Genomic DNA, 130,638 nt, shown 5'->3' with positions numbered 1-130,638 from the left:
ATTAAGGAAGTGTGGCCCCGTTGAAGGAGGTGTGTCAATGTGTGGCTTTGCAGTTTCAAAAGCCTACATCATTCCCAGTTAGCTCGCTCTGTCTGCCTCAGGCGTGAGCTCTCAGCTACTGCTTCAGCACCATGCCGGGCTGCCTGCTGTTGTGATGGTCACGGACTCTAACACTCTGAAACTGTAAGCACCAAATTAAATGTTCTCTCTCTCTCTCTGTCTCTCTCTGTCTGTCTCTCTCTCTCTCTCTCTCTCTCTCTCTCTCTCTCTCTCTCTCTCTCTCTGCCTGTCTCTCTCTCTCTCTCTCTGAGGTGGGGGTTCGAGACAGGGTTTCTTTGTGTAACAGCTCTGGCTGTCTTGGAACTCACTTTGTAGACCAGACTGGCCTTGAACTCACAGAGATCTGCCTGCCTCTGCCTCCTAAGTGCTGGGCGTGGGCAACCATCACCCACCTTAAATATTTTCTCTTAAAAATTGTCTTGGTCCTGGTGTGCTGTCACAGCAATAGCAAAGTAACTAAGGCACTCATATACTTTGTTATACTTCGTGAATGTGTAAAAATAAAGATAAAATAGGCAGTAAATTCAAGGAGCCATAAAATGAAAATAACTAAGACAGATAGATATGGGTAAATTAAAAAATGAGATTTAAATATAAATCCAAGAAATAGAGCTCTGAAGAGATGAGTAAAATAGCCACACTGTGATAAGCCAAACAAGAAATAACAACAAACTGCCTATTGTGAATGAGGAATACACAGCTACAGATAAAATACGCTAATAATTTTGGACACTTGAATGAAAACTCATTGATTTTTCTAGGAAGAAAATTTTGGTGAGTGAAGTATATGAATAGACTAAAATATTTTAAAAATTAAAAAAAATATTTGTTTAAAAAGGCATGTGCGCTTTAAAAGCAGTGCTAGTGTGTGAATGGGGGAGGGCAGACAGGTGCCACGGGACACGGCAGTGCCTCTACCCAATGAACCATGTGTCTACTCACTGCTTCACTTTAAATAGTAAGCAGAAACGTCATTTTAAAATAAACTATTTGTAGTTAGCACATAAAATCATGGGCACTATTACAACATTGGGATTAATATGCTTAGTACAAGTGTATATGAAAAGATGGATACACACTGAGAAAAATCTAACAAGTAATATAAGACTTTATAAACATTCAACAATTCTCCACACTTTCAAAGGTATGTAATGCACAATAATGAAGCATAATTTGCTTTGGCAATTAACAAAGACAGAGACGGTAAAGGTTTGTTTTTGGCTCACAGTTTAAGGGCACAGTCAGTCACAGCAGGAGAGGTGTTGTGGGGAGCACAGCTCTAGATGTGGGGCAGGGGCATGAGGAGGCTGGTCACAGTTCACAGGAAGCTGAGGATGAATGCTGTGGCGCCTCCATTTGTCCTTTTTATTCAGTCTGGGAACCCAGCCCACTGAATGGTGCTACCCATATTCGGGGTAAACATCCACTCTTCAGTTAAACCGCCCTAGAAATGCCTTCATAGACATACATGCCCAGAGGTTGCTTAAGTAATTCTAACTCAAGGTGACAATAAAGATTAACCATTACGACACGTTTGTGATATATTTACTGTAAAAACACACAGCCTACTTTATTATTTATTTTTAATTAATTATTATTTATTTATATTTAACATAAGAGATGTGTTTAGAAGAATAAAGCTACAAGGATCAGCAGGACAGGAGGATGGATTCATTTCTTTAGAGACACAGTCTTGCTGTGCAGTCCTGGCTGGCCTTTAGCTTGATGTTTTGCTGAGGAGGACCTTGAACTTCTGATCCTCTTGCCTCCACCTCCCAAGTACTTGGGATTACAGGCATGAACCACCATCCCCAACATTATTTCCCTCCAGTGCTAGGAAAAGCCCAGGGCCTCATGCATGCCTGGTAGGTAAGAGCTCAACTGCTCGGTTCTGTCCCGTGTGTCCCATATGTCCCCTATGCTCACATTTCTAGACTGAATGTAGATTTTGTTTATAAAAGGGGAAAGGAAGACATGTCCAGAAATCACTCTGATGCCATCATCTCAGGACGCCAGCTCAAGCCCCTTGCTCTGTATGAGACTGCTGTGTGCTCTTACCTACGCTCTATATGAGACTGCTGTGTGCTCTTACCTACGCTCTGTATGAGACTGCTGTGTGCTCTTACCTACGCTCTGTATGAGACTGCTGTGTGCTCTTACCTACGCTCTATATGAGACTGTTGTGTGCTCTTACCTACGCTCTATATGAGACTGCTGTGTGCTCTTACCTACGCTCTGTATGAGACTGCTGTGTGCTCTTACCGACGCTCTATATGAGACTGCTGTGTGCTCTTACCTACGCTCTGTATGAGACTGCTGTGTGCGCTTACCTACGCTCTATATGAGCCCCTGCTGTGTGTGCTTACCTAAGTGAGGTTTGTTGTTTACCAAAGTACTGCCTGCCCTGCCCTCCAGAGAGGCAGCTCATCCACAGGGTCACCCCCGGAAGTTCACCTGGGGTGACATCGGGTCGTGTCTGACTGCGAGGACAGCCACAGCTGAGCTCTGAATTCTTAAGCTCCCTCATCAGTTCTCTAGTTCAAGTGGCCTCTGTTGACCTCAGCAGTGAAGCAAACTTGCTTCTTGTGTTTCCGCTCAAGAACAGGAGCCGAGTTCAGTCTATCCTGCTCCCTCCTGCCACCGTAAAGTCAGTCCTTCCTAGGTCAAGTCGCCACATTGAGAGTTTGCTGAGAAAACCAACCCGTCTTCCATGCTGAGCTGGGTCTAATGGATTTCTCTTAGGCTGTGTGTCCTCTTAAGAAAAGCCAAGTTCAAATGTAACATCCCGTAATTTCACTGTGGAAAGTAGGCTGTGTAAATGTCTAGGGTTGCACCAAGCAGGGTTTCAACTTCTGCATCTTTCTTTTCTCAGAGTACACGTGGCCCTCCATTAAGTAAGAGTTAAAAATCCTTTCTCCCTTCTGAGTCCACTGTTCTCAAATTAGCTTTGTTTATGAAAACGACCTGGAAGAGGGGGGTTTGCTGTTTGCAAAATGATGGCCCATGGTCAGTTTTGTGCAGCCAGTAAGCTGAGAATGGTCTTTATTTCCTTAAATGGCTGAAAGCATAAAGGTGAGTTATATTCCCAAGCACGTGAAGAATAGATGCAATTCAAATCGAAGTGTTTATAATAAAATGTTATTGAGATGCAGCTATTCATATGCATTTATACACTTCCTGTGACCACAAGGCATCTGAACGGTTGTGACAGAGACTAGAGGGGACACAAGGACATTGCAGGAGACGCTGACAACCTCAAGGCCAGCTCTTGGCTCTCATGTCTCCTTTTGGAGGTAGAGAGTGTATGGGGGAGCAAACCCAGAACCTTATGCATACTGGAGTTGTGTTCTACCATTGAGCTCTGTCCCTGGACCTCTTCTGACTTTTGAGACAGGGTCTTACTGAGTTGCTCAGGCTGGCCTTTCACTCACTCTATAAGTCAGGCTAGGCTTGAACTTATAATTCCCCTGCCTCAACTTCTTGATCACAAGCCTGTACCACTAGGCCAAGTGCAGTGTTCTGTTTGTTTGTTTTTTGTTGTTGTTTCTTTTTCTTTTTTGACAAGGTGTTAGGTAGCCAGACTGGCTCCAAACTGGGGTATACGGCCCAGAATAACCTTGATCTTCTGTCTCTACCTCCCCAGTGCTGGAACTATAGGCTTGCACCACACTCCGTTTACAAGGTTTTTGAAGATCAAACCCAGGGCTTTCTGAATCCTAAGCAAACACTCTACCAACAGCTATATTTCAAATCTCTGTATTTTTTTTCTTATATTGTTTTAGGTTTATGGTGGTTTAAGTTAGAATGGGCCCCATCAGTTCACATGTGTGAATGCTGGTCCCCAGTGAGTGGAACTGTTTGGGAAGGATTAGGAGGTGTTTCACTGGGGGTAGGCTTTGAGGTCTCAAAAACCCATGCCAGGACCAGCCCTGTGCTCTCTCTCTCTCTCTCTCTCTCTCTCTCTCTCTCTCTCTCTCTCTCTCTCTCCCTCTCTCTCTTTCCTCTCTCTCTCCTGCAACTTGGGGCTCAGATATGAGCTCTTAGCTACTGCTCCAGCGCCGTGCTTGGCTGTCTGCTGCCATGCTCTCCACCATGATGGTCATGAACCAACACTCAGAAAATGTAAGCAATTCCCCAGTTAAATGCTTTCTTCTAAAAGTTGTCTTAGTCAGGTTGTCTCCCCATAGCAATAGAACAGTAATTAAGATAGATTTATTATTTTATGTGTATGAATGTTTTGCCTGCATGTATATATGTGCAACATGTGCATGCCTGGTGCCCAAGGAGGTCAGAAGAGGGTATCAAATTCCCTGGAACTGGAATTAAGAATGGTATTGAGCCACCATTTGGGTGGGTGCTGGGAATGGAACCTGGGTCTTCTGTAAGAGCAACAGTGCTCTTAACTGCTGGGGCATCTCCCCAGCACCATCTGTATGTTTTTAAAGGCCATTTTAAAAACAAGAAAAGAGCTGTTCATTGAATTACATTTTCTTTTTTGAGACAGGCTCTCATTATACAGCCTTGGCTGGCCTAGAACTGGATATGTAAACCAGGCTGGCCTCAAACTCACAGGGATTGTGGTGGTTTGAAAGAAAATGCCCCCCAAAGGGAGTGGCACTATTAGGAATTATAGCATTGTTAGAGTAGGTGTGACCTTGTTAAAGGAAGTGTGTCACTGAGGGGGTGGACTTTGAGGTCTCCTATGCTCAAGCTACACCCAGTGAGACAGACCACTTCCTGTTATCTGCAGATCAAGATGTGAAACTCTCAGGTCCTTCTCCAGCACCATGTCTGCCCGCATGCCACCATGTCCCTCTATGATGACAATGGACTGAACCTCTGAACTGTAAGCCACCCCAATTAAATGTTTTCCTTTATAAGAGTTGCCATGGTCATGGTGTCTCTTCATGGCAAAGGAAACCCTAACTAAGACAGTGATCCACCTGCCTCTGTCTACTGAGTGCTGGGATTAAAAGCACAGGCTACTAGCTTGGGGGTGGGGGCACGCAGCAGTGGCACACGCCTTTAATCTCAGCACTCGGGAGGCAGAAGCAGGCAGATCTCTGTGAGTTTGAGGCCAGCCTGGTCTACAAAGCCAGTTCCAGGAAAGGCTCCAAAGCTACACAGAGAAACCCTGTGTCAACAAAACAAAAAGAACAACAACAAACAAACAAACAAAAGCACAGGCTCCCATGCCCAGCCTGAATAGCATTTTAAGAATGTAAACAAATTGAATGTGTTTTGAAGGCTTGCTTTCTGTCCTCCTAGCGCTACTGAATCCACACAAGGTCTGTGTTCACAAGTGTCACATTGCTAAGGGTGCAGCTTTCTTTCTAGTTTCCCTGCTTGTCTGTTGGCTAGGAGCTGCCAGGTTACTGGGCAAGACTAGCATTTAGGGCTAACGGCTTTTAGGCTGCACATCTCCATTTAAGATATTTCCGACTCATTTTTATTGTAAATTCAAATCCACGTTTGCCAGCAGTACCTGAGAATGCTTTTGTTAGACACTGACCCCTTGTTACTTGATACATAAACATCCCTGAAGGTACTAAGCTTAAGGGGTCTGTGCTCCATTGACAAGTGTGACCATTTTCACCTCATTTCCTGTAGTAGGTGAGGTGTCATTTTTCTTTGAGACAGCAATTCAGGTATCCCAGGTTGGCCTTGAGCTTTCTATGTAGCTAAGGATGTTCTGCCTCCATCTCCAGAGTGCTAGGATTACACACACATGCCAGTTTATGCAGTGCTGGCGATTGAACCCAGGGCTTCATGTGGACGAGGCAGGCAATCTCAGAGCTAAGTCCCCAGCCTCATTAAATGCATTTAACACATGAGATCGGGCTATAAATGGCCACAGCCATGGAAGCATAATCACAAGTGGTCCTTCCTTAATGTTTGATGGATGGGTCAGGGCCACACCAAACTCACCTGCTTACTCTAAGAGATGTTCTCAGGCTGTCTCAGGCAGAAGGCGCACATTTCTCTGAAGACAGCATGCAGGTTTGCTGCTCAGGCTACCTCTTGACAACCCCGTTTACCTAGCACCAGAGCAAGCAAGCGTGCTTTCTGTTAATTCTAGGGAAAGCCTTAGGGTCTTCCAGCTGCGTGTGTAACTAGCAGTGAACCATTCGATCTTACAGCGTTTCTGTTTTCCCAAAGCAGCAAGATTCCAGCCCCGTTCCCTTTCTTTTCTCTTTTTCTTCCTTCTTCCCCACTCCACAGTCTTCAGTGTGTGTGTGTGTGTGTGTGTGTGTGTGTGTGTGTGTGTGTGTGCTCACATGAGAGTGCAGGTGCTCTTAGAAACCCTAAGAAAGACAATGGGTCTTAACTCCCTGAAGTTGCTGCTTCAGGCAAAGTGTGAGCTGCTCCATGTTGTTGATGAGGGTACTGGGGACTGAACTCAGGTCCTTTTTCAGGAGTGGTACACATGCTTCATCACAGAGCATCTCTGTAGCAATGCAGACCTTTCTTTCTGAACGTACTTACTTGGCCTTTATGCTCTATTTGCTAAGACAAAGATGTGTCGCTAAGGCAATGAGATAATGGGAGCGTTAACTGGGCTTTATTTATTTTACAGCCCTGGGGCTCAAGCTCTGGGCCTTACACACGCAAAGCAGGCACCCTGGCACTAAGGCCCCAGTCCAGCCCAGCCCTTCCAATCCATCTCGGTTTCTTCGGCTTTGGAGCCTCCCCTCTACCAGAGTCTCTCTCCAGTGTGCACAGGTCTCACAGCTCTGCTTAGGCTAGGCACGGTCCCCGGCGTTCTGCATGATTAAAATACACAGCTGACAAACCGGAAGAGTTCTACTACAGACAGGGGTCTCTCCAGAGAGGGCATGCTAAGTTGTTTACAAGTTTCTTCAGCAGTTCTCCTGGCGCTCATGCATTCAGTCTTCATTATGTCACGTTTCCGCTGTCCAGGATTCCAGCCACCCTCCCCATTTTCACGGAAGCCGAGGGCAGTGCATGTGAACTGACTCATTTCTCCGACTCTGACCTGAGCTGCACGCTGATGTACAACCCACTGCTTCAAAGCGGTTCTGATAAAGGTCAGCATGTTTCCTTTTCTACAGACATGAAAGAGAATTGTTTTAAAGCCTCTATAGACACCCTCTGTGTTTCTGTTAGTCCTAGGTAATCAGGTTTGGGCATCCTAAAAAAATCATTTTCTGTTATCACCACCCACTGAAACACCAATTGATCTCTACGGAATTTCCCCCAAACAAATCAACTTTTACATATTATTTCAGTGATGTTTGTTTCTGCTATGAAAACTATTGGCATTTGTTCGTCTTCAGAATCTTCTGAAGGAATGCCTCTACCTTCGCTTTCTTTTTAAGAGTTCTGCAACGGAAGTGCCTGAGCTTGTATTTGCACTCCCAAAGGGCCTGCCTGCCGTGTAAGTTTCCATTTTCCTAGAGCTCAGCAACCTTCTCCCTGACTCCACTGCAGGACAACCTGAAGTCTGGGTGAGAACAAGTGTACGGGAACCGGCTTCTGGATGTGCAGTGCCTAGTACTGGGAGGGGAGAGGAGAGGAGAGGAGGGGAGGGGGAGAGGGGAGGGGAGGGGACAGGGAAAGGGGAGGGGAGGGGAGAGGAGGGGAGGGAGAGGAGAGGAGGCAAATTTCTGTTTGAGGCCAGCCTACCAAGTTCTAGGCTAGCCAGGGCTACATAGTGAGACCCTGAATCCCATAACAAAACCAAACCAGCCTCCAGGCAGCGGTGGCACACGCCTTTAATCCCAGCACTCGGGAGTCAAAGCCAGGTGGATCTCTGTGAGTTTGGGGCCAGCCTGGTCTACAGAGCAAGATCCAGGACAGGCACCAAAACAACACAGAGAAACTCTGTCTTGGAAAAAAAAAAAATCTAATATGCAGGATGGTCCTAGGTGACCCCTGTGAAAGGATCATCTGCCCCGCAAAAGGGGTCATGACCCATAGGTTGAGAACCACTACTCTATGTAGCCTCAGCTGGGTTGAAATTCATGGTCTTTCTCTCTTTGCCCACTAGGTGCTGTGATTACAGGCACATGCTACCACACCAGACAGCATTATTAACTAAGTTAACAACAACAACAGCAAAACGTCTATATCAAGACAATACAGGGGGTAGTGAGATGGCTCAGAGGGTAAAGACATTGGTTGTCAAACCTGACAACCTGAGTTCACTCCCTGGGACTCACAGGGCAAAAGGAAAGAAGCAACTCCTGGGTGTTGTCCTCTGACCTCTAAATCAATGCATTCCCTCCCACCCAAACAAACACTTAAAAATAGAACACAAGATGCTTTCAAATCTGTGTATAACACTGTGGAATGACTAAAGCAACCCATTTTAAAACAAACATCTGGGGGCTGGAGAGATGGCTCAGCCGTTAAGAGCACTGGCTGCTCTTCCCAAGGACCTGGGTTCAAGTTCCAGCGCCCACATGGTAGCTTACAATTGTCTGTAACTCCAGTTCCAGGGAAGCTGATACCTTCACACCAGTGCACATAAAGTAAAGTTAAATTTTTTAAAAAAAGTATCTGAGAGGCTGGAGCAAAGGCTCGGTGGTTAAGTGTATTTGTTGCTCTCATAGAGGACCCAGATTTGGTTCTCAGCACCCACATGGCGGATTACATACATACATGTAGGCAACACTCATAAACATAAATCAAACCTAAGGATAAAAAAAATTAAAACAAGTATTTGGCCACTCACTCTTCTGGGCTCCAGTCTGGGCTCCAGGAACATGACAAATTATACAGTTCTAGCCATTTGTCCCCTCTTTCCTCCCACTAGGTTCTTAGCTTCCTGACCGTGGACTATCTTAGCATTGTATGCCTACACCCCTTCCTCTTGGGAACCCCAACATCTAGTCTTCCTCCAGCCATTCAGATTGGCCTAGTCCTCAATGGGAAAGAGAACTGGTTTTGTCTTCTACATTTGCTAAGTGAACTGGGTAAGTCTGAAACTGCCAAATTATCTTTCCTGGCTGCATGGAAGGGCTCCCCCAGCAGGCGAAAACTCAGGGCCAGGTACAGACACGGGGCCCAGGTGAGCGTGGAGATGTGGTGGGAACTTTCTGACATCTGTGCCTGAACCTCAGCTTCAGCCCTGGGCTTCCTGGTGTGTGTGGGGTGGGGGTGGGGGTGAGGGGGGGGCTGGGGAAGGGGGTATATGTATATTGTGTATATGTGCACAGTGGCGCATGTGGGGACCAAAAGCCAACCTTGAAAGCCATCCTGTTTGGGTTTTATTTTTGATGCAAGATTCCTTATGGGGTTTGGGACTCCCGGATTACTCTAACCCGGCTGGACAATGAGCCCCATGATCATCTTTATTTACTCTCCCAGAAATGAGACCATAGGCATGCAGCATCATGCCTGGCTTTTCTGTGGTTCCTGGGGCTCAGACTCAGACCCTCACGCTTGTGTGGCTGCCCTATCAACAGATAGGGCTCTCCCTCTCCCCTCATTTCCTGTTTCTGCTTTCATTTGAGTTAGGCCTCTGTTAACTCTCAACCAAGGATTCTGCCACAAATCTAAAGTTTCTACGAGTTGGTGGGAAAATGTAAAAGTAACAAAGGATTAGATGATATTTCAAATCTTTTACGACTTTTAGGCTGTGGTGTCTAGTTAATTTATTATAGACCAAACAGGATCATGATGTTTCATTAAACAATAGTTTTAATCATTTTTTCCCCAGAAGTGAATGTGGGGTGAGGACAGGTAGTAATTTTAATGAACCACAGACTTCAACCCCTGCCAAGCTTTTAATTTCCTTTGGATATATCTGAGTTATAAATTGTCTGGACTTACTCTGTTGCCTAAGCAAATAGTTTTATCATTAGAAAATTTTCTGTCTTTAAGTAAATTGGATATGAACAAATTGCCTTCTTTTTTTTTTTTTTTTTCTTTTAAAAAAAAGATCACCTTTAATCCCAGCACTTGGGAGGCAGAGTCAGGCAGATCTCTGTGAGTTCAAGGCCAGCCTGGTCTACAGAGCGAGATCCAAGATGGGCACCAAAACTACACAGAGAAACCCTGTCTCGGAAAAAAAAAAAAAAAAAACAAAAAACAAACAAACAAACAAAAAAAACCCCAGATCATTATTTTCTACAATTAATTTCACATATTGATATCAGTTCATTCCAGAGAATTTTACAAAGCAGAGAAACTTTGTTGTTGTTTTTGGGACAGGGTGTTATGTAACCCAGGTTGGTCTTGAACTCACTACATAGTAGATGATAACCTTGAACTACTGTTCTTTCTGCCTCCCTCTCTCTAGTGCTGGACTACAGCATGCGCCACCATGCCTTGATTAAGAAGCATTTTTAAAAATGATTTATTTATTTTTATTTCATGTGCATTGGAATTTTGCCTGCATGAGGGTGCTGGGCCCCCTGGAACTGGAGTTACAGACAGTGGTGAGCTGCCATGTGTGTGCTGGGAATTGAACTCGGGTCCTCTTGAAAGAGCGCTTAACTACTGAGTCAATTCTCTAGCCCCTAAGAAGCATTTTTTAGGGGTTGGGGATTTAGCTCAGTGGTAGAGCACTTGCCTAACAAGCACAAGGCCCTGGGTTCGGTCCTCAGCTCCGAAGGAAAAAAAAAAAGAAGAAGCATTTTTTAAAAGTAACCACCATAACCTGCTAAGTTAATTATTTTATTTTATTTTTACAGAGAGAACCATATATTTGCTCTTAGGTGATTTTTTTTTTTTACATTCAGACAGTTTTGATATAATTTATTCAAAAAGAAAAATCTCAAACTTCAAGTAAGATGACCATTTTTTTTTTATGTCATATTCCTGAAAAGAGCAAAACCATTTGTGTGACATTGGAATGTGAGGTATTGTCAAGACGACTTCTCATTCACTGTCTGTGAAGACGCAACCTCAAATGTCCATCAGAGAGGCTGTTAAGTTATGATAGACCTGAAAAATGCAATAAAATTAGCAGCTGAAAAAAATGGGATAGAGTATGTGTGACAAGGAGAAATTGTCAAGGTGCATTTTGTGGACTGATGATTCAATCAACGTCTATTTATTGAGCACCTTCTGAGTGTCAGATACTGTCTCAAGCAGCAGGAAAATAGAAGTTAGAGCAGACGAGGCCTCTGAATCACATGACTACATTAGTATATTTCTTTTTTTCTTTCTTTCTTTCTTTCTCTCCCCCCCTCCCCCCAGATGAGATTTCTCTGTGTAGCTCTGGCTGTCCTGGAACTTGCACTGTAGACCAGGCTGGCCTTGATCTCACAGAGATTCATCCCCTGCCTCTGCCTCCTGGGTGCTGGGATTAAAGGTGCACACCACCACCACCTGGCTTTCTGTGAAGTTTTTAAGAAAGCATGGTATATACTATTACATGTAGTGTGTATATATGACATACACAGTGTTGCAGGATATTTGTTTACACTGTATGAAGATGTGTTGCTCTGATTGGTTTAATAAAAAGCTGAATGGCCAATAGCTAGGCAGGAGAGAATAGGTGGGACTTTGAGGGAGAGAGAGGAACTCTGGGAAGAAGAGAGGCAGGGATATGCAGGAGGGACACAGAGAAAGTTGGATGTACAGAATGAAAAAGAGGTAAAAAGTCATGCGGCAGAACATAGATTAATAAAAGCAGGCTAATTTAAGTTTAAGAGCTAGTTGGGAAAAAGCCTAAGCCAAAGGCTTTAGCTGGAAGTTTTCCTGTGTCCTGCCCATCTGGCAGTCAAGTCTTTCCCACTTGTGTCCCCCAAGTAAGCACACAGAGGCTTATATTAATTATAACTGTTTAGCCATTAGCTCAGGCTTATTACTGACTAGCTCTTACACACTTAAATTAGTTCATAATTCTCATCTATGTTTAGCCACATGGCTTGGTACCTTTTCTCAGTTCTGCCTTGTCATCTTGCTTCCTCTGTGTTTGGCTGGCGACTCCTGACTCAGTCCTTCCTCTTCCCAGAATTCTCGTCTACTTGCCCCACCTATACTTCCTGTCTGGCTACTGGCCAATCAGTGTTTTATTTATCAATCAATCAGAGCAACACATCTTCACAGCGCACAGAACAACATTCCACAACAAAAGGCCAAGCTTTCATAATTAATAATAAGTCTCCATGTCATTATTGGGGGGCTGGCAGTCTCAAAAAAAAGTCTGACAAGAAAGGTTACTATAACACAGTTATTATATATAGTCTATATATACTACTATAATATATATGTACATACATGACAGCATATGTATATTGTTTTTATTATATGTACTACATAGATGCTATTGTACTAGTAAACACAATTCATAGATGTACACATATATTTGACAGTATATACATAGTTTCTGCTTTTTTGAGACCAGGGTCTCTTTATCCAAGACCAGCCTTGAGCTTGCTATATAGTAGAATATAACCTTCAACTCTTTTCTTTTTGACCTTATTTGGAAGCTGTCCCTGGGTCTGGATGCCTGATTTAAGTGTGACCTTTGGCCTAGTTCCCTGCAAATGTTCCCCCTCTGCTGTCCATATGATAATTAGGTATTGTGTTCCAGCTGTATGGGAGGTTTAGGTGATGCCCTAGCTGCTGTCCCCACCCTATACATTTCCCCTTACTCTGAAATGAAGTCAAGCTGTCTCAATGAAGCAGACTTCTGGAAGGCTATTTCTGTTATATTCACAGGCTGTACAAAGCCCTGCATGCTGCCTCTGCTCCCTTTGTCCTCACTGATTGGTGGCCATGAGGAAGAGGGAGAGCCCACACCTTTGACTCCAGAGTGCTGGGGTTAAAGGTGTGGGTCACCATGACCAGCATCTTGAACTCTTGATCCTTCTGCTTCTCCAGTATTGATTACAAGTACAGACCACACACTAGGATAGTCTAGGTTTAAACAAACAAACATGCAAATATATAACATAGATAAAAGTATAGTTTAAAAGATGACCATGGGTTTTATTTTTGTCATTTACTTATTTATGAGGATGGACTATTTTTGTCCCATTTATTTATTTATGGGGTTGGGAAATTTGTACCACAGTATGCATGTGGGGAGTCAGAGGACAATTTTGGGAGTCAGTCTTTCCTCTACCATGTGGCTTCTTTGGATTCAATTCAGGTTGTAAAGGGTGGTAGTAAATGCCTCTATCTGCTGCACCATCTGGAAGGGCCTGTCTTTGGGCCTTGAATTATTCAATTTATCTATTCATGTTTGCTTTGCAAACTTCTGAAAGGTTACCTAATGAGTGTTGATTTGATTTTCCCTGGGAAGTGTGTGTAGGGGTATTTGAGGTAAGAGGGAAGCTTCTCCATTTAGCTTCAGTATAGTGTACGACTATTTCATCCACATGTTGTATTACCTTTCCAATTGATAATGCTATTTTTTTCTTTTTGGTGGAGACTGAAGGGAGGGTTGCTATGTAGCCCTAAGAGGCCATCACAACAATCCTGCCTTAGCCTCAGAGGTGGTAGGATTATAGATGACTAGCACCATGCCTGCAATAAAAATGCTACATTGCCTTTTTTGTTTTTTGAGACAGTCTAACCTAGAGCTTGCTATGGTAAAGGATGCCCTTGAACTTCCTCATCTGCCCATCTCTACTTCCGAAGGACTAGGATTACAGGTTTGTGCCACTGCACCTAGTTTTATGCAGTGCTGGGGATGGATCTAGGACTTCCTGCACGCTAACAAACATATTAACAAACATATTACTGTTAAAATGTAAAATTATATGCAGTAACTATAATCTTCCCTTTAAGTAGCATCATTTGTTAAGGCCAAAGAATCATAGCTTACTGAAAAGCTGCAAAACTATCACTAGAATTACCCATTTATCACTCAATCTGTTTGCTTCTCTGTGGTGTTCCTTATGAAGCTTATTGAAATGAATAAATATATTAGACAAACTGGAGTAAGAGGCAAGCAAAACCAGAAAAGCATAAATCATAAAGAAGGAACCTATTAAAATATTAAGGGGCTGGGGAGATTGCTCAGCAGTCAAGAGTAATTAATGCTCTTCAGAGGACCCAAGTTTGTTTCCCAGCTGGTTGGCTCACAACTACCTTAACTCCAGCTCCAGGGGATCTAATGCCTCTGGCCTCTGAAGGAACCTGCACACACGTGTACGTACCCACGCCCGCGCGCGCGGGCACACACACACACACACACACACACACAAATAAAAATTTTAAAATCTAAAAAAGTAATATTAAAATTTCCTTCAACCAGCTCTCTATCTGCTTCTACACACACACACACACACACACACACACACACACATAAAAATTTTAAAATCTAAAAAAGTAGTATTAAAAGAAGTACAAATAAAAGATGGGATAGTGAGCCGGGCGGTGGTGGCACACACCTTTAATCCCAGCACTCGGGAGGCAGAGCCAGGTGGATCTCTGTGAGTTCAAGGCCAGCCTGGGCTACCAAGTGAGTTCCAGGAAAGGCACAAAGCTACACAGAGAAACCCTGTCTCGAAAAACCAAAAAAAAAAAGATAGGATAGTGAGAACTGTACCTATACTAAAACAACAACAACAAAAAAGGTTAGGCAATGTACTGGGCTTCTAAGAAATTTAGAGGTGACATCAGAGAGTAAAGCAAGTCATATGATACACACACACACACACACACACACACACACACACACACACACACAGAAGATATGAACAGGCTGAAGTGAGCTAGGCCTCCTAAATTGTCCAAATGGCTTGAGAGACCAACATGGTTTCACGTGGATAGGAGGAAGAGGATCGGGTGAGGCTGGCTTTGGGTGGTCAGGTGCTTGCAAGGTTTCAGTCTTCTGCTGGAGCAAAGAAAACTGGAGCAAGAAATGAAGATAAAAGTCATCAGCAACCAAACACCATCCCATCCTCAAAAATGAAGTGTGACTGTGGATGCTGGTCCACGATAAGGAGATAGCCTAGTAGGGTAGTGTTCACTGTCAGCGTGACAGTGTCTGGGATCATGGGGAGATGGGCCTCCGGGCAGCCTGAAGGGGACTGTCTGGATACACTAGTTGATGTGGGAGACTCATCTTAATGGTAGTCGAGACCATTCCCTGGGGTCCCAATCAGGGACAGAGATCTCCGACTGTATAAAATGGAGAAAATGAGTTGAACGGGCATGTATTCATTGCTGTTTCTTGACTGTGCTCCCAACGTGATCAGCTGCTTCAAGTTCCCGCCGCCTTTACTTCTCCATCGCTGCTGGACTGGGACCCAGAATGGCTCTTTTCAGACGCTTTTGTCACAGCAACAGGAAAAGAAACTCAGACTCCTCACCACAGCCAAAAGGAGGCTTCATCAATGCAAAACCATTTCCAGTAGTTCATTTCAATAGGATGCAGAGATCGGAGGAAACCCTGAGTGCCGCAGCCTTCTTCTTTCAGAGTCGCGAGACCAGACTGCAGCACAGAAGGGAGAGATGCCTCCTGGAAACAACGTCTTCGTCCATCTCAAACAGAGGACTTTACAAAGAACGTTGGCGTGGTGGCTCACCGACACTTAGAGCAGTTGAGAGGCGGAGGCAGGAGGATTGTCACCGAGTTGGGGCAAGCCTAGATTACAGTGTGAGACTTGCTCCAAAAAATCTGAAAAGAAGGAAAGCAGGGAGGGAGAGAAGGGAAAGGGAGAGATGGGTGTATGCGCTTAAGCTCAGTCTGGGGAGTCTAAATGGATGGTGCCAGCCCTGGCTTCTGGTGCAAAAGAAGAGAGCACAGGCAGCAGGAGATGCAATAGATCCCCGAGAGGATACAACAGAGACTCCCAAGACATGGGCATTCATCCTTCTGAGGGTCACGCTCCACCTTTCATACCATGACACCGGGCACCAAGCTTCCAGCCCATGTTCTGCTGGATGACAAGTCACAAGCAAGGCCATAATAAATGTGAAACAGGCATAAGAAAGAGGACAGAACGGTTTTTAATGACAGGCAATCTTGCAGAAAGTCCTAACTGGTCAAAAGGCTGAGAATAAATGACTCCGCCACAGTCAGGGAACGTTATGAAGGCAGGAGCTCAAAGAAGGTAAGAGCCAGAGGGAGGGGTGGGGTGCTGTGGAGTATCATCTTCTAGGCATGACTCGGCCACCGCACTCTGGAACTGTCGGCAGCCTTGATTATCTGCACCAACATTTCTGGAGGGTGGAAGGCCTCACACGGTTCCGTCTCTACCTGAGGATCTACAGGCAGCTATGGCTGCTGGGGGATGCAGAGCCAATTTCATTACTTGGTACTTTGCCCGTGACTCTGTGTAAATAACTCTTTACCCTTGTTCCTGTAAGTAACCCCACCCAATGGGTAACAGAAAGAGAGGAAGGGGGGGAGAGAGAGAGAGAGAGAGACAGAGAGACAGAGACAGAGAAAGAAAGAAAGAAAGAAAAAAAGAAAGAAAGAAAGAAAGAAAAAGAAAGAAAGAAAAAGAAAGAAAGGAAACTCACAATAGACAGACATGAAGTAGACTAGTTGAGGAGGTAAGGGATGACAGGAAGGAGGAGAGGGAAAGAGAGGTTAATGGGGATGAATAAGCCTAAAAAAAAATAATGAAAAAATGTAAGTAAGTAAATGCCAGAAATCTCAAAGATGGTAAGAAGTCAGTGTATTTACAGGTAAGGTCGCTAGAGGGCTAGGATGCGGCTGTAGGCTCAAAAGTAATAAAACAAAAATGAGAATCACGGGAAATGGCTTGTTCATAACAGGCTTTTAATCTCAACACCCAACGTTTATTCATGCACATTTTTCTTAGAAAAGCATTTGGAGTGATCAACATATCTTATAAAAAATAAGAGAAGATGTGATACATTGAAGAGAAGGATATGAAGGTCATATAGAAAGTCAAGGAGGCAGACCACCCTCTAGGCTCAGGGTCCAAGCACACGGCAGCTAGGTTCAAATGTTGCTCCTGCCACACACTCAGTGATCCTGAGTAAGTGAAACTGTTTCTGTAAGCCTTCTTTACCTCTGCAAAGAAGGGCTAGTGTCAAGAATAACATTGGTTGTGATTAAATTACATATACACACACAATACATTAAATTACATATATACACACAATACATTAAATTACATATACACACAATACATTAAATTACATATACACACACAATACATTACACACACACAATACATTACACACACACACACACACACACGTACACATACACACCTCGGTGAGGATGAGGCCTGGTAATTCAGCTAATGCTGGTATTAACAGATTGACATCAAGATTTTGAGACTACTTGGTCAAAAACGTGGGACAGGAGCTGCTCTCTTTGTGGACTGTGCATTATTTCATTTAATCCCTCCAACAACTCCATAAGGCACATATTACTAATTTTACAGAATCATCCATTTTACAGAAGTAGAAACACATATTCAGTATTACTGGTTCAGGATAGGCACTGGTCCAGAACAGCAAGCAAATAAAGGTCTTTGTGGCTCTAGAATTTCAGATTATTCTATACAAAATTCGCTTTTCTTTGTTACTCCTTGATGGATGTAACATGGGAAAAGAGGAAGAATAATGAATCTTAGACACAAACATGGAAGCCCACAGGCAGGAGACAGAACAATGAAAGCAATGACCTGATGTGAAGATAAAAAGTAAACAAAAACAGTGGACAGAAAAAGAATACTGTATTAGAAACTTACGCAGTTTGTGGAAAAGGTCTTGGGAAAAGCATATGTAAATATGAAGATTGCTCTTATAACTAAAACCTGTGAGGAAGAGACGTGGAATTGATCTGGCAAAATAACTTTCCAACAAGAGACATGAAAATAGGCACCCTACATGTACATGGGCAGAACTTTAGGAGGTAGTTTTTTTTTTGACTATGGTATTGTTTCCTCTCCACACCCCCTAGGGTTTCTCTTTGTAGCCTTGGCTGTCCCAGAACTCAATCTGTAGAACAGGCTGACCTTGAACCCACAGAGAGCTTCCTGCCTGCCTCTGCCTCCTGAGTGCTGGGATTAAAGGCATGTGCCGCCACCGCCTGGTTAGCTATGGTACTTTTTTAAGGGGCAAGATGTACAATAAATAGAAAGGATGTATCTATACAAATAGCTCCACTTAAGAGTCGCTTGCTGGGTGGTGGTGGCACATGCCTCTAATCCCAGCACTCAGGAGGCAGAGGCAGAAGGATCTCTGGGTTCTAAGCCAGCCTGGTCTACAGAGAAAGAGTTCCAGGACAGCCAAGGCTATTACACAATGAAACACTGTCAAAAAAAAAAAAAAAAAAGTGACTCAGTGCCTCTTTTTACAATGTTTTTATTGACCATTTGTCATTTTCATGTGATATTCATTGGTCATACACACATTTATTATGCTTCTAGCAGCCAATACAAATCCCAGTGGGGAAAATTTCTGATATTCTGTATGTCTCAAGTTTGCTATAGTGCTCTATCTTTAGATTCCTCAGCATCTAGCTTCTGAAAAGCCACCCCCTGGGAACTGGGACCAGAATGTGAAAGACTAGCACAGGATGAAAAAGGAATCATGTATCACAATTCCAGCCCAGGACAGCAGGCCTTCATGCTCTCACTGGCTTCCCTGCCCTTTGTGACATCAGCTTCTATGACTCCCGACACTGCCTACTTTACACTAAGCTGACAAATATGGTACCGCATATTTTTCTACAAATTGGCTTTCTATGAGGTTTTGTCCATTTGGAGACTGTACACAAGGCTGGGGGCAAGCAGGTGGACAAGAGGAATCTCTCCACGTAGGCACTCTGAGTTCCAAAGATTTGAGGAGCAGATGTATAAACTGAATCTAGTCATACACAAAATAAATGTAATCACAAAAAAGGACAAAACCAAAGAGAACTAAACCCTCTGTAGGGGTCACAATGGTGATCAACACACTAAGCTGAGCACACTGCTCTCCTGGCTTACACTTGTGAGCCAGGCCTTTACTCTCCCAGCAGGGAAGAGTTGTCAGCACCGAAACTGTCCTGCTCCCTCTGGAAGGGCGACAAGTGAGCCACTCAGGGATTTTCAGAATTTTATATATATATATATATATATATATATATATATATATATATATATATATATATATATATCTTGGCTTATTCTATACTGAAACAATCGTGCCAATTCTAGGATAGGAACTGGTATCAAAAAAAGATATTCTGCCTTTGGGTTACTCCAGATTTCTCTTCACTTCCAGAGCAGTGGTGATCACTGCTCTTGTGGGCATGCAAGCATGGTATCACACAGCACTCACACAGCACCCATGCACAATAGGCCTGTGCTGGATTTCTTGTTCTTGTGTTACAATCTTGAAATTATGAATGCTCTAAAAATTACATTTAGGTGTGTGTGTGTGTGTGTGTGTGTGTGTGTGTGTGTGTGTGTGTGTGACACAGAGTGGAAGCCAGAAGAAAAAACAACGATGCCATGTTGATCCTGAGAACTGAAGCTAGGTCACAGGCTGGAAGGCAGGTGCCTCCACCGTCAGAGCCATCCTATTGGCCCTGAAATTACTAATTTTGAACAGGTGCTCTGTATTTTTACTTTGTACAAGACCTTGCAAATATTTAACTGGTCCCAGTGATCAGACTGAGTTCAGATACATTGCTTATAGATCAGTGATGTTGACCAGTGAAAGCCACTGTACTGTTTTGAGTTAGAAGAGGTACTAACAAACAAACAACCCCCATGTGGTCATTGTAGTCTAGAGGTACAATCTTATTTAGTCCTTAGCAGTCCTTCAAGGCATGAAATTATCCATATCTGAGTGACAAAGATCAGAAAGATTAGTATGTTGTACATATAATATTGGAAAGCAATGTTACATGAAATGATTACAAATGTGTTTAAAATAGACAGCTAGACCAGGTGGCACAGACCTGGAATTACAACTCCTAAGGAGGCTGAAGCGGGCAAATCACAAGCTCATGGCCTGTCTGGGACACTAAGTGAGTTCAGGTCATTCTGGGTAACTTAAGTGAGACACAGTTTTGAAATACACCATTTTTAAAAGGAGAGCCAGACTGAGGATGTAGCTCAGTTGGTAGAGCACTTGCCTAGCATGATGAAGCACTGGATTCAACTCCTCAGACCAAAAAAACCAGGCACAGTGGCACATACCTGTAATCCCAGCACGTGGGAGGTGGATATAAAGGACCAAAAGTTGAAGTCATCCTCAATCTACACAGTAGCATAAAGCCAGTCTGGGTTACAAGAGACCCTATCTCAAAAATAAAATAAAAATGGAGTGGAGCTTGGCAATATAGCTCAGTAACAGGGTACTTGCTTAGGCTCTGAGTTCACTCCCCAATACTGCAATAAATAACAAATAAATGAAAATACATATATTTTGTATATAAGGGGCCTTCCAGAAAGGTACCTTCCTTGTATTCATTTTCCCTGAAACTCACTAAAATAAAGTGAATAAAATGTAGCAAACCTGAAGACACTGAAACTAATTACGGCCTCACAGAGAGAGATATAAAAAGAGTACGTTAGGTACAATGTCTTCCGGATGGGACTGAAAAATGATGCCTGATGGTGTTTGTTTGCTATTATTGCTACCAACTCAGGGCACAGAACTCAAGCCATTGCAGAAGGGCTGTATTAAACCCTCCTAGTAGTCACAGAGACAGAGCCATGGGAGCCGGCAGGGGGTGGCGCACACCTTTAATCCCAGCACGCAGGAGGCAGAGCCAGGTGGATCTCTGTGAGTTCGAGGCCAGCCTGGTCTACAGAGTGAGAGCCAAAACTACACAGAGAAACCCTGTCTTGGAAAACAACAATAACAAAAAAGACAGAGCCATGGGAAGAGCGGGTTTCAGCTACACTGAAAGTGGCTGGCGAAATGGATGAAATGGATCCAAATAACTTAACTGAAACTACCAGTTGGCCCTGCTTACCAACAACCCCAACTCCCTAAGCAACCTGCAGCAAACCAGATAAACCTCTGCACAAACAACATCCCAGCTCTAGGCACCAAGTTCTCGGCACTGTTTCCAGTATTCCTGGGTAAACGGGGTGAGAGGAAGTCAGTGTGCAGGGCAAGTACTGAGCAGTCTCCACCTCACTCTAGTCAGACAAGAAATAAATACACACACACACACACACACACACACATACACACACACACACATATAGAGGAACATGAGAGCAAAGCAACACGGGGAAGAGAATAAAATGAAAAATACAACAAACAGCTGCAAACAGAAACTAACAACACAACTCCCCCAGAAAACCCAGACCAGGAAAGAAACTATCAAGTATCCAAAGAAAAAGGTGTTTTGAGAGAAAAAAATTACAAAGCATTTCAGATAAAATATACCCAACCACTAAACTATAAAGTAAAAAGCATCACAGATGATTGCCAAGGCTACGGGTTGCTCTCCACAACTTGACAATAAGGTGTTATTGCTGAAGACATCACATCACTTATGTCATCAAATACGGAGCTATCAAGCTGGTACCTGACTAGAGGTTTCATTTATATTGACTGGCGTTCACGGTGCTGGAAGGTACTCTGCACACTCCTGGAGGAAAAAAGGGATCATCAATCTCACCCAGCTACAAACCCTGTGATCTACACACAGGCCTGCCTCTAAGACATAAAGGTACAATAACGGCAGAAGGGTTCTGGGGTAGTCAACCACTATCTAGTTTGGATTTTCGGTCCGCTGTATGAGATGAAATCCATACCCAACACTGCCAAAGTGACCAAGAACATGAGACTAGATAGGTCACGGGCCTAGGGACAAACCCACTATTATCTGCTTAAGGAACATAACAACAAAAACACTCCTAACAACACATCACTAGACCCATAGATCAAAGCATTCCTCAATCCTCATCAGAGAAGCTGCTTCTTGCAGTACATGGGAAGGTGAGGGGGGTAGGAGGGGGGAGAACAAGGGAATCCATGGCTGATATGTAAAATTAAATTAAATTATAAAATAAAAAAAAAAGATTGGGGAATTGCATCTGTATGGAAATGACAGGCTCCAAGATATACAGGATGCGGGGATTGTGGACGTGGGATAAGGAATTCTGCCCAGCCACAGCTGGAAGGCACAAAACTCAGCTCAGTGAGCTTGTGATGGAACTTGCTGCAGTGTCCAGACAGAGAGCTGAAGTAAACCTGGAGAGCCAGCTCTCCTGCAACCAGGAAGAAAATGTTGACTGAGAACACACCTGTTTCAACCTGTTGAACATATCAATTTCGGTGCATTGCTCAATTGAATTTTTGAATTTTTATCTTTAAATACACACACACACACACACACACACACAATCTTGTTTAATTTTTTGCTATTTTTAAAGTTAATTTTTCTTAGTAGGTACATTTTTGTATTTTAAGATACAAAAAGCTAAGTTATAAGTTTTATTTTGCTGGAAAAAGTTATTATATCTGTCACTTTCTCCAAACTGAATCTATGGTATTTTCTCTAGTATTTTTCATACCCCTAACTCATCTGCTCCCCTCACTCCCACTTGACCCACTTTCCCTACCCAGGGCCCAGCACTCCTGTTCCAAACCTCCCAGGAGACAGGGAAAGGGCAGAGTTTCCTTGCAGGTGACACCGAGACTTCTGTGAAACCATCGCGACTGTTACTACACTCAGTCTTACCACTGAACACAAAACATAAACGCAAGTGAAGAGCGCCCACCAGGAATACTCACATAAAACGAACAAAAACAGCATAAAAGGGGAGAAAAATTACAACCCAGAGGACACACACACACCCCCTCAGTTGGTTAGGTTTTTTTTTTTGTTTGTTTGTTTTGTTAACTTGACACAAGCTAGGATCATCTAGGCAAAGGGAACAACAACTGAGAATGTATCTCCTTCAGATGGCCAATAGGCAGGTCTGTAGAGGCATCTTCTTGATTAATGACTGATATGGAAGGGCCCAGTCCACTGTGGCCAGGTGGTACTGAGTTGTCTAAGAAAGCAAGCTGAGTCACCCATGGAGAGGAAGCCAGTAGCAGGGTGCCTCCAGGATTCCTATTCTTTTCTTTCTTTCCTTTTTTTTTAAATTCTTCTTCTCTTATAAATTACACCCCAACTGCAGTTTCCCCTCCTTTCCCTACCCCCAACCCCTACATCCCCTCTCCCAGATCCACCACCCCCTCAGCTTCCCATCAGACAAGAGCAGGCCTCGGAGGGACATCAACCAAACAGGGCATAACAACCTACAATAAGACCAGGCACGTACCATTACATTGAGGCTGGACGAAGTAAGCCAGTCGGAGAAAAAGGGTCCCATAAGCAGGCAAGAGTCAGATACAGCTCCCACTCCCACTGTTAGGAATTCCACAAGAAGACCAAGCTCCTCAGTCCTAACATATATATGCAGAGGGCATAGGTCAGATCCCTATAGGCTCCCTGATCATGTGATACTCCATGAGTCACAGTCAGTTGATTCTGTGGGCTGTGTTCTCATGGTGTCTCTGATCCCTCTGGTTCCTCTGATCCTTCCTCCCCATCCTCCGCGGGACTCCCTGAACTCTGCCTAATATTTGCTGTGGGACTCTGCATCTGCTCCCATCTGTTGCTGGATGAAGTCTCTCCGGTCTCTTTGATGATTCTGCTAGGCTCCAGTCCCAGAACACTGCAGGCAGGACAAACTGTCTACCTCTGTTCGTATCTGAGTTCCTCTCAGACTTCCCTTCAACAATGGAAATAGGAGCCATCATTCCAATAGCCCACAGACTGGTGGCCTCGCAGAGATGTTGAGCTAGCTGAATCACTGGGAAAAAATTGTAGACTCCCATTTTTAAAAAGGTCTGAGGACCAAGTAGAGGATTCAAACAGGTAAGGAACTGAACTCAAGACATGGAAAAGGAACTTAAGAAATCAACTCAAGGGCTGGAGAGATGGCTCAGAGGTTAAGAACACTGACTGCTCTTCCAGAGGTCCTGAGTTCAATTCCCAGCAACCACATGGTGGCTCCCAACCATCTGTAATGAAATCTAGTGCCCTCTTCTGGCCTGCAGGCATACATGCAGGCAGAACATTGTATACATAATAAATAAATAAATCTTAAAAAAAAAAGAAATCAACTCAAGACACAGACGAGGTTCTCAAAGTGAATGAAAGACTCAGCACTTTGAAGGAAAAACAAAATTATGGAGGAAAAATTCTGCTAGGAAATACATATATCAATGCACATGCCCAAATTTCCAAAAAGTCTAGGATACACTGAAGAGACCAAACCTAAGACTCATGGGGTAGGAGGGAGAGTTGAATTAAAAGTCAATGGTTTAGACAAGTTTTTCATTGAAATCATAGCCAAGAATTTTCTAAACCTAGAGAAAAGAACAGACATTCAAATACAGGAAACATTTAGATCCCCAAAGACACAGGGCCAGACCAGAGAAGAACTTCTCTGTGACATATAGCCAAGAAGTCAAAAATACAAAGCAAACAAACAGTAACAAAAATCCTAAGGGAAATACCAACTAACATCCAAAGACAGGGACAATAGAACAACATTGTATCTGTTGTCAGCAACCCTGAAACCTAAAAAAGCAAGGAATAATATGGCTCGAGCTTTGAAAGTGTTAACCAAGATTGCCATGCCTAGTAAAATTACCTATTAAAATTGAAAAAATAGCCGGGCGGTGGTGGCACACGCCTTTAATCCCAGCACTCGGGAGGCAGAGCCAGGCGGATCTCTGTGAGTTCGAGGCCAGCCTGGGCTACCAAGTGAGTTCCAGGAGAGGCGCAAAGCTACACAGAGAAACCCTGTCTCGAAAAACCAAAAAAAAAAAAAATTGAAAAAAAAAATTCAATATAAACACAAGTTAAGGCAACTGCGCCAGCACTGCAGAAACAGTTTTTTAACTAATTTTGTCTGTGTGTGTGTGTGTGTGTGTGTGTGTGTGTGTGTGCTGAGTCTATGTATGTGCAGCACCATGTAGACGCATGAACTGGAGAAGGTCAGAAGGCGGCTCTGGATCCCCTGGAACTGGAGTGACAGGTGACTGTCAACTGCTATGTGGGCTCTGGGAACTGCACTATGTGGGTCCTCCACAGAAGCAGTAAATGTTCTTGATCACTGGGCCATCTCTCCAGCCCCCACAGTAGTTTTTTTTTTTTTTGTTTTTTTTCGAGACAGGGTTTCTCTGTGTAACTTTGCGCCTCTCCTGGAACTCACTTGGTAGCCCAGGCTGGCCTCAAACTCACAGGCTCTGCCTCCCGAGTGCTGGGATTAAAGGCGTGCGCCACCACCGCCCGGCCACAGTAGTTCTTAAAAGAATAATACATATGAGAGGATATTTTTACACACAAGAATGCAGGACAGAATGCAGTCCATGAAGTCAAAGATGTTAACGGAGACAAGGGAAGGAATCAATCATGTCCCACACAGCAAACCAACAAACACCCAATACTACCAAGAGAGGGAGAAAAGAACTACCAAGCAACTAAACAACCAACCAACCAACCAACCAGAAAAGCAACAAAATCAGAAATAGCAAACCTTTCTCCATTTTATTTTATTTTTTTTTTAAAGACAGGGTTTCTCTGTGCAGAGTTCTGGCTGTCCTAGAACTTTCTTTGTAGACCAGGCTGGCCTTGAACTCACAGAGCTCTTACTGCCTTTGCCTCCCGAGTGCTGGGATTAAAGGCATGACCACTAGCACTTGGCTCCCAATTGTACTTTTAATAGGTATCTACAGAGCCTTCTACCCAACAGACAGGGGATACAAATTCTTCTCAGCGGTGTAGGGGGCCTTCCCTAAAAGTGACCACATTATACAGGCCACAAGGTAAGCCTTAACTTAAAAAAAGTTCACTTTGTGCTATTATACATCGGTAGTACGTAAATTTACTTTTACTTTATGAGGGCTCACAGTTAAGAGGTTTCCTTGAGTCTCAGAAGAGACTGTGGGCTTTAGAGCAGTGTTGGGGCGTTTAAAGTTGGACTGAGTGAATCTGCCTTTGGGAGCAGGACTAGGGCTTTATGGTTTGCATGTGAAATGTCCTACACAGGCTCATATGTTTGAACACTTTGGTAACCAGCTGGTAGAGCTATTCTGGGAGGTTGTAGAAATGTGTCTGTGTGTGTTGGGGAGGGGGAGGGGGTAGGGCCTTGCTACAGGAAGTGATTGCCAGATGGTAGGTCTTCAGAGTTATAGCCAGCTTTGCTTACAGCCCAGGCTTTCTCTGCTTCACGATGTGATGAGCTGTAACAAGTTGTACTGTAATATCTTCCTATCATGGATGGTGCACCATGCCTTTCCCACCATGATGGGACTATATTCCTCTTAAACCAAGAGCCAAATATAAACCTGGCCTCCTGAATTAGTTACTCTTCTCACGGCTGTGATAACGTTTCCTGACAAAAGCAATCTAACGAAGAGTTTATGTGACTTCCAGCTCATGGGTATACACTTTATGGTGGAGAAGGCATGGTAACAGGGGCAGGAGGCAGCTGGTCGCACTGCATCTTCAATGGGGAAGAAGAATGCTTGGTACTACTTTCTTCCTTTAGTTTACAACTACAAGCTGGGCATGGTGGTCATGCCTTTAATCCCATTACTCAGGAGGCAGAGGCAGGAGGATCTCTGTGAGTTAGAGACCAGCCTGGTCTACATAGTAAGCTCCAGGGCAGTACAGCCAGGACTACAAATAGAAGAACTCTGCCTCAAAAAACAAAACAAAGACTCCAGCTTATGGGAGGGTGCTACCTATAATTAATGTCTTCCCACTTCAATTAACTCAATCTACATAACCTCTCACAGGTGGACCCAGAAATAATTTGTCTTCTAGGTGAGTCTAGGTACTGACAAGTTGACAATCAATGTTAACCACCACATCTACCTCTAAAAAAAAAAAAAAAAAAAAAAAAAAAAAAAAAAACAAAGTAAAATACATTTATTCCTCAGTATCTCTGTAGAAGTCCCCCATAGATAATAAAAATAGGGGCCACTCAAATCTCTTACATGAAATAGTGTAACATTTGCCTATAACCACTGCACTTCCACCCATATACTTTAAATCACCTTTACCTTACCTAAAATAGCTCATATAATGCAAACACAATGTCCAAAGTTGTTATACTGCATTACTTAGGGAATGATAAAAAAATTCTGTACATATTTAGTACACTCAAAAATTTTCAAATGTTTCCCCCCCCCCCTCTCCTCTCCTCTCTTCTCCTGTTTATAATATTTTGGGTATGAATGGTCTAGGTCAATCTGGACAGCTTTACAAGCAGAGACCTTGCTCTAGGTCCCATGATTCAACTCCTACCCCTCTTCACAGGCTCTACCATCAACAATCCTCCAGGGGTGGTCTGGCACCTCCTCCAGTTGCTTGTGAGCCTTTTATGCCATTATGCAATGGGTCCCACCCACTGGTGCTCAGTTTTGCCTCCAATTAATGTAGCTACTAGCTACATCATGACATTTTAGGCTGGTCTTTAATCATGTTAATGAGACAGGTACTTCTTGTGTAAACAGGGACTGTCTTATCTTTTCCTGGAAGTACATGGAAAGGCAGGGCTGTGGACAAAAGTGATTATGGCTTAAAGCTTATGTGAAGGCACTGTGAGAAAATACTTGGTTTTACATTTATGCTATAAAATTTTCAATGGCAAACTTAACATGACCAGAAAATGAACTGTGGCTCATATTTTTCTGTATATTCTGGGTAAACCCTGCATTTGTCCTCATAATCAATGAAGCATAGTAAGAATCTTTGACAGTCACTGGAAATCAATGGATAATGCACTGTCACATAATAATGTATCTAGCAATAAAAAAATGGTACTAGGGAACTGCATATGCAAGATAACCTATATTGTTTTAGCACAGTGAGTGCTCTGGCATTTAAACTAGAAAATGCTGCTTCCTTTCTCCCTCAGAGTGGGATAGATTATCCAGGAAGGATGTATTTGTCATAGAGAGGTTTACTGTATTTGAACAGGGAATGATGGTGTACTTATTGAAGAATATGTACATATATAGGTACTTCCTCTCTACTTCCATGAGTAAGTCACTACGTGTACTTTATAAGGGATTATTAATTTTGTAATAAGTTTAAAACACTCTATAGCCAAAAGAGCCCTTTATAAAGACCAGACAGAATTACAAAGTTTTTTTTTTTTTTTGTTTTTTTTTTTTGGTTTTTCAAGACAGGGTTTCTCTGTGTAGCTTTGCGCCTCTCCTGGAACTCACTTGGTAGCCCAGGCTGGCCTCGAACTCACAGAGATCCGCCTGGCTCTGCCTCCCGAGTGCTGGGATTAAAGACGTGTGCCACCACCGCCCGGCTCAGAATTACAAAGTTTTACGTGTCATAAAGTGTTGGTTTTATAGGACGAATTTTTCCCCCTCCATTTCTTTTGGATACAAAGTATTGCTATGTAATTTAGATCCTCTTACTTTCAGCCTTCCTAGTGTTGGGTTTGCAGGCATGCATCACTCTGTATGTTCTATCTGTAATGTAGTTACCTGAAACAACAACAAAATCAGGTTGGAGGTTTCCTTGCCTCTCCACCACAGCAGCAGATATCTAAGCCAGACCAGTTTACAGGGGAAGGCTTACTTATCTTGGCTCATAGTTTTAGAGGTTTCAGTTCACGGCTGGCTGGTGTGTTGCTTTTAAGCATATGCAGGGCAGTACTCCATGGCAGAAAAAAGTGTTTAAGGATGTGGATAAGCATTAAGAGAGAGTCTAGAGTCTTAATATGTTTATAAGTGGTATGTCCTCAGTGACCTAACTTCCTCCCACTAGCCCCACCTCCTAGGAGGGAATTCCATCCTTTTCCAAGAGGGTTATGGGTTGGGGAACCACAACTTTCATACACGGGCCTCTGAAGTATATTCTAGACTTAAACTACAACAAGAGTGTATATAGCTTAGTGATAGAGGTATGCTTATGTAAGCAAAGGTCCTAGCCAATGGCCACACAAATAGTTAAATAAAAAAATCAACCCTGACTCCAAAACTCATGCTCTTTTCTAAAAAAAAAAAAAAAATTGAGACCATGGGCTGGGAAATGACTCAGTGATGACTCAGTGGGTACGAGCAGCACATTGCTCTTACAGAGGACCTGGGTTTGCTTCCCAGCACCCACGTGGCAGTGAACCATCACCTGTTACTCCAGTTTCAGGGGATCGAATAGCCTCTTCTGACCTACACAGGCACCAGGCATGAACATGTTACACATACACACATGAAGGCAAAACACACACATTAAAACAAACAAACAAAACCCAAAATCCTCCTGTTCTTGCCCTGTTCTTTATTTACCTGATTACTTCTCCCAGAGACAACTTCTGTTGTTTCCTTAAGAGACAGAAAACCGTGCTCTATGTAAGTATGTGAAAAGTAAAACCAAACACACAGATCTGCACTTTGCTCTTTTTATTTTACCATGTGGAGATCTGACCACATCAGGCTATAAAGAGCACCCTCTTTTTAAGAATTATATTAAGTGATTCTATGCATCATAATTAATCAGTTCTCCATATATAGCTGTTTGAAATAATACAAAATTTGTTATTTTCACACGTCTAGAAATACATGTGAGAGAATATACACAGTAAGTATGAATTCCTCTAAGTGGGTTTGCTAAGTCAAAGGGGATTCTCACTTAAACACATTGCTAAGCTGCTCACAATACACAGGTATCATAACACAGTCACCAACAATGTCTGTGTATTTTTCACTGTGAGCTTGCCACCCTCCTGAGCTGTCATTCCCTGTACTCTTTCAGGATACCACCTGTCTCTGAGTCTCAATACCAACATGTACCACAGTTTAAACTTGGCAAGTCAGTATGATCTTTCTAAGGCTTCTTTTTTGTTGAAAAGAACACACACTTCAGAACCTCTATGAAAATTAAATGAGATGTTAAAAGACCAATTAATCATTAAGCAAATGATAGACCAAAGCTGACTATTTTATATACAAATAACTCCTATACTTTCCCCATCACTTCTGTTCTTGATACAGCAAGCATCTCAGTGTTAGTATTATTTCTCCTGTTTCCATTGCTTTTCTCACATACTCTGCTCACCATCCAAATCATCCCAGTCAAATGAATCTTCCTGAATTCAATCTCCCAGTATTTGGGAGATAAAGGAAGATTAGAAATTCAAGGCTGCCTTGGCTACTACATACTAAAGGTCAGCCTGGGCTGTATGAGGGCATCTCAACTCCCACCCATCCAAGGCAAAAAATGTAATTCTGAACCTTATCCTACATTTGAAAAATATTTATTTAAGCCGGGCGGTGGTGGCACACACCTTTAATCCTAGCACTCGGAGGCAGGCAGATCTCTGTGAGTTTGAGGTCAGCCTGGCCTACAAAGCGAGTTCCAGGACAGCCAGGGCTATTACACAGAAAAACAATGTCTCAAAAAACAAACAAAAAATATATATACACACATATACATATGTATATATACACACATATTTTAAAAATATATATATTTACTTTATGTATATGTGTGTGTATGTGCTTGAGTTGATATATGTGCACCACATGTACGCAGTAGCCTGTACAAGTTAGCAATGAATCCCCTAGGAATGGAATTACAGAAGGTTGTGTGCCTCCATGTATGTGCTGAGAACTGAACCCAGGTCTTCTGCAAAAGCAGTAAATGCTCTTAATCCAGGAGCCATCTCTCCAGCTTTATATCCTGCATTAACTATTGAGCCCCAGTAACCTACTTGACCTTCTTAAATGATTTTTACTAGTGCCTTTAGCCATTGTTATATTTGCTATTCTCTTTAAATACTGTAGCATAAGCAGAAATTACATGCTAGGGTAAACTACAAGTATAGTCAGTCAGTTCTACTGGTAGTTCATACCTAAGTGCTCCAATCACAAAGCGAAGACTATAACAGCAGCTGTCACAAGTGCTACCATTCATTGATTAGCATCATCATTATTAGGACAAAGGTCAAAGTGTGTGTGCTTTGTTTTTTGTTTTTCATTAAAATAATGGCTCATAATAAACGTGATGAATTTGAGAAATGGGTTTTCACTGAGAAATGAGATATTCAAGGTATGTATTAAAGGCAGGTGGTGGTGGCACACACATTTAATCCAAACACTTGGGAGGCAGAGGCAGGCAAATCTCTGTGAGTTCAAGGCCAGCCTGGTCTATACAGCGAGTTTCAAGACAGGACAGTCAAGGTTAGACAGAGAAACTCTGTCTCAAAAAAAAAAAAAAAAGGTTATGTATTAAAAGACTGTCTATTCCTATTTTTCATTAAAGTCTTTGATCAGTTTGATGTCTATTGTTAACCATATCAACACTTTTCAACTTCCAATTAACACACTGTGTCTACCTTCCTACATGTCCTATTTCTTCTTTTCCAAAGGCTCACTAAAAGAACCTCAACTCTGTAACTTTATGAAGTCTTGCAGATCCCCAATAGCCCTCAGGCCCTCTCTGTTCTAGGAGTTTACAGTTTATGATAGATTACATAATAGGCTTTACAGCATATGCTAGATGGTGTAAGAATGGAACCACAGGCATACAAAAGTTTTTATTCCTTAGACGATAGAGTACAAAGCACTGCTCACTGTACATGTAAGAATTAACTGGCCCACGTTAAAATCTCCAGTACTGAGAGAGCATTATTCTTTTGAGATGTGGTCTTGCTACAGAACTATGGCTGGTTGAGAACTCACTACGTAGCTCTGGATGGTCTCAGATTTATGGCAATGTTCAGTCCTTAAAGGATGATCCGTTGGATAACAGGCATGCACCACCACACATAGCTAGAGAGAACATCCCTTCAGGCTTCGGTAACTGAGTGCTTACTACACAGGAAGCATTCTTCTAGGCTCTGGAGAGGTAGCAACCAACACATTCGTTTTCCTCAGAGAACTTTCATACTCTACTAGAAAAGACAACTTCCTTCCCTAAAACAAACTAAGACAACCGAACAGACAAACCACAAATAAATAATCTTAAAGACTGAGATAACTAATTTCTAAGAGCAAAAAGGGATATCTACCAAGTCTTCTTTTATCTGAGGATACTCTCAATAAGCCATAGGGTGAGGTTATTTCTTCGGGATGGTGGCAGAGAGCGCTGATTGTAATCCAAACACTTTTATTCTCCTCTTTGAATCAGAGAAGCTGGAGTTTACCAGATCTGAGAGATCCTCTCAAAAAACATGATGAAGAGTATGTGGAAGACTGCAACTGAGGTTAACCTCTGGCCTCTGCACATATGTACACAGGCACACATACACATTGAAATAAGGGATGGGGGATGAATAGGAACATGTACAGTGACATATATGTATGAAAATATCACAATGAAACCAGTTACTCTGCACGTTACATTAAAAATCAAACAAATGAGAAGAGTTTTCCATGGGCTGGGGTAAAGCAGAAATGGAAAGTCAGTCTGAATAGATACAACGTGTCATGTTAGGATTATAGTGAATGGGTAATGCACAGGGATGATGATCGCACAGCATTGTAGATGTATTTCATGCCACTGAACTGTATACTTTAAAATGGTAAAAATTTATATTATGTACATTTGCCACAATAAAGGAAGGAAGAAGAGAAAAATGAAAAAATAAAAACAAAATTTCACACCTTCAATTGTTTTTTCACTGGAGATAAAATGTTCAAATTGTCAACAGTCAAATCTCCCAAGTATATAAAAATATACACATTCTATCAGTAATGTGCCTTCCTAAAATATATGGCTGGCTATGAAGTAATAAGACAAAGTACTATAAGTAGGTTCAGTCATCTAATTCACATTCAGATTTCATGAAAGTAATATGGTATATGAAATACTTGTATCTGTTATGCAAAGTCCATCACTGTCTGCATCCTGTGAACAACTAACACGATCAAGAATATAGAAAAACCTCTATGCAAATCTTGTCTTCAGGTCAGACACAGTACTTCATACACAGCAGAAGTAAAAATTTACACAGCACCAACAATGATGCTAGGTTCCCTCACAGACCTGACTGTCATCTCAAAACTGTGAATTAGGTATGTCTTCATCTTGCTAGTGTGGAAATCGCTGAAAGCAAGTGGTAAAGAATCTGATTCAAGATACATTTTAAAAGGCTGCGTTGAGTAATAGTTCAATATAAGAAATAGTAAGGTAACATTGGTGATTCTACATGTTTTTAGAAGTTACTGTTTCAACATAAACAGTTCTACTTGCCTTCTAGCTTAGCTTCTTTGGATGCTTTCAAGCTTTTCCTGTGTTTACTGCTATTAGATTCTAATCCCACCTCAAATGGACAAAAGACTAAATTTTTATCTTTTGGAACACAAATAGACTATTAAACACTGCATTATAAATGGCAGACACTCAAACAGACACTGAAAATCTTTTTTTGTAATCCTGAAAACAAAAGCGACTTTTAAGAAAATTTAAAGTATTAAAAAACTCTCATCTTAAATAACCTATAGCAAAATATGGGAAAATACGCATTTATTACCAACAAAGTAGTATTTATAACATAGTTTTAATCACTTACATTTACAGGCACCAGAATGAAAAGATGCCCCTCATAGGCCACAGGCTTATGGCTAAGGCTATTGGAAAGCAGCAAGAAATCTCTCTTTGGGGATGGAGAGATGGATCATGGTTAAGAGTACTGGCCACTTCCAGAGGATCCAGTTTCTATTCCCAACACCCACATAGCAGCTCACAACTGTCTTCTACTCCACCCTCAGGAGATCTGATGCCCTCTTTTGGCCTTACCAAGAACCAGGCACTCATGTGGTGTACAGACATATATGTAGACAAAAATCACTATTCACATAAAATAAATCTTATAACAAAACCAAACACCAGCCCTCTCCCTTTTTTTTAAAATGAGAGACCTTCTAACAGAGACTGTCCTTTGACAATCAATATAAAGATTTAGTCATCCAAAATATCTGTAACCTTCAGGTTTTAAATATTTTATTTATCAAATCAAGCTTTTACTTGGAATTTTTACAATTTGAATGTAATTTAAAAAAATCAACAGTTGCAGAAAATATGACATGTTTGACTATTTTTAATATGATAAATGATACACAATTTATCCTTCCCAGCCCAAAGTCAATATAAAACAGAACATTAATTTTACTCACTGAATGCTTATAAACATGATATGGAATATTTTTTGGCATATGTAAACTGAAATGCAATTGCTGATGTGAGTTTTAAGTATGTTTAACCTTCAACCTTTTTTTTCAGTTTTTAACCTTCAATCCAGTTTTTACACTGATATGATAAAACCAAACTACATCAAACACATATTAGTGAAGATATTATGTCAAAAAACCAAGCAACAACACAAATGTTTAGTAATATTCTTCACTAATATGTCACCAAGTTTTTAAATTTTTTTGACTTGTTCATGCTAGTAAAAATGTTATTAAAAATATCTTTGTACTACATGTATGAGACTTAGTTTAAGAGGGGAGGACTCTCTTACAAGTTTTATAAAGAAATACAACTTTTTAAAAGAGAAAATGTCCAAGTGAGACGACATAGGCTCGTGTTCCATTACTGTGAACCTACTAAGAATGTAAATCTCACTGGCTATTACAAAAATAAACAAACCTGAACTTTAGTTTATTCAGGCTAGTAAGTCAAAAATAACTTTGTCAGTACCAGCAGAGACATGGTCCAGTCTACTGTTCAAAGACATTTCCATCTTCTTGCAAGACCTAGATTTTTAAAAGAACAGAATTTGTTTGGCACTGTTAATTAGCATACTCAAAAGAAAAATAAATGGTTTCTGACTTAACTTTTTTCAGGCTAGAAGAAAAGAATTTAGATGAGATTTTTCTAAAATATTGGGTCTGATCAATACTGTAAGGAAGTACCTACAAATTCTAAAAACATTATGATTTTAAACAAATCAATACTTTGCCATCACTCTTTACATAGCACTGAGAAATTTCAAATACAAATTGTAAAAACTCGTATATGAAATCTTAAGAAAAAGCTTACTAAAAGTAATTATAAAAACGTCTTTAGAAATTTAAGATGTAAAATACATTTGACTTCAAATTAAAAACAAAACAAAACAAAACCCCAAAACTGAACAAGAAACCCCAGCACGAAACTTGTCCTTTACAGTGCTGTTCTTCGAGTCCTTGTCAGCTGATTTCATTCTGCCAATGTGTGGGCCATACTCTGTGACATCTTTACCTTGTGACCTCTCCAAATCCTGGGGCCATTTTGAAGCCCCATGTTTACGTTTTCCCAATTCTTTGAAATACCAATAAAATTATAGTATCAAGTTGCCTAAAACTTTTAAAGGCCCATAAACATGTTTTCTATGAAAATAAGGTAACCTTTAACACAAAGAAATGAACAGATCTGCCACAAACTACTGTCCATTAAGTGGACATTCTCATATTACCTTTTAAAAACGAAATATAACACTGGAAGAAAAGTGGGATTTCTGAGTTGCCTTTAAGCTCTGAAAGTCAAAGTTCTCTTGTAATCAGTACTCAGAGCTGCCACACTTAGTAAGTAAATGCTTTGTAAATGAAATCCCCATTCTATCATACTTCTGATTTGCAACAGGAAATAGCTTTTTTTGTTATGACACACGATCCCACTCTACAGCCTACGTGGATTGGATCTCACTTTGCAGTCCAGATTTGCCTCAAACTCATGATCTTCCTGCCTCCACTTCCCAAGTGCTGGAATAGATGTGAGCCACCAGACCTGTGGACAGTATACATCTTTACATACAATCCAATGCTCACAGAGAACTAAGGAGTCAAGTTCAACCAAACTGAAGACTTAACATTTTCACTAGAAAATGTTCCAGAGTCACTGTGGTCTCCATTTCAAACCTATTTGTTTTTAAATGCATGTTTCCAAAAATAATCAATCTTTCTCTTTCAATAAATCTGCTAACTTTTATTCACTTGAGCCACAGTATAAACAGTTAAAAGAAAAACCTCTGAAGTCCCCTCCCTTTTCTTTCACTGAGAAGGTTGAGTGAAGGTAATCCTTCGCCGCCGCCTTTGAAAAGCCTTTAAGTTCCATCGGTTTGGTTCCAACATATGTGGGCCATTGTAGACAAACAATACTGTCATTTTTTCAGAATAAGGAAGATTCTGTAGAAGCTGTAAGGATTGAAACAAATTGCCACATAATTAAATTATATACTGAGAAAGACAGCTTTCCAGCCTTACATATGTTCAAATACATCAACTTGCCAGACTATGACAGCTTCCTGAATGAGCATAACTGGCCTAATAACTGACCTAGAATATTCCAGTTGCCTGGGAATCCTCTGTATTCACCAATCAACAAGGACCACATCACTTTCACTTCCATACAAAATACTTCTCCAACAATGTCTATGGCTAAGCACTGTGACAGACTGGTAGTATAAAACGTGTGAGGGAGGTTTGGTTTCTAAGCCAAGGAGTTTGGTAAGAAATAGAATAGGGGCAGATCTGTCTAGCTCACATAAAGAAGATGATTAAGTACAAAAAGAATGCACATTTAGGTGGGCTTTCCAATGAGATATTTATAAATATTTAGTTGAAAAAAGAAAAAGTATGGTTAATAATGAACATATCTTTGAGTACATTTTTTTTATTTTTATTTTTTTTTAAATCATTCTTTTTTTTTTTTAAGATTTATTTATTTATTATGTATACAGTGTTCTGTCTGCATGTATCCCTGCAGGCACAAAGAGGGAACCAGATCTCATTACAGATGGTTTTCAGCCACCATGTGGTTGCTGGGAATTGAACTCAGGACCTTTGGAAGAACAGCCAGTGCTCTTAACCTCTGAGCCATCTCTCCAGCCCCCCTTTGAGTACATTTACTTGGTAACTTAGCCACGGCACTAGATTCAACAAAAGGATATTTCTGACTGCAGCAGTTCTAGATTATGGGAATTCTCTATGAATAGAACTATGCTGTTACAAAGCTGATTTGTCAGTCCACGACCTTGGGTACTTGAACTCTTTCGGGCTAGGGTAGTGGCGGTGGGAAACACGGACGGGGCAGCATGTGACATGACAGTGAGGACTAGAGTTCAGGGTCTGCATGCCCAGTCATCTCTCAGCAAAAGAGAGAGGCCTTTCCAGAAGGGGAGTGAGCATCAAAAGCAAGGAGACCAAAGTTCTAGAACAGAATGAAGCCCCTCCACTGCTTCCTCAGATGAAGTATGTCACTGTAATGTGTCTCCTCTATGAATGTAAAGATTACTATAATCTTTTTAGCTCCTTTTTGGGGGGTATTCCTACTCAAATTCACATCATAGCTCTAATCTGCTCCACAACTGAGCCAAAGGGGACAGGTGAGCACAAGACTTCTATGAGTTTACTCATTACTCACCTTTGGTGTGATGAAGAAGTACTGAGATGTGTTCTCTTTACAGGCAGTGTTCACAACCATTTCAAACACTCTTCGTTCATTGATTGGGTCCATACCCTAAAACCACAATGACAATAATTGTTACATTTGTATATCTACTAGAGGGCGCAACATATTTCCCCTAAAAGAATCCGTACTGTGGCCGGGCGGTGGTGGCGCACGCCTTTAATCCCAGCACTCGGGAGGCAGAGCCAGGCGGATCTCTGTGAGTTCAAGGCCAGCCTGGTCTCCAAAGCGAGTTCCAGGAAAGGCGCAAAGCTACACAGAGAAACCCTGTCTCGAAAAACCACAAAGAATCCGTACTGTACCTGATTGATTTCATCAACTACTCTGAACGGACATCTATTAAGCTCCTGCAGTGCCATCAAGTACAACATGGTAGAAACACTTCTTTCCCCTCCACTTTGATGATGAGGAGTTAATTCATGCAGCTGAGTACTACTTCGAAATTTTACTCTAATTCGGATTCCATATTTATCATAGTCTTCCTGTAAAACACAAAAAGTTGAGAAATAATTTTTTCTCTGATTATTTCACTCAATTATTTGAAAATATATCAGATATATCAATAACAAAAGTAATAAGCTTACATTAAGCAATTACTATCTAAAAATTTTAATAACTCCTGAGTGCCTACATGTGTACGCACTCATACAATATAAATTTTATTTTATAAAAAGGGGAGTATTTGGTGTTCTATAACTTTTGCCACCTCCGAGACCACTGTGAGGTTTATTTACTTCTCTTAGCTACACTAGCTCATTCAGATTCAGATTTACCTTAAAAGGAAAACATTTAACATTAGCTAAAAGTTAACTAGTTAAATGGTCTACATAAGTATCTAATCAAGAGAGACATACAAGAAATAAGCAATTCAACAGTCACATTTTTAAAACATAAAAACGAAAGTAGGTAAAATTAACTTCAATGGTATATTTTACTTAATCCAATATATTCAAACACCACAATATAAAATGTTATCAATGAATAATTTACATTTTTCATACTAAATCTTTGAAATTATATTTATGTATTAGGTAATCACAGCAGAGGTCTAAGAGTAACAAAAAGTGTTTTATTTATTTTTTCACTTTGGATACCATCAGTTAATTATAAAGGAGGCTTGGCAGTTATTTATGGATAAAATAGCTCAGAATGTCAGGTTCATGGAACATTACCTCAACGGTGATTTCAGTCCACATTCTTTTTTTTTTTTTTTTTGAGACAGGGTTTCTCTGTGTAGCTTTGCGCCTTTCCTGGATCTCGCTCTGTAGACCAGGCTGGCCTCGACATTCTTTTTTAAGAATGTCACCACCTCTAAGTAAAACATAATCCCTGTTGTTTCTAAATGTGGTGGTGCCTCCATATTCTGGGAGAAGAACTTTGGGTCAACTCTCACACTAACTACCTGAATATCTCCATCTCTCCTGGAGATTCTCACCCCATAGTTCCTACTGCTGCTGGCAATAGTTTTCCTTGAGACCCCCCTGGAAGCAGGCTGCCACCTTTGGTTACAGTTCTGGCTGCACTCCTTTCAACAATCCTCAGTCAAGCGGCAGAAGATACTTTGTAACAGCCAGTGCTGCCAAGACCCTCGCCACCAGTTTGGACTCTGATCTGGCTCTGCTGCTACTGCGTTCCTGTTCCGCAGGTGAGAAAGCAAGAGCTTCCTTTTAGAAACTAGAAATCCCTTCAAGTACTAATGTGATTAAATCACTAGCAATCCACTGAATCAGCTTAATGATAAAAGGAATTTATTTCAGGGCATGGCTCAAACAGCTACCCAATACAGAGCATAAATGCAAAGAATTCAAGTAGGCCTTAACATTTTACAAATAGTACTTTTAATCTGTACTTTTAACCTTTCCCTTCAAACCTCCAAGTAAACAATCGACAGAACTTTAATTCCAGCACTTGGGAGGCAGAGGCAGGTAAATCTCAGCGAGTTGGAGGCCAGCCTGGACTATAGAGCTAGTTCCAGAACAGCCAGGGCTACACAGAAAAAAACCTGTCATGAAAAACAAAACAAAACAACAAAAATGACAGAACTGTAATAATTTGTAATAGTTTTAATTCCCAAGGATTACTTTTAAACATATTTCTTCCACACTGATTTATTAACTATGTCCCCTTTTGACTACACAGGATTGGATTTACTGGAGGTTTGTTTTTGATTCTTGTAACTGATCATGCTTTTTTCTGCCTCATTCTGGCTTCTTCCATCTCACTCAAGGTTCCAGTTAAAGAAGTCAGTTCTGGACCCACTACTCAGGAGGCCAGAACAGAAAGGAGATAATGGGAAAGGTCAAGAAGAGGGAAGGTCCAGGAGAACACACTGAAAGGCATGTGGAGAGTCTTTGCAGCATGGCACTGAAAACACAGACTGTTGAGAAGAAAGAGTACAAGATAAAGTACCATGCGAGAGGATACGAAGGATGGGATTTCTGTGACACAAGCCTCACTTTCTTACTTGATCACATTTATACCCGACACAGTCAAGCTACTGATAAAGATCCTGTTGTTACTTTGAGCAGGATGATGCTTGCAGTAATCAAATTTATCTAAGAGCTAAGGCTCTGTCTGGGTTTAGATAAGGAGTTTTGATTCTTTGCCACTTGATAGCAACATGACCTTCAGTAACATAATGGTAAGTTTCAGTTTGTTTTTTCAGTAGGACGGATAAGTTCCTGCTTCCTAGGATAGTTATAAGCAATTAAACAAGATGAACTTAGAAGTGCCTAGCATAAAGGAAGCATCTCAGAAATTAAGTACTGAACACACATTTCTTAGTTACAGTAAGCCAACGACTGTGTGGTAAACTGCTATGGGAGGAACTAAGACCTCAAACCTAGGACTTAACGAAAAGGTACTTCATGCTTCACATGAAGCAGAGGGGAGCTGTGAAGCAAAACTCCTCTAAGGAACAAATGGTGCTGTTTATTTATATATGTAACAGAATGAAAACTTCCACACTTGCTAAAATGCAAAATTTTAAAGATATGAAAATATTCTTTATTAACTTGACTTTTATTTAAAAGAAATTTCACCTTGGAAACATTTTGACACACGTAAAATGAGAACACAAAAATGACCCCAGTGCACCAGCAAAAATTTTGTACTGAGATCAACTTTGTACTGAGATGGCCAACCTTTCTTCATTTATATTCCTTTCCATTCATGCCACCTTCCCAGTTATTCTCAAAAAAAAAAAAAAAAAAAAAAAAAAAAAAATCAGTTATTTCTTCTTCCTTTCCTCACTTGCTTAGAGTGCCAGTGAATGAACCCAGGGCCTCATGCAGCTGAGCATACACAATCATTTCACTACACCTCCAGCCCTTCTTCACATAATTTTCTTAAAGGAAAATGTTTTATCCAAAATAGCAATACATAAAGTTATAGTTCAAGAAATTACCATATTTCCTATTATCTTCTAAATTTGTGATTAAAAAAAGAAACCAAGGAAACTGAGCATGGTAGTAGAAGCCTATCATCTTAATTGGGAGGTAGAGGCAAGAGGTTCAGGAGAATTCAATGTCATCTTTGGCTACGTAGCAAGTTCTAGGCCAGCCTAGGCTATGAGACCCTAACTCAAAAACATCAGAAAACACCACTACCACTACCACACACACACCAAAGCAAAACAAAACAAAAAACCAAACTCAACCTCATTGATATAAACTATATTTCAGTTGTGTTTGCTAGTTTGTTTATGGCTCGTAAGTTGAGCAGTGTAGATTTACAAAGCATCGCACTCATTCAACACAGCTGAATAATCATTATTCAGACTTGCTAAAAATAGAAAAAGGCTAAATTAGCCACTTAACAAAACACCATCCCCACCCCCAAACCAAGCAAACCTAATGTTAGAAATCCATAGATGGACAGTCTTCCAGTGGAGAGAATGAGACACCAATCCAGCCACAGTTCTATTCCTTCCTTTTCACAATTTTTCAGTAAGCAAAAATTTCATGTATAATTGCAAAATAAGTAAGTTTACATGTACCCTTTTCACATAATTAAAATTACTGGTCATAAAATACATCCCCAATGCAATTACCTCATTTTCTGTATGAAGATCAACTTCACCAGCACACTGCATGGAACTAAAAAAGTTGCTGAACTTCTCATTGATTTTTTCCACTAGCTCCTTTAAGGGGTTCAGCCACCTTTCTTTCACCTACAAATAAAAGACAAAATCATAAACTGAAAGCACTACTATCCATTCTGACATAAAACAAATTTTATAACAGAGCCAATCTGGTCATGAAAATACCTTTTCTCTTAGGAGCATAAGATTTATTTCATATAATTCATACACTCATCCCATTAATGGTAAACATATAAGAAAAAGGATAAAAATTACCTGTGAAATGTTTTCCCTGTATTCATCTAGTTCAACCTTCTTCCCCTTTAGTTCTTCAGTTAGTTGCTGTATTTCTATCTCTCTTTTTGTGTATTCCTCAACCACCTGGTAGAAAAAAAAAAGTTCTTTGAGAAAAATCTATCAAAGGATAAAATTATATAAAAATTTGCATCAATTAAGCTATCAGCTAAAATGTCAATTGCATTGCATTGTTTGTATGCAATTAATTTATGCTATTGCGCACTGAAAGTGCTACTTTTTAATCCTTAAAAAAAATACACACTGCTGTATTTCAAGTCAACTCAACTATTCTTTTTATAAAGAAAAGGCACAGAACACTGTGTTCCTTAGGAAGACTCTATTTAAAATTCTAATAGATTCAGAATCTGGCATTTAAGGCATTGTTCCTGCTGTCTAGCTTATTATTACCCAGAGCTACAGTACAGTGTGGGAGGCAAGTACTGGAGAGAGCTGTGTGTGTGTGTGTGTGTGTGTGTGTGTGTGTGTGTCCCCGTGCGTGCGTGAGTGCGTGCACATGTGCATGTGTGCACTGGGGAAGGCAGCAGTGTGAGAGCTGCTGGACGAAAACAGAGAAAGAGGCATACTGTCGGATTCAGTCCTGTGAAGCAGGAAGCTCTTGATCTTTCTTCAGTTAATAATGCATCAATTTCATCCAATGTGTTTGGAAGATCTTGAAAAGCCTAAAGGAAAAAAAAAAGTCTATCGTTAAAAATGGAATAGTGAAAATTTTTATTAGTATAGTTAAAAGAAAGTAATTTGCTACATATCTACTCTCTGATTAATAGCATGCTAGCACACAGCAATACAAAGGAATCTTAAACAGGGTATTTTGCCTTTAAAAAGCTTACACTTTAAAAGAAAACAAAATGTATACATGTGGATAGTACCTTAAGGCAATGTATTGATGTTGAGTCTAAAATAAGCAGTACATATTATATAGGCTTTGGAATTTAAAATAATGAAGTGTCAGTTCATGCTACATGAAAATTAAAAGAATTCAAAGGCCTATAATTGATCTCTGGGTCTCAAAGCAATGGCTAGGGAAAAGCAATGCAAAAAGGAGGAAACGATTTGGAAAAAAGAATGAGTACTGCATACCATGGGGGGTGAGGAGCTGTGTCCATTTGGAATGGTGGGTACTTGCTGAATTGGTAGAATGGGTCCAGAATATGTGGGGCATTGAAAGAGAGCAAGAAGTTAGAACTTTATACTGTACTTATGAAGACCTACAAAAGCATCCTTAGATCAATCACTGAGACAGAATTTCATCCAGACTATCTTCTGAATCTATGCCACAGAGACTCATTAGGATAGACACTTTCCTTCAAGGAGAGGCATGCAGTACACTGTTTTGCCTAGCACAACCTGCAGAGCCCTTACAGTAAAAGGTTTGTAATGAATCTGAAGCCCTAAAAAAAGATTCTGATGAGTTATATAATTAATCAGGTAGCTTTACTTTGTATCTTTTTTTAACCTTTTAGAACATAGTCCAGTCTCTCCAAAAGCCTCCAGGTATTTGTTATGTACATGTGCTACATCTTTGACTTGTCTGTTGAGGTGTGAACTTAGGTTCCAACACTTACTTGGTGGCATCTTCACCAGACTCTTAACAGGCATACCAAATTTATGATAGTGAAATGTACATTCTACCTCATCCACCTCCCCCACCATTGTAAGCAAATCAACTTCTCATCAGTAAAGAGCTTCACAGTTTGTCCAGGCAAACATTTAGGAGTTCTTTCTTACCTCTCTCATATCCTCTGTCCCTTTGTGCTTCTACCTTAATCTTTTCCTTGGTCAAAATAATAACGCTCAAAGTGGTTTTCTTGTTTCCTTTCTTATAGATCTATTCTTTATAGAGCAGCTAAAAAGTAATCACCTATAAACTGAACTTAATAATGCCATTCTTGTGTTAAAAATCCTCCAGTGGGTTCTATCTCAAAGAGAATGGAAGCCAGGGCTGGGGATATAGATTAGTGGTAGAGTACTTGCCTAATCTCTAACACTAAAACTAAAGGGAGAAAAAAATGTCCAAACTCTCTTGTACACTTTATAAGGCCATACTAATCTGGCTAGTGCCTTCCTCTCTGCTTGGAATGTAATTTCTTGTTTTTGTTTTTTCAAACAAAGTCTCTTCTGTGTATCTCTGGGTGTCCTCAAACTCAAGAGATCTGCCTGCCTCTACTTCCCAAATTTTAGGATTAAAGGCATGTGCCACCACTGCAGGGCTGGAATGTAATTATTATTATTATTTTTTCTTTCTTTTTTTTTTTTTTTTCCCCAAGACAGGGTTTCTCTATATAGCAGCCCTGGCTGTCCTGGAACTCTTTGTAGACCAGGCTGGTCTTGAACTTACAGATCACCTGCTTCTGTCTCTCCAGTGCTGGGATTAAAGGTGTGTGCTACCACGCCCAGTTGAGGAACGTAATTTTTAATCCCACCAAGATTCCTTCTGTGCTAACACATACCAAATAAATACATTTGCACCTCAGTGGCTTTGTATGATCTGTTTTCTCTGCTTGGTAGACTTTGCTTCACACCCCCATTTGACTGATTTCTTCTCTTCATCCAGCATTTATCTCAAACACCATCATCTCCAAGGAACCATTTTTAAGCACCGGCCTATCCTTGCTACTTTATCCACCGCCTTTACTTTCCCTCCGTCTCTCTGGCCACCTGAACTTACCTATTTTTTTGATGTTTTTTTCTATCCTCTAGACCAGAGTTCAAGTTTCAGAAGCATGTCTGTCCTATTTAATAGTTGGTCATAGCAGCCAATCAATATACTTTAACAAATATATTCTTTTCTAATTTCATTCTTTTAAGACAGTATAACTTGTAGGGAGGCACAGCTGAGCCAAGAGTTTAGTTCTATATGTAGCCCAAGTAGACCCTAAACTTGGGATCCTCCTGCCTCCATCTCCCAAGTGCTGGGATTACAGGCAACTGCCACCATACCCAGCACATAAAAATTATAACTTATAGTACAGATATCACACCAATTTTATTAAAACAAAACATATTTTAGATGTGTTCTATATCTATAATATGTCTATAATAATTCTATAATAAAGTTCTACAATAATCTTTAAAAACGAACTTCTCAACTAGTTTTATAAGTTTCTGTTGAATTCTTACTCTGTACCCATATTTGGTACAATCAAATCCATGATCGTTTCTGTGTCTGATAGTATAAAACAAAACCTTCCAGGACCTGACAACTACAATCTATAGTAGTCTTTTTCTATGCTAGGTAGACATTTCATCATCTATGAAAGTTGATACATTTAAGATTTTAAAAAGTACATAAATACTACTTAAAACTACATTTGTAACTTTTTTGATACTAGTCTGAGTAGGTACATAGAAAAGGCTCCAATGTCAGATAAAGCCTAGGAACACAGGGACAGAATGAATGGTGGAGTGTGAACTAAAAGGCGGCACTGCTTAGTTGGACTCTGACCCATCAGCATATAACTGAAAGAAAGTACTAGCCATGAAGAGTCAGTATCTGATGAGCCCCAATTAAACACCAGGACTTCTAGGGAAACACCGTGATTTTTGTCTTTGTTTTTCTAAATATTACTCCTGCTTACTGTTTGTCAAGTACAAATAACTACTTTCCATGGATAGTTCACGCTGCCAAATATACCTCTCAAATATGGTCAAGGGGGAAAGATCTACTTTAGTAGTAAAAATGAATGCTATGCTGTAATTTTAAGAAAATTCCCATATTTTAAGAATTTTAATACTAAGCACAGACTGGTGACTAAATCTGAGAGGGAGTAAGTTGAGCAAAGTTACTTTATGTATATGATAATCAGTGTAAGAATGGGAAAAAGTGTATTTTTAAATAACACTTCATGTTTTTCATGTCCTGTTACTATGCCTAGAGTAGGCTATCTTAAACTTAAAAATACTGTGTTATGGCAACTGCAGCATTATATATTTTTATACTTACTGTCTGAAACTCTTGGGGAACGGCTTGGTCTGCACTCAGGTTACATACTTGCCTAGCTCTCTTCATAAGTTCCTTGCACTTCTGTAACAATCTCTGTCTATTATCATCCAATTCAATGAACTGTTGCTGTTAAAAAAATAATAAATATTTCAAAATATTACTAAATCAGAGGTTTGTTGTATAAACAATCACACATCCAATAAACTGCTGAATTCTGATTATGATAGCCACATTATCTGAATCATGACCTTTTGAATCTAAAGGTACATTAGCCTTTTATTATGACGATAAAATTTTAAATTAAACTTTAAAATATATCAGAGCCAGTATTTCTCTAATATACAAGAATTCTCAATTTATCTTTTTCTGAATGTTTAATTTCAATGAAATATTATCATACATAGACTTCACATAACAAAACACAACATTCAAATGTAAACTTTTAAATTACTTTTGATAACTTTTCAAGTATGTTTTATCTATTTATCATTTGTTTATGTACTTAATTAATTTCCCCACCAAATAATCAGCAAGATCTGTGAGATGCCCACATTACAATCTGTACTAAGTACCGCAAGGTGAGTATGGAGAAAGACCCACAGAACTAACATCACAACAGAAACAGGCAGTATCCACTGAGTGTTTGTGTGTCAGGCCCTTGCATAGGTGCTTCTCATCTAAATTTTCTTTCCTTTCCCTGCTTTTTCTTTTCTTTTTCCTTTTTCCATTTTAGGGAGGTGGGGCTACTGAAGTAAGGTCTCATGTAGACCAGGCTGGCTTCAAACTGGCTATGTTGCCAAGACTGGCCTTGAAGTCCTGATCCTTCCACTTTCCAAGCAAAGGGATTATAATCACGTAGTCCCAATCTCAGACACTGTATCTTTTATTTCCCACAACACTAGACAGTAATACGCTAAAAAAGAGGCTGGAGAGATGGCTCACAACTGCCTGTAACTCCAGCTCTAGGGATACTCTGGGCTCCATGTGCACATAGCCCAACCCTTAAATACATATATGAAGAAAGATAAAATTACCAGCTGTAACATTCGGGAGAGCAGGCCCTGCACCTCACCTGGATAGCACAATAGAACCAACCCTGTTGGCAGAGTTGTGGGTGAGCCAGCCCCAAAGCTGTGAGTGTGGGAGAGCTGTCCCCATTACTCATCTGTTCTGTAATGGTGTGGGAGGGGAAGGGATGTCCTCCACCTTACTCCTCACCCCTCACTGCCTACTGACCCTCTCCCTTACTGGCGGCAGCACTCAGGAAAGCGGGCCCGGCTCCTTGCCTGGGCAGCATAGTAGAGCTGACCTTGCTGGCAGAGGCATGGGTGAGCTAGCCCTGTGGGTGTCAGAGTGGGATAGCTGGCCACGCCACACCTGCCTCATCTGTCATGTGGTGGTGCTCTCCCCCTTACCAGCTGCAGCACTTGAGAAAGTGGACCCTGCACCTCCCCTGGGCAGCAGAGTAGAGCTGACCCTAGTCAATGGGTAAACCACCCCTGAGAATGTGAGCATGGGAGATCTGGTCCACCCCTCATATGCAGGAGAGAGATACTGCTCCCTAAACTCCACCACCTGTGCCAGAGCTGGCCCTGCCTGTCACTAGCTGCAATACTTGGGACAGTGGCCCCTACACCTCCACTGGGCAACTTAGTAGAGCTGGCCCTAAAGGTGTAGGTATGGGAGAGCCGAGTCTGAGGATGTGAAAGCAGTTGAACAACAATGGAGAGCTCACCCAGGTGTGAAGACAGGGGAGAGCTTGCAGGTTGACCAACCCTGCAACTATCTAGACCCAGAACCAGGGTTATGAGTTGGCCCACCCCAAATTCCATTCCATTTATGATCTGCTGGCGCATGTGAAAGGGCCAATCCTGCAGACCCAAAGCTGCAGGATCTCCACAACACAGGGCAACAACAGGATAACCAAAAGCAGTTCCAGTGAGGGCCCAGTATCAATGATGTAGCAGAAACCAGAGGCCTCAAACCAGACCATGGCCCTTTGCAATGAACACTTGAATACAGAGACATATGGATGGAGGGGTTTGCTGTGTGACTCACTGTGTCACACTGCAGCTTCGTTAACAAGATTTTTCTGTTTCTTTTTCTCTTAAATTTTATTTTATATTATTTTGGGGAGGAGGTTGCAAGGGCAGAGGGTAGATGCAAAGGGACAGGGAATGAATGGGTCGAGATACATGATGTGAAAGACACGAAGAATAAATAGAAGATTGAAAAAAATATTAAGATACAAGGGAAATTATACAATAAAAAGCATCCTAATGGTATTAATAGTTTTAGATTAAAAATCAAACATATTCAAAAGAAGAAAAGATAATAATCAATTGCCCCGAGCCTCACCACATAACGATTACCACAATCAACCTTTTGTTTACTCCCATATCTCAGTGTTATAATTGAAATGATATCAGATCCAGTTCTATTTTGCTAGCTTAGTTATTTTTCTTATATATTTTCTAATGACGTTAAAACTCTTTATAAAAAATAAAAATAAAAGGGTATCACAAAAAAGGTAAAATTATTTTTTAAAAAACTAAAAAACCATTCAAGCTCACAGATTTAGAGACTATCACAATTCATATTCATGTTTGCCTGTAAGAAACCCTACCCACTCTGCTGTATGTCTCCTACTAACATTGGAAACTCAACCTGTAAAATCTCACCAACATGAACTCTCAAACGTAAGTTAAAGTCCACGAGGCCTCAGCCCTACAACAAAACTACAGGCAATTGAGTAAAGTTGCGAGCAGAAGAGGTGGCCCTCTCCAAGAGAAGAGCACACAAATTGGTTCTCCAATGCCAAATAGTCAGCCCCCAACATACATATAGGTAACATTATATGGACTCAATAGATTATATTTGGAAATACACACACACACACACACACACACACACACACACACACACACACACATATGCAGTAACAACTGATGAAAAAGAGAGGCCATGAATCTGAAGGAGAGTGGGGCGGATATATAGGAGTTTAGAGGGAGGAAGGGGAAGGGGGCAATGTTGTAATTATAATATAATCTCAAAAACAAACAAGCAAACAAAATAAATAATTTTAAAAATCAAAAGGGGGAAAAAAGAAACTGCTACCCTGGAGATAGGGTTTCATATAGTCCAGGCTCACCTCAAACTTACTATGTAGTCAAGGTTAGTGTTAGACTCCTCATTTTTCTGCTTCTACCTCACAAGTGCTGCAGTTACAGGTATGAGGTACCATGCTCATCCTATACAGCAAATATTCCTTTTATTATAATAAATGCTTTTCAGTGACAATAGTGTGGACAGAGTATGTAAGCAGGAAATAGATGTAGAAAGGTCAGAATGCTGAACTGTGCCAAGTGCACAGGTTTTTTTTCTTTTTTAATTTATTTAACTTTATTTTATGAGCACTGGTGTAAAGGTGTCAGATCTCCTGGAACTGGAGTTACAGACAGTTGTGAGCTGCCATGTGGGTGCTGGGAACTGAACCCTTGTCCTCTGGAAGAGTAGCCAGTGCTCTTAATTGCTGAGCCATCTCTCTAGCCCCCCAAGTGCACAGTTTTAATGGGGAAATATTACTAAGAACCAGTTAGTAAAGAAATTTTAAGGATAGAAGATTATGAATATATAGGCATGGAAGCCTCAAAGACATTCTTGTTAGTAAGTAACCTAATATGGTTGGAGGAGAGGAATCTAAGTATATAAAAATTTAGTCTTATCAAGGTGGACAAGGGCTAGACTTTCAAGTTTCATGTGTGACGAGGAGGATGCATAGTCTATCTAATGTCACTTCTCGACCAAGTATTACCAAAACTACTGTTCCACAGATCAGTCCATTCAATACCCATTATAATCTTAGGAAATGTGTTATCTTTTAGATGTGGCTGAGAGGCACTGTGAACTTGCCTAAGGCTATAGAACTAGGGATGAGAAGGTTTCTAATAGAGAAAATACGTTTATCTTACTCTGTACTAAGTTTCAAACTAGACTCATTAAAAAACACACACTCAAAAGTAGGGGGTTGGTGACCTAGCCATATCTCAAGTCTATCTGATTAATATCTGAGGGACTTGGATGGGTGACATGTTCACCAGTTTGACAACAAGCAAACGAAAGAGAGATAATACTACAAAAAGTAAAAGGTTATATATTGAATTGAACTGAAATAAAAGCAAGCCTTTATCCAATTACTTATTACTATAGTTTCTTTGAATAAATTCCTTTAGCCTGAGAGAAATGAACAAAATATCAAAGATTCCCAGCTGCCCTACTTTACTCTCTAAGGGCCATTGTACTTAAGCAATGTAAAACAAGGGACAGCTGGGTAGAACTCAACATTCCTAATGACTTCTATTCCTGTTTCCTGTTCCTCTGGACTTTGCTAAAATGAAGTATTAGGATATTGTAGGAACGAAATATCACTGAGCTGATTAGCTGAAGCTCTAGAATGAGAAGGGCCAAAACCTCATTTAACAGTTTCCTTCTGTTTGGTGGCATTTGCCTAACAATTTTTATCAGAGAAAAGCCTTTCTATACATATTTGTTTGTGACAGTACCTCGTGACAAAGTCTCTGTTCATTTTCTTGTCATTTTTATAACATGTTTTCAATGCCACTATTTTGAACTTAGCCATCTTGACAAGGAAGCACATAGTTAGGCATATGTATACAAATATATATAAAGTATATATGCAAACATATTTTACAATACATTCTGGATACACAAGGGAGCTGCTAACTAAGAATGCCATTTAATAGATTATAAACATGAAAGTTGAGCTGAATAAGGATGATTTCATTCATTTTTCATCTTCTGGGGAAAGAAACTAAACAAAAAAACTTATCTGAATAAGTAGCTCCAAATGTAGATTTTAAGTTTTTGTTTTGTTTTGCTAAAGCTAATTTAAAATCTGAGCATCCTGCTGTTGCCCTGAGTCATAGAGATCCTGTGGATATCATTCTGTAGGACCAGTCCCTTCATGTGCTCCAGTAGATCATAGATGGGATAGATGTTAGGATGGGCCCACCCAAGGCCCAGGATGTGGGTTTGGGTGGTAGCTGACCTGGTCAGTCTTGGCCACTGAGCCAGCCCCCTCAAGTGAGGGGCGGAGCTAGCTCTCCTACGCCCATGCCAACAGGGCAAGCTCTCCCATGCCTATGGTGAGGGGTGAGGCCATCTCCTTTGAGTGCAGGGGTGGGGTGGGGGTATGGAGCCAGCTCTCCTGCTGCAGTGTTCATGAGGGGCAGGGGCCAGCCATCCCAGGGTCAGTGAAGGGGAGGGCTGACTCAGCATAGACCTCGGATTTCAACACGCATGGTTCCCATGACCCTTTGTGGTAATACGGGCCATGGACATTTACACAGACACCAGTTGCAGCAGGATCACAGACCCAGACATGGCCCTCGGCAGCAGCTTGGGCCCAGATGTCACCATCTGTGCAACACAGGCCACCCAGATCTGTATGGACCCAGCAGCAGCTTGGCCCCTGGACACCAGCATGGTCTCAGGTGGCTGACCAGTCAGATTCTGGGCAATGGCACAGCCCTCAGAGGAGTTTCAGTGAGAGACCATTGACGACAGTATGCTAGAGGACAGAGGCCTTGAACCAGACCAACGACTCATTGCAATGAACATTTGTGGGTGGAGTTGACTGGACAAAAGGGTATACTGCGTGACACACCGCAGCTCCCAATGCCTCTGAGTTGTTGGGGTGGGGGTGTCTAAGAGATCCTTAAAACAACACAAGCAATTGTAATTGTCTTTGGCTGCTTCTCAGAACTTAAGGTAAAATACTATGAAGATACTGTACACTTTAGACACAGGACTTGAAAGAATTCTAGAAGCCTCCCCTCTGAAGATTAGCTCTCACAGTATGAGAAGGTGCTATGCATGCTGCCAAGGGAGAAAAGTACTCAAAAGTTCTACCCAGCTGCTAACCATGTGAAGCACATCAGCTGGGCAAAATATCCTCTACGGTGTGATGACGGAATTTTATAACAACAGCCATCTGACAGGACTTTAAGCCTGCTCAATATGAGGAAACTCATGGCTGGTACTGTTAACCTAGCCAACTGCCCATAGCTGGAGAGGTCACAGACCCTAGAGGATAAACTACTATTGTCATTTTCCTAAACCTGTAACTTCTAACTGTATTCTAGTGTAGCTCTTATCCTTCATCAAAGATTCTTCTGTAGCAGATGGAGACTGCTACTACAGAGATCTACAATTTGTTAAAATGTAAAGAATAAGTGAATAAGGGGGTACACAGACCCAATTAGTACATCTATAATACAACCCCCTACCCGCCCCACACACCTAAGGCTCAAGGAACATCATGGAAGATGAGTGGAAATATTTTTAGAGACAAAGGACTGAGATGCCTACTGCAAGATACTGAGATATGAGCAGATGCTATAGCCATGAAATCTCAAAAACATGGATGTCTATATAAGACCTGCACACTGATCACACCACTGGATACACCAAAGGGGACAGGGAAAATGCACAAGGCCCCACACCTAGATGAAGAACTACAAGCAATCAATGGCTGCTGAAGGACAAGACCTTTTATAGGCTGTCCAATCTGAAGTGATCAGCCCTAAATGTATGTACATATGAGCATCACTAGTTAGACTCAGTAGGTTGTATGTACACACACATACTACCATATGCACACAGATATGTGTATATATGTATGTAACAATTATAATTATAAAAAAGAGGTCATGAAGTTGAGAAGGAACTGGGGAAATACTAAAAGAACTGGAGAGGGAGTAGAAATGATATAAATGTAGTGCATTCATGTATAAAATTTTCAAAAAATTGATTAAAAAATAACAAAAGATATGGGGAAGTGAGGAAGTAGCCAAAGACAGTATAAGCTCTATGGTAGTTGAGTAAGAAAGAAGCCCCTGATTGCTTTAAAGCACAATTCTTGTTGATCTTTGTTGGTGGAACAGAAAAAAAAAAAAGAATATACATTTATATAATATAGAGCTGTAAAGCCAAGTTAATCAAAGACTATTTGGATTCCTGCTTCAACTCTAGCCTTAGATAGTTAACTGAGTATAGAAAATAATCTATCTGTTTAAGACACAAAACAATTCCAAAATTTACCAAACATCTTAAATTACTTTAAGTATGTATCTTAAGAAATGATTATTACCTACTCTCTGAAATTCTTTCTATGGAAAGTTAAATTGTTAGGAAAGTTGTACAGAAATACCTGACAGATACTAAACTAGGAAACCTTCTCCTGGAAGGCCCTCTTGTGGAAAAAAGTATTATCCACTGACTTCCCTGTTCTACTTAACAGTTCAGTAAATAAAGATTCAAACAAAATAAAAGCTACTTCTTATATGAACAGAATTAAATTTAAGTTCTAAGTATCATGCCATTAGTAAAACACTGGCTATAAATTAATGTATTTCTTCAGTTTTTCAGTGAAGGGATTATAACCACGCCTATATACCCAGATCCAATCTAATTGATTGCTAATTATGCCATAGATAGTAGACAAAACACATATTTGAAAATATGAAAATCATTAGATATTTTTCTTAAATGTTAACTTGAAATTTTCATAGCAAATTTGAGATTTAAAAATCGTAGCCCTAAACTGACTGTTTAATACACAAGCTTATGAGTTTCGACCTTCCTTTGTCTTAAACGGAATCTGGTAGTATAGCTGGAGCATCCCTATCTGAAGATCTGAGTTCCTATTCAGAAACACTGTCATGAGGCAAAGAGTGCAAAGTCCCTCCCTTCATCCATGGTAAGCCCAAGTCAAGACATAGCTGCAGCAGACAGGTATCACCTTAGCTTCACGCTGTGTGTATGATGTGTACATAAAATATCATGCAACTGTGTTCTGCCTTTGATCCATCCCTAAGGCATTTCATTATATATAATACAAATCTCCAAAATCTGAATCTGAAATGGGAAGCGCTTCTGAGAACAAACATTTGCAAGTGAGGGATACATAAAACTGCAACAGTGTTTATTTATTAAGTGATCCACCTGTCTCTGGTGTTACAGACATGTTGCTGTGCTTGGCATTTTACACAGATTCTAAACTCAGGTTCTCATGCTTGTAAAGCAATCACTTTACCCAATGAGCCATCCACACAACCCATTTCTTGCCAGGTTTGGTGATGTACCCTGATGATGCCAGCCAGCAAAAAGCAGAGGCAGGTGACCTCTGTAAGTCTGAGGTCAGCCTGATCTACACGAGACCCTGTCTCAAAAAAAAGCAAACTGGAGGTTCTATATTAGAGGTGGTTTTGCCTGCTAGCGTGTATGTGGCAATGCCTTTAAAAATTTTAATTGCCACTACTGGTGAGTGAGTGAGTGAGTGAATGACTGTGTGTGTGTTACTATTCATTCTTTTTAGGTAGAGCTATCAGTGGAGCTGCTAATGCACAGGATAGTAAGTCTCTTACAGAAAGAATTACCTGATCCAAATGCCAATAGTTCTGAGATCACAATACCTTGTTCTAGATAGAAGCTTATACAGAGAGAAATTTGATTATTTCCCAGTGTCATTTCATAAGTGGTAATATGTCATCAGGACACACATCTCTAACTATCATTTCTTCTTCATTCATCAGCAAGAATATGTCTATAAAGATCCTATTTATTTCTATATTCCTGATAATAAACAGTTCACATATTAAATGTGAAAGACCCTAACCCTTCAGGCTTACATCCCCAAGCCCCAGGAGAATAAGGAACTAAAAAGAAAGCTAGTTCCAAGAGCAACCTGACTCAGCCACTACTCAACCACCCCTGTAACAATGTAACAATGTAAAAAGATTTCTGTTAAGAGATGTGCTCAACTGTGACTGGGATAGTCGCAGGTGTTCCAGGAAGGACCACTGTGACCTTTGTGTAAACTCCACTCCCACTCTGATACCCCCCTTGAGGTTTCGGGAAGAATGTACATGCGGACCTGACTGTACCCACTCTGTGACCAGACCATGATCTTGTGAAACAATACTGTATGGGAATTGTAATCTTATGGCTTTTGTGGGTTTTTCCTTTAAAAGTACCCATCGCTTCTTCAATAAACTTCGTGCTGTTGCATCAACTGGACCGGAGTCTGGGTTCTTGGGGCGCCCACTCGAGACCCTAAACTTTGGGGTCTAACAAATGTATGATGATAGGGCTAGAGAGATGACTCAGCAGTTAAGAGCACATAATGCTCTTGCAGAGGATCACAACTCTGTAACTCTAGCTCCTGGGGAGCCAAGACCCTCTTGTGGCCTCTGCAGGCACCTGCACAAAAGTTGCAGACACACTCAGACATGTATGTACACACACAAATAATAATGGGCATAGTGGCACACCCCTTTAATTACCAGCACTTGGGAGGCAGAAACAGGTGAATCTCTATAAGTTCAAGGCCAGCCATAGTGAGTTTCAGGCTAGCCAAGAAAAAAACAGCAAGACGACCTCTCATTCTACCGCCAACCCCCCCTATTTAAAAAAAGTAGGACAAATGCTCACTTCTCTAGAATTATTCAAAATAATGAACTGGCTTTTCTAAATATCCTCTAATCTAATAAGATTTTTAGAGAATCATTCTAAATGTCGATTTAGACATTCCTGATACAGTCAACTATCCCATCATCTATGGCCACTTAAGAGTCTTCATGCCGGGCAGTGGTGGCACACGCCTTTAATCCCAGCACTCAGGAGGCAGAGCAAGGCGGATGGATGTCTGTGAGTTCAATGCCAGCCTGGGCTACAGAGCGAGTTCCAGGAAAGGCTCCAAAAAAAAAAGTCTTCATTTAGGTTCACAGGGTCGTCATCTGGGATTGTTTGTTTTGCTGTCATGCATGACAAAAACCAAGGTTTACCTACGCTTATTTACACACACATTTCTTTTTCTAGACTCGGAATCGACTATTTTATCCAATGAGCCACTTCAGTACAAAACAGTACTTTGAGGCCATGCAGATGGAAAGAGGAAATGTTTTATTTTCTTTAGGGGAGGGTGATTTTTTTTTTTTTCTTTCTGAAACAAGAGTCCACTGTGCAGTATAGGGTGTCCTCAAACTTATCCTCTTGACCAGCCTCCTGAGTGCAGGCAATAAAGCCATGTAACACCATGCTAGGCTTGTCTACCCACCTCTCCCAGCCCCATTTAGAGAAAATATATTATGAAGTTATTCTGGTTATTTCTAACTCAATGTCTTTAAAGTTTTTATTATTTAACATCCTTATTTTACACTGAAGCTATTTTCTTTTAGGCTAAAAATCCTAATGGCATCATTTATTTCTTCACTTGTACAAGAAGAACATCTCAGGTATTAGCAGCTTAATTACTGAAAACAGGTTAAGATTCTCTATGAAATTCTTTTCGTGTTTGGAATCAAATTATTTTGGAATAATTTTTCTCTGTGAGGCTATGCTGCTAACTCAAAACAAAGTTAGATATATTTGTTTCATTTCACTTTTGTTTGTCTTGAAGAAAAATTAATTTTATTTGTAGGTTATTTCAAAGTAGGGAAAAAACCTAACAACTAAAACAAACAAAGATTAAGCTCATCTCCGAACCCATGAACAAGTAGGAAAGGTACTGGCCTATCCCCAAAGGGCTTTACCACACTCCCTTGACCATTTCCTATAAAGTGGAAAGACGATATACATCCCTCTTCTACTTTACTTAGTAACATATGTAAGATGCCAAGAACTTCCTAATAAGATAGAGGTAAGACTTTAGTCTCCCACTCATTTAACAGATTTCATGAATCTACAGAAGATCAGAAGTTTCAGTGTACTAGTCAATCAATGACTGTTAGGAAATCTGCAGAGCTGCATAAACATTATAAATTTAATGTTATATTTTTAATCACTCTAAAAAGATAACCATAGCCATGATTCTTCTATTTTTACCCTTTCTGAAACATTTTTCTTTTATATGTATGTTTCACATTCTGTAGATGTTAGAATTTACCTAAAAAAAAAAAAAAATTTTAGTAGAGAAATTATAGACATTCATATTTAAGAACCTGATTTATATTTGGCTATTTATTTGAGATGGGGGTCCATGTTGCCTATGCTGACCTCAAACTCTGAAGCTCAAATGATCCTGCTGCCTCAGCCTCTCAAGTGCTACTAGGACTATAGTCATGCATCCACCTGGCCATAATTCCACCTGCATTTTGCAGCAGTAATTTTTATAGCCCATGTATTTATACACAAAACATTTACTCTTAAGTTCTACTGCCCCAACTCTTAACACCTCTTCTTTGTACATGACTATCTTTGTGCAAATACTTTACATGATATTCATACCTTCTTAGCTTCTTGGAAGAAAGTTTATCTGTTGGCTTTTGACAATGAATAATACTGAAACACTCCTTATTTCCCTGTCCTAAAGCATCAACTGATATAATAATATTGGTATCTAAAACAACAAACAGCAAGCAATATGCCATTTTATTTCTATCTTTCTTTTTCAGACTCACAACTACACAGTTAGTATATGTATCACTGTCCCTTTATGACATAGCTTTTACTCTTTTCAGTAAGTTCTTCAAAGAAGTTTGAGATTCTTAAGTCTAGACAATGCCAGTATTATTAGACTATTCTCTAGTCTGAACAGTCTCTCTCAGTTTCGGCTCTTTTCATACTAGACAGCTGTAGCATGAATCTTAAAAGTTCTTATTAATAAAATCAAACCTGAGGCCAGTTATTGGGGTGAATGCTGGAAGGTCAGAGAGATAGAACAAGCCACAGCTAACCTCACCTGGCCAACTTCTCAGCTGGTCCTGTTTCCTCAAACTGGAAGCTTCTGTGTCCTCATCCCAATGGCTCTCAGCTGAACTGTTGCTAGAAGCCTGAATGCTTAACCAGCCAAGTGCTTAACCAGGCCAAATGCTTCTAGTTTCTGGTCCTCACACCTTATAAACCTTTCTGCTTTCTACCACCACTCCCTGGGATTAAAGGCTGCTTTCTGGGATTAAAGGCGTGAGTCACCATGCCTGGCTGCTTCCAATGCAGCCTTGAACTCACAGAGATCCACAGGGATTTCTGTCTCTGGAATGCTAGGATTAAAGGTGTGTGCTAACATTTTCTAGCCTAAGTATCTTGTGGCTTTTCTGTTCTCTGACCCCAGATAAGTTTATTAAGGTACACAATATTTTGGGGAACACAATACCACCAAAGACAGCTGAGCTTTCCATGGTTAAAGGGGCCTCATCTCTTTAGAGAAGAGTGCCCAGTGGCAGTTTGATTTGGGGGTTCTCGATAACATCAGGCTAGTTTTGACATTCCTACTGACTTGTGTTGCCCCATTGTATTCTGGAGTTCTCAGGTGGAAATGAAGAATGTGATTAGTCTTTGAAAATGAGTGTCAAGAGATCATTTTTTATTCAAGAATTCCTTGGATCACACCTGAGTATATTTTAAGGGAGTAAACTCAGGATGTTAGTGGGCAATGTCAGAAAGACTAACCTTATAGTTAGAGAGTTTTGAACCATATGACATCAGCATTTACCATGACTTCTCAAATTTAAAACAGGAGGTCTGGAGACTGAGTACAATCACCTGGCTAATGATGCAACTATGCCCATGTAATAGAAACTCAACAGAAATCCTGCAGCGTGGTGCAGCATCCTGGCTGGTAAGCACAAGGAATCATCGGGACAGTGACACACTACAACTCCTCATGAGCAGGGCACTGAGACTCCTCTCAGGACCCTCTCAGATGTTGTTCTGTATGTCTCATTATGATAAAAGTGTTGTTCAGAGTTCTGTGCTCTTCTAGTGCATTACCCACCACAAAGGGGCCATAGAAAACCAGGGTTTTGTAGCAGATGGTCACAGGTACAGATGGTCTAGGTTCCTTGAATTTATAGCCAGTGAATTAAGAAAGAGTGGTCTACAGAAGTATTCCTTATAAACTGTCCAATGTGATGCTAACTGTATGTGGTTAGTATCAGAACAGGACTGTAGGACATCGACAGGGATTCCTCAAAGTTCAGTTCTGTCACTGCACAAGTTGTCCTATTTTTGAGAAAGGAATTTGGACATTAAAAAACTAAGTAACAACAAAAACAAAAACGAAAATGAAAAATAACTGTCACCATCTCCTTGATGCTATATCTTTAGAATTAAGTTTGTGTATTCCCTACTTCTTAACAATTTTATTACTCCACTGCCAAATATTAAAGTTAAGGTTAAACTGTTGTGATAATCCATCCACTCTTACACATTTCAAGTACTGCTCCCTTATTAACAAAATGTATTTTATTTTATTAATAATGATTATTATTATGTCTGAGAGCACAGGTATACACACTAATAACTCTGTGGAGTCAGCTCTCTCCTACCTTTCCTGGGTTCTGGAGATTGAACTTCGGTCAGTGCCATTATGTGGCAAGCACTTACTGGCCTCTAAAATTTAAATCATATAGGATACAACAACTGCACATTACAAATGATAGTATGTGATGTATACTTCAAACTGGTTTGAGGATGGACTCAAAAAAAAAAAAAAACCAACAAAGACCAACATTTATTACCTCTGTGACACGCAGCTGTGAAGATGATGCCATGTAATCTGCTTCTAATTTGTTCTTCTCAGAGATCACTGTAGTATTCTGAAGAATCAAATCCACTTTCTGTATATGCAAAGAAGTGCAAATCTACGAGCAAACAACCCATAAGAATTTTCTTTTTATGTTGCCTAAGCTTTACAACTATGAAAAATGCCAGTTTTTTTTCAAAACTAAATTATGAATCATGAAAAATTAACATCTTCCTACTGTGATTGACTGACATCTCCATCAAATAGTTCATATAAAACTACTTAAAAAAGGTAATTTCCTATATATTTAAGTCATCTGGAAGAAAATAATTTAGCTTAATAAGTAACTTTTAAAATTCTCTGTAAGCATTAAAACTTAAACAAGCTGAAACTAATCATAAAAATCTCTTGCTTATTATTACTAAAACAGAAAAACACTTAAGAGATGATTTCCCACAAAATCCTGTAAAAATTACTAAATTTTAGTATCTAGCAATATTTTTTTTTTAAAATGTCAAAATTAAGAAGCTGTCTTACCTTGACTAGGCTTGTTAATTCAGTAACAAGTTTTGCTTTCTGAACATTTATTTCTTTGATTTTGGTACTTGCTTTTCGCTCTTCCTCTTCCAGATTGCAAGTATCTTGTTCCATCAGCCTTATACTGTACGACAGACACACATAAAGATGGAGAGATCAGAGCTAAACACAGGATCAAGTCCAAAGCCTTAAGTCCCCTGAAGCTTTCGGAGTTATATAGTAATAATAAGCAAAAGTATAAATGTTAGCTCCTAGATTAAGCATCTCTTAATGCAAATCACTCAGGATCAAAACATATTGTATAGTTCTATGACTAGCACAGTCTAGTGTCAGGAATGGTGCTGATGTAGGCTATGGAGGCAGAAACGGAGCTTGAATTGCCCCTTTCTTATTCATTGATAAGGAGAACTTGATAAGGAGCTTAAGCTTTTTCATCTATAAACTGAAGATGATAAAATTTCCTCCCGCTGAATTTTGGAGAAAAAACACATAACATAGCATAATATCTGGCCCAGAATTTATTTATTAATATAAGCTGTTACCACATTGTTCATGAAACACAATCCTTAAGCAGGTAGAGCTGATCCATAGGTAAAAACAGAAGAAAAATCAACCCAGGGTTGGGAATGTAGCTCCACTGGTGGAGTGCTTGCCCAACAAAGCATAAAGACTTGGACCCAATCCCTGTAGCAGCATTAATCAGGAGTGGTGATGAGGCAAAGGCAGGAAAATCACAAGTTTAAGGTCACACTCTGCTACACAGCAAGTGTGAGGCCAGCCTGAGCTACATGCGCTAAACCTTGCCCCCATGTAAGAGTCCTAAAATTATCATTAAAATAATTTTATAAATTAAGAAACAAAGGTTTGAAAAGTAAATCACCTAAGATTATGGATATTAAGTGGTAGGGTAAGTTTAACACCAACTTGGTGTCCATGGTCTTTCCACTAAACCATGGTGACTCCAAGGGGCTCAAAAAAGGGCAGAAGTAGTAATAAACAAGAACCATCAAGAACAGGGGATGGTGTACAAGGAAGAGTTGCTGCAGAGAAAAACAAGATTCTGAATAATTATGAAAGCTGGTCTTAGGAAGCACAAGGTTGGAGGCCAGCAAGAAATTTTTAAAAAATAAAAATAAAAAAAGGTTTTTGCAATAGTATTTTGGATGAACTACATAAAAAGTCCAACCATTACCCCAGAAGTACAAAATGTAGAAAGAACATGAATAAAACATTTTGGCTGGTAACTGGCAAAATGTCATTTTTGCTGTCATTGTGTTGCAAAAATGATTAGATTTTTCAAAAGAAAAGTTTTCAGCAATAGATCCAACAGTAAAGCTTAAATGGTTTATCAACAATTGAAAATAGGATTAAACTCACATCACCAGGGAGGCTACCTGGAAAACAGGACCCCAAGAAAGACACGGGGATCGCCCAATGACAGAGAAATGGAAGAGATCTACATGAACAGCCTGGACATGAGTAGGGGTAATGAAGGGCGAGGGTCGAGGGAAAGAGAGCTTGGGGGAGCGGGAGATCCCAGCTGGATCAAGAACAGAGAGGGAGAACAAGGAATAGGAGACCATGGTAAATGAAGACCACATGAGAATAGGAAGACGCAAAGTGCTAGAGAGGCCCACAGAAATCCACAAAGATACCCCCACAACAGACTGCTGGCAATGGTCGAGATACAGCCCGAACTGACCTACTCTGGTGATGGGATGGCCAAACACCCTAATTGTCGTGCTAGAAACCTCATCCAACTACTGAGGGATCTGGATGCAGAGATCCATGGCTAGGCCCCGGGTGGAGCTCTGGGAGTCCAATTAGCAAGAATGAGGAGGGTTTATATGAGCGAGAATTGTTGAGACCAAGGTTGGATAAAGCACAGGGACAAATAGCCAAATGAATGGAAACACATGAACTATGAACCAATGGCTGAGGGGTCCCCAACGGGATCAGGCCCTCTGAATGGGTGAGACAGTTGATTGGCTTGATCTGTTTGGGAGGCATCCAGGCAGTGGGACCGGGTCCTGTGCTCATTGCATGAGTCGGCTGTTTGAAACCTGGGGCCTATGCAGGATCGCTTGGCTTGAACTGGGAGGAGGGGACTGGACTTGCCTGGACTGAGTCTACCAGGTTGATCTCAGTCCGCGGGGGAGGCTTTGCCCTGGAGGAGATGGGAATGGGGGGTGGGCTGGGGGAAGGTGAGGGGGGCGGGAGGGGGGAGAACAAGGGAATCTGTGGCTGATATGTAGAACTGAATTATATTGCAAAATTAAAAAAAATAATAAAATAAAATAAAAATAGGATTAAAATGAAGGATTAAAGGTGATAAACAAGGCCAAAAATTGAAAAAAAAAACCCAGAAAAGCTATTTGCTGAAAAAAAAAAAGTTTAAAAACCAAGAAAAATGTCCTAACATACTTTGTTTTCCTCTTTAAAAATGTATTTTTTACTTTCCCATTTCTTTGAATCTAAATTTATTTTCTGAGAAATTAGTATGACAACTGCATTCACATCATTTCTACATTCCTCCCTCCCTCACTCCCAACTACTCTATGCCCCCTCCCTCTCAAATTCACGATTTATTATCATGTCTCTCTGTGTATGAGAGTTCATTTAGTGGTTTTCATATGTACATGTATTCAAGGCTGACCACTTGGATTAGATAACCTATCAGGAAGCTCTTCCCCAGAGAAAACTGATTCCCCATCTCTCAACAGCCATTGACTGCTTGTAGCTCTTTATCTATGGTGGGTCTGGTGAAATGCCCTCAGTCTATGTTGGCATGTTTAGCAGGCCAGCAAAATATCCTCAACAGTGCAACAGTAGCACTTTCATCTTGGGGTTAACCAATAGCTTTCTACTTGGACTTAAGGCCCACTCAATAGGCCGTATTTCACATCTGGTATCATAACCCTAGTCAATTACCCATGGCTGGAGATGTCACAGGCCCTAGGAAAGAACCTACAACTGCCATTTTCCTGTACCAATATAATTTCTAACTGTATTCTGAACATTTATATTCACAGGCATTAAATGGGTCAAAGGATTGAAAAGAAAACACTTTGGTCTGACTGCCATTGCCCTATGGACCACAACTGTAATTTGAGCATTAACATTAAAACTTTAGAAATTACTATGAACTGTCGCTGACCTTACAGGATTGAACCAGTAGGCACGCACGCCGTGTTTCGTTAAACTCCCCACCCAAAGCTACAAGATACCTTCCAAGCTTAGAGCTGATTTTCTGCTCCAGTTGTCTTTTTTTGGTTTTTCTTTCAAGAAGCTCCTTCTTCTTCAGTCTCAGCTCATTGTCTTTGAGCTCAAGATGCTTGTTTGTGTCACGCAAGGCCACCAATCCTGACTCCACTACTTCCAATTTTCTATTAATTTCCTATGGGATATGCAAATTGTTAACACAAACTTTTCAAGTTCTAAAGCATTAAAACCCAGCCAATAATTTAGTAACTATATGCAGTGAACCAACCTTCAGTTGTTCTTCCAAGTGTCTTCTTTGCTCTAGATCCACAGTGACGGTGAGGAACTGTGCTACTTTCAGGGATGTGTTACTAGAAATAACTTTATTTGAATAGAAAGAAGTTTTTAACACATATTTTTCTTCTGCTGTATAAATTTGTTTTAATCGAGTTTCTTGTATTACCTATAACAAAAAGTACATGAACATTCTAATTAAAAACTATGATACATGCTTTAAAGGACTAAAAAAATAAAGAACATAAACCAGGAGAATTCTAGAAGACCAATATACCAGACTTAAAATAACACTACCTAACCAATATCTCTAAAATGTGATAAATGTTCTGGAAACAACATAAAGGAGGAAAATGAAGAGAACTACAGGTAGGCCTGTAATTGAGTCTTAGTTCACACACAGTATAAAATCATAAACTTTATGTTTGAAAAACAAACAGTCTAAGCTGGGCATGGTGGTGCACAACTGTAATCCCAGCATTTGGGAGGCTGAGAAAGAAGATTAAGGAATTCAAGACCAGACTTAGCTACACAGTAATTTAAGGAAAGCCTGCCAACATGACATTCTGTCTCATAAAACAAAAACAAAACAAACAACAACAACAAACCTCTCACAATAAAAAGAAAAGCCTGTTCTAAGAGAGATTTGTTCTGTCCTTGCTTACAAAAAACTTTAAGGATTTATTTGCTAAGAAAATAATCCTATGAAAAGTGGCCATTTGTTTATTGAGACAGTCTTAAATAAAAGCTTTAAGAAAGTGAAAGCTTACCAGAATAGACCTATATCCCAGTCTACCATTCTACTGTACACTTGAAAGATAATATGATCTAGAGTGCAATATTTTTAAAGATTAAATCATCATATACACATCAAGTAAGGCAGAATAAGCTAAGAGCATTCAGGCTTTCCAAGTTTTAACTTTACTTAATTCTTCTAAAAAATAAAAGTATTTATTAATTTGTTTTGGGTAACTCCATCACTTCTGTTATAAAATATTAGGTAATAGTCCCAGTTTTATGTCCTACTACAACTGTTAAATAAAAAGAGAGTTTCTACATCTTTACTTTCTTACCCGTTCAATTCTTTCTCGGGTTCTTTCAGTTCCCACAGGAACTTCATGAATATGATACTGGCAGCAAAGGTAACTCATCACAGGATCAGGTGCATCAAACAGCTCTCGCAAATATGAAAAAAAGCCATACTGTCTGAAAAGAAAAGGACCAATTTAAAATACTACTTTAAAAACCTGATTACTAGGCTACGGAGATGGCTCAGCAGATGAAATGCTTGCCTTGCAAGTACAATAAAAAAGTCTGGGTGCTGTGGACTGGAGTTCAAACCCCACGATCCATACAAAATCTCCAGGAAAGGTGGCATTGGCTTATTATTCCAACGGGGAGGTGGAGACAGTGGATCACTGGGGCCTAAAGTAACACGGTCTACCCTACTTGGTAAGTTCTAGGACAGTATGAGACTTTGTCTTTTCTCTCACTCCACAAAAAAAATTTGAGGAGAAAAAAGTATGAGAAATGGTATCAGAGGTTGTCTTCCACATACAGGAACACACATATGTGCACTCACAGACATACGGCCTGATTGTTGACAGTAGTCAATAAGCACTAAGTCAAAGACAGTGTGGTGGTCTGAATGAGAGGTGGCCCCCACGGGCTCACGTGTGAACACTTGGTCCCCAGTTGGCAGAACTGTTTGGGAAGGATTAGGAGGTGTGATCTTACTGGAGGAGGTGTCATTGGGGGTAGGTTTTGAGGTTTTGGAAGCCGACACCAGGCCCAGTTTCTCTCTGCTTTGTGCCTGTGGATCAGATGTGCGTTCTCAGCTACTGCTCCAGTGCCATGCCTGCCTGCCAGGTGCCACACACCCCACCACATTGGTCATGGATTCTATTAATTCTCTGAAACTGTAAGCAAGCCCCTAATTAAATTCTTTTTTTAAAGTTGTTTTTGCCATGTGTCTCTTCACAGCAATAGAAAAGTAATTAAAGCTGGAGGTAGTGGCACATGCCTTTAATTTCAGCACTTGGGAGGCAGAGGCAGGTGGATCTCTGTAAGTTCAAGGCCAGCCTGGTCTACACAGTGAGTTCCAGACAAAGCTACACAGTGAGACCCTGTCATGAAACAACAGCAAAACAAACAACAACAACAACAACAAAAAAAAAAAAACAAAGAAAGAAAAGTAACTAAGATACATTTTAATAATGGTAGAGAAAAAAGCTTTTTATATTTTAAAATCACTTGTGCTATTTTCTTCCTTGCTGCTAAGCTTAAGCCTTTTGTGATTACAATTTTTTTTTTTACAAACTATCTTTTTCTGTTCCTGTTCTTAATTTCTTAAATTAAGAATGTCTAGTTATATCCAGAGATTAGATATTTACATATAACTGTATAAAACTGCATTTCTTTACATTTAGCCGTTACAGATATTATTACTATTATTATTATTATTAATTTTCCTGACTCAGGGTTTCTCTATTTAAGAGCCCTTGCTGTCCTGGAACTTGCTCTGAAGATCAGACTGGCCTCGAACTCACAGAGATCTGCCTGCCTTTGCCTCTCAAGTGCTGGGATAAAGCATATGCCACCACCACCCGGCACAGAAATTATTTTTACATTAGAAAATGATTCATTACTTCCTATTTCCAATGGCTAACCTATGTCTTTTACTTCTAGTAAAAGATATGTAGTATGTTTCTTTAACTAATCTAATACTGTTCTAATTTGAAAAATCACCTGTATGAAACATGAAACCTGGCACATTCCTAAGTGTGAACTTTTCTGCTTAGACTTCAGCAGATCACCTAAGACAGACTAATACAGCTTATACCAAACACTATATGAAGAATTAAAAATCACTTAAAATTATTCAGTGTTCAAATTAGTTCTAATAATACTTTCAACTTACTTTAACTCATTCAGAGATCTTGAAGGTGCTTTGTCTGCATATGAAATCTTGGGAGCAATAACAGCGTTTACTCTTAACTTCTTATTGTCACGAACCTAAATCAATAATAAGAGACAATATTAATTACCATGTGCTTAGTTGAAATAATTTCTAAAGTCACCATACTCCCACTGGCATTGCTAGGATGATCAGCAATTTAAGCAAAGCATTCATTATCTTTTATTTTTTCCCTTTAACTTTACTCCCCACAAATTCAATATGAGCCAGAGATCCATGGCTAGGCCCCGGGTGGAGCTCTGGGAGTCCAATTAGCAAGAATGAGGAGGGTTTATATGAGCGAGAATTGTTGAGACCAAGGTTGGATAAAGCACAGGGACAAATAGCCAAACGAATGGAAACACATGAACTATGAACCAATGGCTGAGGGGTCACCAACTGGATCAGGCACTCTGAGTGGGTGAGACAGTTGATTGGCTTGATCTGTTTGGGAGGCATCCAGGCAGTGGGACCGGGTCCTGTGCTCATTGCATGAGTTGGCTGTTTGAGGCCTGGGGCCTATGCAGGATCGCTTGGCTCGGCCTGGGAGGAGGGGACTGGTTCTACCTGGACTGAGTCTACCAGGTTGATCTCAGTCCTCGGGGGAGGCTTTGCCCTGGAGGAGGTGGGAATGGGGGGTGGGCTGGGGAGAAGGTGAGGGGGGCGGGAGGGGGGAGAACAAGGGAATCCATGGCTGATATGTAGAACTGAATTGTATTGCAAAATAAAAATAAAAAAAAAATTCAATATGAGCTTTTCTACTTTATGGGTTTCTCTGCTTTTGGTTTTTCTGCTCAAGACGAGGTCTTACTTATTCTGTGGACAGGAACTCACTATGTACCCCAAGTTGGCCTCAAACTCACAATCTTCTGCCTCAGCCTCTCAAGGGCTGGGATTACAGGTATGTGGCCTTACACCCATCTGAGAGTGCATTTCTTTCAGAAATATGTACCGAATTTTCAGATGAAACAGAATGTTTGGAACTGGCTTCAAAGTATATAGATAGCAGTTATACTTTCATTAATAATTCTTGGCAGGATCCTGCCAAGTGAGAAGCTTCACAATACTCGAATCTGTTTCAATCTTTGGCTGATTCTTCAACTGAAAATGCATAGAAAATTTTCAGTGGACCATGAGAAGGCAGCAAACAGAAGTAGGAGGGGGCGCTGAACAGGAGGGCCAGGGAGATGGCTCAGTACACAAAGTGCCTGTCATGAGTTCATACCTAATACTCACATAAAAGCTGGGTAGGGCAGCATGTATCTATAACTAAAGCACTGGGTAGGTACAGAGACAGGAGGATCCCTACAGCTTATTAGCCAGTCAACCTAGCCAATCAGTAAGTTCCACATTAAGCAAGAGACTCTGTTTCAAAAAATAATGTGGAGTTTCCTATGACTGGATTTCCATAATTCTGTATCCACTGCAAGCACAATTTTTTTAATAATAAAATTTATTTATTCTATGTGTTTTTTACATCATCTATCTTGATTCAATTCATTCCCCATCCCTTCGCATCCACCCTCCACACCTGCACCTCACTTCCAATAAAATAAAATTCAGGAGAAAAAAAGAAGAAAATAAAATGAGAAAAATTAAAAAAAGAGGGGGAGGGTTTAAAAATTTCATCATAGAAGCTGCAGTGTGACCCAACAAGTCACACCATATACTCCTTGGTCCATACATCTCTACTTTCAAGTGTTCATTGCAAGGAATCATTCGTCTGGTTCAAGGTCCCTCGTCTATGGGTCTATTGGGCTGCCCTGGCGAGGTGCAGGGCCTGTTCTCTGGAGTGTCATTGCAAGCACTTTTATATCATGTAATAAACCAAAAAAACCTCTGATGGAAAAAAAAAAATTATGTGGATGGAAAGAGGAAGACACAAGATGGTGACCTCTGGATTCCACATGCTATGCCAACACACACACACACACACCCTTCAGTTGCTAACAGTTTGAAGTTTGAGTCCAATTAAGTTCACTGCTAGTCAGTCTCTTCAGAAGGTAACTGACCCTAGGGGTATGATCTGCAACTCTAGTGAACAATAAAATTCTTATGTATGAAAATTAAATGCTATCATAGCTAAGAGAAAAAGCAGTCAGAAACTGACCTCACAGGAACACAAATGTCAGATTTAGCACACACAAATTTTAAAGTAGTTAAGCTTGTTCAAGAAAACTATTACCATACTGAATAAACAGATAGCCAACCCTAGTGGACATAGTAAACAAACAGATTTTAATAGAAACTCTAGATAAATAAAATGCAATATCTAAAATAAAGAATTCACTCATGGAAAAGGGTTAGTGTATAGCATATATAAATAACAACAAACCAAGAAAAAGTGGAACATCAAGAAAACAAACAAGCCATTTTAAAACATGAGGCATGAACTAAGCAGAGTTCCCAAAGGTGAAACAAAGAGCCGAGAAACACAGAAACCCTCACACCCTCAGCCATCTGGGAAATGTGAATTAAAGTTACTCTGAGATTTCATCTTATCCCAGTCAGGATGGCAAAGATCAATAAAACAAAGAATGGCTGTGATGGATAATCTTGGTTGGATCATTGAGGTCAGAAGACCCACCCTAAATCTGGACCACACCTTCTGGTGGCAGCCCACACGAAAGGACATGGAAGAAGGAAGCTGTGCTTTCTGTCTGCTTGCCCTTGCTCTCACTGGCAACTTCTTCTATCCTAGCCATTCCTTTGCTAGTGTTAGAACCTACTTCTTTGGGATTCCAACATGGACAGAAAACTTGCAGGTGTATAGAACCTCCCTGGGACTCCAGCACCAGACTGGGATTGCTGAGAAATCTAGTCTGGTGGACTGAACAACTACTGGATCTTCGGTTTTTCCATCAGGAGACAGTATTATTGGACTACTTGGACTATAAGCTACTCTAGTAAGTCCCTTTCATATGTATGCATGTTCATTCCATCAGTTCTGATTCTTAGCTAATCTTGACTAATACAACAGCACATGTTGGCAAAGATGTGGGGCAAGAACACATAATTCATTGATAATGGACTAAGCCTCTGAATTGTAAGCCAGCCCCAGTTAAATGTTTTTCATTATAAGAATTGCTGTGGTCTGAGTGTCTCTTCACAGCAACAGAAACCCCAACTAAGACAGGCCATAAAGCATACATTTAACAAAAGATATGTAAAAAATACATTGGAGCTGGGTGGTGGTGGCGCACACCTTTAATCTCAGCACTCGGGAGGCAGAGGCAGGTGGATCTTTTTGAGTTCACGGCCAGCCTGGTCTATGGAGTGAGATCCAGGAAAGGTGCAAAGCTGTACAGAGAAACCCTACCTCAAAAAATCAGAAAAAACCCCAAAAACCAAAAAACATTGGGCTGGGGAAAGGGCTTAAGGGATAAAGTGTGTGCCTTGTAAGCACAAGGATAGAGTTTGATCCCCAGAGCCCATATAAAAAGAGGGAGGGCAGGCGTGCACACTTGTAATCCCAGTGTGGAGGAGGTGGAGATAGGCAGATCTCTCAGACTTCGCTGGCCAGCCAGCCTACTCTAACTGGTAAGCTCTAGGTGAGTAAGAAATTTGGTCTTAAACAAACAAACAAACAAACAAACAAACCCAAAAAAACAAACCAAACCAAAAAACCATCTCCACCCCAACAGGATTAAAAACAAACAAACTCAAACCTGAACCTTTTCCATACTGCAAAAGAGAAAACAATGTTGACACAAGTAGAATGGAGGAGTTTCAGTTGTGATGGACATACTAACTTTTTTTTTTTTAAAGATTTATTTATTTATTATATATACAGTGTTCTGCCTGCATGTGTCCCTGCAGGCCAGAAGATGGCGCCAGATCTCATTACAGATGGTTGTGAGCCACCATGTGGGTGCTGGGAATTGAACTCAGGACCTCTGGAAGAGCAGTCAGTGCTCTTAACCACTGAGCCATCTCTCCAGCCCGACATACTAACATTTTAAAACTTCTCTCAGGTCACTTTACATTAACAAACTGAGGAAGTGTATTGAGGATAAGGAAGATGATATTTTTTCAGAGAATACAGAAGATTATAAACCCACAAAGGAGAAAATCAGAAGGTGCCTTGTCAATCATAACATATTGCTGGTTACTACTTACCTCTCTGAGGAAAATCTCCATATCTTCTTGACTTTCAAACACAAAGGCTCTTAAGTCATTTGATGAAATATGATTTTCAACATATTTTGCATTTTTATTATCTTTCATATTAATCTAAAAAAGGGAAAAATTAGTTTTTCTGAAACCCATTGATAATATTAGAGTGTATGCACATACATCTTGGATTTGACTAGATTAAATTTACTGCTAAGTAATTTCAAAACATTTCATTTGTTACTCAGAACAATCACATGAGGCTCTGCTGCACAATGAGTTTTCAATTATCTTAGATACAGCTTTAGTTTCCTTCTGCTTAACTCACTCAAGTTGGAGACTGCTACCCACAAATACAAACAGCTCCTATATTTCCCCAAACTTAGTACTTTTCTTCTCAATCTTCAAAAACACTTCCTATTATACTTGGCAATAGCTTATAGGTACAAAACCATACTTTAAGACACGTGGAAAAAACTTGTTATGTCAATCAGCTATCGGAGCCCTCAAGAAGTCAAAGGTTTGCATCACTACAACATACACTTAGTTACTTGGGGTTTTGATTTTTTTTCCCTACTATGTGATTCTACCTGCAGTTCATTATGTGGCTTGTGCTGTAGGCCTCAAACTTGTGGTCCTCTCTTACACCAACCTCATAGGTACTGGTATTATAGGCACAGACTACCACACACAACTTTTACTAACATGTCAAAAAATATTTACTAATTAGACACTACAGCACAAGTGGCTCAGTTCTATGAAAGATATTAAAACAGGTAAAGGGAGACTGTCTCAAGAATATTAAATCTTTATAACAGATGAATGAGCAAAATGCAAAGCAAAGCACCATACAGCGAACACTGAATCTATTAGATTTCACAGGAGAGCTAGATGAAAGACAAGGTATTCACACAGGATGTTCTATCATGAAACATGCTATTTTTAACCAGGGCTCTAGTCTGGTGATATAGCTTAGTGGGAGAGCACTTGTTTACTACATAATAGGCCCTAGATTCAATTTCCAATATTGCTTAAAAAAAAAAAAAGAGATAATATAGTTTTTTTAAAAAAAGGTTTATTATATAAACATTGGTCAATACTATTCTCTAGAAAACATCAGCAGTGTAGAAAAATGGGAATGCATAGACAATAATCTCTGTAAGATACAATTATCCAAGCACACACTCTGGTGTCTGTCATTTCACACTTTTTCTTTTCATATTTAATTACTTTATTGGAAGTGCAAATGAATGAAAATGTAAGCTGATGTTCACTTCAACTTTTAGACTGGACAAAAATAATTGCTCTGGATGAGCCAGCATAGGATTTGGTTCTCAAGTTTTTCCAGGGTGTATTTATTAGAAGTATCTTTCCATTTGAGAACCAAAAGCCCTCATCTTGTGTAGAGAGTTCATTCCATGGCCATTCAATTCTCTGAAATCTCACAAATAGTCATTCTGGTCACTAGCCAGTTTGTGCCATTCTAACAGTGGATAATTTATCCTTTTTTCCAGGGATAATGCATATCCTCAAGTAAAATTTATCCAACATATTAGTTCATCTTCCTGTTTCTTAAAATCCTGCTCCTTTCTTTCTGGTATTTAGTGGAAACTAAACTTTTAAAAGAATTTTAGAGTTACACCTTCACAAAGGAGTAAGATACAGACTGGAAAGTAGAGCAGATACCACTCTTGCGATCATCTAGTTGATGTAGTCTCCTGTTTCACATTTTTTAAATGAAAAATTTCTATATACCCTATTCAACCTACTTTATAATTCATTAACATGTCATAAACTCATTCATTTATTATTAGACCTAACCTATAGCTTTGTTTATGTGTATGCATGTATACAGGTTCATATACATTTGTATAAGTAGAGGACAGAGGACAATCATTATTGTTCCTCATCTGCCATCTACCTTGTTTTGTGAGGTAGGATCCCCTGCTGGCCCGGTATTCACCAAGAAGGCTAGAATGGCTGGCAGAGAACCCCAGTGAGCCATCTGCTTCCACCTCCCTAGTGCTAGGATTATGAGCACACCAGCATGGTTGGTTTTTTTACATGGGTTCTGGGGGATCAAATTCAGTTCTTTGCAAGCACTTTACCAAATGAACTATCACCCCAGCCCCACAACAGTATTTTAATGGTTGAACTGTATTCCATTGTGAAAATAAAAGGTGACTATCTTACCTATCAGTATCTTTATGAATTTTCTTCATTATGCATATTACTGTGTTAATATAAAGTACAGTTGTTATTATAAATATTACTTTGAGAATAATATCTGTAAATCTTTTCCACATTTCTCCAATTCTAGAATGGAGTCATTAGAAATAAATCACAGAAACAGAACAAGTTATATGACTAACACTTTCAATGTATATATTCTTAACTTGCCAATGTAGGTTCATTTTCAAGTAGACTTAAGGGTTAGGTAAGTGTACATATAAATACGAAGGGAAAGCGAAGTAAGAAAAGTGAAAAGTCGAACAGGGACAGAGTGGGAGAGCAAGGAAAGAGATCCCATGATAAATGAAGACATCATGGGAACAGGGAGAAACAGGGTGCTAGGGAAGTTCCCAGAAATCCACAAGGATGACCCAATCTTAGACTACTAGCAATAGTCAAGAGGGTGCCTGAACTGGCCTACTCCAGTAATCAGATTAGTGAATACCCTAACTGTCATCATAGAGCCTTCATCTAGTAATTGATGGAAGCAGATGCAGAGAACCATGGCCAGGTGCCATCCAATGGATGAGAGAGAGGAGGGATTGTATGAGCAAGGGACATTGAGATCATGGGAAAATGTACAGAGACGGCCAGCCAAACTAGTGGAAACTCATGAACTGTGGACCAACAGCTGTGGAGCCCCCATGGGACTGGACTAGGCCCTCTGGATACTCAAAACAGTTGTTTAGCTTGAACTGTTTGGGGGGCCCCCAGGCACATGGATCAGGATCCATCCCTGGTGCATGAGCAGGTTTTTTGGAGCTCAGTGCCTATGGTGGGACACCAGCCTTGGTGCAGGGGGGAGGGGCTTGGACCTGCCTCAACTGAATGTACCAGGCTCTGCTGACTCCCCATGCGAGACCTTGCCTTGGGAGAGGTGGGAATGGGTGTGTGTTTTGGGGAGGACGGCTGAGGGGGTAGGAGGAGGGAGGAGAGGGAGATCTGTGGTTGGTATGTAAAATAAATAGGAAATTTCTAAATAATAAAAATAAAAAAAAAGTGAAAAGTCACTACATGAAGGCTGGAAAAGTAGAATACATTTTTTTTTATCTTAAATACTTAGATGTTCTTAAGAATGTAAATATACTCCAACTAGTGATGTGACCTGGGGATGAGCTATGTAGTTAAGATAATCAGATGACAAATCTGGTTAAGTTCTGAACTATTACTGGACTGATTTTTTTAAAAAATGTGTAAGTAATCACATGCATTATAACTTATAGCAAGGATTTTTTTTCAGTCCACAGCAGATCAAAACAATGAGAATACACTAAATATAAATTCTCTTCTTAATTTTGGAAAAATATTCTCTTTGCTGTTGTTTCTGTTTGGTTTTGGCGTACAAGGTTTTACTATGTAACCCAGGCTACAATGGAACTTGTCATGTAGCTGAGGCTAGCATCAAACTCTAAATCCTCCTGCCCCAGCCTCTTGAGAGCTGCGGTTATAGGCACATGCAACTGTGAAGAAAAGAATGTATTATGGATATGGATTTAACTAATGTCAGATATAATACGAATTAAATCTATGCTATTCTTAATAAAGTATAAGTTAGAGGAAATAGGGCTTGTCATGAATTCTGCAAAGATCTATTAAAATTTTTCAAAAAAAAAAGTACCTAGAAAAAATAATTCTTTGGTTATTTTGGGGGCAGGTTCTAATCTTATTTATCTATATCTAGTATATCACCATTAAGAAATGTGTTTTCTTACTCTTACATCCCTTTAAAAAGCCAAATTAATCACCTGATAGTTTGATGGAAATTATTCTATTAAACTTATGACCAAATTTCACTAAATTATTTGCTATAGATTTTCTATTCCTGATGACCCAGTCATCAACACTATCAATTATTTTTATATCAATTACTTGCTTCAGTTACAAAATCCTCAGACAGCTTTTATAAGAGATGATTTTCTTGCTTGTCAAACATCGCTTTCAACATTTTTTTTTTCTTTTTTTGGAGACAGGGTTTCTTTGTGTAGATTTTGGAGCCTGTCCTGGAACTCACTATATAGACCAGGCTGGCCTCGAACTCACAGAGATTTGCCTGCCTCTGCCTCCTGAGTGCTGGGTATTAAAGGTGTGTGCCAGCAACACCTGGCAGGCCTACTTATAGCAACAAAAATCTACGACTATCCCAATAGTAAAACAAACCGATATTACAAAAATGAATGAAACTTCTTACCGTGAGCATTATGGGCTCACAGACTCTTTGCTTAAACCTATCTCTGTTATTTCTCAGCCACAAGACTGCATCGTATGTGTCCCGGTACCGCTGTCTCAGCTTATCTTCCTTTTGATTCATAAGATTGTCAAAACGTATGATGTGATCACCCACACCTAAAATTGGAAGGAAAAGTATCATTTCTCTGAAAACATTAGTATGTCAACCTGTAAACAATACAGAATATCTTAAGTCTAGAGGTTATAAATACCAGCCAGGAAAAATCTTCCAAAATCTTTCTAAAATCACTGAACACCTAAGATAAAAAGGACCCTGAAGCCATTGAAAACCAGAGCACCTGGGGATAAAAAAGACAAAAAAGAGTAGTTTTTCTAGCAGAAGACAGTGGCAAGGGCCATGAGAATTTTTTTTTCCTGAGAGGAAAAAAGAAAAGGTATTTAGTTCCACCTTTAATGTAGAACTGGATATATAACAAGATCAAGAAAGGGGAATACTAAATTTAAAATGTTCTCAGGTAACACAAAAACACTGAAATTAATTTTCAGCGTCTATTCTTAAACAGATTTACTCAGTGCAGGAGCAGTAGGAGACAAACCCCAGCTGAGGACCATGGAGAAGGCCGTGGAAACAACCTGGTTCAATGGAAGCAGGACAGCAAGATGCAAAATTCAGAAAAACAGTGTGACAAGTAAGTTGGATTTTCCTCTTTCCAGACTGAAGGAACTGCTGGGCTGGTGAAATAGCCCAGTGGATGGAAGTTCTCATTCTGCAAGCCTGAGGACCTCAGTGTGATCCAGGGATCACACGGTGGTAGGAGGAGAAAACCAACTCCAGAAGATTGTCCTCTGACCTCTATGTGTGCCCAGTGGCAACTGTATGCCCAGCTACACAAATATTAACTTCTTTTTAATTTAAAGATAAACTACAACAAATAGTGTTTTCTAAAAAAAGGCAAATTAAAACCCTTAAAAATGTTACCAGTAAAAGGCAATTCAATTATAATGTACCCAGCTGTAAATAAGTTTAGAAGTCTATCTGTTAAGAAAGTACATACACTTACGGTCCCCAGTAAAATTTCATTTTGAAAACAGAAAGCAGAGATAGATAGGAAGGCTTGAATACGAAAAGCAAGAATGGGAGTGCTGCATTAATACCCGAGCATACAAAATGTATACTTGACACCGACAACTATCACAGTAACAAATGTCAGCATTACTAATATAGTCATTTTGAAAATTACAATAAAAAGGAGGTCAGGCGGTGGTGGGGGCACATCTTTAATCCCAGCACTCGGGAGGCAGAGGCAGGTGGATCTCTGTGAGTTCAAGGCCAGCCTGGTCTACAAGAGCGAGTTCTAGGACAACCAGGGCTACACAGAGAAACCCTGTCTGACAAAAACAAACACAGAAAGACAGAGAGAGAGAGAGAGAGAGAGAGAGAGAGAGAGAGAGAGAGAGAGAGAGAGAGAGAGAGAGAGGGAGGGAGGGCGGGCAGGGCATTTTGAGCTAAAATCTACACTTAGAGAAAACAGGAAACTAAGGTCTGTAAAGTTAATTAAGCAGCACTGAAGTATGATGTAATAACAGAAGCAGGAGGGTCGCGGTGAACTGCTAGACTTAAGGAAAGGAAGGAGAGCACCACTTTTCCTGAATCCCTTTCAACTGTATGTACCCAGCATTCAGATCAACAGACTAGAATGGACCAAAGAACTCAAGTTTGAGCTATGAAATCAGTATGAGGGGTGAGATTAGGGGAAATAAGCAAGTCTCCATTTTATAAACTATTCTTTGCCCTCAGGAAACTTACTCCGTTTCTGCTTCTCTAGCATCTCCTTTTCTCTTTGTTTATCAATGATCTCGCCTTCACACAATCCCTTTTCCTCTTGAACTCGCCTCAGATCATTTGTGATAGCATCAATCTGAGGCTGAAGGTTCTCACAGTTCTCTGCAGTCCTGAGCTCATTCTGCAAATCCTCTATCATCCTGCGGGTGTTGCTTATTCTCTTCTGCCGGTCATGTTCTTCATTCTGTTTGACTGTTAAGGCCTGCTGAAGTTCCTTAATCTAACAAAACAAAAGGAGGTTAGTGTCTCAGACTGTTTTCTTCTGTTCTGTTCGGTGTTTGCAGTGACATAGTTTTAAATGGACTAGGGCAGTGGTGTAGTACTTACTGGAAGAGCTGACTTGTCTAGCATACAGAAGACCTAGGATTGGGTCACCACACAAACACACACACACACACACACACACACACACACACACACACACACACACACCCTCTACAAGCACTCCTCTCACTAAGAGGTATACTAGCAGATCACTACCCAGCAGACTACCCGTAATTTGTTCATAAGTGTATCAAAAGTATTTAAGAGCAACTTAAGATAGAGTTAGTGCTGATTAAAATACTTGTTGAATAAAAACATGTAAAACCAGATGCCTAAATGTAACATGAATTTCTAAACAATCTTATTAATAAAAAAACACCCAGAGCCAGATATTGGGGTGAAAACTGAGAGATCAGAGAAGCAGAACAAGCCACAACTAACCTCACCTCGCCAACTTCTCAGCCGATAAGCCTCTGAGTCCTCACCCGAATGAATCTCAGTTGAACAGATGCTAAAAGTCTAAAAGCTTAAAAGCCTCTAGTTCCTAGTCCTCACACCTTATATACCTTTCTGCTTCCTGCCATCACTTCTTGGGATTAAAGGCATGTGTCTTTCCCAAGCAAAACATGAGATCTCAAGTGCTGGAGTTAAAGGTATGTGCCATCATGCCTGGCTGTTTCCAGTGTGGCCTTAAACTCCAGATGGATCTTTGGCTCCAGAATGCTAGGATTAAAAGCATGTGCTACCACTGCCTAACCTCTATGTTTAATATAGTGGCTGTTCTGTTCTCTGACCCCCAGATAAGTTAATTGGGGTATACACTATATCAACCATACCTAAATATTTACAGGAAGAAGATATATACACTATGACCAAAATTAAAAAAGAACTGATACTAATTTTAAGTTCTTACTTTTAAACCAAAACTATTTTCTTTTAACAAAAGTATGTTCTGCCAACAATTTAACACTGAAATTTTAACACTGAAATCATCAATCTTTATATTTAAACTTTTTGACTTATAATCAGCATAAATTATTTTTTAAAATCAGATGTATTGGCTACCACTTGTTGTCAGTAGAATTTAATCAAAATAATAGTTTACCAAAAATATCATTTTCTTTAAGACATATACAAATGGGGGACTGGAAGATGGCTAGTGATTAAGAGCTCTTTCAAAGGTCCTGGGTTTGATTCCTAGCACCCATACGGCAGCTCACACCATCTGTCACTTCAGTTTCAGGGGATCCAGCGCCCTTTTCTAGCCTCTGAGAGCATTAGAAACACACATGGTGCAGACATACAAGGAGGCAAAACACCCATATACATAAAAATCTAAAAAACCCCACACAAACCAAAAAACAAAAAACCAGATATACACAAATGTATACTTCTACATTTAATTTAATTTTATAACAGAATAGTGTTAAAATAAATTTAGCACATTGCATAATCTGTTAACTAGTTTTATTTCTAAGTCACGTTTACTCTTTCTTTTCTCCATTATAAGTTATAAGAAATTAATTATAAAGAATATGGAAAATGCAGATGTGTAATGGAATGTCTTTAAGATTTTATTCTTCTTCAACACCTACTTGCATCTTATTTGTAAAATGTTTGTATTATATGGGATCATTTAAGCTTTACTGATGGCATTTTCACTATCCTCCCCACAGATTCTTGCAAAAATAAAATCTTAACCCCAGTATCATGTCTTGTCATGTGGAAGCATCACACATTAGTCCCCATAGTTAGGAATTTCTTTCTGAAAATTCAGATTTGGTGTTATCAAGAAAATAAAGTAAAATTTGCAAAAAAAAAAAAAGGGCCAAATCCTGTCTTCTATAGGAAACAGAGAGAAATAAAAGAAAATAACAGAATGTTTATGTACACACACACACATACACATACACACTGAAAATTAAAGAAACAGACAAGAAATCACAGTGTTCAGCCATAAAACTTACAAAATCCAAACCACCCAGGAGAATAAGTGAGCATGTCAGAGTATGAGAATAAGAAATCACTAAACACATGAAAACGTCCAAGCCCATAAGAGAGACAAGAAACTGAGTATACATAAATTCTGTACTCTCAGCATCATGCTACTAAAAATAGTAATAATAATAAAAGAAAGAAAAAAACAGTAGATTGGGCAAAAAACTTGCCAAAAGATCTTTAAACTTGGACCTTAAAAAACAGAAGCACATCTCAATAACTCCTTAATATTTAGATGTTTTCTCAACTGTAACACATTTGCTACCTTCATCTAGCAGACTATCAATACCATCAATAATCACTTCAGTCCCACCACAACTGGTACTGATGCTAAACTTGAGCAGACAGCAAGTTTAAATCTCGCATCTCCAGGTTTTGCTAGATCCTACAACAGTGTTGCTCAATCTCTCTGAATGTACTTTCTTATTCTAGCTGAAACTTGGGTACTTCTGGAAGATACTTCTCTACTGAGCTCTCAAGTAGTTTAGTGCCAAGGGCAGAGGTCCCCTCATGGCAATTGCCTCCTTCCTCCTTTAATTGCACTCTACTTCAGTTTCTTTTAATACCATGGGATCAGACTTGGCTACCCATCATCCTTGTTGCGAATTAACTACTTCCCTCAAAGTTCTCCCTCACTACTTACAGACTGATGACTTGGCACCTGATTCACTGTCTTCTTTAATCCATCATTATGCCTGTGGGTCATGTGACTTCAACCTAAACACAGAAAGTCAATCTTTTTGGTCTCTGTGTTTCTTTACTTCTTTAACTTCAACGATATTTTTCCTTATATTGTAGACAATGTAAATCACCAAAAACCATGCAGCTTCTGAAATCTGTATTTCTGCAAACCTATTCTTTGATAATTACTTCCTTCTCTCCACTATATTCAGCCTGGCATTCCTAGTCTACCTATTCCTTACATCCACAGAGTCCTGTAATCTACTGACCCATTTACTACCATCTCAAGCCATCATCTCCTTTATTTTGCTAGCCAACTGGGTTCCATAACATGCCACTCAATCACTCCCTTGCTAAGACCCATTGATCCTCAACTCATATGTTATACTGGAAAAGAATAAGCTTAATTCTAACTAACTATATGTTTCTGCTATATCTAAGTAACTGAAATAATGTAAAGCATCCTGGAAAACTGGTCTAATTTTACATTTACAGCAATAAAAATGGCAGTCAAAACTACCATTGATACATTCACAGTCTTACGTACAGTCCTCTCATTTCCTCCATTCTTAAGCCTTACTGCTGTCTTGCACTATTAAGAAAGCTCATGTTCTTGTCTCACACTCCATTAAGAGAACAGTTTAAAATCATATCTTACTTTAAACTCATCACATCCGCAGCTTTCATCTTCCACAATGTAAGAACAGCTCCTATAAATACCTAACTCTATCCCCTCCAAGACTACCTCAAATGAGTTTTTCAAATATTTGTAACGAAAGACCTCTGGAAATAATCCCAAGCCACTGCAAGCTGAGTTTTATCAATTATTATTACAATAAATTATCAACAGATGTCCTAGAAAACATATAATCTATGATAAATGCACTTTTAGGAATTTTCCCAAGAGAAGCGAAAGCATTAGGACATACAAAAGTCATACAAGTGCCTGGAGAGGGCTCAGGGGGTAAAGTACTTGCTATGCAGGTATGAGGACCTGAGTTTAGAGCCTGTGCTGGCTGGTTTTTGTCAACTTGACACAGCTCGAGTTATCTGGGAATAGGATCCTCAATTGAGAAAACGCTTCCACAAGATGGGCTGTAGGCAAGTCTGCAGTATATTTATTTTCTTGATTAATGACTGATGTGGGAAGGTCCAGTCCAGTGGGGTAGCCACCCCTGGGCAGACAGTCCTGGGATTTCTAAGAAAGCAGGCTGAGAAAACCATGAGGAGCTAGGCAGTAAGCAGAGTTTCTCATGGGTTTTGCTTCAGTTCCTGTCTCTAGGTTCTTGCCTTGAGTCCTGCCCTAACTTGCTTCAGTGATTGATGTACTGTGACCTGAGAGAGAAACATACTTTTTATTTCCCAAGTTGCTTTTGGTCATGGTCTTTATCATAGCAATAGAAATCTAAGACAGAAGCCCAGAAACATGTACAATCTGCATTTCTGTAATCCCAGTGCTCCTACAGAGGCGGAGACACGAGAATCCCCCGAAATCCATGGGCCAGCCAGCTTAGCACATACAGTGGCCAACAACAAAAGAGACCCTGTCTTCAACAAGATAAAAGGTGAGAGCTGGCTGCTGATGTTGTTTCCTGACCTCCACATGTATATTGTGGCACATGTTTGCCAGCACTCACATATGCACAAAAACAGAGATCTACAAGAATATTTATAGCGAAGTTAGAAGTCTCAAGCTAGAAACTATTTTAAAAGTTTATTAAATGGCAAATAAATTATAATCATAAGAAAACTGGAGAACACACTACACTGAATGAAAATAAAAATACAACGTAACAAAATCTGTACGCTAGAGCTCGAGCAGTGACGAAAGGAGAATGCACATTGCCAAGAGTGTCCACAATGTCTCAGATCAGCAAATTACAGCTCAAGAAGCTTGAAAAGGAGCAAAATAAAACCACAGCAAGCAGTAGAAGAAGAATAAGACAAGAATAAATAGAAAGGAAAAATAGAACAGGAAAGAAAAAAGAAGCAACGAAACTAAATGAAGAGGGGAAATCAGCGAAATTAACAAACTTCTGGCAAGACACTAAAAAGAGAACGGGAGGAAAAAATGGGAAGAAACACAACTTGTCCATGAAATAACACCCGGATCTCACTACAGTCTCTAGGTATGTAATGAAAGATACAAGGGTACACATAAATTTGACAATTTGAACAAAGAAAACCGGCTTGCTTTCTAAACACAAATTACCAAAACCTGTAAGAACATGAAATAGAGGCTATCTGAACAACCTGAAAGCCATGTTCAGGAAATTTAACTCACAATTTTAAATACTTCTAAAATAAATTTCTAGGGAGCCTGCAAGAAGACTCAGCTGGTAATGGTACCCAGCACCAAGCCTAGTAACCTGAGTTCATTTGATTCCCAGAACCCATACAGTGGAAGGAAAGAACTGACTCCAACACATCATCCTTTGACTTCTACAAGCATGATGTGTGGTACAGAGTTCACCCCCACCCTCACATAAATACATTAATATTAAAAACAAAAACAAAACCTCTAGGACCAAGCAGTTTCACTTCAGCATCATGTAAAATGTTTAAAGAAGAATCAACACTAGTCCCATACACGTCCCTTTCAGAAAGTCACTTCCCATTCACTTCAGGAAACTAGTTACTATCTAACACTCAAACATCATAGCGAAAAAGAAACTACAGAAGAACACTATCCTCCATGAACAGAGTAAAAAAATCCATAAACAAAATGTTAGCAATGTCATTCGTGTATGAAAAAGAGATGCACATTTATACACTACGATCAAGTGGTGTTCATGTTAGGGAAGTAGGGCTGATTTACCATTAAAAAACCAACTAATGTAAATCCATCATATAAATAGTGTAAAGAAGAAAATGATACAAATATATCAATAGACAGAAGGGTATTTGACAAAAATTTAACTTCATTCAAAATAAAAATTCTCAGAAACAATCTGTAGAGAAACTTCCTGAATCTTATAAAGTGCATCCTAGTTATAAAAAGTCTATAACATACACACTTAATGGTGGAAATTCAATGCTTCCTAAGATCATGAGACAGTCTGTGTCCAATACATTTACTCAACAGTGCTAGAAATAGTGACCAGTGGAATAAGGCAAGAAAAGAAAACTAAACACAAATCAGAAAAGAAAAACTAAGGCTATCTCTATTTACATGTGACATCCACAGAATCTGGCTGGGGAAGAGACAAAGAGAGAGGGAATAGAAAGATTAAGGTTCAAACCTAACAAAACACAGACGAAATGTGTGCTGTTAATAGGCAATGCTGCTGGAAGGAACAAAACAATCTAAGTAAATGGACGCATACCATGTTCCTAGAGTGGAAGACTCAAAAGAGTAAAAACTTCAATTCTCCCCCAAGGTTTAACACAGTTCCTGTTAAAATCCCAGCAACACTTTTCTGTAGCTATAGAAAAGATTTAGATTTCATCAGGAACAGTGAAATAAGGAACTCCACAACCTTCTTCTCTATAAAACCAATGAATAATGACAAAAACTGTCAAAATTAACTTTAATCAAATGTTTGTAGCAAACTTGGAAATGTCAACTAGCCAAACCAAATCCGCACTGAATCTTGGTAAAAGTGATAAGCTTTGTAATTCTAAACATGCCCAATTCCCAAACCCATCCTCTCTCCCCACTTCTGCCATATTTTTGATAATAACCCACAATAATAGTGAAAGCTAGCAACCCAACTACTTTTGGAGAACTGTCATCTGCTCTGTATGGCAATTTCCTAGAAAACAGTATTCATAAGGCTTGTCTTTATCCAGTCTAACTCACAGCATACCTAGTGCAAAACAACTTTGTTCCTGATCTCACTTGTTAAAAACAATCAGCAGAACTACTGAATATCATAGCTGCTTGAAAAGGGATAAGAATAACATTTGTAGCAAACAACAAGCAAAGCAAAAAATCTTTAAAAAGAGAAACTGGATCTGAGCTGTTCAATTAGGCCTCTGGAAACTTCTGGTGTCCAGAGCGGTACCTATACAAACAGGATTGCGCAAATCCAGGGCGACCTCAGTTTTCACTTGTTTTACCTTGAAGTCTATAAAAACAGGAAGTGAAGGCTGCAACAGATGTGTATATATTTGCAAAATGGAAACGACCCTAAGTTTATTATAATCTAGGCAACACTTATTGAAAGAAAAAAAAAAGACTGGAAATCAACGAACAGTTAGAACATGACTGGACTCAAGTGCTGAGGGCACAGCTCAACACACCCATTCTCCAAACTTGGCACAAACAACGGCTCCAGGCGTTTAAAGAAGTCTGGCAGGTTGTGAAAAGACTAACCCAACAGTGACTTAAAAGCCAGTAAATACTACTTTAAAAACTGAGGAAAGTCACTAGACAATCACCGACATCATCAATGAGGCTGAAGGTAGAGCTCAGAGGTAGAGCACTTTGCCTGGAGTGGGAGCCTAGGTTCAAGCCTTAGTATTACAAACAAGCAGACACTCATCATTGATGAGTAAGAACATCATGCTTTTGTGAAAGGAAGAAAAGTGATTTTTAGACTTGCCACATTTTGTTATCTAAACTGTGCACTTTTGACCAAAAACCAAAAATGGTTAATACATTCTAAGAAATAAGAAAGTTTGGCACCCACACAGGAAAAAAAAAAAAAGTCAACAGAAAAAATATCCAAACAAGCACAGAAACAGAGAAGACTAAAGACTTTATTTAAAACATCTATCTATATTTTACAAACATAAGAAAACCGTACCTATAAGAAACAACAGTTTCCCTGAAGAGACAATATCAATAGATGCAGACACTAAAAACAAGCAATACAAAAGCCAGCCAATTAGAAATTCTGGAACTGAAAGTGTTCTAATCAAAATGAGGTTTTGTTAGAGGGACTCAAAAGCATATCTAAAAAAGCCTACAAAGAATAAGTAAACTAAACAAAATCATCTGAGATTATGCAGTTTGAGAACAAAAAAGAAAAATGAACATATCTGTAGAGACCTATAGTATATCAAACATGCAAAACAGTATTTCAGAAGATGAGGAGACAAAAAGAATACCAGAAGAAACAAATAGCCCCAAGCTTTCCAACTTCACAGAAAACCATTAATCAGAAATAAGATACTCATGAATTCTAAGTAGGATAGACTCAAGTCAAGTCTCATATGGATCCAGATAAATATGAAAACTGAAGACAGGAAGGAGGCTGGAGATGTATCTAAATTGGTAGAGTGATTGTCTAGCATGCATGAAGTCTTGTGTTCTATCCTAAACACTGCATAAACCCAGAGTGGTGGTTCATGCCTATAATCCCAGCACCAGAAACAGGAGAATTCAAAGTTCATGACTTATCTTGGGCTATGTAAATAGTAAGTTAAAAAAAAAAAAAAAGACTTCTCATGTCCAAATTCTCATTAAGATCCTCCTCAAAGGTAAGATAGCTCAGTGAGTAAAACTGCATGCCAACAACTGTAAAGACTTGAATTTGATCCCTGTGGTGGTCTGAATAGGTATGGCCCCATAGACTCATGTGTTTGAGTGCCTGGTTCATAGGGAGTGGCACTATTAGGAGATATATGGCCTTGTTGGAATAAGTGTGGCCTTGTTAGAGAACGTGTGTCACTGTGGAGGCAGGCTTTGAGGTCTCATCTATGCTCAAGCTACACCCAGTGTGACATACAGTTGCTTCTGCTACCTGCAGATCAAGATGTAGACCTCTCAGCTCCTTCTCCAGCACGATGTCAGTCTGCACACCACCATACTTCCCACCATGATAATGGAATAAACCTCTGAACTGTAAGCCAGCCCCAATTAAATGTTTTCCTTTATAAGAGTTGCCATGGTCATGGTGTCTCTTCACAGTAATAAAACCCAAACTAATCACCAAGTCCCACAAGGCAGAAGGACAGAACAGACTCCCACAAGTTGTTCTCTGACCTCTATACACATATCATGGCATATAACACACACATACTCATACATACATCTACACACACACAACACTGAATGAATAAATAAACAAGTAATGTGAAATAACAGAAATAGGAAATTTATTAAGTCAAATAAAAGGCTCCACAAAAACCCTTACCAACATAATGAAACAAGGGAAGGAAAGAATATCATGACTTGAACATAAGGTAGAAGAAATTGGAACACTCAGACAATTGAGAGATTAAAAATAGATGGTACAAACAGAACATTCAACAACTATGGGATATTATGGCAAGTCCAAATCATGATCATAGAAGAATAATTTCATGCCAAAAGCATAGAAAACATTTTCAACAAAACCATAACAGAAAATTTCACAAATCTAAATACAGATACTGATCCAGGTAGAAGGCATTTAGAACTAATTAGAATACTAAATGTATAGAACAAAGAAAGTATATTGAAAGCTGCAAGAGAAAAACATCAGTCACACAGAATGGCAGGCCCACTAGAAAACCAGCATATTTTCCAACAGGCTGGGAGGCTTGGAACAACATTATTTCTAAACTCTGAAAGACAACATGTACCAACAAACTCTACTACACGCAGCTAAACGATATGTCCTATTTTAAGGAAAAAGACAAGCTTTCCACATAACAAATAAACAAAAAATAAAAGACTAACAGAACTTAAGACTAACCGAGCCCCAGAGAAGATACCTGAAGGAACCCTTCAGGCTAAAGAGAAAGACAGCATAGGCGCACTGCTACAGAAAAGAATAAGCCACCACAGAACAGTAGTGAAGTAAACAAGGAACAGGAAAACACCAAACACAAAATCAACAAAATGCCGAGACAGGTCTTCCAATAAAAACTGAATATAATGTTGTCAAGTCCTCAATCAAAAGACCAGAGACTAGTAGACTAGACTGAAAACCAAGATTCAAGGGGTAAAGATGCCAAGCTCAACAACCCATATGGTAGGAGATAACCAAGTCCTACAGGTTTTTTTCTGACCTCTACACACATGCTGTGGGACATGCACATAAACACTAAATAAATAAATGTAATCTTAAAAGTAAAGAACCAGTCTAGTCATAAAGGCTCCATTTAGTGACCTTACAGCAATATAACTAGCATTCTGCATGATGTAGGAAACTATCACCACAATCCACAGCCTAAATTCTATATATGGGAAGCTGGAGTACAGCAGAACCCTGGCTTCACTCCCTACCATTCCTGTCCCTAAAGAAATCTCCTATCTATGGAATTAAAATAGTAAGACTCTTTAAGCAATTTTAACCAAACGATAACACTAAAAATTATAACATTTTAAGCCAGGCATGGTGGTGCATGCCTTTAATTCCAGCTCACAGGAGGCAAAGGCAGGCAGATCTCTGAGGCCAGCCTGATCTACAGAGAGAGTTATAGGACAGCCAGGGATATAGAGAAACCTTGTCTTGAATAAAAAAAAAAAATAGGTAGGTAAGTAGGTAGGTAGATAGATAATAAAAATTACAGCATTTTAAACCAAAATAAAATGTAAAACATATGATATATAGCCACATGAGTAACTTTGAGGAATTTCCCCCAATTATCTTTTGTACATCTACTACACTTACAAATCTTAGTTTCCCTCACAGAGAAACTAACACAATGAGGAGGATTTTGGATAATTCCCAAACAATTACAATAACCATTTGTCCCCACCTGAAAACAAGTTATGGTAACTTAAGGTAATCAACTTTTGGTAGGGAGTCTTACATGTCTATCCTTCCGTTCTATAAGGTCTTGCCTTTGCTTGCATTTCTGAGATGCTTCCTTAATATCATTTGCCTGCAAGATTGAACCAGAAAGGAAAGGTTAATTAAAAACTCAGTTAAGCCAATTATATGGTCCCATCCATCCAAAAATTATGTGAATCAACCCACAACAAAACTTTCCCATATTTTAATTCAAATGAAGTTCATAAGTACCACATAAATTACTAATGGTATAGGAAATCTATAAAGGTTATTCCTATCAATACTAAAAAGTAGGTATAGTAATGCACATGCATACATTTGTTTCTACATATTTGTTTTCCTGTGATATTTTGTCTGACTTTGAAAACAATTTGATGAGACAGTCAGACTAGACATTTTGTTTAACTATATGAAGAAAATAAGACCCAGCAATTATTAAATGACAGCATGAGCATTTACAATGCAGATGTGTATGAATTCAGAGCCAATGGCATTTCTCTATCATTAATGTGCCTCTCTGGAATGTGGAGGAAAAAAGGAATGAAAGTGTTAGAAAAGTTTCTGCTGAAAAGGAGAGGAATAATAATATGGTGAATACAATTAACTATTTATTCCTGTTACATGATTTAGAGGACTAATAATTTTAAAATACACATACGTAGACTGATACAATATGCCACTCCAGAAGCCACAGACACCACTTCAGGAAAAGAATTCTAAAATATTATAGACCATGTACATTTCTACATAAACATGAGCTCATAGTTTTTGAGACTGCCTTAACAGCTGCTGCATTTAGAAACAGAACCCAAACAAGTGTTACATAGGATTCCTTAATTTACTCTAGACATTGTTTTCCACTCCATAAAAAATTTTAAAAGTAATTTAGCAGTAACTTCAGGTGTCACAAAGCAATTATAAATCCATAATTTAATTATAACCAATTACTATTAACATGATTGCCAACTAGTGAGAAGACCTGTCAAAAATGAATCTACAATCTTTTGCTTTAAATTTTTGAATGATCTAGAGTAATGATCAATTACTTGAGTTATCTAATGTACAACAGAAGTACCTGAGTAGACGTCAATACTTTGACTTCAACTACATTAATTTAAATATCCAAAATGGCATGCAAAATTCCAGATCTGCTTATACTGTATCATAGTAACCTCTCACACCCCGCCATCCATGGTTTTGCATCATCAAGTCTACCTGTAGTCAACTACAGCCCAAATACATGAAGTATGAAATTCCAGGAATAAACTATTTGTATGTTCTGTGTGTCATTTTGTAGCTGTGTACCCTTCTAAACAGCATTATGAAGTCTCCAGCTGCCCTGCTACCGAGCCCTTAACATCAATCATACTGTGTGCAGCACGTCCACAAATCAGCTCACCATTCAGCAGCTCTCAGTTAGCAGGCTGACTGCTGAGGGACTGCACTGTTTTTATTCAAATAAGTCTTATTTGCTTAGTAATGGTCCCAACACAAAAAAGTGGTCATGCTGGCAACTAGACATGGCAAGATATAATATGCTTCCTTCAGAAGAAAATGTCACCATTTATAACACATGTGTATGTACACACATAGGAGAGAAAAAATACAGGTTGAACATTCCAAATCTGAAAATGTGGAATCTATACTGCTTCAAAATTCAAAACTTTTTTGTTAAAAAGGTTCATATTTTGGATTTTCACACCATGAATGATAAGTTGGTAAAGTCTATGCAAACACTATAAATTCCAGAAACACTGAATAATAATTTTAAAATAATTTTGCCCTATACAAGGATATTCAAACTACATAGGTTTGGTGTTATTTTCAGTTTTAGGTATCCACTGAAATACAGTGCCCCAGAGCCAGGAGGAAATATTCTACAAGCAGACATCTATTTTCAAAATACCCTCCTGTGATTTTTTTTTTGTTGTTGTTGTTTTTTTTTTTTTTTTTTGGCCAACTTGACACAACCTAGAATTACCTGGAAAGAAGAACCTAAATTGAGAAAATGCCTCCACCTATATTGCCTGTAGACACAACTATAGGGCATTTTCTTGATTAATAACTGATGTAGGCAGGCTCAGCCCATCGAGGTCATATGCTGGGCCATCTCTGGGCAAGTGGTCCTGAGTTGTAGGAGAAAGCATCCAGAGTAAGCCAGTAAGCCGCACTCCTTCATGGTTTCTGCTTGAGTTTGTCTCACTAGGTCCTGTCAACTTCCCTCAGTGACCGATGTAATGTCATGTGAAATAAACCATCTCTGCCCCAAATTGCTTTTGGTCACAGTGTTTTACCACAACAATAGAAACTCTAAGACACCTTTGTGCTGTGGAATAATCCTTCTATACAGTATGAGTATGTATTACTCTGATTGCTTTATTACTGAAGAGGCTGACTGGCCAATAGCTGAACAGGATAAGGTTAGGTGGAAGAGCCAAACTGAGAATGCTGGGAAGAAGGGTGGAGTCAGAGGAGTTGCCAGGAGATGCAGAGGGAGCAAGACATGCTGCAGGACAGGTAAAGCCATGAGCCACGTGGCAATACATAGATTAATATAAATGGGTTCATTTAAGTTGTAAGAACTAGTTAGTAACAAGTCTGAGCTATTGCCCAAACTTTTGTAATGAATACAAACCTCAGTGTGTTTAACTGGGAGCTGCTGGTGGGGCAGAAACTTCTGCTACATCTTTCATCCCTGAAAAGCTAAAATTCACCACCATAAACAATTTAACGTTCTAAAAGTTACATAATACATTCACAGATGGAGTTCAGTGTTTCTAAGAAATATGATGCATCAGTTTGTAACTAAAATAAAACACTTTTTCTCCTGAAGCTAGGTCTCATTCTGTAGCCCATGCTGGCTTCAAAGTCACAGTGATGTTCTTGCCTCAGTAACCCAAGTGCTAAGATACAGACCTGAGCCAATACACCCAGCAATGATCATCTTGGAGTTTCCTTAAAGCAACATTTATCTCCAGTCATAACAAGCTCTTTGAAAATCCTAAATTAATTCCTAAAGAACTTGAAGCTAAAAGCTGCAAGTGAACCCTAGAAAATACTTTCAGACATGAAAAGTATTTTTTCTATTTTAAATAAAACTCCAATAAAAATAAAATAAAATCCAAAGCTGAGCAAAAGCACCTTTTCTTTTATTCGAGTTTCCAAAGTACGACGCTGCCTTTCAATCTCCTCAATTCGACGCGTCATAGGAATTTGCCCTTCTTTAAGTTTTCTGACTTCTTCTTTCACTCGGTCACGAATTAGTTTCACACCTTCATATTCCTGACGCACATTCTCATATTCCTTGCAAATAATTCAAGAAACAGAAATTAATACATTAAGTGTTTTAAATTAACACATACTAAAGTCAAAGTGTAAGTAGAGACTTTCTTTTAATTTATTAATAAAGATTAAGGAGTAAATAAACAAAACACTCTCAATTTTGAAAGGTGAAAAATGGGTCAAAAAACCCCCAAAAGAAATATGTAGTTACCATCTTGACAAAAACAATGTCTGGGCAAAAGAAATGGCTTAGCAGTCCGCTATTGAGCCTGCTGATTTGACATGAGTTAAATTCCTGGGACTCACATGGTGAAAGGAGATAAGGACCTCCTACAAAAAGAGATGTCATCCCACAGAAATCAGCTAAACATTTGTTGAATAACAAGAAAAGAGAATGCTAAAATAGATACTATAATAAGAGTGAATGGGGGTTGGGAAGGCTGGAGAGATGGCTAAGCAGTTAGTGCTTTCTGATCAGAAGACCCAGTGCATACACGAGGCAGTTCAAACCTACCTACCACTCCAGTTCTAAAGGATCAAATGTCTTCTGGCTTCCTCAGGTACAGCACTTACGTGCATACCCTTTCCCTCAATTAAAAGTGAAAAAGTAAATGAAATAAAGCAAAGGGGGAAAAAAACTACAAATTTTAAATTAAAAAAATTAAAATCAATATCTTAAAGAAGGAACCAGAGGTGGGCAGTGGTAGCGCACACCTTTAATCCCAGCACTTGGGAGGCAGAGCCAGGCAGATCTCTGAGTTTGAGGCCAGCCTGGTCTGCAGAGCGAGATCCAGGACAGGCACCAAAGCTACACAGAGAAACCTTGTCTTGAAAAACAAAACAAACAAACAAACAAACAAAAAAGGAACCAAAAGACTTCAAAAGGTCGAGTGAAAGAATAATAATTAACAGGAAAAAATGCAATAAAAAGGTACAGAAAGGAAAAAGTTTAAGAATAATGGATCTGCAAAACCTGGTTGGAAGTAAGAGTGCCAAAAATATACAGCCATACATTATTTTCACACTAATAATTATTTCAACTGAAAACATGGAACCAACCCAAGGAAAATTAATTTTTCTACCCATTAAGTAATGTTATCAAGGGAATTCACTATTTTAAACTTGTCATGGGTAATATATCTGTATCATATTATAAACAGAAAAAAAAAAGCAGAGTCAGGAAAATTACGACGTATGAGAAGACAAGATACTTTAGTTACACGTGGCCTAGCTCCACTAAATTCTTAATGACCTTACTGGGACATGGACACTCAGTGGCACTGAGGATGGCTCATAGGACATCAAGCAAACTAGGTAAGCACTGTGGTACTGAACGATGGCCCTTGCTCCCCAAATTTAACTTTTAATATGAATAAACACTTTAGATCATTTTAAATTAAGGGAAAAAAAGCAAAGTCCTGTTAAGGACTAAAACCTGAAATTAACATCAGTGACTCAATCAACTATCTGCTATGTGGTAATTAGTATCTATCAAATAAAGAACTAGAAAAATACTTAGGTATAACATGTAATATAAAACTTTAAAAGTAGTAGCTAACTTGAATACAAAATGAGTGCCTACTTACAAAGATGTACTTTAGAAGTACTAAGACACTGCATTCACTAGTTTTCTTTTGTTTTTTGTCAACTTCATACAAGCTAGTGTCATCTGAGAAGGAACCTTAATTGAAAAACTGCCTCCATCAGACTGGCCTACAGTTTTTTAAATTATAATTGCTGTGGTAGGGCCCAGCCTACTGTGGGTGGTGCCATCCCCAGGACAGGTAGCTCTGGGGATATAAGAAAGCAGGCTGAGCAAGACATGGGGAACAAGCCAGTAAGCACCATTCCTCCATGGTCTCTGATTCCATTCCTGTCTTTAGGTCCTGCTTAGTGTTCTTGCCCAGACATCCCTTCAAAATAGACCATGATTATAAGCTGAAATAAAATCATCTCTAAGTTCCTTTTGGTCATAGTGTTTATCACAGCAATAGAAAGCAACAACCTAAGACAGTTGAGGAGTCACCTATTTTTTTTTAATCTCAGATAATTAACACTTACCACCCATGGTCTTTTTGCTTCAAGCATCTCAATTAAATCTAAATGTCGCTTTCGTTCATAGTATCTTTCCACATCTTGTTTGTATCTTTCATTTCTCTGAACCATTTTCTCTAGGTATTCAGTCTTCTCTTTGCAAGAAGTCTAAAATAAGTATTTGTTGACAGTTAGTTTAAATGAAAAACAAAAACAGAACAACATGACAAGTCGAATTTTTTAACAATGATATAATCAAAATTTCACAAAAACAATCCTGTTAGTGAGGTTAGGAAGAATGCTTGCCTAGAAGGCATGTAGTTCTGGATCTTATCCCTAGCATTGCTCAAAACCAGCCTAGTGATACACACCTGTAACCCCAGTGCTGAGGAGGTAGAGGCAAGAGCATCAGATGTTCAAGGTCGTTCTCAACTACACAGAGTTAAAGACCGGCCTAGGCTACGGAAGATCCTGTCTAAAAACAACAGAAAAAGCCAGACGGTGGTGGCGCATGCCTTTAATCACAGCACTTGGGAAGCAGAGCCAGGTGGATCTTTGTGAGTTCGAGGCCAGCCTGGTCTACAGAGCGAGATCCAGGAAAGGCGCAAAGCTACACAGAGAAACCCCGTCTTGAAAAACTAAAAAACAAAAACAAAAACAAAAACAAAAAAACCAAAAACAAACAAACCAGAAAAAAAAAATCAGGTGAAAGTAACACTCATGAAGAAATATTCTGGTTCAAGGCTCTAAAATACATTAGTCATGTAACTGTGAGGAAGCCCTGTCAACATCGCTAAGCCTAGGGCTTTGCCTAAAGATAAAAGAAGCAATTCACTCAATACAGGTTAAGTGTCCTTTATTTGAAAAGTATAATGCTAAAAATATTTCTACTTTTGAAATGTATCAGATTATGGAATATGTGCATGGGTGTTACTACCAGTTAAGCATCTGTAATCTGAAGCTCCAAAATGTTCCTAAACTGAAGCTTTGTAGACCCACATATGACATTCATAATTTGGAGTTTGAAGCATTTTAGATTTTAGTCCAATCTGCCCAGATGAAAGCTTAATAAAAGCTATAAAAAAGGGCATGTAAATGCAAAGTAATATTAGGATAGTATTCATGAACGCTTAGGACTTAAGGACTTTGAGATGACAGAAAGCTAAAATTAAATCTTTCTACTGCATTATTAACAAGCACAAAGATGCACTGAAAAGCCTAGGGGAAAAAGTACATCCTTTCAGTGGGTGGGAGGTAACTTAGAAATGTATTTCAGGTGGAAGTATTACATTGATGCAAACTAAGACAAAAGAATTGAAGGAGTACCAGACACAGAACTGAATAATCACAAAAATCTTGGACCAATTCCTTTTGAATTAAGACAACAAAATTAATGCTTTATTACAATAAAATATTTATCACGTATAGGTAGTTGTACTTATAAAGAAGGTATATTTTGTTTTCTTAATTATAAAAATATACTGCCTTAAGATCTAAGGATCTAGAACTAGATTCATTAACTCACCGATCTTTAAAAATGATAGGTAGTACTTATTAAAGGTAAAAATGAAAAATTAACTCTTCAGCTAATATTCTACAGACTTCAGCTAATTCTTTAATTTTGCTTATAAAGTCTATCTTCATTTGACTTAAGAAAAAACAATATCCCAAAGGACATCAACAGAAGTGTTTTTAAACACCACCTCCTCATCTTCTGTAATGCTCAAAACCTTACACAGTGCCTGACACAGGACAGGTATTTAATGGGTACCAAATGAGAGAAAAATGTACCTTTGTATGAGAAAGTTCCTTAAAAACTCAACTGGTAACATGTATTTACTGAAACAGTCAACTATTTCAAATTTCATAAACTCAAAATCACTCTCATTTTCTACTATCAGTTGAAGTAAGAAATATAAGCTTGGGTGAAAAAACTCAACCACAACTATGAATTTACTAAACATATAGAAATACTACCCCTTCTTGCACATTTTGAGACACAGAATCAGTAAATGACAACAGAGATGAGTTGTCTACTTCTAAATACCTCTAGCTGCTTCTCCTTCTCTCTGAAGTTTTTGAGTTCGCAGTGGTATCTGTGCATCTCTGGAGGGCCAATTGACTTCTCAGTAGCTTCAAGTAGTTCAATTTTGCTGAGTTTAGCAAATTCCCCTACTTTGTCCTACAGCACCAAAATGAAGTATCAGCAACTATCATCCATAAACACCTTTAAAATGTATTAAATTTACCAAGATGGGGCTCATTTAAAAACAAATCTTGAGATGTGAATCTTCTTATAATCTTTTAGGTACTCACTGTCTTTCAAAAATGATAGCATGTTTTTTATAATCTTTAAAAACTGTCTTTGTCACTCTTCCTGGGTAGAAATGTTTATACAATTAAGCAAGTTTGAAATAGAAGGAAACAGTCTTCCAGACTGAAATGATCACTAACACCTACAGAACGGGGAACAATTTAAAATATCTTTTTCTGGAGATAGTGTGACATGAACAGATAAATAGAAAACTTTCAAATTTTAAGTCTGCATTTAAACTGGACTTACTGAATCAAATCATCATTACGTTTGTGAAGAAAATAAGCTATAGCTTAGTCACTAAGCAACATTAAAATAAAAGATACCTGACTATAATTTTAAATGTAGATTAACAGAACTTCTAAACAGGTCTTAAAATTTTTCTTTTATATCATCTATATATGTGTGTGTATCTATGTGTGGGTTTGTACATGTGAGTGCAATGTCCTAGGAGTCAAGGTGGTGGCATCAGATCCACTAGAGTTGGAATTACAGGCAGTTGTAAACTGCCATATGTGGGTGCTGGGAACCAAATTTGGGTCCTGTGAAAGACCAGCATATTTTATTATTAATGAACAAAAAATATTACTAGACTTTAGAAAGTACACCTACATATGAAAGAATTTTATCTTAACCAATATTTCATACAAATGTATTAAAATTTGTTCATTAAGCTGAGCATGGTGGCACATGCCTTTAATCCCAAGACTCAAGAGGCAGAGGCAAGCAGATCTCTGAGTTCAAGGCCAGCTAGAGCAAGTTCCAGGACAGTGAGGGCTACAGGGAAATCCTATCTTGAAAAACAAAACAACAAAAAGTAGTTCATTAACTGTGGCTTCTCAGGATCACCACACTTAATGCATGGCAGCCACAAACCAACTAATATATATATTTTAAATTATTTATTTTTATTTTATGTGCATTGGTGTTTTGCCTGAACTATGTCTATGTGAGGGTGTCAGATCCTGGAGTTACTGACAATTGTTAGCTGCCATGGGGGTGGTGGGAACTGAACTCAGGTCTTCAGGAAGAGCAGTCAGTGCTCTTAACCTCTGAGTCATCTCTCCAACCTCGAGCCAGTTAACATTCTAACTGGAAGTAGTTTGTGAATCCCAACCCCTAATTGAGGAGCTATGAACAGTTAAGTTGCTGGCTTCTGGGAGAGGGATAATTGGTTTTCTTTATGGGTGTGGCTCCTGGTATATTAACCAGTGCATGGCTCAAATCAAGGAGTATATGGACAGCATAAATTGGAGTCCATGGGTTATTACAAAAAAATTTAAAATGACACAAAATTGGGAGTAGATAGGGAGGTGGAGGTAGGTGGGTCTTAAAAGAGTTAAGGGGAGTAAATAGAGGGAAACTATGATCAAAATACATTGTATGAAGTTTCAAAGACTTACAAAAATATTTTTAAGAAATTGTTCCTTGAAAAATGTCAAATTTGCAAATGAAGTACTGTATCTACTCTGTATTTGAAGTACCTTTTTTATGGGCTGGGGAGATGGCTCAGTGGATAAAGTACTTTCAAGTACGGGAATAGGAGTTTGGATCTCTAGTACCCAGCATAGCAACCTGCCTGTAATCCTACTGTTATGGCAAAGACATGGAATCTTCTAGTCAAACTGGTGAGCTCCTGGTTCTGACCATGTCTTAGTAAATAAGTGGAGAGGGAGTGAGGAAAGCATATAATGTCAATTTCAGCCTCTAAACTACGTGCACACATGTGTACTCAAATACTAATGCACACCACATAGATACATATGAAAAAACAAAACCAAATATAGTTTTAAAACATTTTGTAACTTAAAATTATTAAATGATTAACAATATATGGATGACTGAGGTTCACTTGGCCTGGAGTATTACAATTACAGATATGTATTACCATGCCCATAAAAACAGTAAGTACTAAGAATGCTGTGTTCAATGTAAAAAGTAATATTTGCATACTTAATTGAAATTAATAACATTAAGTGATAGGTTGCTTTCTTTTACAAAGAACTATAAATGTTAAGAGTGCTGTGTTTGATACAAATACTATTGCAATATCTCTTGAATAATATTTACGTTTTCTGTGGAATAAAGCCAAAACATTCACCCAAAATTTCCCCATATTCACTTGTGTTTTCTCAGACCTGAGGCAGGAACTGGCATAGATTGCCCACTTGGATGTTTAAGGCTGCAACTTGTTCTTCCACTATTTTCTGGGTTACAGGTTTTTTGTTGATGAACCAAAAGGACTGATTTTTTATCACATCAATCTCACGGGTGATTACAAGATTTCCCGAAATCCGGAACCTAATTAAAGAATAATTGAAGAGCTTTTATATTCAAAACGCACACTGATTTAAGAATAACATATCTATCACTTTTCTTATACCCAAGGTCTAAGAAATATTACTATAATTTTTATTCTTTCTGGTATTTTTGGATCCCTCCCAAGTTAGAAACCTTGACTTTTTGTTTGTAATTATCCCACATTTGGCCATGTCAGTTACTATTTAGTTAACAGTCAAAATTATCTGAATTATTGAAATTAAAACAAGTGCCAATACTAATCCCAAACACAATAAGTTTCTTTACCCTTTAATCATTACACTATTCTTCAGTCACATACATTGACTGCAATTCAAAATGGTTTGGTACATTAAAGGCTAATATAACATAACAGTCAGCTGAAACTTCCTCTACTTGGAAAATGCATGAATGAAAACTGACTTCTACATAATAAGAATTTCTGTAATCATGGACTGCCCACCACGTTCTCTATTCTGAATCCAGAGAGAACTATACTATATGCCTAGAAAGGACCGTTAAGTAATACAGAATCTGAAATAGGGTATTTACCCCTGTCTTGCTTTCACAAGTACTTGTTCCATCCTGCCCGTCTGTTCACTCATCTTCACAAGGGGATGAAAGTAAAGCTTTAAGTACATCAGGGAAGCTCTCTACCACTATGCTATACTCCAGCCCAAGTAGTTCAAAACTGGCAAAAAGCCTTAAATTTGTTAAAAAGTACAATTTCTCTCTCCCTCTCTCTGGTGTGTGTGTTTGTCTGTTTGAGACAGGGTCACAAGTAGTCCAGGTTGGACTTGAACTTGTTATGTAGTGGAGAATGACCTTGAATAGGAGAATTTCCTGAATAGCATGCAACTCCTTACTCTCCTGCCTCTACTTCCTAAAGTGCTAAAATTATAAAGTATACTATCAGACCTGACTACAACTTCTTAGCACATATTTATCAGTCTTATACTTTTGTCTCATTACCTCATCATTAAACTACAATTTTTAAAGAACTTTCCAAAATAATATTTTTAAATTTTTTTTAAAAAGACACATTAAAAAGTATTCACCTGCTTTATGTATTCTTTAAATATCATTTTCCATATTTGCCACAATATTACATTTATATTCTTTTCCAATGTCATCAAGAAGTATAAACAAAAGCTGAAAACTTATAGAAGCTTTTACACTTACAGTTCAATTTCAACCACACCTTTGGAACATCCTCTCTTCACGAAAAACCCAACCTACAGTGTAAAAAGAGTAAGTGAGCTGCGGCAACAGTATTTCCAGGCTAACAATCAGAGGTCTAGAAAAGTCATTACTGTTCACCAAACCAAGATTCTTTTTTTCAGGAACTGCATGAATATCCATCCTCACCACTTTCTAAAAGGTACAGGCCAGGTCCCTCCACTTCTCTTGCACTACAGAAATCACAGTAGTTAAATTATGGATCACTTCAGTGCCAGGTAGTTAAGACTCTTCAAAGCCGGTAACAAGGTGGTAAATGGAAGGGATGCAAATCCAGGTAACTGGGCTCCAGAGTCTATGTACTATGTACTCTCAGAGGAGGGGAAACCCCAGAGAGAACCAATTCAATGCTATAACCACAAAGCACTATACCAAACCTACTACTGTTGCAGATCCCACAGAGGTGCACAGATTAAACATCAACAACCACTCTAACAGTGCCTATCCTGTTTTTAAGATAGACCTGCCGTCCAGTTCCTTTTAAAAATAATTAATAGGTATAGTTTACATAGTAAAACAGACATCTGAACTAGTTCTGATGACTATGAGCTTAAACACAACATAGATTAGAGGACTAAAACATCAAATTGGATCTTAAGTTTAAGCTCTATAAATAATAAATACTAAAATGATAGACATGCTGTGGTTCTCCCCTTTAGCACTTAGTACAAAGAGCCAGGAATATCAGAAAATTCAAGGTCACCCTCAACTACATACTAGTACTAGCCATCCATTGCTACATGAGAACCAGTCTCAAAATACAAAACAAGTGGGGAGGAAATGAATAGGATCAAAATATGTTGTATGATATTATTAAAGAATAAATAAAAACATTAAAAAAAACAAAAAGGAAAAGTAGCAACAATACAAAATAAGGTGGGTACAACATCATAAAATTTTTATTTTAAAGTACTATAAAATATACAGAGAGATAAATTTAAGAAAATCACCAACAATAGAAAAAAATTTAATCAGAATGTATTGATCAGCAAAACGTTACAAAATATATAAATAATGAACAAGGGCTGGAGAGTTAAGAGCACTTGCTGTTCTACCAGAAGACCTGGGTTCTGTTTCCAGTAACCATGCTGTGTGGTTCACAACCACCTGTAAATCCAGCTCGCTCGCTCTCTCTCTCTCTCTCTCTCTCTCTCTCTCTCTCTCTCTCTCTCTCTCTCTCACACACACACACACACACACACACACACACACACACTTTAAAAACACAAAACAAAATAAAAAAAGAAACAAGGCCTTACAATATTTTTTTAATGATTTGTGGTAATGACTGTAAACAAACTATCATTTATTATATGCTGCTAAGATAAACAACTGACAAGTTTCCAAATTCAGATGTCAACGCTGAAGAATATACTTTACCCATTTTATAGATGGTGAAATTAAGGATCAGAAAGATGGGGGTGGCACAGCATCTGTTCTAACCTGAGAATACTATCTTTAATTTCTACTATAGGTTCAAATCACAACTATGTCATGCTCAAGTTTGGCCTTGGCTGGAGAGGTAACTTCACACTGTCTAGTCATTGACAGAAAACCATGACATCTCTGAAGGAGCTAACTGTTTACTGGCACATTTAAAATACTTGGTACTAATGAGGGGAAAAAATAGAAAGTAGTTCATACTCATTATAAAGTATCTATACAGATAATTTAGATTTTGCTTATAGTACAATTTTATACTAACATTTATATATAGAAATATAATAAAGTACTCTTGCTGAGAACTTGGAGCTCACTTAAATATGTAGCTTCAGAAGGCCAACAGTCCATATTTAGGAACCACTGCACTCCAGGGTCTCCCTTAAAAACCCTCCCACTCGAAGAAGAGATGTGGTTTCTTTAAAATAAAACCCACAAGGCTGGTAAAAACTGATACAGCACAACTCATTCTAATTGTGCAGACTGAGAATACAACCCAGTGCAGGGGGAATGAATTCATGACTTAAAGTATATAGCAAGAGTCATAAAAACCTGAGCTGGTCCTTGCAAATTAACTGCTTCAACCACCCTATCTTTGAAATGAAAGTTTGATGTCCAGACCATCGCCCAAGCTGATTTATTAACAGAGCAAAGTATCTTTTCTAGCTCACAAATGCCTCTGGTAGAGCTTTTTTTTTTAAAATGCATTTTGAATACATTTATCTATAGCATATTCAAAAAGGGGTATTTGGTTCAATTTTTTAAGTACAGTTAAAATTTGCTAATATCACTTGACTAATGCTGCAATTTTCTCAGTATTTCATTTTAAGCTTTAACAAAATATTGGGTTTTTTGTTTTTTTTTTTTTTTTTGCTACTATATTTATTTGCAGTGAGAGTGCATGACATGTCCCACGTATGTGTCAGTTTTCTCCTCCCAATTTGTGAGTTTCAGGAATGGAACTCAGGTTGTCAGTTTGGTAGCAAGTGCTTTTACCCACTGAACTATCTCATTTGCCCACAAACTTTTCTTTTAAAATATAACTTTATAATTTTTGTATATAATTCTTTCATCTTGGTTAATTTATTCCTAAGTAACTTACACTTTGCATTGTTATTATGAACAACATCTGGGCCTAGAGAGATGACTCAGTGGTTAAGAGCACTGAGTGCTATTGCAGATGGCCAAAGTTTGGTTCCCAGCACACACAAGAATGGCTCACAACTTCCTGTAACTCCAGCTCCAGGGGATAAGATACCCTCTTCCATCCTACACAGACATGCATGCACACACCCGAAAACACCCCCCCACACACACACACACCAGCACACACGCTCTCTCTCTCAAAGACAAAAAGCAATATTTCACTGCTCACTGTTGATGTCCAGAAACTCAACTAAGTTTTATCTAACCTGGTATCCAACAATCCTGAGAAATTTCCCTATTAAGGCACAAGGCTTCTCTGGAAATTCTTCTTGGTGAAAAAAAATCTCTTTGTCTTATACACACACCGTTCTACACAGAGCTTCTAGAGCAGTACTAATAACCTCTGGGACTATTAATACAGCTCTAGAAGTTCTAGGGAGAAAGAAAGCTCATTTGGTACACTTAAGAATCTAAAATGTAGGAAGTGACTTGTTTCTAAGAACAAATGGTTCTGAATTTTTTTTTAAAGTAATTATGTTAACTCACCTTATCTGCACGTCCCATGAACGCAGGTTTGCCTGCCAGTCCAAGGCAAATGGCACACACTATGCTTGACTTCCCCGTTCCATTAGCTCCAATAATCATATTCAGATGGGGCCCAGGAGACACTTCACAGATATCATATGTTCTGAATTGTAAAAAGGTAAAATCATTAAACCGAAATTACAGAAAAACCTTTTCTTTATAAATGCTTGTTTTTTTGTTGCTTTGCATTACCACTGCTCACAACCCTTGTAAAACTCATTTAAAAGCTAGCTAACCTTATGAATGTAATATTATTCATATATTTGGGAGGATGAGGTACTAAGGATTCAACCCAGGGCCTTTTACATCCTTGGTAGTAAGTAAGTGCTTTATCATTTAGCTATATTGCTGTGGAATATCGTTTTGTATGCTGTGAATATATGTTGCTCTGACTGGCTGATACATAAAGCTGGCCAATGGTGAGGCAGAACAAGGTTAGACAGGACATTGCAACTAGAGAGAGAAAGGAGAAAGGCAGAGCTGAGGAGATCCTGCTGGCTGCTGCCAGAAGAAACAAGATGTAAAGTACCGGTAAGCCACGCGCCACGTGGTAAAGTACAGATTTATAGAAATGGGTTAATTTAAAATATAAGAGCTAGCTAGCAAGAAGCCTGAGCCATTAGGCCATATAGTTTAAAATAATATAAGCCTCTGTGTATTTATTTTGGTCTGAGCGGCTGTAGGGCTGGGCAGGACACAGGAAAACTTCAGCTATACTACATCCTTAGCCCTTTAAGTTGTAAATAATCAACTTATAAAGGGAAAATTCTGCCAGTGGAAAAAATAACAATGCATATATAAATAAGAACACAAGGCTGAGCATGGTGGCACATGTCTTTAATCCTAGTATTCAGGAGGCAGGGGTAGGCAGATATCTGTGAGTTTGAGGCCAGTCAGGGTTATATAATAAGATCCTGTCATTAAACAAACAAAATACCCAAGTTTGAAACAATTTATCCTCTTTTGGGAGACTATATGAAAGCTACCTCACAAGTAAAATAATTTCAAAACAAATTTATACAAGAAGCCATAGCTTTTTTTCCTAATGTTTTAAAATTACATTAAAAAAATTAAAATAGTAGCTACTATATTTTCTATTTTATACTATATTATATATATACATATTTATATTTTAATACTTAAGCAATCTAACAGTTATTCTTATTCAAATGATAAAATATGATCTATTATCAAATCAATAGCTTCATTTTATCATCGATTAAAAAAAAGGCCCTTCAATTCCTTGAATATGCTGCAAGAAGATTCTAAGAATCCACAACAGGCTATGTTCCAACAATCCTTGTTCCTCTGGGAGAAGGCAAGGAGGCATAACCAGAGATACGTAACTCTCATACACACACCACGCTGTCCAGTATTCTCTGACACCCTGAACAGTTAGTTAGTCCATAGTTAAATGAATTAAACATACTTATATACTGCTTCTAAATCTGCTGCCTCTATGAGTTCCTAATTTAAGTGATTTTCTCCTACATATTTTTAAAGATTTATTTTATTATTTATTTTTAATCTGTGTTTAATCCTCATTATTTGTTAGGGACAGCTTTGGCAAGATATGAAGCAAATTATGACTTAGACATTCCCCTAGCTTGCCTTTCAAAATTCTTAATTGGAATCCATAAGCAATATTTCTTCTCTAGGTCTTTAGTGCTTAGGCTCAGGTACACCTAATTAATTTTCCAAGATAAATGCGAGAGTGCTACTAACATGCTAAATATATAAATAATTAAACACCATACACCAACAACTACATGGATACACATGAAATCTAGTATCACTTTTTAAAAAAAAGAAAGAAAAGGGGCTGGTCTGAAGAGATGGTTCCACTGTTATGAGAGCTCATCATCCTCTTCCAGAGACCCCAAGTTTGGTTCCCAGCACCAATACAGGACAGCTCACAACCACCTGTAACTTGAGCTCCAAGGACTATGATGCCCTCTTCTGGCCTACAAAGGTACCCACATACTGTGGCATATACAAAGACAGACAGACAGACACACACACACACACACACACACACACAACCTTAAAAGAGGGGGAAGAGAATCTTTTGTAACTTAGCCCTAATTTCAGCTTTTTACTATTTCCCTTTTCTATTTCTGCTCAGAATTCTATTATATATTTCTTTCAGTTTCTTGACTAATTTGTGTAATAGTCTAGATTCTCTCTCTCCACTCAAGTCCACTAGACTTAGTTCATTCATAGCGAACTCATGTACTATTTCTAGGCCATGTGAATCCTCTAAACCTAGCCTCTCTACTTGCTTGTTACTTACCTCCTCTCAGCCTCACTCTGTGATGGCCATTCTTGGTTGTCAACTGGACTACATCTGGAATTAACTAAAACCCAAGCAGCTGGGTACACCTGTGAGGGTTTTTTTTCCTCAATTAAATCATTTGAAGTGTGAAGACCCACTTTTAATCCGGATCATTCAAGGTGCGAAGATCCACCTTTAATCCAGCCCCACTTTCTACTTGGCAGTCCTCTAAAAAGGACATGAAGAGAGAAGCTTGCTGTCTTTGCCTGCTTGCTCTCTCTCGCTCTCACTGGCAACTCCATTCCTTCACTAGCATCAGAACCTACTTCTTTGGGATTCTGGCATATACTTACTGAACACAAGCTGAGACATCCAGCCTCATGGACTGAACAACTACTGGATTCTTGGACCTTCTACTGATAGAGAGCCATTGCTGGACTAGCTGGACCAAAGCCTGTAAGCCATTCTAATAAATGTCCTTTCTATATACGCATGGAGATTCATCCTGAAAGTTTTGTTCTTCTAGCAAATCCTAATATACTCTCCAAATCTAAAGTCATCTTTTTTTAAAACAAACAGAACCATATCCAACTCTTCATTTTTCAACTACTTTTTCTTTTTGCTGTTTTTGTCCAAGTTTTTCCTCCTCATTCTTCCTGGTCTACAAAGTTTTCTTTTGTATTGCTTTATCAAAGGGGCAACATTTTCCCAACTGCTAAATGTAGGAGGCTTCAGTCTCATTACTATTTAATGGAGTGGATATTTTTGAAGTAGTACTTTACCTTAGCTTCCCTGACAAGAGTCTCCCATGAGTCTCAGGATATCTAAGTTCATCCTCTCACTTTTAATAAACAGGCTTTTTATTCCTCCCATTTGTATTTCCTTTTGCTTAATTTCAACAACTTCAGCAACATCAACAATCACCTGTACATATGACTCCCAAGTCTGTGACTTACTCACATTGCCTCTGAGCTCCAGGTCTTTATAAATTCCACCTATAGAATGTTTCTCTTAGATATCCCACAAGAAAGTTCAAGACACAGGCACTCAACTGCTTTTATTGTTTATTCTCCCACACTACTCTCTCCTGGGCAACACCGGACCAGCTAGCTGAAATGGAGACTCGGGAAGAACTTATGCACAGCTCTATTCTCATGCCTCAAATCTGTGGGCAGATTTTGTTAAATCTCTGCTTTCGGGTCCTACTATGTTCACCCTGTAGTTCTTGCTTTCTTATTTTAAGTCTTCTAGCTTTCTGCCTGGCACCCTCTCAAAATCATCCTGCAGACTGCCTCCAGGTTGCCGACTGCCTCCAGGTTGCCGACTGCCTGCAGGATGAAGCTGGAGTTTCTCAGCATAGTAACAGACAAGAGGAGACAATGGTTTCTGACCTTTAGCCACACATGTTCTTACATTCTAGGTTAAGTCACTCACTAAACTTAGAAACTGGCTTTCAGGTAGTTCCTTCTTTGTGCGACCATCTTCCCTCCTTTTCAGATTTTAATATTTCCTTCACAAAGCTCGTATAGTTGTGCATGAAATTAAATTAGCCTTTTTAGTCGTTATGCCGCGCAGGAAACCGTGGGTAGATAAGTTATAGCAGATACCTCATTTGAGTATGTCTACCTTTCCTGATCTAGCTTCAAATACAAATTCAGCCAGCCGGGCGGTGGTGGCGCACGCCTTTAATCCCAGCACTCGGGAGGCAGAGCCAGGCGGATCTCTGTGAGTTCGAGGCCAGCCTGGACTACCAAGTGAGTTCCAGGAAAGGCGCAAAGCTACACAGAGAAACCCTGTCTCGAAAAACCAAAAAAAAAAAAAAAAAAAAAAAAAAATTCAGCCATTAAGATCTCTATAAACTTGGGCAAAAACAACAGCTTTCAGCTTATTTCATCAATAAAGAACAAACAGCCATGTGTAAATAAAACAGATGTGTACCTGGTACATAAGTGCTTGAAAAAAAAAATGGCAGTTTTGTTACTAGAGTTCTGTAACTCATTCAAATCTACATTTGAAAAAATACCTCAAAAGAAAAACTCCAGTATGACGCTAAACAGATAATATTATTTTTGGTAACATTTAGACCTTACTTAACTAGTTGAGGTGGGGGCAGGGAAGAAAGAAGGATCTGAATAGTCAAGAGTCTGCAAAAGAGGTACAAAAACTGGGAACACGATTTAACTTTTTTGTACACGCTCACCTCCAATCAACAACCATTAGCATCTCATCTGCCCACTCGGAAAATGTGTACACTTTGAAAATCTGCCACTCCTAACTGTTGCCTCCCGAGTTTTGTGACGTGCACAAGTCCTCGGGAAATCACGACGGGCGGCTATACTAGAAGACCTGGCCCCTTCGTCTATCTGCTGACTGCATCCGACGCCTTCCCAAACCATTGGCGGGTGGGTAAGAAAACATCAGGCGACCCGTCTACTCCGGCCAACACGGCCGGTGTCCACGGCCTAGGCAGGGACAACCTCAGGGGAAGCCTGGCAGGAGCTCCCCACCACCGGGCACACCCCCACGGCCACGGGGCCTGTGGGCCGCTTGCTCCCGCCCAGGCGCGGCCTGCGGCCACTCACAAGAAGTTCTCCATGGCGATGCGGACGATTGAGCCCTCCACGAAGGACCCGGATGGCCGCGGCAGAGTCGACGTCGGGTTCGAGTTCTTCCTCTTGCTCGGCACCTCGGAAGAAGCATCTCTGGGGAAAGCCCTCTTGGAAGCCTGAGGGTTCGGGGTCGCAGCCCTCCCGCTCGGAGTCGCCATCCTGGCTTCCTCCGCGTTCCGCAGCGGCTTCCGTTCCCGGCGAGCCGCAGACCAGGCTCCCGCGCTAACTGACCCCCGTCTGACCCCGCCCCGTGGCCGCGCGGCGCCTGCGCACTTCTGCCCGGCGAAGCCAAGGCCCCGCCCCGCCTCGCCCCGCCTCGCCCCGCCTCGCCCCGCCCCGGCGGCCGCCGATCCTAGCCCGAGAGGCCGGAGATGCTGACTGTTGGTGCGCCTGGAAGGGGCTGAGACTCGAGGTCCGATTTCCCTGCGGGTTTTTCTTCTCAGAGAATTTTAACTTGGAGCAATATGTGAATTGCATTTACTATTTCGAAACCTGCCTCGGCACTTTCCCGTGCTTGGGTCGCAAGAGAGTTTGCGACTGTCCCTCCCTGGAACTCCGGCCCACACCTGTATTTGGTTCTACACTGTGATTTCCTTCTCCGGTGTCCAAATCAACTCCCTTTCTCCAAAGAACATAAAAGAGACCCGCCGCCATTGGCTCTGTGCCTGTTGTTTGAAGCATGGCGCTAGTAGCCCTCTGGCGCTCTCAAAATTGTGAAGCCTGCTCTGCATTGGTTACCCGCCCACGCACACTTCCTTGCCCTTTTTCATTTTTTGAGACATACTCTCTATAGTTCTGCATGGCCTACTGCCCACTACACAAGACCCGGCTGGTCTTGAACTCCATCTGCTTCTTCTTCCTTGGTGCTGGGGTTCCAGTGCAGGCCACCAGATGGCCTCTTCCTGCGGGGTTCCTTAATTCCTTGCTTCAACTCCCTGGTGGTTCCTAGAAATCCTGGAACCAGAATAAGCAAGCTTCTTTAGGAGTGACTGGCTCACTGTGCTCACATTCATCTCAATAGCCCTTTCAGAGATGATACCACTGAGCTCCATAGACGCCATTCACCTAACCAATAATGAGTGTGTATAAACAGCCAGAGAATAGATAATGGGGAGTGCAGGCGACGGGGAACCATAGAATGGTTTTAAGTAGGAGAGGGCTGTGATCTAATTAAAGTTTTTCAGTCATCCTGCTTGCTGTATGGAAAATTAATTGAAGGGTGCCGAATGTAGAAGTGGAGAGCCCATTTAGAAATCTCCTGCAGTAGAGGCAGTACTTGACGGCTAGACGCAAACTCCTTCCTCATACACAAGCAGAATCTGCTCACTAAAAGTTATAACCAAAGAAAATAAAATAAAATCGTTGTAGGAAGCATGTAAACTTGTCATGGGTACTAGATTTATTTCTTTATTATTTTAATGGAAATTAAGGAATAAGTTGTAAAATGTTTAAGTGACGGGAAGAACTGAAAAGACCTAGTGCTTAGGACACCGTACTGTTTGTTCTTCCACACATTGCTGGTCTAGGCTTGTTGAAAAGAAGCTTCAAAAGCTTAAATGTTGCCAAACACGGTGACATATGCCTGCAGTCTCAATACTCTGGGTCCTTGGCCAGGAGGATCACAAATTCTATCTAGGAGAAGGAAGAGGAGCAGATTCAAACTCTGAACAAGTAATTAGTTATGAGCAAATCTATTCTGTGGACAAATAAGAATATAGGCAGCTATGGCGAGAACTAAGAGCAGGGGACAAGATTCACCATTTTCATGCCAGGATTGGACTTTTAGAGTGCTATTAGAATGATGTTTCTAAACTTGAAAGTTGAGAGTAAATCCCCAAAGTTGGATGGCTTAAGAAATATAGCCAGACTATGGGTTTTAGCCAGCTAGTCATGAGTAACACTGAATGTGGGGTGCAATAAAGAAACCACAGAAATGGCCACTCCATGGGTGGAAAAGGGAAACGTTTATTCCAAACGGCTAAGGCTGTCTGTCCGGGAAAGCAGAAAGAAGAGAGGGTGGGAGAGAACCCTGCAGGTTTTAAAGAGAATGGGTCGGAGGTGAGAAGGGCCAAGATGTTAGTATAGGGCTTTGGAATGTATAATGGGCTCTCCTGAATGTTGACAAGGGAGCCTGGACGCTAGCGTGACTTTTTTTTTTTTTTTTTGAGATAAGGTTTCTCTGTGTAGCCCTGGCTGTCCTGGAACTTACTCTGTAGACCAGGCTGGCCTCAAACTCAAGAGTGGCATGGACTTCGATATGAAACCACCTGTGCATGTCAGTGGAGTCATATGTCCCTTCTGCCAGTGGCAAGGAATGGACTCCTTTTGGGGACAGAAAACCATTTCACAAGTTCCTGAGGAACGCTGGCTTTTATCTAACTGTCAGAAATCCTTCTATAGTCCAGGTTGAGCTCATTTCTAGATATATTGCCTGCCTGAGACCTCATAGAAACCATCATTTAAAAAGGAAAAGGTTGGACCAGCAAGATGATTAGCACATAACTGTACCCTTTACAATCCTGGGACCCCGTAGTAGAAAGAGAGAACCAACTCCTGAAAGTTGTCCTCTGACCCTTACATGTGTGCCTTCACTCACACAGTACCACACACATACAATAAAAATTTTTTTTAAGAGATGAGTTTTTTTTTTTTAAAGGAAAATGTCACTGGTTTTACTGCTAATCATAAAAACAATACCTATTAAGCACAGGAATGTGAGGGAAACAATTACAAAGGGAAAAACTTGTAATTCCTTTATTCCAACTAAGTCTTATGATTTTAGTGTAGTTTTGGTGTCTGTTTCCTTCTATGTGTCTGGTATATTCCTTTTGTTCCTCAAAAAAGGTAATAATACAATACATGCATTGCATTATTTATATTGTATTTATTCCCCTTAATATGTTACTTTTCATGCCATTAAATAGTTTTCGTAACATGGTTTTAAGTAATTAGCATTTCATTGAATACGTATACCACTAACCGATTTACATAGTTAGCTTTTGTTAGATTCTGTGTGGTTGAAAATTAACATGAACCAAAGACACTCTGGCAGACTGTCCGTAATACATGCTTCCTAATATGCTTTAAAATTTTCACTCATGCTTGAAAGTACATACATTTCTCTTGTTGTGTCAGGAGTCTTTTTTTTTGGGGGGGGGGGGTTTTCGAGACAGGGTTTCTCTGTGTAGCTTTGCGCCTTTCCTGGAACTCGCTTTGGAGACCAGGCTGGCCTCGAACTCACAGAGATCCGCCTGGCTCTGCCTCCCGAGTGCTGGGATTAAAGGCCTGCGCCACCACCGCCCGGCAGGAGTCTTTAATTCCATTGATAAGAACTATTTTGAAGGCTGGAGAGGTGGCTCAGTAGCCAGGAGTAGAAACCGCTTGTAGAGAGGATGAGAGTTTGGTTCCCAGTACCCATTTCAGGTGCTCAGATGCAGGCAGATTTTTCTTTGGGCCACCAGCTCACAAAAAAATGACACGGAGACTTATTATTAATTATGAAAGCTTGGCTTGTCCCACTAGCTCTTATAACTTAAATTAACCCATTTCTATTCATCTACATGCTGCCACGTGACTGGTTACTTTTACATCTCCTGTATACATATATCTTGCTCCCTCTGTGTCTGGCTGGTGAATCCACCTTTCTTCTTCCCTGAGACCTCTCTGTCAACAGAAGTCCCGCCTAACTTCTTCCTGCCTAGGTATTGGCCATGAAGCTTTTTTCTTTTTTTTTTTTTTTTTTTGGTTTTTCGAGACAGGGTTTCTCTGTGTAGTTTTGCGCCTTTCCTGGATCTCGCTCTGTAGACTAGGCTGGCCTCGAACTCACAAAGATCTGCCTGGCTCTGCCTCCCGAGTGCTGGGATTAAAGGCGTGTGCCACCATCGCCGGCAGCCATGAAGCTCTTTATTAAACTAATTACAGTGACACATCTTCACACAGTATAAAGGAATATTCCACAACACTCAGAACTGCCTGCAAGTCCAGCTACAAGGGATAGCCTCGTGCTCTCCTGGCTTCCTCAGGCAACTGCACCCAAGTGTGCTACCCCACATGGACATCTAAAAAAGATCTTGAAAGAGGTCATGTTGAGGAGGCAGAGAGTGTGTTCACAAATAACCTCCCTTACATGGAATTTTGTAATGTAGGATGAAGCAGGATGAAGGCACAACAGCAGATTTGGCATTTTCCCAGGTAAGACGTCCTGCTTTAAAAGCCTGACCAGCTGGTTTCAGTCCCTAGAACCAACAGTGGAACCAAATTAAGACCTATGGAAGCCACCAACTAACATCATCACCCTCCCTTGGTTGGCGTATAAATATGACAAAGAAACTGCATTTGCTGCCCAAGGCTTGTGTGACCATGGGCCATTCTGAATGTCAGCTTTCCAATTCTGCAAAACCCAAAAAGTTGGCAGACATAGTTAGAGTCAAGAATTATAAATATGTTTTTTTCATTAGAATAACATTGTTTTAGCCCATTTAAGCTGATATACAAAGATGCCAAATCTTTCTAAACATCTGAAATTTATTTCTCACAGTTCTGTAAACTGAGAAGCCCAGGATGAAGGTATTAGCAGGTTTGGTGTCTGTTGAGGACCTGCTTCCCACAGGTAATCCTGTATCTTTACTCTGTGTCTTCACACAGCTAAAGGAAGAACACTGGTCTTATTAGCCCCGTGTAAGGGCACTAATCCCACTCATGAAGCTGCTCCCAAAAGACCTGATATCTCCCTGTGTCCCTATCTCATAGTAACATCACACTGAAAGTTAAGTTTCAACATAGAAATTTTAGCCGGGCGATGGTGGCCCACACCTTTAATCCCAGCACTCGGGAGGCAGAGTCAGGTGGACCTCTGTGAGTTCGAGGCCAGCCTGGGGCTAACAAGTGAGTTCCAGGAAAAGGCGCAAAGCTACACAGAGAAACCCTGTCTCAAAAAAACAAAACAAAACAAAACAAACAAACAAAAAAAGTCACAAACTGGTTCAGACCTAGGAACCTCTTCTGTATTTTCTTTCTTGGCTTCACCTCAAGTCCTTGCAAATGGTACCACAATAGCGAAAAAAGTGGGATAAGATACATGGATCAGACTCTGCTGAGACGATTGTCTTTGAGACAGTTTGCTATCCCTCTTCTAATGAAGACATTTAGGACTCATAGTGTTGGCGTGAGACCCCCAGAGAGACCACCAGAGACACGAACTCACCGAAATGCAAAAGCAAGGTTTATTGAAGCAGTTCAAGCCGCAGCAGGGCCCTCATCAAGCCATCCAACATAGTAGAGGCTGGAGGAGGTGCCCGCCCCTCTGAAAGCTCAGTTTTTAAAGGCAGAAACCATAAGGTTACATCATTTAGGGGTGCTAGTACAGGCACAATTCTGATTGGCTCAAGTTTTAGAGGCTTTCCAGAATTTCTGTGTTATCTTACTTTGTAGTTTTAACTGGTTGTTTGTCAAACTTTATAGATTACATCTGGCATTGGGGCATTCTGTGGTTAATCGATTGCTACCAGATAGTCCTTCAAACATCCTGACTTTGTACTTTGACCATCTCCGGCATTGGGACATCCTACGGTTAATCAGTTGCTACCAGATGGCTCTTCAAACATCCTGACTTTGTCCTCAGACCTATGTCAGCAGCTCTGAGAATTTTGAAACTCAGGCCTGTTTCAAGCTGGGGTGAGGGGCTTGCTTGAAATGGGGGTGCTTTGGTTCTTCAATAGGACTAATCTCTGGTTTAAATGACAAGGGAAAGGGGATACCATGTTTGCTTTTAGCAGATTCATAAAGTAGAGAAGTGAGCTTTCAAGGACCTGACAGGGAGAGAAGAGGTCAGATGGGAAAACCCAAGATCTTGGCATCTAGGGACAAATCTCCACCACGACACCTAGCATCACACATATTTCTAATCAATGCAGTCAACCAACAGATGAGAAAGATCTAGGCTTGAATGAGAATTCCTGAAGGGAACTAGTGCCCTTACCACAAGGGAACTGAAAGTACAGAGATTTAGCTTCTGACAGAAATGCAAATGCCTTTATTCCAGTGATTTTCATTAAAAAATTTTTGACTCATCACACAGAAGCTTAAAACTATTAAAATGTGCATTTTTTTCTATAGTGTTATCAGTGTTGGCACTGGTTGTAGTAATAATACCTGTGGAATTGGTCATAATAGTTAATACCAGGAATGCTTATTATACCAGGTATTATTTGAATCACTTTTCCGTATTTCACTTTTGTATGCTAGATCAGTGTCTCAACAGTATCTTTCTAAAATGTTCATCTTTTTTTTACTGAAAAGCTAGCTGAAAGGTTAAAAATGTATGAGAAATTAATATGAAGTTTCAAGTAATCCTTGTGATGTATTACAACAGAGTCTGTGGATAAAGGGGCCTTCACATTTCCAAGAACATAAGATCAGAAAAGGGTATTAAAATGTTCCAGAAGAACTGACCTGCAATCTCAGAAAGATCATGAGAGAAGGGCTAAAGAGCTGTGCATAGTCCCTCTGGCAGACTTTGGAAACTGAGCTGAAAGTCCTCTGCCTTAACGCAAACAATAATAGGTCCAGCCTATATTGTTTGCTCCCAGGGTCCTTGGAAGAGTCTACCAACCAGCTGAAGATTCTAATCTGAGGGATATTCAATGAATCTAAGCACACTGAGTTCTTTAGTCCATTCACTTTATTCTTCTATGGTGATTCTATCTGCACAGTTTCTTTTCTGCTCTCTTACTTAGCTCCTCTCGGTCCCTCCTGCTCTCAGTCCCTCCTGCTGTTCTCTCATCATTCTACCTACTTCTTTCCATCTCAGTCCTCATCTTTGTTCTTCTCCGTCAATCCCCCCAGTGCTCTCAGAGAACCAGTATATATACCCACACAGTAATTCTTTGGTAAAGCAATGCAAAGCTTGAAGTTTTCAGGGTCGCAGAGAGAGAGGTGATAAGGATCCACACATAAAGCAATTAATTGTCAGCTTCCAATTACAACCCAAAAGGGGAGTGACTAAAGGGGAGTTCTCTGGTAGGGGCAACTAAAGGCTGAGATCAATTAGGGAATTTATGTGCTCAAACTATAATTTAGAAATGGCTAGGTAAAATGTTAGGGGTCAATAAGTCACAAGAAAGTCAACTGTCCTTGGCACCGCTTTTCCCACTCATCCCGGCTGCAGCTGCTTTCTGATAGGGACGGGGACATGGCTAAGCAACCTCTGTCAGAGCATGTAGTATTTGGTTAGTGAAAGCACTTTCATTCAGAGTAATTGCTGAGGAGAAAATCTAGGAATAGCACCTGGCTGAGGAGGAATAAAAACTTAATTTGCACAAGAAAGAAGCTTGGGACCCATCACCTGCCTGGCCTTGTAGGCAATCTCCTTGGGTCAGTGGGAAGTAACTGCCTTAACTCAGTATCTAGCAATGGTTAAAACTTCATCCCAGGAATGTGAGCAGTAAATCTCTTAAGTTATAGTCTTGTGTAAATAACCCGGGGTGAAGGTAAGGGGTTGAGGATTTAATTGTTAGGGATTCTTTTCTCTATCTGTGAGTGAGATGAGCTAATGTTTATCTATGTGTAGTTTTGTCCTTGGAAAAAGGTATCTTTGCTGAAATATTTTTGTCTGGAGAATGGCCCTAGCCAGATATATGTTAATGAAAAATAACACAGCTGGGGACAGTTGTCCAATTACCCCAAATGTATAGAGAAAGTTGTGCCCAAGATTGAGATGCAGTCATGAGATTACATGTACACTAACATGGAGATGCACGGTAAATGGGGAGAATCATAGCTGTTATTGCACAAGAAGTTTACAACAAGAGACAGCCAGTTCATTCAAAAGGCAGTAATCCATAATGCCTTGTGTGATGGTTTCCTCTAACAGAACCCTTAGTTCTGATAGGTTGACCTTCTGAACACTAGTTGTCACTGCTGTTTACTCTCATGGACTTTTGCTACCAGCGGAGCGGCTCTCAATACTGCCTGGACAAAGTTGGGGTATAATCAGAGTCCTGGGGGAATTGGGAGCCGAACCAGAGTTTTCCCTCACCCCTTTTGCCTTCCCAAAGGAAAGAGAGTTAGCAATAATGAGAATTGTGGGAAAACTGCCAGAGCAAACTGTATGTTGTAAAATGACTGAATCCTTTTATATTGGTTCCTAAAGTCTGGAATTCCACAGCTCTTCCATAGCTTCTGGCTATAGATGTAAGGGTCTTATTAAATAAGAAACATAGAGCCAAATGCAGAGTTAAAAGCCCAAGAGGTCAGAGCAGTAGCTAAGAGCTGAGACTTCAAACCACTTCTTACCCCTCGCTGCCACTGGCGTCCTTCCCCTGAGAAAGAGTCCTACTTCCTGTGTGTCTGTCTTTTTATTGACTTTCTGTTCTGCCTTCTCATTGGTTGTAAACCCAACCACATGACCTCCTCATCACTGCCTGTCTATACAGACCTCCAGGTCTTCTATGGTTGGTATTGAGATTAAAGGCATGTGTCTCCATGCTGGTGGTGTCCTTGAACACACAGAGATCTGCCTGTCATGTGATCGGGATTAAGGGCGTGTGCTACCACTGCCAGACTTCTGCTATGGCTTGCTATTAGCTCTGACCCCCAGGCAACTTTATTTATTAACATACAAATAAAATCACATTTCAGCACAAATAAAATATCACCATATCTGACCTGGAGTTATACTTCTATGGCTTTCATTATCAGCCATACATTTCTTTTTTTGTTTGTTTTTGTTTTTGTTTTTCAAGACAGGGTTTCTCTGTGTAGTACTGGCTGTCCCGAAACTCTCTCTGTAGAAAAGACTGGTCTCATATTTACAGATTTGCTTGCCTCTGCCTCCCAAGTGCTGGGATTAAAGGTGTGCACCACCACAGCCCAGCACATTTCTTTTTATAATTAAAATCTTGTTTTTATTTTGGTATATTAGGAAAATTGAAAATATGAATGCCCAAAGCAGAAACCAATATCCCAATCATCCATGTTCCTATAATTAATCTTTTAACAATATGGCATTTTCCCCAGTCTCCTGTTATCTACTTTAAAAAAATTAAATCAAATTTATGACTATTCTCTCCTCTTAAACATGAAAACAGCATAAATAAAGTTAAAGTGCATTTGATTTTTCCCCTTTCATCCTGTTCCTATATCTTTTACACCCAGACTTTACTGGTTTTTCTTGCCCCCACACCATCCATATATGGTGTTCATTGTAAAGATATATATGTTCATAGTGTGTGTATCTACACACGTGCACCAGTGCACATACATGTGTCCATGTACTAGTGGAGATTCACAGTTTATGCCAGTCTATTCCTGGACAGTGCTCTGCTTTATTGAGGCAGAGTCTCTTAATTGAACCCTGAGCTTCCTGACTGGCCACTATCTTGGCAGCTTGTGCCAAGGATCCCCTGCCTCTACCTCCCAAGTGCTACCATAACAGCAGCTTTCATGATTGGCTGGCATTTACTTGAATTCTGGGAACCTAAACTCCAGTCTTCACTTATAAACTGCTGGGCCATTAGCTCAGGCTTATTACTGACTAGCTCTTACACTTAAATTAACCCATAATTCTTCTGGAAAATGTTAAGGAATAATAAAAAGGACTCATGGACTATTGACAATGCAGGAGAAGTAAAGCATTACCAGCAGTTTAGAAGAACTCTATATATACTCCCCAGTCACAATCCCTTTCCTTTCCCAAAGAGTTAAGCATTTTTCAAAAACAAAAACAAAAACAAAACAAAACAAAACAAAAACCAAAGAGCTAGGCTAGTGAGGTCCCACAGACACCCAAACATTACAGCCTATTGCTGATGCTTTTGGTTGTCCCCAAGAACTTGATGGTAAGTTTATAAGTAATGTAAGCCTCTGTGTGTTTACTTGGGTCTGAGCAGCTGCAGGACCAGGTGGGACACAGGAAAACTTCAGCTACAGCATTCCTCCATGGCCCCTGCTTCAGATCCTGCCTCAAAGCTCCTGTCTTGAATTTTTGCCCTAACTTCCTTTGATGATGGACTGTTAGTGGGAAGTATAAGTGTCAATAAACCCTTTCCTCCTCAAGTTGCTTTTGGTCATGGTGTTTTATCACAGTAATGGAAACCCTAACTAAGACAGAAATTGATACTAGATTATGTAGGTATATGTATGTGAGTTCTAGGTCCTCTGGAAGAACTGTACTTCTCTTAACTGCTGAGCCATCTCTTCATCTCCCAGGGCTACTATTAGTTGTCGAGTATGACAGCTGCATAATGCTAATACCAAATACTTGTGGTTGCTCTCTGAGTTAATATCCTACTTGGAATAATACAGCACTTATACCTGGCACTTGAACTTCTAGCATGAGGGATTTTTTTTTAAAAGTACATAGATGAAATCTCAGACAGAAAACTGAAAAGAATATAAATATGCTCAAGATATAAACAGCTGAATGAAATAAGAAAAGCAATGCAAGATGGAAAGATGGCCAAAATACTTGAGCTGGAAGACAAGGTGGAATAACTTGAACAATGAAAGAAGAACCAAGGTAAACTAATCATTGGAATTTCAAGATGTATGTGACACTCTGTAAAGACTGAGTTATAGGTATATAGAAGGAAGAGAAGAATCTCCTTCTAAAGGCATAGAAAATATTCCCCTTCCACACCAAAATAGGAGGAACTGGAGAGATGGCTCAGTGGTTAAAGACACTCACGGCTCTTCCAGAGGACCAGGGTTCAATTCCCAGCACCCATACAGTATCTCATAACCACCTGTAGCTCCAGTTCCAGAGGAGCCAATGCCCTCTTCTGCCCTCTGAGGGCATCAATTACACATGGTGAATAGATATACATATAGGTAAAACACCCATACACATAAAACAATAAAACATTTAAAAAAAGAATTATAGCAACCAGTTTCCAAGATTTATGGGGAAATTATTAACAAAAATACAGGAGGAATTTAGGATGCCAAGACTAGAAAAGAACCTCCCTTCATTATATTATAATTAAACACAAAATACACAGAGCAAAGGAAATATATTTATTGAAAGAGGCAAGAGAGAAACATGAAGTCACATATAAAGGCAAACCATCATGTGAGCAGATTGTTTCAGTGAAACTTTAAAGGACAGGAGAGCCTGGGCAGATGTGGTTCAAGATCTGGAAGACACCTGCTAATGGAGAACAGCAAAGCTATCCATTATAATTGAAGGAAAAATAAAAAGTGTCCATGGTAAAAACTAAAGGAATTTGTGACCACTAAGCTTGCTCTATGGAAGATACTTGAAGGAATCTTTCAGGATGACGAGACAAACAAATCCATCCATGAGCCGGTCACAGGAAAGAGTAAACCACACTAGACTAACGGTGAGCAAGAGAGGAAGAGGGTTAAAAAAAAAAAAACACAAACACTATAAAATCAAAAGATTTACCAAATTCCAGAACAAACTGATCAGTTTTACACTATGACCAAGTTGATTTAATTCCAGGGATGCAAGATTGGTTCAGAGTATGCAAATCACTAAATGTAAATTATTCTACCACATAAATAGACTTAAGGACAGAAAGCACCCAATTATCTAAATAGATAAAGAAAAAAACTTTGACCAAGTTCAACATACTCTTACAATAAAAGTCCTGAAGAGAACAGGAATATAAGAAACATCTGAGCCAGGCATGGTGGTACATGCTTGTACTAGGGAGGCAAAAGCAGGCAGATCTCTTGTGAGTTTGAGGCCAGCCTCTGTCTACAAAGCAAACTCCAGGACAGCTAGGGCTGTTACACAAAGAAACCATCTTGAAAAACAAGAGAAAGATAGAGAGAGAGAGAAATCTGAACATAAAAGAGAAGATCATACATGACAAACCTATATCCACTAAATGGGAAAGACCTAAGGGCATTTCTGATAAATCTGGAATGAGACAAAATTTCCACTTGTTCCACTCTCATTTCCTATAGCACTTCAAGTCTTAGCTAGAGCAATAAGAAGAAAGAAGCCGGGCGGTGGTGGCACACACCTTTAATCCCAGCACTTAGGAGGCAGAGCCAGGCGGAAATCTGTGAGTTTGAGGCCAGCCTAATCTACAGAGCGAGATCCAGGACAGACGCCAAAACTATACAGAGAAACCCCGTCTCGAAAACAAACAAACAAACAAACAAAAGAAAAAAAGAAGAGAGAAATAAATAGAGGAGATATAGCTAGGAAGGAAGAAATCAAATAATCTGTATTTACAGATGAAGTGATGTACACTTACCCAGAAGGAATTCTTCAAAATTCTTCAGAAAGTCCTTAGGACTGCTAAATGCTTTCAACAACGAAGCAGGCTATAAAAACCACACAAGTGATGGTTTAGAAAAGCACACACATTAGAAAGAAATCAGGGGGAAAATCCCATACAATATGGCTTCAAAATGATAAAATATCCAGGAAACACTGAAAACTTGAAGACACTGACAAAAAAAAAATAGAAGAAAATACTAAAAGATGGAAAGGTCTCCATCACTCAAAGATTAACAGAATATTATGGAATGCTTTATTATCAAAAATGGACTACAGAGTAAACACAATCCCCATCAAACACCAACGACATCTTTCACAAAACTAGGAAACAACAGCAACAACAAAATCAGCACGAAAATTCATGTGGAAACAGAAGGTCGAAATAGTCAAAACAATGCTAAGCCAAAAGGCAGTTCTGGAGTTGGAGTAAATCTGATTTCAAACTGTACTACAGAGCCCAAAATAACAAACAGCACAGCACTGACCCTAAAACAGACACATGATTAATGGAAAAGAGTAGAAGACTCAAATGAATCTATGCGTCAAGTAAATCTACACAGCTACAGCCAGCTGATTTTTGACAAAGATATATAAAAAACAACATGAGAGAAAAGACGGCTTTTTCAACAAATGGTTCAGGATTAACTAGATATCCATCTGTATGAGAATAAACTACATCTCTACCTCTTACTCTGTATACAGAGTAATTCAAAATGCACCAAAAACTTCAGGTAACACCGGAACCCCTGAAACTGCTAAGGAAAGTGCTTTAAGAATCCGGCATCATCAAGGGGCTTTGAAAAGGACTCTACTAGCTAAGGAAATAATTCCAAGAATTGATAAACAGTACATTGTTTCTGCACAGCATAAGAAACAATCAGCAGAGTGCAGAGAAAGCCTGTGGAACTGGAGGGCAGCTTTCCCAACTATACTGCTGGCTGGGAATTAATACCTAGAATCTATAAAGAACTAGAGAAGCTAAACACCCAAAACAAAAGGAGAACACTTCCAACTAAAACCCCAAATCATCTGAACAAAAAAAGGGCATAAATTGAACAATACTTTTCAAAAAATTATTTCAAAAAATGATACCTAAAAAAATGCAAATGGTCAATATATATTTTGAGAAAGTGTTCAACACCCTTTGCCATTAGGAAAATGTGAATTAAAACTGCCTGGAGAGTACATCTTATTCTAGTCAGAATGACTGTCATGACGAAAATAAATGATAACAAATGCTGATCCCTTGTGAATAGTGCAGCAATCAGCGTGGATGTCTGAGTGTCTCTATGGTCTTAACTACTGAACCAGCTCAGCATTCCCCCAGCATTTATTTCTTACCATATTTTTTAATTTAATGTTTGAACAGCAACGTATTTATATGTCAACAGCTATATATTATAAAATATGTTTTGTATTCTTTTCCCTATTCTGCCTCATTTCCACCCCCCCATTCTTTCTTGGCATATTTTCCTAAAAATGTTTTTAACTCTATCTATCTATCTATCTATCTATCTATCTATCTATCTATCTATCTATCCATCCATCCATCCATCCATCCATCCATCCATCCATCCATCCATCCCTCTAGTGTGTATGTGCTTCTGTGCATGCACACATGGGTGTACACATGTGGAGTCAGAGGACAACTTACAGGAGTTGTTTTCTTCCACCATATGGGGTTTGGGAATCCAGCTCAGTCTATCAGCCTTAATGGTGAGTATCTTTATCTGATGAGTCATCTAACTGGCTCTCTTGCTTTATTTAAAAATTGGTTTTAGGAGATGTTTGGTTGGGTTTGTATCCATTGCATATTTTACAATATGTAACCATTCACTGAGCAGCCTAATAATTTATGACGTGTTAGAAGATGGCTAAATTGGGGACAGCAACATCCAGATAAATGCATAAAGAGGACCAATGAAATTATTATAGACCTTCAAGAGAACCTTTTATACCCCTTCTGGTATTTGGAACCCAAGTGCGCATTAGTGGTAAACTTAGTGCTTTTCTTGAGCTTTAGTTAATCTAGAAATATTTTGTGAAAGCTAAGTTAGATGACACTTTTTGAAAAGATGGCTCTATAAACAAGAAATCTAATTTAACGTAAGGTTTTTGAGAAAGTCATGTACAGTTCAGAAGAACCAGAGTCAGCGACAACTGTGGGAGCAAGGAGAAGACATTGCCTCACTGCTGCTTACAATGAGTCTTGAGCACCTAGTGCTAAAAAAGATGGCAGCATGACAAGATTATATGGTTGCTTTATCCTTAAGATGGCACTATAAGCTCACGATTTCTCTATACAGAAAGAGACACAAAAATAACTGAGATTTAGTTGGAATTTCATCAATTCCTTATCATATAAACTGGGAAGACTTTTGTGTCAGAGACTAAATGTGCCAAAGTTCTTGTTGTTGAGTATTTTGTTGGCTTTACTTTGTTTTGAGACCAAGTTTTATATAGCCCAGACAGGCCTTGAATTCCCTATTGAACCAATGATGACTTTGAATTTCTGATTCTGCTTCTTCCAGCCCTGTAAATGCTGGGATTGCAGGCATGTGTTACCATGTCTTGCCACTTATTATTTTTTTAATGGTAACATTAAGGTTTATTGGGGTATTCTAGCACAGACACTTGGGGCTTGCCCATGGTGCTCTTGATGTACAAAGCCAGGACATTTTGCCAGTTCTTTTTGAGCAAGGATGCCAAGAAATTGACAGTCAAGCGGATGTTGTAGACTAACTAGTTCATCATCGGTCATCTTCACATGGCCAACAGCAACAGCCAGACACAGCACCTTCTTCATCTGGAACTTGATCATGGATTTCACCTCATCGCCTTTGGCCACTGTGTTTTCATTGTGTGTCAGTAGGGAAGGGAACTTGCCAGCCTTGTTTAGGCCTGGGTCCAGGATACATGGGATCTGCTTGATCAGAGACGCTTCTCTGGCTAGCTTTTGACCAACTTCTTGTTCTTATTAAGCTTCTTCAGCACCTTGATGTCCTTGTGGGGGATTTCCACCACTTTGGCTTCATGGCAGTGCTGCTGGTCTCCCAGGATGCATACAGAGAACTTAGGGTGAGGAGTGGACTTAAGCCTGTCGGTGCCTGAGAAGCGTTTGTCCTTCTGAGGGTCATAGTTCTTCAGGCTGATCTGCAACTCCACAGTTTCCAGAAACTTGTGATGCTTGTGCTGGTTCCCGTGCGGGACTTCCCGCACTACCTTGTACAGGGTGTTGCAAAAGACTTTGCTGCTCATGGCTGCTGAGGTCATGAAAAACCAGTTATTCTTCATAGCTACTACTTTACCCCACTTTCCAAAGTAGAAAAAGGAACCAGAGGGTAAATGACTTGCTGTCAATTATAGTTTGTAAGCAGCAGAACCAGGATTTGAATGGAGGCAGCCAGAATCCAGGAGCAGGGTACCTAATCTCTGGGCTGTGCTATATCTTTACAGTGATTCACATACCAGAAATCCAGTAGTATTAGAAAAATTATTAGTTATGAAAACTTTTTCCCCTATCTGGTGGTATAGGGGAAATATGGGGATGAGAAGTCAAGGAGCCCATATTTTATCCCCCAAGAGTAAGACAAGAAGGCATCCAGGCCTCTGGAACCCTACACTATGGATCTCTGCGGTCAGATGCTCCTCTTAGGCTTTCCCATAAACCCTGAGTATATGACCACATCGTATTTCTTGAAATTGTGCTTACTGTCTTGTATCTCTCCTTCTCCACTAACCTGTGAGCATCTTTGTAAACCTCCATGCTTGGTAAGAAGCCCAGAACATAGATATCTTAAGAAATCATCTCTGAACTCTATTCTTTCAGGTTAAGTCAGACCCTTCATCAGAGGTACTGTTTTCTCGGTGTCTATGCTATTCCTCCTTTCTATACAGAAATAACCCCAACTGCAGATGGTGAATTGTAAGAGCGAAGGCAGTCTGCGTAGAAAGCTGTTTTTATTTAAAGAGCTTGGGTGTTTAGGTGCTGCTGAGAGTTGGAAGAATGCGAAGACTGGGGTTAAGTTGTTAAGTAGCTCCTAGTAACTAGTGTGCTTTCTTCCCCTTGGACATTTCTGAACCTGGGAAAACTATGCTGTGCTTACCATCTGCCTGTCTTTTCATCTACACGAAATATAGTCACAAAGAATGCTACGGGCCACTTGGAAAGAGAACCGAGGCATGAAACAGTGGAATCCTGCAAGGGAGCATAAATCAGGGAAGGTGAGTCACTCAGCTCACTTTCTACCTCCTTGCAGCTAAAAACGGCAGGTTGTTTCTTAGCAACTGCCGGTAATAATTACCTCTTTCCTTCCTGCTCCCAAATAGTTCTCTAAGCCACTGAGGCATCACTCCAACCTGCTAAGCTCATTTTTTTTTTTCCCAGACAGGGTCCGTCACTGAACCTGGAGCTCATCTAGTTGCCACCATGTCAAGCTTTTAACACGGGTGCCTCATGGTGGCATGGCAGGCATTTTACCGACTGAGCCATCTGCTTAGTTCCTTCCATACTGGAGTGATCTGTATAGCCAGTAAACCCTAGAAGGGAGAAACTAGGAACCTTTGGCTAGGCTGTAATTCATATTGCTGTTGGAGTTTAGGGGAGAGCTGACAGGTTGAGGAGGCCGTTTTAGAAAGGTTAGAACATGGGACAGGCAGCACAAGAGGCTTGGTTTCCAACCCAGGTCTTGCACCAACTACTGCTCTTGAACAGATTTAGTTTTCTTATTTATAAAATGAGACTGCTGCTTGGATCTACTTCTTTATGGGTTGTCAGGGTTAGATAAGTTGACTTGTGTAAAAACATACTTGCTCTGCCTCTGAAAATAGGTATTCAGTAAATGTTAGATGGAATGATTATATGAGAGTTTATGTCACCATCAAGGATGCCAGGGAACTACTTCATTCATTCATCAGATAGCACAAATACCTCACGGTGTACTCAGATACGTGCGGGTGCTGGAGACACACTCTACATTCCTTTATTCAGCAAATGTAACTATAATTACAGGTGGGGACAATGCTCTGAAGGATTTATGCTGACTAATGTGTGTCTAATTAACCATAATAGGAAAAATTTCATTAACAAAATTGTTTTATTACAAAATGAATTTAGTTTTTCCTATAAACCTTAGGATGTTGATTTTTGTGCAGCTGAGTATTTTTATTTTCTAAGTAATGTGGCATGCAGAGAGGCGTGGTGTTCTTCACAGATAAGGCCAATGGATTTATAGCCATGCAAAGCTAAGAAGTTGACATGCCACCACTTCAAAACTATGCAGTCTTAAGTAACTTTCCACCATGTCATTTCATTTTGTTTTATCTTCGTGATGTTTGGGATCAAAGCCCAGGCCGTGCTTATGTTTAGCAAGTGCCGCATCATTGAGCTACGCCCCCAGTATTAATACTTAGCGTTCATATCTGCGAAAATGTTAATTATATTTCCATTTCAGGGGATGAGGGAGAGATTAAACTCATTTGCTCATTCAACTTTGTTTCTGGGCATTAAGAACATAGAAGTAGCCGGGCGGTGGTGGCGCACGCCTTTAATCCCAGCACTCGGGAGGCAGAACCAGGTGGATCTCTGTGAGTTCGAGGCCAGCCTGGGCTACCAAGTGAGTTCCAGGAAAAGGTGCAAAGCTACACAGAGAAACCCTGTCTCGAAAAACAAACAAACAAACAACAAAAAAAAGAACATAGAAGTAAACAACAGATTCTGAGCCCTGGGTTGGTTCTATGGCTCAGTGTGTAAAGACTTGCTGACAAGCCTGACTTGACTTCAGTCCCCAGGACCCATGTGGTAGAAGGAGAGAGGCGACTCTCTCAAGTGGAGGTCAGAGTCTTAACACTTGCACTATGTCATTCATGTGCCCCCTCCCCAATACGTACATTTAAAAGCTAAAAGAGAGACTGGGACACTTTGCTCAGCTTCGGTGCAGGGAGGAGGGGATTGGACCTGCCTCAACTGAGTGTACCAGACTCTGCTGACTCCCCATGGGAGATCTTGCCTTGGAGGAGGTGGGAATGAGGGGTGGGATGGGGGGAAGGCTGGGGGGTGGGAGGAGAGAGGACAGGGGAATCCGTGGCTGATATGTAAAATGAATAGAAAATCTCTTAATAAAAAAAATAAATAAAAACTAAAAGAAAAGAATTTTGTTGTTATAGTTTAATTCTAGAGATAAAATTTAGGGAAACAGATTGCCTATGGGAAATAAAATACTCTTTAAATATAATTATTATATAAACATATGCAGTATTAATGTCACTAATTAGGTGACTTAAGACAATTATGGCAGAATAGAGATTCAAATTAGAATTTACAATTATATAATAAATATGTTCTGATAAAGACAAATAATGTAGAAATGAGTTAATTGCTAATGAAAGGAGTTACAAATGATCTTTTATTAGGTAATTTTAAAGTTTTACAACAGCTACTTGGCCACACAATTGCACACATATATTCAATTCTCTAAGTAACTAGAAAACAATAGTTTAGTAAATGTAGTTGAACTCATATTACTCAAAACATCACCAAAACATCTATTATAAAAATCAGTCAAATTGTTGAACAAGTTTATGAAAATTGTTGGGTGTGTGTACGTGAAAAATTCAAGCTTGCCTTACTGAAAGGTGCATTTCTGTCCATGTGCTCATAGTGCCTGTCCAAGGTAGTTCAAAGGGAGAAGAAAGCAGGTAGCATTGTCTTGCACTGCAGTGCTAATTAGCATGGACTTACCCTGGGGCTCCATGAAAGCTCCTTTCCTATACCTATAGTGAAACAGTAAAGATTTATAGCTTTCTTCTGTGACTAAAACCCATAAATGATGCTTTATAAAGCATCATAAATGATGCTTTATTTCCAGAATAACTCGTTACCATAAAAACTGCATTCATTTTGCAGATATTACTGACACCTTGCATGATTTAAGACAAATTTTCATACTTGAAACTCAAAGGAAAAACCACCAAGACCCAGTCTCCCAATACATTCACTGAATGCAGACTTAAATATGCACATTCACTTTGATTGTGCCCTTCGTATGTGCACTTTGAAATGACTTTAACATAGTACGTTTGTATTTTCAACTGGCACCAACATTAAGATGAAATGATCTATGTAAAACCAGTAGCCTGTACTTCTAGTAACAGTTGTCAAATGTGCAGGGGAATAAAAAAGGAAAGCCCTGAGTCAATATATATATATATATAGTTTTCAAAAGTAATGAAAGGGGTATTCTGAAGTCATTTCAACTTATGCAAGAGTTAAGAACATCCAGTATTCATTTCTTCTGTTTTCATTTTGATTGAAGAGAGGTACAAATTTTGTCTACTTAATCCAATGTAGATAATTTTTTAATACTCAATTTCATTTAAGTCTTCAGAATATCCTGATGATTGTTGAGTTGTGTCTTCCATTTCTGTCAAGAAAGACAGACAATAATTATTTTCTCTATAGAAATGATAATTTTGAATTCTTATAATTTGAGACTATATTATAAAATCCATTTTCCAATCAAGCTTATGTAATTGGGGAAAATATTACCTGTACATGGTCCTGCCTGAAATTTAACATCATCAATGGCAATATCACTTCTTATCGACACTCCCCGAATGGCTTCAAAGATTATCTGAAAAAGAATGACGTTTGTATTTAGAAATAGAGTCAAGCTAATAAAACTTTGTTGGTCAGGGAAGATCTAGGCTTTTTGGCTCTAAAAGCTTTGATAACTGGTGGGGCTAACTTTAAGGAAAAGGACACAAATTACAAATTCAAGCCTGGCTGTTATAACCCCATCAATCAAGAGGCTAACGTGGAAGGATTGTTACAAATTCAAGCCAGCCTAGACTACTTAGTGAGTTCTAGGGGAGCCTGGTCTACATTGCAAGCTTGAGGCCAGCCAGGAAAACATAGTGAGACCAAGTCTCTAAAATAAAATAAAATTAAATTAAATTAAAATAAAATAAAATAAAATAAATAAAATAAAATAAAATAAAATAAAATTAAAATAAAATAAAATAAAATAATAATAAAATAAAATAAAATAAAAATCAAACAATAATAAAATAACGTTACAAATTCAAATTAGATTTTTTTGGAGTTGAAATATTTCACAGTGAAGTATGATGCCTCATGACTCTTAGACATCTTTAGATGGTTCTCCAGAGGAGCTTAATTAGGAGTGCTTCCTAGGAACCTGGAACCCACCCCACTTAGAACATTTTGTTTAGCTCCCCTCAGCATTTTCAGTTTCTTTATGCTCCCATTGAATCTACCCTCGGTACTGGCACTAGGTGGAAAAGCTAAATAATGAGGTGTAAAATAATTAAATTGATCAAAAGACAGTGAATCATTTATGTTAAATACCATAACATCAAAAGCACAGCCCACGTGCCTTGGGGGCACCCTGTTTCATGTGTTTAGAGTCTTTGAAGAAAACAACTAATCAAATATTCTTGATCTAGAAAAATAGTTCGCCAGCTCCAAGGATGTTGCAATAATGGTTAATAAGTGACTGAATCTTCCAGACAGGTTTGTGGGTAATGACAACTGTCCTGAGGATACATGTGCTCTACTCACGTCATTAGATTAGTTTGTGCTTCCTTCAGATTAGATTTTTTTAAAAAAGCCCCTAAGCTAATCTTATTAAAGTCACCCCAAATTGAGAGTGTAAATAGAGGGCTGGAGAGATGGCTCAGCAGTTAAGAGCACTGAATACTCTTCAGAGGACCCGGATTCAATTCCCAGCACCCACACGGCAGCTCATAACTGTCTGTAACTCCAGGATCCAACACTCTCACACAACTTAAATGCAGGCAAAACATTAAATACACATAAAATAAAAATAAATTTAAAAATAAAGAATATAAATAGAATAATTAATGAGTTTATGTAAATATGTTGAATTTAATGATTCAAAGAAATTTTAATGACAAGAACATAACAAGATAAAGTCAAGAAAACTTTCTAAGGACATAACATGTAATGGTTAATTTTAAACATGAACTTTTCGGGACTGATGGGCATCAAGGTGGTTATAAGGCATTATTTCTGAGCATGTGTGTGGAGGAGCACTTTCTGGAAAAGATTGGCCTTTGAAGCCACTGCCCAAGCTAGGATATGTGACCTTAATTCAGTGTGGGAGGCAGAGGGAGAGGGAGTTCTCCCTCCTTTGGAACTGGGTAGCTATCATCTGCTGCTGGGTATCTGAATGCTGGACTCCAGGGCTTTTGGTCTCCAAGACTTATATTAGGTGAGACTTCAGGTCTTGTTGAAGGTTAGACCTTTGTTTCCCTGGTTCTCAGATAAAGACTAAGCTGTGCTGCATCTTTTCAGGTTCCCCAGATTGCAGATGACGCGTTGTGGAAATTTTTAACCAATTTCTATAGTAAATCCTTCTCTCCCCTTCAATCCATCTGTCCATCTGCCTGTCCATCCATCCAGAATTCTATTTCTCTAGAATATACAACCCTAAGCAAGAATCAAAATAAGTGGTAAGAAAAGGGGGTAAAATGGTCCAATGCATCTGCGTAGGAGAATATATGAATGCAATTAATAAACATTTCGGTTTTCTGAACAGCAACAACAATCTGGTTTTTAGATTCAGATTATATGACTATAATAGCCAAATTCTGATGGAATGACATTCACAGTAAATCTGTGATTTCGCTAAACTCTAGCCTTTATAAACCTTTTGTGAATTTCCTTAATCCTTGAGTGACAGCCATGTTACAGCCCACGACTTCACCATTGTAATTTAGATACGTGGTAGCACCTCTTCTTCTTCATTTACAAGATTATTGTGGCTTATCTTTGGGCTTTACCTCTAACCAACCCTCTCCTGTAGTAACCAATAAACAAAGATTTATTTACAGAACACCTGCAATAAATATGGGATTAAATTAGGTATAATATTGATTCCCAAATTGTGGGCTGAGACATTCAATTGTATTCCTAAGGGTGCTATAGGATAGTTTGAAATTTCAGATGGAAGTATTCAACATTTAGCAATACTGTGGGAACTACTAGTTGAAAATCATCTAAAGATTCAACATTAGGTGGGCTTATATTCCTTTTGATAACATCTTATCATTGTACAGTTGGGGTTTTGGTAACAGCTGTAATTAAAGCAAGTGCCATGTAAAACTCTGTGAGAAACTTTAAATGAAGGTGGTATATCTAAACTGGTCAAACTTTCACAAGCTCTGAAGCCTTGGCTGGTTTGAGAAGTTACACAATACCAAGCAGGTGCATAAAATTATGTATATATTGTATATATGCATAAATGTGAGATGACTACTAAGGCATTAGAATATAGTTTTTCTTAAATTATTTGGACCTAAATACTTAATAAATGGAACTGATAAGTGTTTCTTTTGGTCTAGAAAACCAGGCCAAAAGCTGGGTATGGTGGTACACACCTTTAGTCCCAGCACTAAGGAGGCAGAGGCAGTCAGATCTATGTGAGTTCAAGGCCAGCCTGGTCTACAGAGAAATTTCCAGGACAGCCAGGGCTACACAGAGCAATCCTGTCTTGAAAATCCAAAAGAAAAGAGTAAGAAAACAAGGTCAAAATTACTAAGACTGAGGCATCTATAAGACAACAAAGTCAAGGTGGGCGTGGTGGTTCGTGCTCCCAATCACACATTTGGGAGGCTAAGAAAGGAGGATGATGAACTCAAGACCAGCTTTGACTGCATCTTAGAAGGGAATACAAAGCAAGACCCTGTAGGCTTCTCTCTTTACTGCTGCTTCCTGGCCATCTTCTTGCTAGGGCTAGTGCTGTGGGGCCCAAATATCCTGACCCTGCTACACTGTGTTTTCCAAGTAGTTGCTGGAGCTATACTGTTTAAAACCAGATCATCGCCTTAAAGCCATCTGATGGATTCTTACTGCTTTTGGAATAATTTAATAACTTTTACCATGTCTTCTGAAGTTTTGCAAAATTATCCCAGTACTCCTTTGGCTTTATCACCTAATCATCTTCATCTCCTCTTCTCTATCTCCAATTAATATTATTTTTAATGGGCAAACCATACTTCCACATATTTATAAGGCTCAACATGATATTTTAATATACATTAATAATACACAAAATTAAATCAAGCAGATTACTCATGGTTCATCATTTTCTGGTGGTGAGATATTTATTTGCCTAGTCATTTTGAAATATGTAATGCATTATTATTGACTGCAGTCACCTTGTTGTGCAATTAGACCTCAAAACTCATTCCTTCTGTCTACCTCAAGCGTTAGAGACTTTGTCCTACAACTTATCATTTGTTGTGGAATATTCCTGTACACAGTGTGAAAATGTATTGTGGTGATTAGTGTAATAAAGACCTGAATGGCCAATAGCTAGGCAGGATTTTCAGGGTAGAGAGAATGCAGGGAAGAAGAAGGGCAGAGTCGCCAGCCAGATGCAGAACAAGCAGCATGGACAGTACTAGATGAGGTAAACAAGCCTCAGGGCAGCACATAGATGAAAAGAAATGGGTTAATGTAAGTTATAGAGCTAGCTAGAAACAAGCCTAAGCTATCTATCAAGCTTTCATAGTTAATAAGAAGCCTCAGTGTGGTTATTTGGGAGCTGGCAGGCGGGACAGAAATCTGTCTACAATCATTCCATCACAACTTATCATTCCATCACTCTCTTTGTCACATCTGGCTCAGCTATCCTTTACTCAGCTCCATTTCTGTGAGTTCAAATTGCCTTGTTTTTATTGGCACTGGTATTATACTATCTATTTTTGGCTTATGGTTTAAAGTTTTTCATTTATGTGTATGTGTATGTGTATATGTATGTGTGTGTCTATGCCATGTGCGTAGGTACCCATGGAAGTTAGAAGAAGGTATCAGATTCCTGGAATTGGAGTTAACAGGAGGTTGTGAACCACCCAACAGGGGTGATGGAGGCAAACTCAGTTTTCTCCGGAAGAGACCAAGTGTTCTTAAC

At 39.6% G+C, this 130,638-nt stretch overlaps 2 protein-coding genes and 1 pseudogene across 3 annotated transcripts in view; all 3 read right to left on the bottom strand.

Annotated features, from left to right (window-relative positions):
• Positions 1–33,884: 33,884 nt before the first annotated feature.
• Positions 33,885–106,664, bottom strand: Smc5 (structural maintenance of chromosomes 5). 2 transcript variants are annotated; one of them, XM_059259668.1, is made up of 25 exons: positions 106,402–106,664; positions 101,506–101,647; positions 98,317–98,369; positions 96,975–97,137; positions 94,570–94,704; positions 92,550–92,690; positions 90,348–90,509; positions 87,226–87,297; positions 76,558–76,813; positions 74,752–74,906; positions 70,338–70,451; positions 66,183–66,277; positions 64,336–64,468; positions 63,258–63,431; positions 62,995–63,164; positions 59,768–59,891; positions 59,226–59,348; positions 45,688–45,813; positions 42,825–42,869; positions 42,311–42,406; positions 41,706–41,810; positions 41,400–41,519; positions 37,651–37,830; positions 37,304–37,399; positions 33,885–36,075 (listed from the first exon to the last, which is right to left on the bottom strand). In XM_059259668.1, the coding sequence occupies exons 1-25, from the start codon at positions 106,584–106,586 to the stop codon at positions 35,932–35,934; spliced, it is 3,309 nt and encodes a 1,102-aa protein (XP_059115651.1). In that variant the 5' UTR covers positions 106,587–106,664; the 3' UTR covers positions 33,885–35,931. The 2 variants fall into 2 exon arrangements, with proteins under 2 accessions (XP_059115651.1, XP_059115659.1); XM_059259676.1 differs by lacking the exon at positions 42,825–42,869.
• A 14,618-nt stretch (positions 106,665–121,282) lies between these two features.
• On the bottom strand, positions 121,283–121,939 carry LOC131902819 (large ribosomal subunit protein uL1-like; annotated as a pseudogene).
• A 3,125-nt stretch (positions 121,940–125,064) lies between these two features.
• Mamdc2 (MAM domain containing 2) overlaps positions 125,065–130,638 on the bottom strand; it is a 118,715-nt gene continuing 113,141 nt past the window's right edge. The window contains exons 10-11 of the mRNA XM_059253774.1: positions 126,228–126,312; positions 125,065–126,102 (exon numbers count right to left, since the gene is read on the bottom strand). Of these exons, the coding sequence (XP_059109757.1) occupies positions 126,038–126,102; positions 126,228–126,312 (150 nt within the window). The 3' untranslated portion in view covers positions 125,065–126,037. The remainder of the gene's footprint in view (positions 126,103–126,227; positions 126,313–130,638) is intronic.

This window comes from Peromyscus eremicus, chromosome 1 (assembly GCF_949786415.1).
Source record: "Peromyscus eremicus chromosome 1, PerEre_H2_v1, whole genome shotgun sequence".
Taxonomy (NCBI): Eukaryota; Metazoa; Chordata; class Mammalia; order Rodentia; family Cricetidae; genus Peromyscus; species Peromyscus eremicus.
This window is presented reverse-complemented; position numbering and strand designations above follow the sequence as displayed.

Coding starts and splice junctions, on each gene's coding strand:
- Smc5 (XM_059259668.1), bottom strand. CDS start 106,586: ATGGCGACTCCGAGCGGGAGGGCTGCGACCCCGAACCCTCAGGCTTCC. Junction 66,278..70,337: donor TGGAGATTTTCCTCAGAGAG/GTAAGTAGTAAC, acceptor TTATTGATTTAG/GTTCGTGACAATAAGAAGTT. Junction 41,520..41,705: donor ACAGGGAAAACATTTCACAG/GTAATTTTTATC, acceptor TTTTATTTGTAG/GTGAAAGAAAGGTGGCTGAA.